Below are 133,052 nucleotides of genomic sequence, written 5' to 3'. Positions count from 1 at the left end.
GATGATACACTGCTGAGGGCCTCTGGGAAGGAGCCCTGCTCTCCAGCCACTTGGATTTGGTGTTCTGCAAATTAGAACAGACAGGCGCGCCATTTCCTGGTTGGATCCCTGAAGGAGAAGCCACCCCACCACCCAGCACCCTCCCCATCACGGTCGCTGCAGAAAAGGCTTAAGCAGGTGGGCTGGGGGCAGCCTCCCGGATACCCCGCTTGCCCCTACAAGGCTCAGGAAACAGCATGATAATCTTCCTCTGTGGTGAAGACGCAATGGATTTTGATGGGTGATGGGTAGAAGCAGAAAGGTAGTGGTGGTTTAGTCGCTAAATCATGTCAGACTCGTGCAATTCTGTGGACTGTGGCCCGCCAGGCTCCTCTGTCTGTGGGATTTCCCAAGTGAGAATACTGGAGTGGGTTGCCATTTCCTCCTCCAGGGGATCTTCACAACCCAGGGATTGAACCCACATCTCTTGCAGGCGGTCTTTGGCATGACAGGCAGATCTTTTTACTGACTGAGCCACCTGGTAAGCCCAGCAGTAAAATATGCCCCACTAAAAACATACCTCTATGGCACAGGATTATTTTGAGAAACTACAGACAGAGAAGAAGCTCTGAAAACAAAGGAGAAGTTAGTCTTTTGCAAAAGAAATGTACATTTGTCAAGGAAATTTCCCCTTGTACCGTTGTCTCCCTCTCTGGACCAAGAAGAAAAGGATAATCCTAGGTCACAAGGGACCTACCTATCCATGGATGAGACAGCCTGAAATCCATAGAATAAAGCTTACTCTGTCTACTTCGCTCTTCCTGGTAACGGCCCCCATAATCAGCCTCCCCTTGCTTGTCTAAGAAAGACAAGGTTATTTAAGCCAGTGGTTTAGATCACAACTGGGGAGTTACTCAGTTTTGCTGGGTGTCTCCCATGTACACGTATAAACTTCTGTTTTTTTTTTTTTTTTTTTTCTCTTCTGAATCTGTCTCTTATTTACAGGGGCCTCAGCCAAGAACTTAAAAGAGTAGAGGGAAAATTGTTTTTCCTCTGCTTTAAGGATGGGGATGACTGGAACAGGAGAAGGCAGAATGGCTGCAGAGCAAACGATAAGAGCAGAAACTCCATGGGAATGCAGATACCTTGATGGGTGCCCGAGAAGGTGTGGGGCGGGGAGGGGGCCAGCCCAGTGGGGAATGACATGCATCTCAGCAGGACCCACGGGGCACCTGTGCCAAGGGAAGACCAAACGTCCCCAACCCCCTCTTCCGTCCATGACAGGGTGCTTCACGAACTCCCAGGCAGGGAGGGAGCCCCAAGTTGGCTGGGTTAACTCTGAATGGGTCGGGTTTGTCCCAAACACTAGCAAGCAGAATGGAGGTTCAAGTAACCTGGCTTATTAACAGAGTGATAAAGCTAGTTCATGTATTGGAACCCTTAAAATGGAGGGCACCCCAGTGAGCCCACCAATGTCACAGATCTAAAGCTACATCAGCCTGCACTTACCAGAAACACCTGTCCAGGAAACCACTCACGATCCTCCAGCTCAGCTTTAGGTAGCACACCTTACCCTGGAAAGCAGGACCTGCGAGTCTTAGAAGGAAATCCCCAACCTCCTACCCAGTCACGCTCTGGTTCCACGTTGCCATTTCTAACTCTGTAAAACTCCCTCTTGTCCAAAATCTCTCAGGAAGAGGGTTTCACAGCTGGCAAGGTGCTCCTTGGATAAGGGACAGCAAACTCATTACTAAATCTTTTTCATTTTGTTATCTAATGAGAACGTTACGAAGGGGAACAGAATATGACACTCCAAAATATGCCACTCTGACATGTGGGTTGTTTTGGCCTGAAGGCAGTAAAGACACGGCAGACCTTGAAAGCTCTATGAGTCTCCCTTAACTGCCTAAAAGAATTTAGATAAAGGACTGGTAGCAGGAAGAGTTATTACCAGAGATAACTTCTCTTTAAGACAGTAATTTAGGGTTCTACTGGGGTCATAGGCCAACCTGTGTGTTTCTTTTTAAGATGAATGCATTTTAATTTTTGGCTGTGCTGGGTCTTTGTTACTGCACATGAGCTTTCTCTAGTTGTAGTGAGAGGGGGCTACTCTCTAGCTGCGGTGCACAAAGGCTTGCCATGGCGGTGACTTCTCTTGTTGCGGGGCATAGGCTTAGAGTGCTTGTGCCACACGGGCTCAGTAGTTGTGGCTCCCAGGTTCTCAAGCACGAGCTCAGTAGTTGTGGCTGCAAACTTACTTGCTCCGTGGCATGTGGGATCCTTCTGGACCAGGGATCAAATCTGTGTCCTCTGCATTGGCAAGCAGATTTGTAACCACTGGGCCATCAGGGAAGCCCCAAAGATAGCTTTTATATCAGAAAGACTTATCTGCAAAGCAAGGCAAACATTTGTTTACTAAACCTTTTTTTTTCTTCTCATCTGCCTGTGATTTGTCCTCCTCCCTTTCGAAGCCCCAGACCCCCTACTCCCTGCTCCTTAGCTCAGGATGGTAGATAAGTCTCACTGAGAATAGAAGGGACACAAACTTGAGCACTGCAAGGAATGATAAGTCAAGAAAGTAGTTCTACTGACATTTCCAATGATAGCAAATGATGGATATGTGGAATAACCTGCCACGGTTCTCTATAGCTTTAATCTGTCAGACAACTTTTCTGTCACTATTTTTTTAAAAAATACAATGGATTAAAAAAATATTTAGTTCTATTTATTTATTTATATGGCTGTGTCATGTGTTAGTTGCGGCATGTGGATCCCTGACCAGCGATTGAACACGGGGCCCCTGCGTGGGGAGCGCTGAGTCCCAGCCACTGGACCACCAGGGAAGTCTCCATCATTGTTAAATGTTCTCATGTCACTCCTCCTGGAAGGAATATAGTTGACCCCATTTTAGAGCAAGGGAAAGTAAGAAGATTCCAAAATTAGTACAACTCGAACAGTATGAAACCAACCAACAGAGGAACTGCGCCCGTGGGAGGTGAAGTGGGGATGGGGGAATTCTGAGTTGAAATGAACTGTGACTGTATTTAGTGAAAAACATTTCTTAGTCTTGGTTTACCTGTAAGTTTCACACACTGAAAAAATGGGTTGCCCAACAACCATAGGACCTTCAAAGACAGTGCAGATGTCAACTCAGTATTTCCAAGAATTTACTTAATGAGATTCGAAAGTATGCTCCTCTCCAGCTAAGCAAGTTGATAGCAATGCAGTGGTTTCAAGGGACTTTTACATCGAGGGTTGAACACAGAGTAGATGCCCTTAAAGCTCATAGATAAACTTTCACAGTAAGCTGCTGTCAGTGACTGATGACTTTTGAGAAGAAATTTGTGAAGAGAATTGTAACATTTTTAGTAGTTAACTTTAAGGATGTGGATGTATTACGGTAGCTCTAAGTCTAGCTTTTTTATTATTTACTTATTTTCATCACACATGGCATGTGGGATCTTAGTTACCTGACCAGGGATCAAACCTGTGCCCCTTGCATCGGAAGCCTGGAATCTTAACCACTGGTCAGCCAGGGAAGTCCCTAGCTTATCTTTTTTATGTTCTCCTTGGATCAGCCAAAGCACCCTTTTGGTTAAACTATTTCAGCCTTTTAATTCTGCTCTATGCATGAGGGTATGTGGGAGGATGGGAGAAAGCAGGGATAAATCCAATTCTGATTTTGTATGGTTTTGTACTTGTATGAGAAATTCAAATGAAATATAAAGAATATGCAATTGCTTTGAACATCAGAGAGATATACCCAGAAGATTCATAATAAATTTCTCACATGAAGATTTTTTGGAAAAAAAAAAAAAATTGTTTAGAAGGTACCAAATTGATCAATAGGGATAAAGTACTGAAACTAAAATACACAGATGGAATCTGTCCTCCATGGACAGACTTAATATTTAAATCATTTAATTTTGTATCAGCCTGGGTTGGGTCAACAGATGATGATAAATCAGACCTAGAGTTGATACCAGAGAAGGCAACAGCACCCCACTCCAGTACTCTTGCCTGGAAAATCCCATGGACAGAGGAGCCTGGTAGGCTGCAGTCCATGGGGTCACTAAGAGTCGGGCACGACTGAGTGATTTCACTTTCACTTTTTACTTTCATGCATTGGAGAAGGAAATGGCAACCCACTCCAGTGTTCTTGCCTGGAGAATCCCAGGGACAGAGGAGCCTAGTGGGCTGCTGTCTATGGGGTCGCACAGAGTCGGACACGACTGAAGCGACTTAGCAGCTGCAGCAGCAGCAGAGTTGATACACACAAGCCAGACAAATCTGTTTGGTTTGTCACTGTGAGGTCCCAGCTGGTAGCTGGGGACAGAGAGCCAGAAGGGGTGGAAGGGGAGCAGGGGACAGAGAGGACAGGGTGGGGTGTGGATGCAGAAGATTTTGGTACCCAGACTGCCTCCATCACTCACCCCCACAGGAATCCAACTCGTTCTCACAGATTTACAAATAATTGAAACTCTCAACAGGCACCATTTGCAAATTTGATTGCTCAGTCTCTTCCCTCTGAATTTGCATCAGCAACAGGAGCTCTGGAGGGAAATGTTCAAAACAGAGGCCCAGCAGCATTGTCTGGAAAGAGGGAACTGCTATTTCTGCCTGGTACTTTTGACAATATTGGGTTCTGATTAAAAACTGAAAGCAAAAATATGTGCTTTTTAAGGTTTTGAGCAGAATTTTCAGTTCTTTTTCTAAGCTGTAAAAATGAGTAGGCACCTTGAAAAATGTGAGAGTATGTCCTGTCTGATTTTGGGGGTCAAGGAGGAAATGGGAGTTAAAATGTTCTTTTATGAATAATGTTGATAACAGGTGGTAGTTATAAAAGTGTTATTTGGCAAAAACAAAAGATGGGTTTTTAAAAAATTCCCTAAAATGAAAGGTTTGTAAACATGACTACATTGTATCACATTATCTTCTTACTGTACTCCTACACATGGAATGGGCTTCCCTAGTGGGAAAGATGGCAAAGAATCTGCCTGCAGTACAGGAGACCCGGGCTTGATTCCTGGGTTGGGAAAATCCCCTGAAGAAGGAAATAGCAACTCACTTCAGTAGTCTTGCCTGGGGAATCCCATGGACAGAGAAGACTGGTGGACTACAATCCATGGAGTCAGCAAAGAGTTGGACACACCTGATCGACTAACACACACACACACACACACACACACACGGAGTCTCATTTTGGCACATCATTGCTGGTAGGGAGGAGGGCACATCCAACATTCTCAGCCCTTAGATCCACAACCTCATTTCCAAAATGGTCCTTCATTCTACTTCACTCTTCAACTCAACCAGTCACACCTTTTCCAAGATCAAATGTGCCTCACCTCCCATCCATACTCTGACTACAATCAGCAATCGTTTCTTTTTCTTAATATATATACATTTTATTGAAGTATAGTTGACTTACAATGTTTCAGGTGCACAGCAAGGTGATTTAGTTATACATTTATGCATATATTATTTTTCGGCTTATTTTCCATTATAGGTTATTACCAGATATTGACTGTAGTTCCTTGCGCTATAAACCTTTGTTGCTTGTTGCATATCTTTTAAAAAAAAAAAAATTGTTGAAGACAGCATTTGGTTCTTTCTTTTTAAAAATGATTCATTTTGGTTGTGCTAGGTCTTTGTTGCTGTGCACGGGCTTTCTCTAGTTGCGGCAAGCTGGGGCTCCTCTCTAGTTGCAGTGCCCAGCTTCTCACTGTGGTGGCTTCTCCTGTTGAGGAGCGCAGGCTCCAGGGGCACGGTGTCAGCAGTTGCAGCATGCAGGCTCAGTAGTCGTGGAGCACAGGCTTAGTTGGTCCGCAGCATGGGGGATCTTCCCAGACCAGGGATCAAACGCATGTCCCCTGCATTGCAAGGTGGATTCTTAAGCACTGGACCACCAGGGAAGCCCTATTAGCCATCCTTTAGTCTTATTTTTTTCACTGTTTTATGATGAGGGTTCTTCAAATTCATCAAGACCTCCAGGCCATGGACCACTTGTCTTATTCCCTAAAACTACCCCCTTCCTGTGTTCACCGTCCTATCTATCCAGCCCAGCTTCCATGGTCCGTCAGATGAGTAACTCATCTTGCAGTCTTCTAAAATCTGTGACTTCTCTTTTTTCACCATGCTGCACGGCACGTGGGATCTTAGTTCATTGACCAGGGATCAAACCCATGCCCCTTGCAGTTGACCCTTGGAGTCTTGACCACCAGGGAAGCCCCACTACTCTTTTTTTTGATTTTGGGCAAATTTCCAAAGTTGGATGAAGCCAACTAATGCCAATACCAAAGCTGCTGAATGTTCCCAGATAAAACCCCACAATGGGGCAAGTTGGTTCCACTGTGATTTCAACTGGGCCCTAAACGCTGCCCAGAAATCTCACTAAACTTCTCTGGTTTATCCACTCTCTAGCTCTTGACAGTGATGGTTTCAAACCTTCCTTATTCTTCTAACCCTTTGAACAGCTAACTTTGAGTAGAGTCCTTGTCTTCTACTTCTTAAAAAATATAAGAGAACTTCCTGCCACAAAACTGACAAGCCCAGTTTTATTCACACCCAGCTTTTCATATTTCTTCCTGTTAAGAAAAAAAAAAAAAAGGCTTCTTCTCTGGATCCCCACAATTATGTTAATTTAAATTGATTTAAATTAACATAATTGCTAAAGCTGAAACTCCAGTACTTTGGCCACCTCATGTGAATTGACTCATTGGAAAAGACTCTGATGCTGGGAGGGATTGGGGGCAGGAGAAGGGGACGACAGAGGATGAGATGGCTGGATGGCATCATGACCCGATGGACATGAGTCTGAGTGAACTCCGGGAGTTAGTGATGGACAGGGAGGCCTGGCATGCTGCGATTCATGGGGTCGCAGAGACGGACACGACTGAGCGACTGAAGTGAACTGAACTGAAATTGATTTAATTCTCTCTCATTTCTTAGGAATCCTACACGGTCAGTTACTTTTCCCTCCAGTCTTTTCAGTCTTTATCCTGACTTGATTCTTGCCATCAGCATTTAAACATGTTCAGTCTTGCACACATTTCAACTTCCTATTCCCCACCTTGCCCTTCCTTCGAAGCCAATTTCTCAAGTTTTCTATACTGCTAATTTCCATTTCCTCACTTGGCACTTCCCTGTCAATCCTCTCCAAGCTGGCTTCTGCCTCAATATTCGCACAGACTCCCCTTTGTTGGAGCTTCCCTGGTGGCTCAGATGGTAGAGAATCTGCCTGCAATGCTGGACACCCAGGTTCGATCCCTGGGTCAGGAAGATCCCCTGGAGAAGGAAATGGCAACCCACTCCAGTATTCTTGCCTGGAGAATTCCATGGACAGAGAAGCCTGGCAAGCTATAGTCCATGGGGTCACAGAGTCAGACAACTGAGCAACTAACACACACACATACCCTTTGTCAGGATCACTTATAACCCCCCATCGCGAATCCAATGCGTATTTCAAATGCTCCTTTCCTTGCCATTTTCAGTAGCGTGTTCCCAGCTGGCCACTGCCAAGCAGCTTCTTCCCCTGGCCTTTTCACCCTCTACTCCCGCTTTCCCACCTTCAGCTCTGGCAGTCCTTTCCAGTGTCCTTTCCTAGGTCCCTGGGCGTTGGAGTCTCTTCTCTTTGCACGGGTATTCTCTCCCTCGGTGGGATCTGAGAAGCAGCATCCTCAAGGTCGTGCACTGCGCCGCCTCCCCACGCCAACCTCACCTGTTCTTCTGCTTATTCGCCCCATCCACAACAGGCTCCTCAATGCTCCTTAAACCTGCCAGGCAGAAGAGAGTCTGGGGACTTCCCTGGTGGTCCAGTGGTTAAGAATCTGCTTCCCAGTGTGGGGATTTCGATTCCTGGTCAGGGAACTAAGATCCCACCCAGGAACAAAGATTCCACATGCCACAGGGCAACTAAGACCTAACACAGCCAGGTTGACTTTTAAAAAATTAATGAGTCTGTGGAAATATTTCAGTAAAATCAGTGAATCAGCTTTTAATACTTTGGCCAAACATTCTTCCCTTTTGTGGAACTGTATATGAGGGTGTTTAGGTCCCCAAGCTGACATTTAAGTCACTTAAAACCAAAGCATAAGAGGTAGATCAGACATTGGGCTCTTTAGCTCAAACATGCTACTTAAAGCTTTTGCACCAACTTTAAATTTGGAAAAACATTTTCTTGGGAGTGAGGTGCTTGCTTTTTCTGAACATCTCTAAACATATCAGTTCCTCAGTTCTTTTCATTAACAATGTGGCAGATGGTAGATGTTCTGGGCACAAAAATCCTTTGGTAGATATATGTTGGCCTGCCTCATCATGTGATAGTTTATTATAATCATATGGGTAAGGATGGAACACCTAGAGAATAAGTTAAAAAATACATAGGAATTGTCTAGATTCCTCTTTGAGCTATAAAAAACTGATGCTGAGACTTTAGGCTCAAGTTCTAATATTAAGTGTGTTATGATTTCTCAACGCATATATATAGATGCTGAGTAAAGAAGAAAATAAACAAGCTGTACAAAATCCTGGAATGTGGCTATTGCACAGCTATGATGCCCTCTCCACCCCTACCCCCTGTACTGATCCACATTCTCACTCCTGAAATAGTTTTGTGCCATTCCCACTTCTTCTTAGTTTATTCCCATTTTTTGAAACCAGGAAATATATTGACATGTTCAAAACTGTAAGAATTGATGCTTTTGAACTGTGATGCTGGAGTAGACTCTTGAGAGTCCCTTGGACAGCAAGGAGATCAAGCCAGTCAATCCTAAAGGAAATCAACCTTGAATATTCATTGGAAAGATTGATGCTGAAGCTGAAATTCCAATATTTTTTGCCACCTGATGTGAAGAGCTGATTCAATGGAAAAGGCCCTGATGCTGAGAAAGACTGAAGGCAGGAGAAGGGGGTGACAGAGTATGAGATGGTTGGATGGCATCACTGATTCAATGGACATGAGTTTGAGCAAACTCTGGGAGATAGTGAAGGACAGGGAAGCCTGGCATACTGCAGTCCATGGGGTAGCAAACAGTCAGACACAACTTAATGACTGAACAACAACAAAAATGTCAAAATGATACAGAAAAGGAAACACGTGAGAAACCTCACTTCCGCCCCTGCCCTCATCTACCACTTTCATTTGTATTAGTTTCCTTTGTCCTTCTGGTGCTACTTTATGCATAGTCTTTTTAAGATTTTTTAAAATTTTATATTGGAATATAACCAATTAAAAATGTGATAGTTTCAAGTGGACAGCAAAGGGACTCAGCCATTCATATACATGTATCCATATTCTCCTCCAAAATCCCCTTCCATCCAGGCGGCCACATAACAGAGCAGATTCCCTGTGCTATACAGTAGGTCCTTGTTGGTTATCCATTTTAAGTACAGCAATGTGTACATGTCCACCCAAAACTACCTATCTCTTCCCCTGACCCTTCCCCTCAGGCAACTGAAAGTTGGTTCTCTGTTTCTAAATATGCTCACTGTATCATTTCTTTTTAGATCCCGCATATTCGGGATGTCACTCACTATTTCTGTTTCTCTTACTTCACTCAGCATGACAATCTCTAGGTCCATCACATTGCTGCAAATGGCATTTCACTCTTTTTAACAGCCGAGTAATATTCCAGTGTGTGTGTATGTATACATAATACATCTTCTTTATCCATTCCTCACTTTATGCATATTCTTATACCCTCCCACCCCTATTCTTCTTTTATACTAACTACACCCTACTGTCTATAGTGTTCTGTGTTTTGTTCTTTCCCACCTCCTCATGCATGCTGATCCTTGCCTACCAGTTTAAGAGGATTCTCCTCATTCTGTTTTATAGCAAACTGTGTTCCACTGTGTGGATATATCTTTTTTACAGTTGGGTTGCTGCCATTTTGTACCATTAAAACAATGCTGTGATGAAGAATTGCATATATACTTTTATCCGTGGACAGGTTAGTTTGAGTTTCAAGACCTGTGCTTGCTACTTCAAGAGTAAATGATTAGACAGCTATTGCTGGATTCTCCCCCCAACATTTTGCACTCTTATCAGTGGGAGAATACATTTCCCCACAGCTCAGCCAACATAGTGTTATCAAACTTGAGGATTTTTGTCACTCTCACAGGCGATGAATGATACCTTAGTTTAATTTGCATTTCTCTTAGTAAGATGATTAATCTCTTCCTCTGAGGTGTAAAGGATATTTGGTCTTTCTTTTTCTGTGAACTGTCCGTTCACTGCCCTTGGTTCATTTTTCTATTGGGTTCTTGGTCTTTTTCTTTTTAGTCTTTTTTATTTAGCAGAGATTAGAATGGGCTCAGGGCTTCCCTGGTGGCTCAGTGGTAAAGCATTGGCCTGCCAATTCAGGAGATGTGGGTTTTATCCCTGGGTCGGTGGGGAAGATTCCCCAGAGAAGGAAATGGCAATGCACTCCAGTGTTCTTGCCTAGGAAATCCCACGGACAGAGGAGCCTGGAGGGCCATAGCCCATGGGGTTGCAAAACAGGTGGACATGACTTAGTCACTAAACGACCACAAAGAACGGGCTCAACTGTCAATGTACTACAAAACTACAGCTTTAACAGAGTCTTTCCTAAAAAGTAATCTGCAGCACACAGGACCTAGCTCCCCAACCAGGGACTGAACCTCAGCCTTCTGCGCTGCTAGCACGGTCTTGGCCACTGCGCCACCAGGGAAGTTCCTGCAATAGCCTTAAAGGAGTTATTCCTGCTGCCCTCTACTCCTTGGAAATAGGAATCGTTATTCCCAATTAGAATTAGCGCCTTTGTTTAGCACAAGAAAGCTCACGGGAACCAGTGGGTTACAGTGATGCAGAAGGTTCAGCACCTCCTGAGCAACCAGGCTCAATTAGTTTTCTGATTTAAAAGTAATGTAGGTTTACTACAGAAATATTAGAAGAAATGCAAACCACTCATGTTTGCACTTATATTCCTTTGTTAAGTATGTAAAATAAAGAGGGAAGTTCTTCCCGTCTTATAACACCTCTCCCAGAGCTGACCATTGGGGAACATCAATGGTTTATTCCTCCCCCATTAGCCCTGTTAACAATTTATGGGTGGAAAATGATTAATTTCAGCGATAGCCTTTATATTCTGCTACTCCCCATTCCTCAAAGCAAGGAAACAAACAAAAATATGGTCATATTTAGGGGCTGTGGTTTGTGAGAACTTAGTATCCTTCCTGGCATCATGTAATTTTAGAAAATAGGGCCTTCTGAGAGGGCCCTAGAGGGAACAGGAAGGCTCCTTTACCCTATTTGGTAATTTACCATCTCAAAGTGTTTGATTAAACAGTCCCGTCACATCATCGTTGGTCCTCCCAAATCAAGCTCTTGGTTAAAAATATATTTTAACTTCAATTAGCAGCACATTAGAAAAATAACAGAAACTTGAACGCACTGGTCATTTTAAATTAAAATTTGTATTTGGAAATAGAAATGCATAATAACAAACTTTTTACAAAATTGTCACATAGGAACATACCTTCTGATTCCATAGCATGCTTCATTTACTCAGAAAAAGTTACAGCACAATCAAAACAAAGAGCTTTCATTTATAAACGTGAGCGCCTTTGTTTAGCACAAGAAAGCTCACGGGAACCAGTGGGTTACAGTGATGCAGAAGGTTCAGCACCTCCTGAGCAACCAGGCTCAGAGCCTCCCCGGTCTGCGTCCCATCTCTGGCCTTCAGTTTCCCTGGGCACCAAAGGAGGGAAGACTGGATGACTGCTAAAGTCCTGGGCACCCTGGTTCTTTCATTTCAGAGAAAAGTACACGATCATAACTGTATCATTCTTCCTTGATTGTAAACATCAACAGAATAAAAGTTAACATGCTCAAAAATTTTACTGCTAAGAGTGCTATGATTTTTTTTTCCCATCTTCTGCAAAGGATGGATGAGGGTCCAGACCATTAGGCCACATTCACTGCTTATACTGGAAAATGAGGAAATGCTAATGAAATTGCTTTTACGGGCTGACATTCAGGGATGACAGAAAGGGACGTTCTGGAATGAGTACAGGACTTGTTCTTTGGGAGAACTGTAGCTCCTGGACAAAGTTCAGTGGTCACACTTGGGCACATCCATGCCCACGCACAGCAAAGGTGATTGAGACCTTGTTAACCATGAAGGGGAAAGAGAAACCTTAGTGTTTTCCCCAAACACTCAGAGCCTCTTGTAAACCGTATTTAGGTATGTAAGCATTATTTTACACAATTCCTGATAAGCTGAAAACTGTAGACCTCCTCCCCCCAAGCGTCAAGTAAGAAGTAGACTGATATTCAGTGCTCAAGTCTATTTTATAAAATGGGCTATCTGCAGGAAGGCGGATAAGAATTCGCTTTAACATCCGATTAACAGCCCTCATTTGAAATAAAACAAAAACTAGAGGGCTAGGATTTTTATGATGACTCTTACCCTCTTTGGAAAACTTCCATTTCAGGAGTTTAATTTGATTCACTTTGTTGGAGCTTCTTGCCTTGGCAGCATCTTCCATATACACACATAGCTGTGAAGAATCTAGCCCGCATTCTTTTTCCTGAAGCCGTAATCTATGGTTCTGACTCCACCACACCGAGGCTGACCAGTGTCCCTGGTCAGGCTCAAACCATCTTCTAATTACGGAGTGCCCAACTGACTGACTGACTGTTTCTCCCTTATACCTCACTGTATTTAAGTTGTGTTTTAGTATGTCCCTATAGAATTTCTTCAGTTCACGCTCTTATCAGTGTGATTGAAGTCTGAGGTTTTGACAGAAGAGCCCTTTAGATATTCTGCAGGTATGCGAGGCCCAGCAGCTGGTGGAAAAGTTGCATTTCAGCACCTTATAGTCCTCAACCCGTCTCCCTTTACGATCGCTGCATTTACCCTCAAGGGTCAATTTAGTTTTCTCACACCTTCCCAAGTAAAACATTTAGTTCTTTTTCAATGCTAAAACATGATTTTTTTAAACAACAAAGACATGCTTAGCACAAACATCACAAAACCATGAGCTCAAATAGGTGATGTAAAAATACCATTGTCTTAAGATCAAGGTCTTCAGGTCTTAGACCACATGTATGGACCACCAAGTTCTAGGATACATCATTCCATATCGTCATTGCTGTTGTTTGACAAAAACCATAACATGTTCCCTGATACAGTGGCATACCCACATCACTGAAATACACTACTGCAGTGTTTACCTTTTTCCCTCATTGCTTGAAAATCTGTAGCGTAGCATCGGCACTAAATCTTGGTAATTAAGAGAAGTGCTAATTTACAGTCATTTTCTTCCCATAATGATTTCCACAATCCATTTTTATTTCACCTTTGTTAAACTCAATCTCAACTACCCAATTGTGTTTGAGGTAGCTGCACAGTAGTTCTATTGCTAGGAATGCGGCTTGTTTCAAAGTTATCACCTGGGTCATTAGGTTAGATTTAGAGGTAAGAGAAAAATATAGTACCATTTATACCGTTTACTCACTTGGCATACAAGTTAAAATCAAAAATCATCCGTGTCTTTAGTGATTAGAAATACAGTTCTTTTGTGAGCATAGACATAATACAAGGAATCTGTTTCTTTGCATGAAAAGCAGAATCGGTAGAAAAGGACTCATATTCTATTGCTACCTTTCGGTTAACCCGAGTAAGAATGCGCGTGAGGTCGAGCTTGTGAGCGTACTTTTTCAGCATCTCACAAAGAGCCTGGATGAACCAGGATCCGTACTTTGCGTTTCGCCAGGAAAAGTAACCTACAGGGCAAAACATAACCAAAATATCACAGATAGTTGATGTCAGCTGATTTAATCAATTATGACATATTCACGAAGGTAAAAACAACATAAACATGCATAGGTATTATTAGCCATAAAAGAAAAATAGACCATAACTTTGGTTCCAGGGGAAAACAAAACAAAAACCAAGCAGGTGTTGTCTATATACCTCTGCTTTTGACAAGGAAAACAATTGAAGGCTAACTGCACCACTGAGTGAGAATTCTACTTCCTGGGCTTCCCTTCTAATAGGGAAGAACCGGTTTATAGGCAGAAAATGCAAAAGCAAAGAAATAAAAAAGGATCATTATAAGTAGCGTGGTGTTGCAGTGAGATGATTGGCTCATCCAACAACCTGCTTTTGTATGCACACACATTTGAGGGTCTTAAATTTGTCTACGGGGCATCAGAATGGAGTATAATAAACACATTATAGCATATTCAAAAGTCCAAAAGGGGAAATAGTGTATTTATCGATCTTTTCCCAGATAAACTAGTGGATTCATTGCTGTGTTTTTGGCCACGCTGAGTGGCTTGGGGGACCTAATTCCTGGACCGGGGAGTGGAACCCGGGTCCACAGTAGTGAAAGCACCAAGTCTTAACCACTGGACTACCGGGAAGTCCCTGGATCCATTGCTTTTAATCTGAACTGGAAAGATGCCTGGAGGTTAAAATAAATCATATCGACTATATTTAAAAATGTAATACGGTTTAAAAATACACTTGTCCTGTATTTCCAAACCTTCCAAACACACCCTGAGTTAGCTGTATGAGTAAACAAGTACATGATCAATATATATTAATTTATATGATGACACGCACACACACACGTAACGTGTAATACAACCACAGACAAAGCGCAGGTTGATAACCTAAACATAAATCATTTTTAACCTTATTTTCTCTTGTTCCACTTCTACCCACTCATATGCTATTCACATTTATCCTTTCAGTTTCCTAGCTCCCAACGAATTCCCGGAAAACACACCTAACTCCTATTTCAGGAAGTGGGCGAAGCTCTGGCTTGGCCTGTATTATAATATGGATTCCATGTGGTATCAAGTTCATGAATGACACTGTGTAAATGTGCTTTCTTACATGGGCACATTTTCTAGTCAAAATGGGCCAAAGACAACTTTTTGAGACTTCTCTGTGGTTAGGGTACCCTAAAATAAGACACAATGGCTTTTTATGGATATCAAAATCCCTATAGCCTTTGGAACACACTCTTCAGTGTTTAAAATCTACCTATTTCAGTATTTGTAAGTTTCTTACCAGGTGCTGTAGAATATGCGTACAAGAAGTCTGCCTCAACTGGTATTTTCTGACAGGCCATGTCATCCTCAGCACCACTGTCTGTCTCAATACCACAGTCCAGTTCTGTGCCTCGGCAGGCCTAGAGGTTAGAAAATAAACACCCATTTAAAAATTAGAAAAAAAGAAAAGAAACTTTTATTGGGAAAAAAACGTGTGTACATGCATAAACGCGTAACTTATTCCTAAGAAATGCAAAGGCTCTGTAAAAACTGATGTGAATTATTCAGAATCATTTTGCTAGAAGTCTAAAAATTAAAGTTTATGCAATGTCTCCTAAGTGGTAGTTTAAATAAATAAAAAAGTAGCAATAGTTTAGTAGCTTCAAGGAAAAAAAAAATTAAAAATCCTTTGGATAATCCACAATGAAGTAAATTAATCCCTAAAGAAGCCTCAATAACCAAATCGCTCAGTTATCTATTACCTGAATAATGAAAAGTTTGGGTTTTCCAGTCAGACTTCTGCAACAGTCCCCTCTGAAGAAACTTGCTAGTTTTTTCAGATCGACAGGTCCATTGGTTCCAAAAATGATTCCTTCTTCACCATGGCTTAGAAGCACGCAAATAAAACTGCTCCTTCTGCTATGGTCTTCTTTAGAAACTGGAAAAACATTTACAGACAAAAAAAACCAATGCAATTTTATTCAACAATTTCATATGTACTGGATGGGAGTAAGATGAAGAAATTTGAGAACTGAACTAAGAGATTGTGTAAACCCAGCTTGGGGCAGAGCAACATATCTCAGACTATTCTGGGGAGTCGGTACGAATAACTTGTTTTACTTCCATAAAATGTGCAGAGTAGGACTGTGTACAGTTTAGCTCCACAATTCTCATGCTTTACTTTCATACAGGTCATAGCCAGACTGTATATACATTGGACAATGAAGGTCATTCTTTTTGTTATTTCTTACCGTTGCTCATTAATTCCAACATTTCTTTACATGTAAGATCATTTTTAATCCTGACTTCGTATTTCAAGCTCATGAATGTTTCCCTGAGGTTTGCCGCATCCACATCTGTACCAGATCGACAGGCCATGCCTTGAACAGAAAGTTACTTTTAATTGCATGAAAAAAAAAAAAGATAAACTGCTTTGAAATGAACTATTCAGGGATCCACACAATCCACAAGAAACTCTTCCTTTCAAATGCTAAGAAAACTCAATATTCTGACAGCGGGGACTCTAAGTCTCTTATTTCTCCGCATACAAGACACTCCATGATATAATCTGCTATCTGTGCTACCGCCACAAGGATGTTTTTCACAGCTGCTTAGATGGTGAAAAACAAATGACTTAAATGCCTAAAAAGAGAGGCTTGGTTAAATAAATTACAATTCATTTATAATACGGGATACTATGTTGCCACTGAAATTTTGTAGACAAAATTTTGCCATAGGAAAATGCTCACTTATTAAAAAAAAAAAAGAGTAGAAAATAAAAGGATCCTACTTTTAAGAAAAAATTATACACACACACATAAACATACACAAACACATAAACATCACCATACACAGACATATGTATCAACACATACCTCACACACTCAGAGGATCTATTTCTTTGATTCTAAGTTTTCAACAATTCTAAGATACATCAGTAATTTCATCATATCTTTTCGAGGGAAACAAAAAACCCCCACAAACCACTAGGCCACATTAACACTGTTCAAAAGCCTCTAAGCCTTCCGACCACCATGAAACCATGATCACGACCGGCTTCATTTGCAGAGATGTGGGACCCACAGCACAGGAGAGTCCAGGAGAACTCGAACAAGGCTCTGCAGCTGCTGTGTGGCCTGTACCCAGTAGTCCTGGGCTTTCCTCACCCCTTAAAGCGCCTTCCACATGCATGTACGGACTGACCAAACAATGCCCTCAGACTTAAAAATCTAAAGTGTTAGGCATAGCAGGGGGAAGGCACCCATGCTTTTGAACTGTGGTGTTGGAGAAGACTCTTGAGAGTCCCTTGGACTGCAAGGAGATCCAACCAGTCCATTCTGAAGGAGATCAGCCCTGGGATTTCTTTGGAAGGAATGATGCTAAAGCTGAAACTCCAGTACTTTGGCCACCTCATGTGAAGAGTTGACTCATTGGAAAAGACTGGTGATGCTGGGAGAGATCGGGGGCAGGAGGAGAAGGGGATGACAGAGGATGAGATGGCTGGATGGCATCACTGACTCGATGGACGTGAGTCTGAGTGAACTCCGGGAGTTTGTGATGGACAGGGAGGCCTGGCGTGCTGCGATTCACAGGGTCGCAAAGAGTTGGACATGACTGAGCGACTGAACTGAACTGAACACATATGAATAAAAAAAAAAACAACTAGATGTTTCCAGCTCCAAATTATTGTTGATTGTCTCTGGTGTGATTATGAATGATTTAAATTTGTTTCTTTTGCTAATCTGTAATTTCTGAAACTTATCGCCATATATTATTTTTACAAAATTAGAAGTAAGCTCATCAAGGTTTTGACATTGGAAAAGGGAACACCGTGCACTTGTGTGACACAGCAATTAAATTCTGGCCCTGGTGTGTGAGCCACTTAATAGTTGAACACAAGACACCAGGCTGTCAGAGATGGGTTTGAGAACCCGACCTTCACATTTCAAAGCAGAAAAGGAGCTCACTGTAAAGGTAAAGTCAGACTATGGGCCAAAGTATTTTGGGGCGAGAGTAGAACAACATGCCCCACCCCCTTTAAAGATAAGTAAGTACTCAGGCTGTTGTTGTTTAGTTGCGTTGTGGTCCCATGGACTGTAACCTGCCAGGCTTCCCTGTCCATGGGATTCTCCAGGCAAGAATACTGGAGTGGGTTGCCATTTCCTTCTCCAGGGCATCTCTCTGATGCAGGGATCAAACCCACGTCTCCTGCATTGGCAGGTGGATTAACTACTACTGAGATGCCTGGGAAACTTGGGCTGTAATGTACACACGATAAACATAACTAACAATGCTGTATGTTATACATGAAAATTGTTGAGAAAGTAAATCCTAAAAGTTCTTATCACAAGGAAAAAGACTTTTTTCTATTTCTTTAATTTTATATCTATATGAGATGATGGCTGTTCACTAAGCTTATTATGGTCATCATTTCATGATGCATGAAGTCCAGTCATGCCACACACCTTAAATTTATGCAGTGCTCTGTGTCAATTATATCTCAATAAAACTGGAAGAAAAAGACAAAACCCCAATAAGTTCAACAATGTAAAATTCTATGGGAAGAGGGCATTATAATTAGCAACGCGAGGCAGAATACCTAAGGTTGAAGGTGGTCTCTCAACTTAGAGCCAAAAACAATATAAACGGGCTAGTTTTAGACACTCATTTTCAACTATGCTTTCCTCATTCCTTATAATGAACCTAACACCCAATCCTGCTTATCTTTCCAGTGTAATTTCGCTTTTTTCCCTTTTCATCAGCATTATGATAGATAGCCTCCTAAAGTGAATCAGGAGATTCTAATTTCTTTAATTAAAATTCTAATATGATTAATATGCCAATTCAGAGTTAATCACGGTACCAATTTAAAAGTGAAAAAATGAAGGAACAGCCAAAGTGTTGATTCATATGGTAAATTATGCAAGTCAAGTGAACACTCTATTTCGGGAATGGGATATTATATAATCATTACAATAGCAGATATGAAAATTATACAACACAAAAAACACTTACATTACATTAAATAGAATAAGCAGGATACAATATTGCTTACATGTTATGGATAAAATTTAACTTTGAAAGAAACTGTTAAGGAAAAATTACAAGTAATACGGTAGGATGTTAATTAGCCTTTTTAGGATCATGAGGGATTTTATTTTTCATATACTATTTAAAAAAAAAGAAAAAAACCTCTGAAATATGTTATTAGATTCAAGACAGACATGTACAAGGACTGAGACGTGGATCTGGGGATCAGGCTATTGTGACCCTAAGAGCAATTTCTTGGCGTGGTCGAGGTGATGGGAAGAAGAGGCCAAGTTTAGAACATCTGTTGTCAAAACTTAGGGAAGGAGACAAAAATCAGATCAAAGCTTAGGGGGCAGCAGGATTAAAAAAGATAAGGTCTCTTTAAAGTGGGGAGTCTGTCTTCTTTTCAGGGGAAGAAGACAGAGTCAACAGAACAAATGAAGGCCCAGGAGGTGAAGTGATACAGGGGTGGATTCCCAGCTCGGGCTGGGGGTCGGGCACACCAATGCCGAGAGGTCCAGCTACTAAATCGTCTGTGGGACTCCTCTGTGCAAGGACTTTTCACCTTTCGGTAACTAATGGCGGTTACTTTTTACGGTTGCTAGAAGAATTAAATAAGATTTCTGTGAGGTGCCTCGTGCAGTTCCTGGAAAGGAAAAATACTTCTCCTTACTGTCTGGTGAGATCCTTCCATTAACATGAAAGAGGGAGCAGGAAGATAAAGCAAGGGTTGCACAAAAGTCAGGCCTGGGACTTCCTTGGTGGACTGCTGCTGCTAAGTCGCTTCAGTCATGTTCGACTCTGTGCAACCCCACAGACAGCAGGCCACCAGGCTCCTCTGTCCCTGGGATTCTCCAGGCAAGAATCCTGGAGTGGGTTGCCATTTCCTTCTCCAATGCATGCTTGCATGCTAAATCGCTTCAGTTGTGTCTGACTCTGTGCGACCCTATGGGCAGTAGCCCTCCAGGCTCCTCTGTTCACAGAATTCTCTAGGCAAGAATACTGGAGTGGGTTGCCATTTCCTTCACCCGCTGCCACCTCCCCGGTGGTCCAGTGGCTAAGAATCTGCCTGCTCGTGCAGGCGACACAGGTTCAATCCCTGGTTGGAAAGATCCCACATGTCATGGGGCAGCTAAGCCCCGGGGGCCGTAACTACTGAAGCCCGCATGCTCTACAGCCTGTGCACTGCAACCAGAGAGGAGCCCCCGCTAGTCGCAACTAGAGAAAGCCCTAATGCTGCAATGAAGACAGAGCACAGCCAAAAAGGAAAATAAATTTAAAAAAAAAAAGAGAAGTCAGGGCAGAAGAGGTCGACATACAGATAGAAGAGGGAGAGATTTTGATCATACAAAGAAGATTTAAGAGTTCCTGCTGAATTGAAGGACTTGTAGGATCCTGGCTCTGTTTTTACTTCATGGCTATTCTATGTCATTAGTTTATTAACTAATAACATGCATTCTGTTTTTTTATACTCTACCAAATATAAACAGTACAAATACTTGTAAAGGTTTAAAAACTATCACGACACATACCAGTATTTTCGTGGAAGTTCTTATTATTGATTATTATACACAAACCCATTTCAGGATAATCCATTTTGTAACTCTCTTCCAAGGATATTCCAGAGTCCATTGATTTGCTTCCATGTAAGATCTTTCTGTTTGGAAATCAGACAACGGTTTACGAAGAGAGAAGTGACCAATGCTGCTATTCACATGAACACAAACTTCTTGAACACATAAGAACAGCTGACATTTGTTGAATATAATGTGCCAGGTTGTATGCAACAGGCTTCTCCTCCCTAAAATTTCACAAAAACCCACTTCACAGATAAGGAAGTGATTACTATGAGGCTAACAGTTATGCAGACACTGTGTAAGACACAAGACCAAAAGCATCTGTTGAACTACAGCGTTCACGCTTTTAATTTCTACATTGTTTTCCTTTACATTTTATTAAAATTTCATTAAATACATTTTATACTTAGCCACTTCATCCAGCTGGTGGAAGTGGCCCAGGACAGTATGTAAATAAATGGGGGTGGCTATTTTTCAATAAAACTTTATCAGAACAGTCTACAAGCCTGACCCCTGACCTGGCCAGGAATTAGGAAACACCAACCAAACACTGATACCTATTGTTCATGTACCCATATACTCAGGCTAGGAGTATTTCACATTATATGCAATTTTTAAAAAAATTGTTGGAAAAAGACTAAAGTAGTAAATTATATTCTGTATGATAGGAAAAGGTAGGAAAATGTGTAAATCACTTTAAAAGGGTTTTTAAAAAGACAAAAGAAAAACACCAATCTTACCTCCAAGATGAGATTGCATTTCAATAGTTTAATTTTTAGGCAAATTCTTTTGCTAAACAAATACTGCAAAGATCTTTATTAGTAATCTAGTAATAGCTCTGCTATAACAGTACTGTGTAGTACTAAAATTAATTTATAATTCCCTAGGTGGTCCAGAACGATAATACTATACCTCAGAAAGAAACTTTTAGAATTAAATGTACCATAAGAGATCCCAGAGGGATAATAACAGACATGGATTAAATTAAGAGTGTTTTGAGTTTTATCTTTTCCCTTTCTCCATCTACTGAAGTATTAATAAGCAGAATATTCCAAAAAGGAAGACAGGGAAGGAAACAAAAAAGGGGGAAAGATAATCTATAACCAGGCAATTATTCCCCAGACTGAGAACTTGCATTTTACCTTAGCCTTAAAACTCATAAACAGGAGGCCAAAAAACACCCCAAAACACAAACCTCTTATCCTGCGGAGATTCAAGAAGGTGCATCTGCCTCTCGTGGGTCATCCCACTACCAGGGAGGGGTCTCCAACCACAGGTCAGGCCCCCTCCAACTTCCCCATATTCTATCTAAGTTTTATTTTAAGGAGATTCAGAGAGGACAATTTAACATGTGTACAGTCACACAGCTGTCACATGTGGTAAGAAGTCATCTGGGCCTCTCTGGTTTGAAAGCCCCAATTCTTTCTGCTTCCCCCGAGTTTGCTGTATCATACTACACACACCCACCCTCCTTGCTGGTATGAGATTCCTTTTAAATACTCACGTCTCTGAAGTTTTAATGGATTTTGAATCCACTGAATTTTCAGTGTTCTCCATGGACATTTTTTATTTACTAGAATATAAAATAAATAGATGTTAATCAAAATCAGTCATTCTAAGATCATGGCATTATACTAATTATGCCAATGATTATTTCTGTAAATAAATGTGCTATATGGACATTTTCACATCAGCAGTACCATCACTCCCCCAGCTTCACCCCTGTAGTGCAAGGCTGTTTTGAGTCAAACCTGAGAACAACAATCTTTTATAAAGGTGCACACAATGTAACCCTTTTCTCTCTTTCCTTTTTAATTGAGTTATGAAATGCACGCAGAGCACAGATAAGCGTGCAGCCTGATACAGTTTTACATTTGGCTGCTCCCCTAGATCAAGATACAGATCGCAGCTTGTTTCTACTTCAACAGATCCCATCACTGGTTAAGAACTGTCTTCCAGCTCAATATAGTTAAAATAAAACCTGAAAACTTCCCATAGCAATGGTATACCTCACATAACACAATTTTATGATGCTTAGATTCCCAAGAGATTCAGTGCCAGAAGTTCTAAACCTCCACAAAACCTTTACTCTTAAACTAGATAAGAGAACCCCACTTTCTCATTTAAGGTGGTCGACTGGCTTAAGGAAAGCTGGAACTAAAAACTACAGTTCCTGCTTCCATTCTTCCATCCAGTAATTCTGTTTACCTTCCACAGTGAATGAGTCCTTCTAGTCAAAGCAGCTACCATGTATTGAGCATTTATTACACAGCAGGTGCTGTGCTAGGCATCTTATATCTTCCCAACAACCCAAAAAGTCAGGAAACCCAGCCCTTAGTGATGAAGTGACTTTGTCCGCAGCCACAGAGCTAATGATGGCAGTCGTCTTCTTCCCTCTCTCCCTGGCTGCCTTGGAAGAAGCCAGTCCCTCGCTATTTGTCTGGAGTTTTGCCAGGTCTTCTCTGGTTTTCCAAAAGCAAAAGGTACTTCCTATGACCATCAGTCTGCCTCCCTAAATTATGAATATAGAAAAACAGGGACAACAACCTTTCTTGAGCCTCTAGAAGCCCTGCCTATCTCAAAACTCCAATCTAAACAGAACTTTTAACTTTACTTTTAACTTTATTTTATGCTAAAATCAGAAATCTTAAAAGAATACACACCCCATCAACAGGACTCCCTCCTAGGGAGGGAGTCTAGGATGAGAGTAGAACAGTGGATATAGGTAATTAAGAGTCTGGAACTCAGAGAGAGAGATACTGGGGCACTCTGACAATGAAAGGGTTACTAGAGGAAGTACAGCCAGCAAGAGACTCAAGAGAGGTACAAGAAATGGGAGGACATCAGGCAACTGGGGTGTACCAAAGTATGCAGAAGTCTTTCAATGAGCATTTGATCATCACAAATCTCGCTAAAAGTTCAGTTCAGATGAGGACAGAAGACCATTAGCTTAGGCAAGAAAGTTATGGGGAGAGCAGAGGTTGTCAGGAAAAATTGTCCAGGACTTGGATATAGGCAAAAGAGATTACTGGATATTATTTTCAGGTTCAGTTCAGTTGCTCAGTCGTGTCTGACTCTTTGCAACCCCATGAACCGCAGCACGCCAGGCCTCCCTGTCCATCACAAACTCCCGGAGTCCACCCAAACCCATGTCCACTGGGTTGGTGATGCCATCCAGCCATCTCACCCTCTGTCGTCCCCTTCTCCTCCTGCCCCCAATCCCTCCCAGCATCAGAGTCTTTTCCAATGAGTCAACTCTTCGCATGAGGTGGCCAAAGTACTGGAGCTTCAGCTTTAGCATCACTCCCTCCAAAGAAATCCCAGGGCTGATCTCCTTCAGAACGGACTGAGTGGATCTCCTTGTAGTCCAAGGGACTCTCAAGAGTCTTCTCCAACACCACAGTTCAAAAGCATCAATTCTTCAGCGCTCAGCCTTCTTCACAGTCCAACTCTCACATCCATACATGACTACTGGAAAAACCATAGCCTTGACTAGACGGACCTTTGTTGGCAAAGTAATATCTCTGCTTTTGAATATGCTATCTAGATTGGTCATAACTGTTGTTCCAAGGAGTAAGCGTCTTTTAATTTCATGGCTGCAGTCACCATCTGCAGTGATTTTGGAGCCCCCCAAAAATAAAGTCTGACACTGTTTCCACTGTTTCCCTATTTCCCATGAAGTGATGGGACCGCATGCCATGATCTTTGTTTTCTGAATGTTGAGCTTTAAGCCAACATTTTCCACTCTCCTCTTTCACTTTCATCAAGAGGCTTTTTAGTTCCTCTTCACCTTCTGCCATAAGGGTGATGTCATTTGCTTATCTGAGGTTATTGATATTTCTCCTGGCAATCTTGATTCCAGCTTGTGTTTCTTTCATTCCAGTGTTTCTCATGATGTACTCTACATATAAGTTAAATAAGCAGGGTGACAATATACAGCCTTGACGTACTCCTTTTCCTATTACCCCCTGGTAACCATAAGTTTCATTTTCTGCATCTCTGTAACTCCATCTCTGTTTTGTAGATAAGTTCATTTGTACAGGGTGTCCTCTTTTGCCTGACCCCCTGACTAGGCTATTTTACAACTTATAGGAAGTTAAGCCACAGGAAAGGGAAGCCATGCAAATGACTCTTATTGACAGCAGTGAAAATAAATTTTGTCTTAAATGATGTAACTAATTTGCAACTTGCAGAAAAGATGACCCTCTCAAATAACACTTTACTGTCCTACAGGATATTAACCAGTTTCCCTTCTACTAACAAATTCATTTCATTGTATCCAACCATTTACATCTGTGTTTGTTGTTTAAAGTCTCCTTTGAACTGGTCTTATCCTACTAGTTCTATTACCAGTTAATTGAATAAGATATTTGACATGTATTTTATATTTACACAGCATCCGAGTTTTATACCTTTTGAAAATTCTTCTTTAAAAGGATCAATGTTGCTGCAGTGGGTTGAGGAGACAATGGAAAAAGAAAAAAATGAATAAACACAACATGAGTAAGTCAACATAGTTTTACTGTGAAGGGGCAAGAAGAGGGGATGATGGCCGAAGTGGGACCAGGAGTAGAGGACACTTCTTGTTTGCCTTGGTTTTAAATACAAGTCATCTAAGGCATGCTTTTATGCTGATGAGAATCATCCATAGAAAGTGAGAAATTAATAAGGCAAGAGGAGAAAAAGAACAAAGTTCTTGAAGGTAAGAACAAGAACACCTATGACAATCCTGGACAGCATATTAAAAAGCAGAGACATCACTTTGCTGACAAAGGTCCATCTAGTCAAAGCTATTATTTCCAGTAGTCATGTATGGATGTGAGAGTTGGACTATAAAGAAAGCTGAGCACCAAAGAACTAATGCTTTTGAACTGTGGTGTTGGAGAAGACTCTTAAGAGTCCCTTGGACTGCAAGGAGATCCAACCAGTCCATCCTAAAGGAGATCAGTCCTAAACAGTCTTTGAAAGGACTGATGCTGAGGCTGAAGCTCTGATCCTTTAGTCACCTGATGCAGAAAGCCAACTCACTGGAAAAGACCCTGATGCTGGGAAAGATTGAAGGCAGGAGGAGAAGGGGACAACAGAGGATGAGATGGTTGGATGGCATCACCGACTTGATGGACATGAGTTTGAGCAAACTCTGGGAGATAGTGAAGGACAGGGATGCCTGGTGTGCTGCAGTCCATGGGGTCACAAAGAGTTGGACATGATGTGGCGACTAAACAATAAGAACAGGTGAGGGCTCATCCACTGTTGTGCAAGGAAGACAAACTATGTGGCACAAAGTATGAAGGCTGGTAACCCGGGTGCAAGGAGGATGAGGCACTCCGCGTACGATCACATCCACTTGCTCTCTCATTAGAAAACTGAGAGAAAAATCCCCAAATGTCTATCTATCCCTTCATGAGTACTTATCCATGCATTTTACCACACAATACAAAAACTAACCATGCATACAGCTAGCACAGGTGTATGAGACAGGCGTTCCCAGACATGAGTGGAAGGGACACAAGGTGGTATTACCTCCTGAGAACATGTGGACAACATGTCTTGCCATGTCTCAATAGAAGCCTTAAAGTTTGCTCTATGAGACTTACACTGCTAAGAATGGAGCCTAAGGAAGCAAACATTTCCAGCTCAACACAGTTTAAAACAAAACCTCTCGCTGGCCCTACTTCCTCTAGTAACCCTAATCTAGAGATTAGGGAGAGGAGAGAAGGGGAAGGATATGCATTACTCATCAAAATATTGAGAATTTGGACAGAGAAACAGTGAAGTCATGATGTAGCCAATACACTGGTTATATAGCATCTTTACCTTTTAATCTGTTTATTTAACAGTAACTATCCCTAGGTGATGGGATTACTGGCAACTTAATTACTCTTCAATATTTTTGTATTTTTTTCTGTAACATCTGCATTTTTTAAAAGTTAGGAAATAGTAACACAGATTATTTTATAAAATAATATCTTTTAACAGTGGTGGACTGTACCCACCAGTACACGTCCCTGGGATTCTCCAGGCAAGAACACTGGAGTGGGTTGCCATTTCCTTCTCCAATGCATGAAAGTGAAAAGTGAAAGGGAAGTCGCTCTGCCGTGTCCGACTCTTTGCGACCCCGTGGACTACAGCCCACCAGGCTCCTCCATCCATGGGATTTGCCAGGCAAGAGTACTGGAGTGGGGTGCCACTGCCTTTTCTGAGTACAGTGCTAGCCAATTTCAACTCTCAGCCCTGTTTCAAAAGCAATAATAAGGGTATGTTGCTAGTATGAAAATCCCATGGACAGAGAAGCCTGGGAGGCTACAGTCCAAAAGGGTCACAAAGGGCTGAGCATGACTGAGCAGCTGAACATGCAAAAACATGCACTCTTCTGAAAGCAACAACACTTTCTTGACTGCTGTGGACCACATCCCAGTCTGTCTTTTTCTTTTTCTTCCATACGTACAATAAACACGTATTATTAGGTACAGAGAAATCTCAAACTTCCTCAAACCAGAAATACGGAGGCCAACTTGCCTCAGTGCATGTCAAAATAATTATCTACCCATGGTTGAAAAATAAAGTTTTGGTTAATCTGATTAATTGAGAGAACAGTACAGGGTAGCTAATAAGTGTGGAAACGTAGGCAGATACATAACAAGTGGTTTATTGATATTATATTGTAATCCATGAGAAAACAGTATTATCTATATTTCAAGACTTTCCAGCCAGCCTGTGGAAAATCTGGAGTGAAAACACAGTGGAATGGGAAAACAAGACTTAATAAAGAGCATTTCTGAAGGGGATCCCAGAGCTCCTGCCAGCGTCTTTCTGGCACCAGGGTTTTGCCTCAAACTGGCCCTTTGAGTAAGTTTGCCAAGTGTGGGGTATACTGTATGTGTTCAGGAACCCCTAAATGCTGCTACATTCCATCAGTGATCAAGGCCTTAAGGTCTTTAGCAAATACTTCTGCAAAAAGCTCAGTGATTATTGGACTGAAACACTAGCTTCTAACAATTTTTTATTTCTTGCCATCAATAAAGCTCTGGGATAAAGCAATTCTATCCTTATGACTGGTAATAGGAGGTTTAGATTTACATAGCGGCCAGCTTTCCAGAGTTTTAAAATACAGTTGTCTCTTGAACAACTGGGGTTTGAATGGGACAGGTCCACTTACACGTGGATTTTTTGAAATAGCAAATCTACAGCATTACACCATCCAAGGTTGGCTGAAATCCACGGACATGGAACTGTGGATACGAAGTGTCTGCTATAAATTATACGCTCAGATTTTCAACTGTGGGGAGGGTCCCCTCTGTTGTTCAAGGGTCAACTGTGTTTGGCTTCTTGGTTCACACCATGGTTAAGATTTCATCTAAATATAAAGTGACTTTCAAGTAATAACTTCCTTTTCATACATTTAATCAACTTTCTTTAACCAAATCATTTTTCAAAGTTAAAAAAGTTTCCACTAGATTATCCTTAATATAAGTAACTGTAATTAATAATTTCCAAAATTAGACATCAGAGACAATTTTGTTTCAATAAGGAATTTGATGGCTGAAAGAAAAAAAAAACCACCTGAATTCTTTTAGAATAGGATTTTTCTATTTGATAAAGATTTCTCAGGAACAAATACTATAATGTATTATTTTGTTCCCTTTATTATTCATAGACTATTGAAAACTTATATAATGCTAAGTAAAATCCTCACTGCATCAGACATTTGCTTTCTGCCTGTCACCATCTGCTTTTCCCACATGAAAGCATCTAATCCACACTCTTGGGAGCATCGCTTTGGTTTCTGCAGAACCAAAAGGGTTAAGCTCAGCATGACCTCATCTCCATTAGCTAATGCCTGGCTGAATATAAGTTATTCTAGGTGTGGTGATCTCATCTCAGAAGGATAAAAAACATTGTCCCCCAAGGGGGAAAAGTGGCCTGTATGATGACAAGGAGTATTAGTTCTTAGAACACTGTCATCTGACAAAACATAAATAGGAAAAATACACAAAAATAGATTGCAGCATAGCAATGGACTTAACACGAACTGTTTCTTACTGTACTGAGTATATAATTCTTCCCATCAGTTCAGGGTGCTCATGGTAAATTTCTGAACACATTTTGGGCCCCAGGGAAGTTCTAAGGTAGACCAGTTGCTATTAGGTGGCAGCCTGGAACCTGACTCTTATAAACAAGTCTGAATTCCTAGATCCAGTTGACACTTGCCAATGAAGCTATAAGAGCCAGATAATTCGAAAGCTAAAGAAGGTCCTTCCAATGATGCTTTGAGGCAGAGTGAATTCCATTTTTCATAGTTCAGCTGACTGATGCTTACAGCAGATAAGGAACTTAGGACTCTGTCCTAACTAGGATCTGTCAGCTTCCCTCACTTCTCCATGACTTACTACCTATGAGGAGTAATGCTATCACTAATTTCAAGGAAGGAAACAAATCCATAACCTAGAAATACTGAGACAGAAAGCATAAATAACATATAGAAACTGACTGCAGGGACAATGAAATAGTATGAAGTACACTTTCTCTAATTCATGAAGAACACAGGAATGATGGTTATGGTGTTTTGGGGGCCACTGGGTAATTTACTTCTAAAAGTAAAATTACAAAATATGAATAACTTTCATATTAAGTAAGCATTGAGCAGTTTTTTCTATATCTCTGCTTGTCTCTAAAGAAAAGGTGAAGCCTTTTTGCTATGATTTCTGGGGAGATTATTCAGTCCTTCTTCAGTATCTGTGGAGGATTCGTTCCAGGATACCCACCTCCCCTTCATTCCCCACCCCACCCTTGCCACCCCCTACCAAAATCTACATATGCTCATGTCCCTTCAGGTACAATGGTGCAGGAAAACAGGTGTTCCATATATGGTTACAGATCCTGCAGACAAGACAGGTGGCCAGTACTTTGGCCAAGGAACTTAAAAAACATCGGGATTACATTGATTACCAACTAGAGAGGACAAATGCTGAAAGACTGATGCTGAAGCTAAAACTCCAATACTTTGGCCACCTGATGCAAAGAACTGACTCATCTGAAAGGACCCTGATGCTGGGAAAGACTGAAGGCAGGAGGAGAAGGGGACAACAGAAGATGAGACGGTTAGATGGCATCACAGACTCAATGGATATGAATTTGTCTAAACTCCGGGAGTTGGTGATGGACAGGGAGGCCTGGCGTCCTACAGTGCATGGGGTCGCAAAGAGTCGGACCACGACTGAGCAACTGAACTGAACTGAGAAAGGACAAAAATCTCAAAAGCAGTCATGTTTCTAGATTTGGTAAGTGAAAGAGAAACAAGATTTTCTTTTTTTCACAATAGTTTGGATAAGTGGAGATTTCCGCTGTGACACCCTAGAGCTTTTACTGAAATAATTTCCTAACTGGTCCCTTCATTTCTTTGGGAAGAATCACCAAACTGGATACTGTCATTTGGCCTGGTGAAGTCAGATGGCTAGTATTTATTCTGTAATAAAGGAGGAATGTCACACATGGCAAGTAAAGTTAAATACAGAAGAAACTTAGTTCCATTGCGCCACACAAACAAAACCATTTTTTCCTTTTCTCTGGCAAGACCCATACCACCAGGCAGACAGACAGGAGGACTCCCCACTACTTGAAGCCACAAGCCAGAACAGACACAATGCCTACTGAGTGCCAAGGGCCTGCATCCCCTCACCTGATGCCCTGTCCTAAGATGGTATCCCTGACGGGGCAGAAGAAGAAACGGGAAGTCCTTGCCGACCTAAGTATTTATGAAATAAACCTAGAATGAAGGCTCTGGGATGCCTTTTATAAAAATTACAGATAACCTCTAAGACATCCTCCCTCCCACTGAGAATCACTCCTCTGTAGAAACAATACAGTTTTACAACCACCTGCCAGAGAAGGTCTGAAACTGCGAAAAGCCAGGGTCAGTAGCGTTTATTCATTTGCGCCGGAACAACTGACTGAACACCAACTGTGTGGAGGGGTCATAAACCCTGAGTGTTTGAAGTAATGGAGAATAAGATCTATCCCTGTGTGTGACCTGCCCCGAAGCTCACTATATTCAAAAGTGGCTCAACAAGACAGGTGCCGATGTACAGTACAAGAGAGATAACTTTATCATGTGCGCATGCTCAGCTGTGTCTGACTCTTTGCGACTCTGTGGACTGTAGCCAGTCAGGCTCCTCTGTCCATGGGATTGTCCAGGCAAGAATACTGCAGTGGGCTGCCATTTCCTCCTCCAGGGAACTAACCTGTATCTCCTCCTCCTGACTCAGGGAACTAACCTGTATTTCCTGCATTGGGAGGTGGATCCTTTACCACTAAGCCACCAGGGGAACTTTATCTTACTCTACTCTAATGCAGATACTCTAAAAGCAATTTGAAGAACAAAATAGGTGGAGAATTAATAACATTACATAGAGATTTACAGAGCATTGTCACAGACATTATCTCATTTTATCCTCATAATAACCCTCCAAGGTATGTATATTAACTGCTGCCTGATTTATGGATGAACTAGGAAAGTGTTGCCTTTGGGAAGTGGCCTCAGGTTCTATGACAGACAAGTCCCTATCCTCCTCCATTTTATTTGGATTTGTTACAAGTGTACACAACAGCAGCTAACAGTCTAAGTACTCTACATCTTGTAGATCCAAACACCAGTGGTTCCATTTTTGAGGCAGAGCCTAAAGAACTCATACTAGGCACCAGAACTGACCTAATGCCATTACAGAAAGACCGGGTTTTTAGCATCAGAAGGGGCTGAAGCAGTAGGAGGTTGTGTTAAATTAGGTGTGAAAGCAAAACAGTGAAGAAGCATTGTAATTGACTCTATCAGACATCAGTCTCTTAAAATCAATTATAATTGCCTCTATCAGATTGCAGTCTCTTAAAATCAATTATAATTGCCTCTATCAGATTGCAGTCTCTTAAAATTCAAGGAGGCTGCTGCTGCTGCTGCTACGTCGCTTCAGTTGTGTCCGACTCTGTGCGACCCCATAGACGGAAGCCCACCAGGCTCCCCCGTCCCTGGGATTCTCCAGGCAAGAACACTGGAGTGGGTTGCCATTTCCTTCTCCAATGCATGAAAGTGAAAAGTGAAAGTGAAGTCGCTCAGTCGTGTCCAACTTTTAGCGACCTCATGGACTGCAGCCCACCAGGCTCCTCTGCCCGTGGGATTTTCCAGGCAAGAGTACTGCAAGGAGGCTAGGCTTCTTTTTTCAGGATTGCGAAAGATATAATGTTTCTCTTCTTTCTTACTGGGAACAGGTTTTATTGCTACACTCCAACTAACTGTTCATTCCTTTATTCATTAAAACACATTTTAACCTTCAAAAGCCTTCACTGCAAAAGAGCAAAGCAAAACCAAAGCTCAAACAGCAGGTTGGGGTAGGGATGGTTTAAGCTTTTACATTTCATTCTTAGAGATCACGTAACTCTAACATTTCAAAGTGGCAGAGTGAATTTTGACACAGGCAGGTCTATGCAGCTTGCTTAGCACTATCCTGCATACACACACTGTTAGAGCAACTCCTGTATTTCACCTCTACCATTCCTTTCTAGTATGCATCATTTAATTATAATTTGCTAAGTAACGGTAAAGCGTCTGCCTGCAACACGGGAGACCCGGGTTTGATTCCTGGGTCGGGAAGATCCCCGGGAGAAAGAAATGGCAATCTACTCCAGCACTCTTGCCTGGAAAATCCCATGGACGGAGGAGCCTGATAGGCTACAATCCATGGGGTCGCAAAGAGTCGGACACGACTGTCTTCACTCAAGCTTAAAATACATTTTTTTTTCTAGATAGGGCATAATTATTAAAAAAAAAAAAAAAAAAAAAGCATGATATTGTAGTATTAGCATTCATTTGTACCAGGCCCTGGATATGAAGAAAGACAAGGAACAAGATAACAAGCCAGAGTCCCATGTGGAATTTGCTTAGGAGCTAATAGAGGAGAATGTAAAAAGCAGCTGCAAAGGATATGACTCTTTCCTCTCAGGACCAGGCGGATGGAAAAGGAATACAGAATAGATAAGACTTAACCTTGAAATGTTGAATCAGAACATAAACATCAATAGGAGTTTCTCAAGGAAAGGTGTGGTGATGGGAAGAGAGAGGGAATGCAAGACTGTTCGAGGAAGAGAATAGTTGCTGTTGAGTTCAGCATGGCTGTGCAGAATGTGACAGATAAGGCAGCAGAGTGGACCAAGGAGCCAACCTGTGCTTGACTTTGTTAACCGTTAAGGGACTGGATTTATCCTTCGGGCAAAGGAACAGCTTTCTGGATTTTTATTCTGTAAGATTCTGGATTTTTATTCTGTAAGATTCCTCAGTGGCTGGAGAGGGGCAGAGGACACAGACATAATGGAGGCCAATGAGGAGGCTCCTATAGCCAGGTGAGCGCTTGCTGCTGCTGCTAAGTTGCTTCAGTCATGTCTGACTCTGCGACCCCAAAGACGGCAGCCCACCAGGCTTCCCGGTCCCTGGGATTCTCCAGGCAAGAATACTGGAGTGGATTGCCATTTCCTTCTCCAATGTATGAAAGTGAAAAGTGAAAGTGAAGTCGCTCAGTCATGTCCAACTCTTAGTGATCCCATGGACTGCAGCCCACCAGGCTCCTCCGTCCGTGGGATTTTCCAGGCAAGAGTACTGGAGTGGGGTGCCATTGCCTTCTCCAAGGTGAGCGCTTAGGGTGGCTTGAATCTGAGATGGAGAGAAAAGGCCAAATCCAGTGGATTTCAGGAGGTCTAAGAGGCTTGGCTGCTAACTGGAGGAGCCGAGAGAGTTAGCTGAGAAGGTTGGTTCCTAGTTTTTTAGCATGGGAGCCACATACTGAGAACTGGGAAAGAGGCTGCTGCCTTGGGAAGTAAGGTTTGACAGCAGACCCACTGGACACAAGAGTGACCAAGGAACTCTTATTCAACTTGGGCTGAGGGGATTTCACATAGACGTCCTTAAGTGATTCAGATGTCTAAAGAGCCTGCGATGCAGGAGATCTGGGAATTTCACAGCCTCCTAAGGGATTTGGGCCAGGAAAAATAGTCATCAGCACGAGCTAGGATTCATGTAAGCCTTCAGGTCTGAAAATGAACAGGAGTTTAATACTTGAAACTGGGACTTCCCAGGTGGCTAAGTGGTAAAGAATCCGCCTGCCAATGCAGGAGAGGCAGGTTCCATCCCTGGGTCGGGAAGATCCCTTGGAGGAGGAAATGGCAACCCACTCCAGTATTCTTGCCTGGAGAATCCCCTAGATCGAGGAGCCTGGCGGGCTGTATACAGCCCATGGGGTCGCAAAGAGTTGGACACGACTGAGCGACTGACCACGCATGCACTTGAAATCAGCTCTTTGAAAAGCAGAGTCACACCACCTCAACCTGAAAAAAAAATCTAGACAAAGGCAGCAGAGACCAAACCCTCGCCAGAAACGGGAGGATAAGCCCCGAGGGCCAAAGCCTCGGAAACAGCGCCAGCCAGGCTCCTGCCCTCAGGCCATCTCCTCTCCGCGCTCATCTTCCTCACCACCTTTCCTATTTAAATTTCAGCCTGCGATTTCCTCTGCCTCCCTCTCCCGAGTCCCACCTCTACCACTCGGCCTCGGCGCTCTCGCCTGGCCTCCCCGCGCCTCTCCTCCCCCAGCTCAGCCACCCGGGTCAAGCCTCCTGCTACCAGCCTTCAGCGTTCCGACCAAGTCTCCCGACCCTCCCCCTCCACCCCCATTCTCGGCCAGGCCACCTGCCCCCCGGGCTCGGCGTCTGCGGCCAGGTCTCCGCTCCCCAGCCTCCCGCTGTCCGGCCGGTCTCCCGCCACCCCCCGATCCAGCCTCTAGATCCTCGGCTCATTCTCGGTCCCCCGGGGCTCGGCTCCTGCAGCCGGATCACCGTCCCCCGGCCCGGCCTCCAGTCTCCCGCCCCAGCCCCATGTCTCTGCATCTGCCGGCTTCAGCGCTCGTTCCCGCCCTCGCTGTCGGGGCAAAACAAAGGATCCGCCGCCGGATCGTGCCTGCATCCTGTCTCCTCCTCGGGGTAGCTGCAGGCCGGTGCAGGTCCCCTGGGCAGGCGCTGGGCTTGGGGGCGGGGGTGGTGGTGGAGGGAACCAGCCCAGGACTGACGGCGCGACGGCGAGGGACCTGGAACACGTCACTCACCGTTCAGCTACGACGCTGCAGCTCTGCTGGACTCCACTCCTGGTCTGCTTCCGCCGCAGCCGCGCTCGGAGATGACCCTCAGAGCAGGCCCCGCCCCTGGCCCCGCCGATCGCCCGCCCCTCTGCTTTGAGGGTTCAGTTCAGCCCCCACGCGTCCATCAGACCCGGACTCGCCCCTCCCCGTGCCCCGCCCGCCCTTGAACCCCGCCCCTCAAGGCCCCGCCCCGCACTGAACCCCGCCCCCTCACAAACCCCGCCCCGCCCGACATCTCTGCCCCCCTCACGGATCGTGCGAGCTCCCGCGTTCCGGCGACGCTGCGCAAGCGGTTCCCGGCTGCCGCTTGGTTGTGGTCCCGGTTTTGCTCTAGAACGCCGCCTCCCTGGAGGCCCGCGCGCTCCCCCACTTCCTGCTCCGGCCCATTTCCCGCGCTCGGCTTGAAGATTCCGTCCCGCCCAGGAGGCAGAGCTCGTGTCCAGCCAGCCGCAGAGGAACCACGGGTTCCGCCCCCCGCGAAGTTTTGGAGGTAAACGGAGGCCGGACCCCGGGGCAGAGAGCAAGACGTTACCAGCGGGCCTTTCGGGAGGGTAAACCGTCTCTTCCCGCCCATTCTCACTGCCCCTTCCCCCACTAGTCCGCCAGGCTCTTCTGTCCACGGGATTCTCCAGGCAGGAATACTGGAGCGGGTTGCCATGCTCTTCTCCAGGGGATCTTCCCGAATCACGGATCGAACCCAGGTCTCCCTCATTGCAGGCGGACTCTTTACCATCTGAGCCACGAGGTTTACTTATGTATAAATCAGGGCGATATTTTGTTTACTTCGTTCTGTGTATGGCTACATACACAGTGCTTATCTGTGCTCTTACATTGTGGTAATGTTTTTTCAACAACCCTTGTAGGAATAACAGTTCGCACCTGGGCTTTAAAAAGTTAAAAAGGTTGGTTGGTTTGCTCTTGGTAAGGGTTATGCAACTCAGATCCTAGGAATAAAGCCTTTGTGCCTCCCAGATTGAGAGAAGACCAGTGTTTGGTAGTCCCTTTGTTGCTGCATAAAACTGACGACTAGGACCTACTCCCAACCAGAACAGTGGTTGGCATGCAGTTATTTGTAAGAGATAACTAGTGGGCTAGCTTTTTAAAACCAGTCCCATCACCCCATAGTGAGGCTCAGGTCGCTTCCTGTGCTAAACTTTCTTATCAAAATGATGCTCCAGTTAAAGCAGTAGGAGTGGGTTTTGTGTAAATTACACTACTTTACTTAGAGAAACTTTAGAGGAAAACAGTTGGCAATGTCTTCTCAGTTTTGAAATTTCTTTTTATAAAGGTGTCTCCCTGGTGTCAGAACTTGAGCTGGGCCTCCAGGGGAAAGACTTTGGGGCGGGGTGTGGGGGGGGGGCACTCCAGGTGAGGGAAATGTGCAGGAGTGGGCCAGATCTTATCTTGCAGGCAGTGGTCCTTATGGTTCATTTGGTGAGAAGACTGAATAGTAAGACATCAAATGGGCAGTGGTTTAGGGCCAGATTTTGAGGAGTTTGGACTTATTTGGGTAAACTTGAGTGTGTGTTAAGTGATGCTCTGAATCATTAATGAGTGATTATGGAAAAGTTATGTAAATGGTCTTAAAATTTTTTTTATTGGAGTATAGTTGAGGTACAGTGATGATTAGTTTCAGGTGTACAGCAAGAGTGATTCAGTTATGCATATATCATTCTTTTTCAGATTTTTTTTCTCATATAAATTGTCACAGAATATTGAATAGATTTCCCTGTGCTATTCAGAAGGTCCTTGTTGGTTATCTGTCATCTATATAGTAATGTGTATATGTGTTAATCCCAAGCTCCTGATTTATTCCTCCCACTCCTGCCATATTTCCCCTTTGAGATGGCTGGATGGCATCACCAACTCGATGGACATGAGTTTGGGTGAACTCCGGGAGTTGGTGATGGACAGGGAGGCCTGGCGTGCTGCGATTCATGGGGTCCCGAAGAGTCAGACACAACTGAGCGACTGAACTGATCCATAAGCTTGTTTGTAACATCTGTCTGTTCTGTAAATAAGTTCATTTGTATCGTTTTTTTTAAAAAACTTAAGATTCCACATATGAGTGATATGGTAGGATATTTGTCTTTCTGTGTCTGACTTCATTTAGTTTGATAATCTCTAGATTCATCCCTGTTGCTGTAAATGGCATTATTTTACTCTTTTTTATGGCTGAATAATATTTCATTGTATATGTATACTGCATGTCTTTATTCATTCCTCTGTTGATGGACATTCAGGTTACTTCCATGTCTTGGCTACTGAAAATGGTTTTAAGGGTGATTAGTCTGGCAGAATTAGGCTGTTTGGTTGGGAAATCCTGTGAGCAGGGTAGAAAGGTGAAAGAATAAAAAAAAACAACAGAGCACCACTGAATGTTTTCTTCCTTACAGGAGACTTTTAGGAAGTTTAACTTTGAGTTACTTTGTTCAAGCATAGACAAAATGATTGAAGGAAGGGGGAAAAAGAAAAAGTCAATCAGAACACTTAATTATGTAAAGAGTATATTTCATCTGGGAAATAAACTGAATTACTGTAAATGAAGTTTTAGTCACATACTTTATTATGAATACTTTAGCAGTGGGAGAAATAGTATAAATGTATTACAAGAGGCCCTGAAAGGAATGATATTAAGAAAACATTGCCAAATATTAGAACATTACTAAATATTAGAACTGGAACATATATATCAGAAAACACAAAATACTGTTGAAACTATTCTCAGGACAGAGGGAGAAGTTGTAGTGGGGAATAGAAATTGACTTGTGATTAGACAAACTAGGAGAACTGGGCTGGAGAGAACCCTGGGAGGCAGGCTTCAGCACTTCTGGTATGTGTGTGTGTGTGCTCAGTCAGGTCTGACTCTTTGCGGTCCCACAGGCTAGCCTCCTCTGTCCATGGATTTTCCAGGCAAGAATACTGGAGTGCATTGTCATGCCCTTCTTCAGTGTATCTTCCCAACCCAGGGATCCAACCCGCATCTCCTGCAATGCAGGCAGATTCTTTACCACTAGCATGGAAGCCAGTAATCATGAAGCACGTACCGACTGTCCAGGTGGTCAAGTGTCAACAGATGAGCAAGTCTAGCCATAATCCTAGGGAAACCAAGGCTACTTAGGTTGGCTTCTGAGTCATCTCTGCACCCCTGTTCTCACTGCCCTCTCTCTCTCTCTCTACAGTTACTCTAAAAATACTCAGCCAGCCTTTTTCCAGCCTGACTGCCTTTAGTTATAAAATCGGTATCCAAAATGGTTAAACAATCTTTCCTGTGCAAATCTAGGAAATAAAAGAGCTCTTAAGCCTGCTATTTTAAAATACAATAAATATTTTTCTTTGGGGCTTGGAAATTGTTACAAAAATAGTTATGGTCCCTATGTGAAAAGGGGTTTTCATGTTTAATTATATATATACAATAATAATAGTTTCCCCACCAGTTGTTAAAAGCACTTCTAACGTGGTGATATTCTCCCAGGGTGTAGGGATAAGGAATATGACAGTCCAAAACCAGAATTCCAGATGCTTTCCTGTTCTCCACTTCCTCTGCTTTTGTCATTCACCCCTGCTGCTTGAATAGTCTAAGCTCCAGTTGTCTTTCGACCCAGCTGTTACAATTTTAAAACTGCAAAGAACAAGAGAGCATAACGTATTTTGAACTTCTCTCTCTTTTTTTTCTGTTGACATGGATGGTTTCCTCAGTTTAGTAAGTGTTAAATTGGCTTTCTATTGTGACCCTGACTTTTATATATACTTCTGTGGTCATACTAACATTTTTACAAAACCAGAAAAATTTTTTCCTGATACTGTTAAGTGTGAACATCCACATGGTTATTTTTAGCCAGTTATTTGTTAGATACTAGTCAGTTCACATCTGATTGGCTTCTGTAGTTTATTTTCTTCATTATGTAATTGGTGGACTTTGTTAAAGGTTAGTTTCATAAAGTGAGTTCTCAGCTAGGAGACTAGTGGTCTCCTAGCTGTCTAAATGGAGGAGACTTATCCATGTGTGAAGCAGATTAAAATAATACTCAGAATCTAGCAATAAGGAGCAGCAGCACTTACATTGAAAAATTAACACAGTTGTATTAAAAATTGCCCCATCTCTTCAATGAAATTGTATTCCTTTCCTAGGCATATGTGTTATGAAATTTATGTTGATAGAATTTTATTTCTGTTTCTTGGTTTATAATTTTCATGTGGATTGAATCTAACTCAGAATGAAATTTCTTAGTCTGAGTCAAATTTGAAATCTGTGGATAACATGTGTTTTTTTCCCTGACAATGTCATAATATTCCCACACTCTCTTAATATTCTAGGGTGATTCTGTTTTTCCTTCCAGAAAATATGTTATTTGCTCGTGAATTTATGTCATTGTAAAGTTTTCTGCTAGCATTCAAGAGTAGGTTTATCAACATAATAAAGTCCTAGATATGCATTGCCAAAGGAACATGGGGATTTTGCCTTCAAATGCTTTAGTATATGATACTGTGTCACTTAAGAGAAACTAATATACCTGTTTTCTGCATACATAAATTACAACATAGTTGAAACTAGTGAAGAAGGAAACTATTAGTTATTTCTATTTTTTTGTAAAAACTAGGCCAAAGCTTGCTGGCTTTAAAAACAATTTTTTGGGCAGGTCTTTGGATCTCTCACCTGAACTCACTTAGGCTTACTCAAGCATTGAGTTCAGGTGATCGTTTGAAATGGCTTAACTCCCATATCTGATAGTTAGTGGTACTGGCTAATAGCTGGGATACCTTGGTACCAGGAAAAAACTCTGTGAGGCTTGAGCTATAGTGTGAGGTTCTCAGAGCAGAACTCCAGGATCGCCAAATCCCATGCAAAATCACTTATTAAACCTCTACTTGCTTCGCATTTGTCAATGTGACCTTGGCCAAAACCAGTCACATGGCCAAGGCCAGAGTCTATACGGGAGTGGTCTTAGATGGCAGCTCTTGATGGGAGGAACGCCAGAGAATTTGTCCCTATTTTTTCTCTACACTGGCAGCTTTTCCCCTCTTCTAAAAATCCTTTTTCCTTTGTAAGTAAATCACAATCCATCCCAAATTGGAAAAGTATTGCCAGACTCCCTTACCTTGGTATGGCTAACATGGAAGCTTTGTATTCAAACAAAAACATGTCATTAATAAAAGGGTTAAAATGCAATCATTTCAATTTACTAATCATGAAAATACAGTTATTAAATTAACAGAGACGAAGATTGATTTGGGGCTTCGCTGGTGGCTCAGATGGTAAAGAATCTGCCTGCAATGTAGGAGACTGGGGTTCAAGCCCTGGGTCAGGAATATCCCCTGGAGGAGGAGCCTCCCAACTTCAGTATTCTTGCCTGGAGAATTCCATGAACAGAGGAGCCTGGTGGGCTAAAGTCCATGGTGTCTTTTTTTAAAACCATGCTTATGATTACCATACATCCCAAACCAAAACTAGCCAATATTGTAATTTCTCATTCATACACTGGGTTATCCTCCCAACTAATAGCTGTTTGAGGAGAAAAGAAGAACAGTGGGCCAAAAAGGAAAAGGGAGCTAAGGATTGTACAATGGTGCCTTAGAAATGTATTCTGCAGTAGGAAATAATAGCACAGGAATGCCACCCACCATCTGGGCCAGGTAGATGGCACTTGATGTAACAAAATGGTTATAGTAATGCATAGTGATGCAAAAAAAAAAACCAAAAACCCACATATTTACATGAAGTATTGTAATTTGTAAAACATTTTCATATTGCACGTGTCCTCAAGATAACTACCTAAAGATCATGTTACTTGTCTTTTTGCAGCTGATTACAGTTTAGGGAACTTCAGGTTTCCTGCATTGCAGGTGGATTCTTTGCCATCTCAGCCAGCAGGGAAGCCCACGAACTTCATTAACGGTTCAGAACTGTAGCACTGTCAGATGAAAGAGCCAGGATCTAAAGATTTCTGATAGCCAGTCCTCATGTCCTTGTTTCACATTGAAACTTCATGCAAAACACGCTGTGGAAGCAGACAGAGAAACAAGCAGAAATGAGTTTTGAAGTTTTACAAGACACAATATATTCCAAAGACGGAAATTGACGTCCTTGTTTGTTTTGTTTTAGTTGTAATTGACAGAAGTCGTACAGGGGACAGGATTTAGTCTTCCCATACTCCTGATCCAATGAAGAGAAAATGGGAAGCAACACTGAAGCAGATTGAGGAGCGAGCATCCCATTATGAGAGGAAACCGTTGTCCTCGGTGTACAGACCGAGGTTGTCCAAGCCAGAAGAACCACCTTCCATTTGGAAACTGTTTCATCGGCAAACTCAGGCTTTTAATTTTGTTAAAAGCTGTAAACAGGTAATTGTACTCATCTTTTTCTTTAGGGCTACTATAACTTAAGATTTCTAAAAAGACTCTGTTGTCTGTCTTCATTTCAGGCCACATATTTTACCAGAAGAATCTAATTGCAGTCTTTTTATATTATTTAGGAAAAATATCCCTATGAGTCATTAACCATTTACTTTATATGAATAATGAAAAAGGGTGACATATCTGGTGCCAGATAGTTTAAAAATTTTGTAATGACTTGGAAATGAAGCTATGCTTAGAGGAAAAATGACTGTTCACGGACTGAAAAATAATAGTATGAGTTTAAAACTAAAATATGTACCCACAGAAATATCAGCAAAGAGAGTAAGTGGTGTGTGGGATTTTAAGGATGAAATTAGGGATCAGAGATTTGAATTTGAACAATGGCAAATGACAATGTCTCAGATGTCATAGCATTGATAAGCCCTGGAACTTAAATCATTCTACCAGAGCACCCATGTTTCTCTCTTCTGTCCCGTTTGTGTTTTGGAGTAGTAGAGTGGATTTCTCATAATTCCCAACACGTTAGGATAGCGGGAGGAAGACGTGCTTGCTGCATGCTGGCCTTACAAAGGGGATGGTACTCAGAAATAAACAAGCAGCTGTGTATTACACATCGTTTGCTTCTTGGGCCCTGTTGGGAATAGAGAGAAGTATAATGAAAAGAGGCATGTATCCAGCATAAATCCGGCATAAATGAAATATATTGTGATTCCACTCATTGATGATCTATAAAAATATGCTAAAAGTTTTTAAGGAGGAGGACCTTCTTTCCCTAGTAACTTGTTAAAGTTAAGCATTTTAAAACTTTGCTTAAGCTTTTGAGATTAACAGGCAAATATATTTTTTAAGTGGCTCCCATTTTTTTTTATATGTTCTAGGGAATTTATTAATTTTATAATAGTGTTCAGGTAGTTTTAAGAATTACATAAATTAGTAAAATTACAGTAGGAAGTCAAATGATTACAAAATATTTATTTTTTTTCTTTTTAGTGTGGATGTTCGCGCCTTAAACATGTATTACCTGAGTGACTAAATAGAAGTAAAAACAACTAGATTTTGACTGGCATTGATTTAGTGATTAATTTTCTTATTTTTGATAATACAAATGTTCCAGTTTTTGACAATTTGGTAAAATTCTATATGAACATTTACTAGCTATAGTTGATTTTGAATTTGCATTTTTACTAATTTTTGATAGTTTTGATTTTATAAAGGAAGTTCATGTATTTGCTTTGGAATGCAAAGTGGGTGATGGACAGCGTATTTACCTCGTAACAACCTATACTCAACTTTGGTTTTATTATAAATCCCGGTAAGTCGCTTTTAAAAGACAGCACGTCGAAGTTACATTTCCTTCATCTGGAGATGCTTGTGAAGTTAAATCAGGCTGCCTGGGCTTTCATAGTTCCCAATCACCAGTTAGTTACTCCTTTACTATTAGAATTGAATTCTGAAGTTTCCTTGTCATAAGCAACACTGAATCTCAGCAGGTGCTAGGAGAGAAAAATTGTGCGTGTTTGAATTCCTGTGCCACGTGATGATGCAATTCCCCCATCACTTTTTTGTTCAAATTAGTATAAATGTTTTATTTGCATGTGATATCACTAAGCAGTTTATCAATCAATTCAACATCTGTTCTTAATAACCCATATTAAAGTCATACATCTTTTTTCAAATTACTCAAATGACACCTTTATTTTTAGTTAATTTTCATTTATAGATGCCTTTCAGTTTTCTATCACCTGGACAGAGCCATGAATTCTGTCAATTTTTTCCATTTCTGGCATTTGTAGAGATCCTTGCAAATAGAGAAATCTGTATATATATCTTCCCCTGGCTAACGTCACACCTTTTTCTCCCCTGAGCATTCTTAACGTTTGAGGCCAGAGCCAGGGCCAGACTCTGAGAGGAGAGTGGGCACGTTCTGTTTTACCTTTCCCTTCTTAAAGTCATACGCCTCTTGGTACCAGTGAGAATGAAATTGCAGATGTAAGCATTGAAAGCTCCTTGAAGTCAGATGATTCAGAATGTGTGTAAGCAGTTTTTAAAATATTCTTAATGAAAATGTGAAAGTTAAACATTTTCTTTAAAAATTCAGGGACTCCCAAGTATATGTGATCCCAGGATCCCAGTTTGAGAAAGTTCTCTTCTCAAACAAAATTTGCTTCATGGTAATATCAAAAGCAAATGTAAAAGTGATGTCTGATATCAAAATCATCTGTGAATAAAGAACAGTATGAAGTGAGACTGTATTTTCGTTAGGTAGTGTTACAGAATGTGATTATTATATCTTGTTTGATGGAAACTCTTGATACTGTGATCCATAAACTTGGGGTCAGCAGTTGTTCATTTTATCTTGTCTTCACAATGTCATAGTTATATGTCATTAAATCACGGTTAATATGCTATTTTGAGATACAAGAGCAGCTTCTATGATTTAAAAAGAATGAGATATAAGCCTAACAATCTTGAATTATTCAATTCAGAAGAAATCTCTTACACTGCTATGAAGTCATTCCTGAAAATGCTGTGTGCAAGCTTTATTTTGATTTGGAATTTAACAAACTTGCCAATCCAGGAGCTGATGGGAAAAAGATGGTTGCATTACTCATTGAGGTAAATCTCAGACTCAGGTTTTTCTCCTTATATCTACTTGTATATCTTTTTGTCATTCAGTCATTAAAAGAATTAAACGAATCCAGCCCATGTAACATATAGGTTCAGTGTTTCTCCTCCTTTTTCTTGTTGCTTGTACTTTTGACTTTCATTTAATAGCACTCCTCAGAGTAAACTTCTGAAAAGGAGGAAGTTTCAGTTTATGTTTGTATATTTCATAATATTACTGTATCCAATTAAACTGAGGAAAGTGGCAGTTTGGGAATTTTCTGTTTCTTATATATTCTTTTACATTACAGTTGATTCTGAATATCAAATGAAGTAATTTTTACAGTAGAAATTGAGTTCTGAGATAAAATTCAAGAAAATTCGGATAAAATAGTGTGAGAATTTTTGAGCTGACAGAAATTTTGGAAACTATTCTTATATCATCATAAATGACGAAGCTAAAGCCTAGAGAGACTTAATTCCAGTTCCAGGTCCAACAACTAGTTACTGGCAAAACCTGGTCTAGAAACATTATCATTATTTTTAACAAAGAGAAAAAGTGTAGTTCTAGTATTTATTTTTGATTTAGCAATGTCAACTAGGAAGTCAGTAATAAAAGGAATATGGGCTTGTGCAACTAAGCTCTATTAGGTTCATTTATAAAATCTTTTAAGATTGTATTGGTTAAGGTGTACTATATTAACTATTATTTGGCCTCAGAGTAGGTATTAACATTAACTATTTTTTGTTTTAGATGTTAACTGTAGATGACTCATAATGTTAGAAATACATCCAAATTAAAATGTTTTTGATTAAGAATATCTGCTGATTATGATTGATGTCTGCATGTTTTGTTTATTTGAAAAAGATATGCAAATACTGTTTAAAAAAAAAAATTATGTTAGCTTTCTCCTGGCTTTGAAGCAAAAAAAATACACATAAGTTCCCCTAGCCCTTCCAAAAAACAGCAAAAAAGTTATGTTTTTCTTAAGGTAGCCATTGGACTCTTAAAAATAAATTTAAATGTTTTATTTCATTATAGTTGTTATGTTTAATTTTTAACCTTAATTATATTTTAAATAATTGATAAACACTGACTCTCTTCTGATGTATGATATACACTTCTACTACCTAAGGAAGTGGTCTCTGGTGAACAAGGAGTTAAGATTGAGATTTTTTTTTTTTTTTTTTTTCCCCACTGACCCTTTAATACTGTTAAAAAAGAAGTACTTCATTGTATTAGAAACTAGAAACTTATCCCTAAAGGAATCAATACTAGTGCAAATCCTATTTTTAATAATGATTAATGAACATTGGTATGGCAAAGATCATGTAGGTATGTAACTTTTTTTCCTGTTCATTCTTTACAATCTTACACAAATTAGTCTTGAACCACTAATCTTTTACATCAGCAAAAGTTGGAAAAAGTTGTAGAAATCTGAATTTAAAATTATACAGCATTTTTATTTAACACATTTACCGTGTTGATAGAAAAATTATTAGGATTATTATACTTACATGATCTTATAAATGATATTGAAATTAGTTTCATTTATTAGTTACTTTGTAACAAGCTTATAATCTAGTAAGTACTTTTCCTTTAGAGTCTCTGTGAGGAGGTGTAAGTTAGATTAACTGTTACAACAGATTGTTAATAAGTAACTGGCTAATCATAACTAGTGATAATATATAATGGCCTTTGATTCAGTAACTTAACTGACAATTTCAGTAAGCAACTTCTGCCAAATGGAGTGAATTCTGGTGCTTAAAGTGTTTTATAAAACTGTTGATAGGTAACATTACTCAAATAATCATTTATTTTAATGTCTGGATTTTACAATTTAAATATTTAAATAAATTAAAAACTTCAAAAATTGAGTTATAGTTAAGTTACAGTATTATGTTAGTTTCAGGTGTACAATATAGTGATTTAAAACTTTTATAGATTATAAATTTTATTTTAAATTTAACTTGGAAAAGAGAACTTAAGGGAATTATGAGTATTTTTATTACCTCAAATTACTACATTTATTCTGTAGAGCTCCAAAGTTCAAAACTCCACTTTATTAATTTATCAAAATCCTTTCAGTCTGGACTGTTGTCAGTGTGGCTAGGCATTGAGAATACAATGGTTAGCCCAAAGAGGCATGATTTCTGCTTTTGTAGTTTATCGTGTAATGGAGGATAATAAGTTAGGAGAGATTTACTGCCATAATAAAGGCCTAAAACTAAAATGGCATAAACAAGACAAAGTTATTTCTGTCTCATGTAACACCTGGATGTGACTCTACTGTATTAGAGATGAGGTTTGTTGCTTTGCTGTTCCTAAGATGCCTTTATTTACATTGTCCAAGAGGGCTCACCACCCCTATGTCTGCATTTTAGTCCGTGGAACAGGGGGAAGGGTGAGCATGCCTGTCAGCTTTCAGACTGTAATGTAGAAGCAGAATTTTGTCCTTCAGCTCACATCCGTTGTCCAAAACTTGGTCACATGGCCCCCACCTTACTGCAAGGGAGTCTGGGAAACGTGATCCTTTTTCTGGATGATATTGGATCTATCCATAATCAGGGTTCAATGACTACAGAAGCAGGAGAGAACAGATAGAGAGATTCTCTGTAATATAGAGGAAACTTATCAAAAATTTCACACAAGTTAACATAAAATAGCAGCTGTGTAAGTGCTACAACTCGAGGTGGAGTATATGGGGGAATTGGACGTAGATAAGGCAATTGAGGAGGCCTTCTCAAAAAACTTACTGAAGGAGAGTAGGATCGGAGAGCCTGGTGGGAGATGGCATGCTATAAGAATATCAAAATAACATTAATAAACCAATGTATTGCTTAACTATTAGGTGTCTAGGGCTTCCCTCAGAGCTCACTTGGTAAAGAATCTGCCTGCAATGCAGGAGACATGGGTTCAATCCCTGGATCGGGAAGATCCCCTGGAGAAGGAAATGGCAACCCACTCCAGTATTCTTGCCTGGAGAATGCCACGGATGGAGGAGCCTGGCAGGCTACAGTCCACAGGGTAACAAGAGTCAGACACGACTTAGCGACCAAACCACCACCACCACTGGGTGTCTAATCCCAAGATAACCCTGAACAGTGGTTCTTAGTATGTCCATTTTGCAAAACAGAAGACTGGGGCTTAATAAGTGACCCATCCTATGGCTGCACAGCCAATGCTTTTACGTAGTTATGTGTACCAAGCACTGGGCCAACTCTTTACTCTCATTTTTCTGCTTCTTAACAACAACCCGAAAAGTTGGGTTCTATCATTATCCCATTTTGCAGTTGAGTAATCAGCCCTGGGATTTCTTTGGAAGGAATGATGCTGAAGCTGAAACTCCAGTACTTTGGCCACCTCATGCGAAGAGTTGACTCATTGGAAAAGACTCTGATGCTGGGAGGGTTGGGGGCAGGAGGAGAAGGGGACGACAGAGGATGAGATAGCTGGATGGCATCACTGACTTGATGGACGTGAGTCTGAGTGAACTCTGGGAGTTGGTGATGGACAGGGAGGCCTGGCGTGCTGCAATTCGTGGGGTCGCAAAGAGTCGGACACGACTGAGCGACTGAACTGAATGTTAGGTTTGGATTTGACTAAAGTGACAGATCTGTTAAGTGGCAAAGCTAGAACTCAAACCTAGGTCTTTCTGATTTCTTTTTTATTTCTTTTTTTATTGAAGGATAACTGCTTTACAGAATTCTGTTGTTTTCTGTCAAACCTCAACATGAATCAGCCATAGGTATACATATATCCCCTCCCTTTTCAACCTCCCTCCCATCTCCCTCCCCATCCCACCCCTCTAGGTTGATATAGAGCCCCTGTTTGAGCTTCCTTAGCCATACAGCAAATTCCCATTGGCTGTTTATTTTACATGTGGCAATGTAAGTTTCCATGTTACTCTTTCCATACATCTCACTCTCTCCTCCCCTCTCCCATGTCCAGAAGTCTATTCTCTATGTCTGTTGCTTCATTGCTGCCCTGTAAGTAAATTCTTCAGTACCATTTTTCTAGATTCTGTATATGTGCATTAGAATATGATATTTATCTTTCTCTTTCTGACTTCACTCTCTATAATGGGTTCTAGGTTCATCCACCTCAGGACTGACTCAAATGCATTCCTTTTTATGGCTGAGTAATATTCCATTGTGTATATGTACCACCTCTTCTTTATCCATTCATCTGTCAATGGACATCTACGTTGCTTCCATGTTCTAGCTATTATAAATAGTGCTTTAATGAACAGTGGGATACATGTGACTTTTTCAATTTTGGTTTTCCTTAGGGTATAAGCCTAGGAGTGGGATTGCTGGGTCATATGGTGGTTTTATTCCTAGTTTTTTTAAGGAATCTCCATACCGTCTTCCATAGTGTCTATATTAATTTCCATTCCCACCAATAGTGCAAGAGCATTCCCTTTTCTCCACACCCTCTCCAGCATTTATTGTTTGTAGACTCTTTGATAATGGCCATTCTGACTGGTGTGAGGTGATATCTCATTGTAGTTTAGAGTTGCATTTCTCTAATAATGAGCAATGTTGAGCTTCTTTTCATGTGTTTGTCAGCCACCTGTATGTCTTTTTGATGAATGTCTGTTTAGGTCTTTTTCCCACTTTTTGATTGGGTTGTTTGTTTTTCTGGTATTGAGTTGTATGAGCTGCTTGTATATTTTGGAAATTAATCCTTTGTCAGTTGTTTCATTTGCTATTATTTTCAAATCCCATTCTGAGGGTTGTCTTTTCACCTTGCTTATAGTTGGAGATCCAACCAGTCCATTCTAAAGGAGATCAGTCCTGGATGTTCTTTGGAAGGAATGATGCTAAAGCTGAAACTCCAGTACTTTGACCACCTCATGTGAAGAGTTGACTCATTGGAAAAGACTCTGATGCTGGAAGGGATTAGGGGTAGGAGGAAAAGGGGACAACAGAGGATGAGATGGCTGGATGGCATCACGGACTCGATGGATGTGGGTTTGGGTGAACTCCAGGAGTTGGTGATGGACAGGGAGGCCTGGCATGCTGCAATTCATGAGGTTGCAAAGAGTTGGACATGACTGAGCGACTGAACTGAACTGAACTTATAGTTTCCTATGCTGTGCAAAAGCTTTTCAGTTTAATCAGGTCCCACTTATTTACTTTTGTTTTTATTTCCGTTACTCTTGAGAGGTGGGTCATAGAAGACCTAGCTTTGATTTATGTCATCAGGTGTTCTGCCTATGTTTTCCTCTAAGAGTTTTATAGTTTCTGGTCTTACATTTAGGTCTTTAATAGAGTTTATCTCTGTGTATGGTGTTACAAAGTGTTCTAATTTCATTCTTTTACATGTAGTTGTCCAGTTTTCCCAACACCATTTATTGAAGAGGCTGTCTTTGCCCCATTGTATTTTCTTGTCTCCTTTGTCAAAAATAAGGTGAAAAATAAGATATCCATAGGTGCATGGGTTTATTTCTGGGCTTTCTATCTTGTTCCATTGGTCTATATTTCTGATTTTGTGCCAGTACCATACTGTCTTGATGACTGTAGCTTTGTAGTATAATCTGAAGTCAGGAAGGTTGATTCTTCAGCTCCATTCTTCTTTCTCAAGACTGCTTTGGCTATTAGGGGTCTTTTGTGTTTCCATGTGAATTGTGAAATTTTTTGTTCTAGATCTATGAAAAATGTCATTGGTAATTTGATAGGGATCACATTGAATCTGTAGACTCTGTTTGGTAATATAGTCATTTTCACAATATTGATTCTTTCTACCCGGGAACATGGAATATCTATCTGTTAATGTCATCTTTGATTTCTTTTTAGTGTCTTATAATGTTCTGTGTACAGTTCTTTTGTCTCCGTAGGTAAGTTTATTCCTAGATATTTAATTCTTTTTGTTGCAATGGTGAATAACCATTGATTGATTCCTTAATTTCTCCTTCTGATTTTTCATTGTTAGTATATAGAAATACAAGTGGTTTCTGTGTATTGATTTTGTATCCTGCAACTTTGCTAAATTCACTGATTAGCTGTAGTAATTTTCTGATACTATCTTTAGGGTTTTCTATGTACAGTATCATGTCTTCTGCAAACAGAGCTTTACTTCTTTTCTGATCTGGTTTCCTTTTATTTCTTTTTCTTCTCTGATTGCTGTAGCTAGGACTTCCAGAACTATGTTGAATAATGGTGAGGAAAGTGGACACCCTTGTCTTGTTCCTGATCTTAGGGGGAATGCTTTCAGTTTTCATCATTGAGAATAATGTTTGCCATAGGCTTATCGTATATGGCCTTTACGATGTTGAGGTAGGTTCCTTCTGTGTCCGTTTTTCGAAGAGTTTTAATCATAAATGGGTGCTGAATTTTGTCAAAGGTTTTTTGTGCATCTATTGAGATTATCATATGGTTTTTAATCTTTCAGTTTGTTAATATGTTGTATCACATTGATTGATTTGCATATATTGAATCCTTGCACCCCTGGAATAAACCCAACTTGGTCATGGTGTATGAGCTTTTTGATGTGTTGTTGAATTCTGTTTGTTAAAATTTTGTTGAGGATTTTTGCATCTATGTTCATCAGTGATATTGGCCCATAGTTTTCTTTTTTTGTGTTGTCTTTGTCTGGTTTTGCTATCAAGGTGATGGTGGCTTCATAAAATAAGTTTGGAAGTGTTCCTCCTCCTGCAATTTTTTGAAAGAGTTTTAGAAGGAGAGGCATTAGCTCTTCTCTAAATGTTTGATAAAATTCTCCTGTGAAGCCATCTGTTCCTGGGCTTTTGTTTTTTGGGAGAATTTTGATCACAGCTTCAATTTCAGTGCTTGTAATTGGGTTGTTCATAATTTCTATTTCTTCCTAGTTCAGTCTTGGAAGATTGAACTTTTCTAAGAATCTGTCCATTTCTTCCAGGTTATCCATTTTATTGCCATATAGTTGTTCATAATAGTTTCTTATCCTTTGTATTTCTGCATTGTCTGTCGTAACCTCTCCTTTTTCATTTCCAATTTTGTTGATTTGATTCTTCTCATTTTCTTGATGAGTCTGGCCAAAGGTTTGTCAATTTTGTTTATCTTCTCAAAGAACCAGCTTTTAGTTTTATTCATCTTTACTGTTGTTTCTTTTTCATTTATTTCTGCTTAGGTCTTTATGATTTCTTTCCTTCTACTAATTTTTTGTTGTTGTTGTTGTTCTTTTTCCAGTTGTTTTAGGTGTAAAGTTAGGTTGTCTGTTTGATGTTTTTCTTGTTTCTTGAGGTAGGATTGTATTGCTCTAAACTTCCCTCTTAGAACTGCTTTTGCTGCATCCTGTAGATTTTGAGTTGTTATGTTTTTATTGTCATTTGTTTCTAGAAATTTTTTTATTTCCCTTTTGATTTCTTCAGTAACCAGTTGGTTATTTAGAAACATATTGTTTAATCTCCATGTGTTTGTGTTTTTTACAGTTTTTTCCTTGTAATTGATATCTAGTCTCATAGCATTGTGGTCAGAGAAGATGCTTGATACGATTTCAATTTTCTTAAATTTACTGAGGTTTGTTTTATGACCCAAGATGTGATCTATCCTGGAATATGTTCCATGAGCATTTGAGAAGAAGGTGTATTCTGCATTTGGATGGAATGTCCTGAAGATATCAGTGAGATCCATCTCATCTAATGTATCACTTAAGACTTGTGTTTCCTTATTAATTTTCTGTTTTGATGATCTGTCCATTGGTGTGTGGGGGGTGTTAAAGTCTCCTACTATTATTGTGTTACTGTCAATTTCTCCTTTTGTGTCTGTTCGTGTTTGTCTTATGTATTGAGGTGCTCCTATGTAGGTTGCATAGATATTAGCAATTGTTATGTCTTCCTCTTGGATTGATCTCTTGATCATTATGTAGTGTCTTTCCTTATCTCTTGTAATATTGTTTATTTTAAGGTCTATTTTGTCTGATATGAGGATTGCTACTCCAGCTTTCTTTTGCTTCCTATTTGGCATGGAATATATTTTTCCATCCTCTCACTTTCAGTCTAGGTGTGTCTTTAGGTCTGAAGTGGGTTTCTTGTAGACAGCACATATATGGGTCTTGTTTTTGTATCCATTCAGCCAGTCTGTGTCTTTTGATTGGAGCATTTAATCCATTTACATTTAAAGTAATTATTGATATATATGTTCCTTTTGCTATTTTCTTAATTCTTTGGGGTTGATTTTGTAGATCTTTTTCTTTCTCTTGTATTTCTTGACTATATAAGTCCCTTTAACATTTGTTGTAAAGGTGGTTTGGTAGTACTGAATTCTCTTAATTTTTGCTTGTCTGAAAAGCTTTTTATTTCTCCATCAATTTTGAATGAGATCCTTGCCAGGTACAGTAATCTTGGTTGTAGATTTTTCCCTTTCAGTACTTTAAATATATCCTGCCATTCCCTTCTGACCTGCAGAGTTTCTGCTGAAAGATCAGCTGTTAAATGTATGGGGTTTCCCTTGTATGTTACTTGTTGTTTCTCCCTTGCTGCTTTTAAGATTCTTTCTTTGTATTTAGTCTTTGTTAGTTTGATTATTATGTGTCTTGGTGTGTTTCTCCTTGGGTTTATCCTGTATGGGACTCTTTGTGCCTCTTGGACTTGATTGACTATTTCCTTTTCCATGTTGGGGAAATTTTCAACTATAATCTCTTCAAAAATTTTCTCATACCCTTTCTTTTTCTCTTCCTCTGGGACCCCCATAATTCCCAGGTTGGTGCATTTGATATTATCCCAGATGTCTCTGAGACTATCCTCAGTTCTTTTCACTTTATTCTGCTCTTCAGAAGTTACTTCCACCATTTTATCTTCCAGCTCACTGATTCGTTCTTCTGCTTCAGATTTCTGCTATTGATTCCTTCCAGAGTATTTTTAATTTCAGTAATTGTGTTCTTTGTCTCTGTATATTTATTCTTTAATTCTTCTAGGTCTTTGTTAATTGATACTTGCGTTTTCTCCATTTTGTTTTCAAGGTTTTTTTTTTTATCATCTTTACTATCATTATTCTGAATTCTTTTTCAGGTAGTTTGCCTATTTCCTCTTCACTTATTTGGACTTGTGTTTTTAGTTTGTTCCTTCATTTGTGTAGTATTTCTCTGCCTTTTCATTTTTCTTTTTTAAACTTACTGTGCTTGAGATCTCCTTTCCCCAGGATTCAAGGTTGAATTCTTTCTTCCTTTTGGTTTCTGTCCTCCTGAGGTTGGTCCAGTGGTTTGTCTAAGCTTCCTATAGGGTGAGATTTATGCTGAGTTTTTTTTTTTGTTGTTGTTGTTTTGTTTGTTTTTCTTCCGATGGGCAAGGTTGAGTGAGGTAGTAATCCTGTCTGCTGATGATTGGGTTTGTATTTTGTTTTGTTTGTTGTTTAGATGAGATGTCCTGCACAGAGTGCTACTGGTGGTTGGGTGATGCTGAGTCTTATATTCAAGTGGTTTCCTTTGTGCGATTTCTCACTGTTTGACCCCATTCCAGTACTCTTGCCTGGAATGACCCCACTCCAGTACACTTGCCTGGAAAATCCCATGGACGGAGGAGCCTGCTGGGCTGCAGTCCATGGGGTCGCTAAGAGTCGGACACGACTGAGCGACTTCACTTTCACTTTTCACTTTCATGCATTGGAGAAGGAAATGGCAACCCACTCCACTGTTCTTGCCTGGAGAATCCCAGGGACAGCGGAGCCTGATGGACTGCTGTCATTGGGTCACACAGAGTTGGACACGACTGAAGCGACTTAGCAGCAGCAGCAGGGTTAGTCCTGGTAGTCTAGGGTCTTGGAGTCAGTGCTCCCACTCCAAAGGCTCGGGGCTTGATCTCTGCCTCAGGAGGAGCCCCCGCTGCCCTCTGCTCCCGTGGCCGGGGTTGGGGCTCCTGCAGTCCTTCCCCGCTGCTGACCTGTTCTCCACGGCTCTTCGGCTGTTTCTTTGGGACCCCTCCTGGGCTCCGGGCCTCACCTCATTCCCGGGTTTGCTGGGCTTCCTTTCCAGCATCACACTGGAAATGCTAGATGTTCAGCTCACTCCCTGTTTCCCATTTCCTGACATTGTTTCTGGTCTTTCTTATTTCTAGTCGTGTCCTCCTGACCCTGCACTCGCTACTTTTCCTGTGATGCATAACTGTCTTTATTATCATTATCTAGCCCTGGAGGCCTTATTCTTGGAGGTAGATTTGGGCTCAGTGGTCTTGAAGAGTTGGACACGACTGAGCGACTTCACTTTCACTTTTCACTTTCATGCATTGGAGAAGGAAATGGCAACCCACTCCAGTGTTCTTGCCTGGAGAATCCCAGGGACGGGGGAGCCTGGAGGGCTGCCGTCTATGGGGTCACACAGAGTTGGACACGACTGAAGTGACTTAGCAGAAGCAGCAGTATGTGAGGAACTTTCTGAAAACTAAAATTATAAACAACAGAATTAGTAACTTTTTAACTCATAGATAATATTTAAAGAGCTGCTTAAAAATATTTTTATTTTGATTTTGGAGATTAACATATAAGGTAAATTATTTGAATCTTGAGAGGCCTTTAATCCGGAGAGCCTATGAATTTTTGAACATAAATGTGTAGTAATTTAAATATGCATATTTCAATAAAGTAATTCAACAAATTGTTATGTAATCTGATATCAAAATAGGTTAGGTTTATTTGTACTAAGATTTGAATTTTGCTTATAAAAAAAATTTAAGACAAATTTAAAATAATGTTTAATTTTCTTTGCATTCTCAGCATGTTTGTAAAGCACTTCAAGAGTTTTATACAGTTAACTGTTCAGCTGAAGATGTTCTCAACTTGGATTCTAGCACTGAGGAAAAATTTAGCCGCCATTTAATATTTCAACTCCATGATGTGGCATTTAAAGATAATATTCATGTTGGTAAGTGAACTGTTTTTTTTTAAGTTGCAGTTATATTGAAAACATATTTTCCTTTCTTCTTAAAGTTTTGTATTTGTCACATTTTTAATGGTCATTAATTAACCTGTCCTAAAAAATAAATCATGATTTTTCATGTTTTAAGTATTTGCCTCTAGTTCTAGACTTACTTCTGTGCCCAACACAGTTTAGATGCATTTGTGTACTCAGGATATCCTTGGCAGTGGTGCCTCTTGCTTTGGATACTGGGATGGTCATGCGTGCCACGGGCCTGGTTTTTATTCCAAGAAGAGTCGTTTCAGAAGTTTTCTGGGTAATGCAGGAGAGACCCAATTCAGGTCTTACCTGTGATGCCTCAGATTGGGATTTCTGACCTTTGCTTTAGCATTGTAGCATTGCTTTATCCTTTAATACATAAGGGCTGGGCTTGGGTTCCAGGCCACACTCATGAAGCCTTGTTTGTTGTTCCAGGTCAAATATTAGGGTGGGGAGAAGTCTAGATGTGTAACCCTGAAAGTATAACCAGAGGATTAATTCCAGGACTGGACATTTAGGGGTACAGGCCCAGATATAAGTGAAATCAGTGCACAGGAGAACAAATAGGCAGAAAGGGAACACTGAAAACCAAGGTCTGAATAAAAGTCAAACTCCTGAGTGTATGTCTTAGCAAAGGTAGGGCAAGCAGGTGACTGACTGAAGTTCAGGTAACAGGTAATCCATTCAGAACAACTATCTGACAATTTCAAGGGTACCAAGGGCAAAGGCATGAACATAGCTATTAAGGGACTGGCATAAAAGTCAAGGTCTAATTGCTAGAGTAGGGTAATACTAGGTCAAGTGGCCTAGTGTGCTGTGTACCAAGGACTCATTATCTTCCCATTTTGTTTGCTTAGTTGGATATTTCTTCTCTCTTTAATCCCTAGTTGTTCAGTTGATCAGTCATGTCTGATTCTTTGAGATCATATGGACTCCAGCACACCAGGCTTCCCTGTCCCCTACTATCTCCTGGAGCTTGCTCAAACTCATATTCATTGAGCCAATGAAGCCATCCAACCATCTCATCCTCTGTTGCCCCCTTCTCCTCCTGCCTTCAATCTTTCCCGGCATCAGGGTTTTTTCCAATGAGTTTGCTCTTCACATCAGGTGGCCAAAACATTGGAGCTTCAGTATCAGTCCTTCCAGTGAATATTCAGGGTTGATTTCCTTTAGGACAGACTAGTTTGATTTTGTCCAAGGAACTCTTAAGAGTCTTTTCCAGCACCACAGTTTGAAAGCATCAGTTCTTTGGCACTCAGCCTTCTTTATGGTCCAGCTCTCACGTCTGTACGTGACCACTGGGAAAACCATAGCTTTGACTGTATGGACCTTTGTCACCAAAGTGGTGTCTCTGCTTTTTAATACGCTGTCTAGATGTGTCAGAGCTTTTCTTCCAAGGTGTCAGAGCTTTTGTTCCAAGGAGCAAGCGTCTCTTAATTTCATGGCTGCAGTCACCGTTTGCAGTGATTTTGGAGCCTAAGAAATAAAGTCTGTCACTGTTTCCACTTTTTCCTCTTCTATTTGCCATGAAGTGATGGGAGTGGATGCCATGATCTTAGTTTTCTGAATGCTGAGTTTTAAGCCAGCTTTTTCACTCTCCTCTTTCACTTTCATCAAGAGGCTCATTAGTTCCTCTTTGCTTTCTGCCATTAGAGTGGTGTCATCTGCATATCTGAGGTTATTGATATTTCTCCTGGCAATCATGATTCCAGCTTGAGCTTCACCTAGTCCGGCATTTTGCGTAATGTACTCTGCATGTAGTTTAAATAAGCAGGGTGGCAGTATACAGCCTTTATAGACTCCTTTTCCAGTTTTGAACCAGTTCATTGTTCCATGCCTGGTTCTAACTGTTGCTTCTTTTCCTGCATATGCATTTCTCAAGAGGCAGGTAAGGTGGTCTGGCATTCCCATCTCTTTAAGAATTTTCCACAGTTTGCTATGATCCACACAGTCAAAGGCTTTGGCACAGTCAGTGAAGCAAAAATAGATATTTTGCGGGAATTCCCTTGCTTTTTCTATGATCTAGTGGATGTTGGCAGTTTGTTCTCTGGTTCCTCTGCCTTTTCTAAATCCAGCTTGCACATCTGGAAGTTCTCAGCTCACACACTGTTGAAGCCTAGCTTGAAGGATTTAGAGCATTACCTTGCATGTGAAATGAGTGCAGTTGTGCAGTAGTTTGAGCATTCTTTGGCATTGCCCTTCTTTGGGATTGGAATGAAAACTGACCTTTTCCAGTCCTGTGGCCACTGCTGAATTTTCCAAATTTGCTGACATATTGAGTGAAGCACTTTCATAGCATTATCTTTTAGGGTTTGAAATATCTCAGCTGGATTTCCATCACCTCCACTAGCTTTGTTTGTAGTGATGCTTCCTAAGGCCCACTTGACTTCACATTCCAGGATGTCTGGCTCTAGGTCAGTGATCACACCATTGTGGTTATCTGGGTCGTGAAGACCTTTTTGTACAGTTCTTCTGTGTATTCTTGCCACCTCTTCTTAATATCTTCTGCTTCTGTTAGGTCTGTATCATTTCTGTCCTTAGCCCATCTTTGCATGAAATGTTCCCTTGGTATCTCTGATTTTCTTTAAGAGATCTCTAGTCTTCCCATTCTGTTGTTTTCATCTTTTATCACTGAGGAAGGCTTTCTTATCTCCTCTTGCTATTCTTTGGAACTCTGCATTCAGATGCTTATATCTTTCCTTTTCTCCTTTGCCTTTCACTTCTCTTCTTTTCTCAGCTATTTGTAAGGCCTCCTCAGATAATCATTTTGCCTTTTTGCATTTCTTTTTCTTTGGGATGGTTTTGGTCACCACCTCCTGTACAGTGTTACGAACCTCCATCCATAGTTCATTGGGCACTCTATCAGATCTAGTCCCTTAAATCTATTTCTCACTTCCACTGTATAGTCATCAGGGATTTGATTTAGGTCATACCTGAATGGTCTAGTGGTTTTCCCCACTTTCTTCAATTTAAGTCTGAATTTGGCAATAAGGAATTCATGATCGGAGCCACAGTCAGCTCCCAGGCTTGTTTTTGCTGACTGAATAGAGCCTCTCCATCTTCACCTGCTAAGAATATCTAATCAATCTGATTTCAGTTAAGAACATCTGGTGCTGTCCATGTGTAGCGTCATCTCTTGTGTTGTTGGAAGAGGGTGTGTGCTATGAGCAGTGTGTTCTTTTGGCAAAACTGTTAGACTTTGCCCTGCTTCAGTTTGTACTCTAGATTCAATACTTATTAATATCCAAGCTTTCATCCCTTGGATGTTAGTAATTATCCAATCTGTCCTTGTCCTTTTCATTCTGTCTATAACCTTCATGATCATCCACTATCATGGCTTCAGTTCCCATTTGTGTGTTGATGACTCTCAAATCCTTATCTGCAGGCAAGATTGGTCTCACATTAGACATCCCCACACACACTTCAAACGCAGCATGTCTTTAACCACTCTCCTCATCTTTTCCTCGAAACTTGCTCCTTCTCCTGTGGCACGTGTATCTGAGTGCTGTGAGCGTCCACCCAGTTACCTGAGTAGAAATACTCTCACTCACTCACTCTAGTCAGATAGCGAGAGGGATCTGATCATACCACTTGTGTGCCTCGAACTGCTCCAGGATCATTCCTTGCCTTCAGGGAAAGGTGCAGAGGTCCTGGTTCGCAAGGTGAGGCCCACGGGTGCCGGCCTCGTCTCTAACCGCTTGGCTCTTCTTACTCCGCCCTTCACTTAGCTCCCACCAGGCCACACTTTCCCTGGTGCTTTGCGCTGTTTTCGTCTCTCTCTGGCCAGTTCGCTTGGTTGAGATTCCGTGTAGGCACTGTCATCTGAGAAGCCGTGTCTGTTACCTCTCAAACCCGAAGACGTTGGTTTGTGTGGCATCTGGGTTGCAGGGCGCACCCAGTACCTGTTACGTCAAAGCAGCCACCGCCTTTCAGGGTAATTTCTTGTTTTTGTTTTGTTTTCTCTGTTCTAGTTAATGTTTCCTTAGGGCATGGATTGATTCTTACTCACTATTGTATTTCCAGATCTTATCAGGTAATAATGTCTTTATCAATAACATTAATAAGATAACAATCATAAATACAAGTAGTGATGTAACATTTGCTGAATGAATGACTGCACGTTAGGTGGGCTGTACTGTCGGTGTGGACACGGAGCCCTCAGCAGGACATTTCTTTGGTTCCTACTTACTCCTCACAGTCTGCTCTGTGACTCCTAGCCCCAAGGCTAAAGATTGAGATTTGTTGCTGGGGAAGAAGGGGAGAAGGGAACTTGGACAGGTAATAATCAGTCTCTGCTACAGCGATTTTCTCAAGGCAGCTGACAGTCAAGCTGGGCTTGAAATCAAATTGCATCATACAGACTAAAATAAGAAAGGCTTTACTGTCAGGGCAACACAGGCAAAGTATAGACATGAGTTTGTGACTAATGTGGGGAGCAGTGGGAATCTAGAGTGGCGAGAGGGAGAGACACAGTCCCAGGTGATTAAGTGGGGTGCCATCTGAGGCTTTGATCCCCTAGCATTTTGAGCAGCCAGAACCAGAGGTGCAGAGACTATGAAATTACCCCAGCTCTCCACTTTGGTTCCTCTCTCTCGGTGTATCTCTTGGTGACATTTCTATTCCCTGTTGTCAGCCTTTTGGAAAGAGGAATTAGGCTAGGTGTAAGAGCACAGACTGTGAGCAGGATGTACAGATTTGGTCTGCTTGAAGCACTCTGCTGCCAGCCTGCCACAGAACCTGACATTCTGTGATTGATATGTTCTTTTGGGTTATTCCCAGCCAGTAGTCCCTGTGTGAATGAAGAGGGGAGGGAGACACGGCCCGGGGAAGGGCAGCAGAGGGCAGAGCTGTTTGTGGAGCCCGTGTTGGCATTAAGGTGGCCCCTCCATGGCCCCAGCCTGGCCTGGTTGGCTCCGTGCCACAGGTCAGAGGCCTCCCGACCTGCTCAGCACGGCCTTCACAGCCAGGCTGCAGCCACGCCTTCTAGAGTGTCAAGTGATACCCAGGAAAATTGACTTTTATCAATTTATTGCTTTACTCTCCTTTGATATATCATGATTACAGCTGGTTCAGTAACCACACATTCTTTGTGTCAAGTAGCTGTAATTTTTTGTACATTTCCAGGAAAATTGACTTTTATCAATTTTTTGCTTTATTGTCCTCTGATATATCATGATTTTTTTTTTTTTTTTTTTACTCAGTATATGTTTCCCTCATCCCAGAGATAATCTTGTCTGATATGATTGCAAGCATCAAATGCTTTTGCTTTCATTTTGATGCTTAGTGTTATACAAGATAGTGAATTGTTCCTTTGATGAAGAAAGTAATTGAGTCTAATTTGGAGGAAGAATTTTGAACTCAGAGCATGTGTATCTTGTAATTTAAGGGTTCAAGCTGTCTGGTAAATAAGTAACAAACCCAGACTGTACTAGCTTTAAAGACTAAAATTTAGTTTTTCTTGTAGTAGTGCATTTGTCCACTGTTGTTAGGCAGGAAACAGCCTAACCAAATTATTTACTTGATTTTTGCGGTATAAACAATATATAAAAGTTTAAAGAGGCTCCGGATTGTCATACCATCTTTGCTAGGTACAGATATCACTACTGATACTTAGAGCCCTTAGAATAAATCTTGACATACAATAAATGTATTTACTTGCTTTAGTTCTGGATTTTAGTTATTGGGCCACAACCCAGCTCGTGGCCGCATAGAAGAAGGGAGGAAGAGCGTGACCCTTAAACTGACGGCTGTGAATGTCGGGTTCTTGGGGATGTCAGGGCAGCTAAAGGAGAGAGAAGCAAGTCCTGAGAGATTTGCTGACATCCTGACTTCAGGCGAGTATGGCAGAGCTTGGGAGAGCACTGTTCACACATATAAGCCTTGCTTTATTTTATTAATAAATAAAATTCTTCAGTCACTGATTTGAATGTAAACTCTATGCAGTTTGTATTCATCCGAGTGCGTGTTTGGGGACAGAGCATTAGCCCCAGGCCCACACTAGCAACAGTGAAAATCTCACGTTCACCTTCCCTTCTGAGGTTTGATCATAAGTTACACAAGCTCTCTTGCGAAAGGGAATTTAAAAAGTTAAAGATTACGCAAGAGGAAGGACGCACAGGAGACGTGTGTTACAATTTGTAATAACCACTCAGCCTTAAAACCAGAAATCAAACGTAGAAGCCCTGCTGCGTAAAATTGCCACCTGCGGCTCTGTGCCTCGATCTTGGTATGGTTTGCAGAAAAGAATTTGATTAACCTTTTTATTTTTCCTTTAGGTAATTTTGTGCGAAAAATCTTGCAGCCTGCTTTTCACTTAATTGCCAGTGAAGATGAGGATATGACCCCAGAGACGACGGGCCGTGAATTTACCCATTTTTCTGAAACACCAAGTGAACAAGAAACTTGCTTTAGTAAAATGTCCACAGATAACAACGTAGGAGAGAGCCGGACATCGAATTCAGAGAAATTGGGGAGGCTGGGGTCAGCTCAGCAAAGCAGTCCTGATCTTTCATTTTTAATAGTGAAGAATGACATGGGAGAAAAGCGTCTTTTCGTGGATCTGGGTACGTGGAATTGACCGCGTTCTGTTAGACGGAGCTGTGTGCTGCTGTGAGGCACTGCTCCGTGCCCACTTGTCACTCGCCTAGGAGTCTCACCCCCAGCACTGCCCCTCGGTGAGAGCGGGGTCACAAGCAGAACGAGATCGTGAGCTCAGGTGCTGGAACTCTCGGAGGTTTCTGGGCTGAAATCTCAGAGAGGGCCTGGGGGACCCACAGAAAGGCTGGCCGGGGCTCCGGAGGAGGGTGATTGTGGCCGGCTCCTGCTCTGAAGCGCTCACAGGGGTGCAGTTGGGTCAGCAGTCTCCAGCAGTGCTGACAGGTTTAATTAGATGAAATAACCTATAAAAAACAGGTACAGTGTAACAATGACATGAAGGCTGGGTGTTCTGCACTGAGGAGCTTTGCAGGGGCTGCCTCATCAGCTTCCTGCTACGATTGCACCAGGCTTCTTCAGCTGTGCCGTCTTCTGCCCTGCCCCTTTCTGCTTGCTGAATCCTAGGGTGTATGTATGAAACACTGGCGTGAGACCTCAGCCTCGTTAGGTAGCACTCAGGCCAATCAGCACCCCTGATTCAGCTGAGCTTCCATTTGGCAACCTAAACCCGACTTGGTATTGAGCTCTAGCTTGTGATTTGAAAAGCTGTTAAGAGCAGCATTTTTCCATTGATGGTTAGAGCAATTCAGAGAGCTTCAGTGTCTACAGCTTGAAGAAAAGTGAGTTTAAACCATAAGCAAGGTTACAAGGCCAGCCAGGCTGAGAGTGTTCCTGTTGTATGGCCTGTCTTCCCAGCACCCCTGAAGACCAGCTGTAAGAATTTAGAAGTATAATAGCCATACCTCATTTTATTACACTTCACAGATACTGCATTTTTTTTTTTACAAATTAATTTTTACGAGTTAATTAATATCACAATTTTCCCAACAGCATTTGCTCACTTTGTGTCTGCTTCATGTTTGATAATTCTTGCAATATTTCAGACTTTTTCATTGTTATTATATTTGTTTTGATGACCTATGATTACTGGTCTTTGATGTTAACTACTATGACTTGAAGGCTCAGATAATAGTTAGCATTTCTTAGTAATAAAGTATTTCATAATTAAGGTATTTACATTTTTGAAGACAATACTGTTTGCACCTTGAATGAACTGCAATATAATATAAACATAACTTTAATATGCACTGGGAAGTGAAAAATTCCGTGTGATTCTGTTCTGGTATCTGCTTTATTGTGGTGTTCTGGAACTGATCCCACTGTAGCTCAGAAGTATGCTTGTGGTTTTCAGTGCACAGGTCTTTCGCTTCCTTGGTTAAATTTATTCTTAGATATTTTATTCTTTTTGATGCAATTGTAAATGGGATTGTTTTCTTAATTTCTCTTTTGATGTTTGTTATTAGTGTATAGAAACACCACAGATTTCTATACATTGATTTTATTTTCTGCAGCTTTATTGTATTCATTTATTCTAACAGATTTTTGCTGGAGTCTTTAGAGTTTTCAGAAAGACGGTCCCCGACTTATTGATGGCTTCACTTAGGTTTTTCCTCCACTTCCTGATTTCACAATGAGGTAAAAGTGGTATATTCAGTGGAAACCATACTTTGAATTTTGAGTTTTGACCTTTTCCTGGCCTGGCGATGTGTGGTGTGTATCACGCTCGTGTGATGCTGGGCGGCGGTGGCGAGCTGCAGCTCCTCAAAGACGGGAAACTGACGCGCTTACACCCAGTCTAGATGCGGACGGCAAATCTGCTTTTCACTTTCAGTATGCTATTCAATAAGTTACATGGGATATTCAACACTTCATTACAAAATAGGCCTCGTGTTAGATGGCTTTACCCAGCGGTAGGCTAATGTAAGTGTTCTGAGCATGTTTAATGTAGGCTAAGCTGAGCTGTGCTGTTTAGCAGGTTATTTAAAGGGGGTGAGGACATTTACCTTTGGCAGTTGGCTGCCTGGAAGTCAGCTGTGTTTGGCATTTACTTCTCCAGTACCTGCCCCAGGACATTTCCTGAGCAGCTGTCATTAACCCAAACCCAGGTCCTGTGAAATGAGGTCCTTTGAGCACCAGGGATTATGTATTACAGAAAATGGAAACAGTGACAGACTTTAATTTTTCTTGGGCTCCAAAATCACTGTGGATGGTGACTGCAGCCATAAAATGACTCTTGCTCTGTGGAAGAAAAGCTATGAAAAACCTAGACAGTGTATTAAAAAGCAGAGATATTACTTTGCTGAAAAGGGCCATATAGTCAAAGCTACAGTTTTTCCAGTGGTCATGTATGGATGTGAGAGTTGGACTATAAAGCTGAGTGCCGAAGAATTGATGCTTCTGGATTGTGGTGTTGGAGAAGACTATTGAGAGTCCCTTGGACTGCAAGGAGATCCAGCCAGTCCATCCTAAAGGAGATCAGTCCTGGGTGTTCATTGGAAGGATTAATGTTGAAGCTGAAACTCCAGTACTGTGGCCGCCTGATGCAAAGAGTTGACTCATTGGAAAAGACCCTGATGCTGGGGGAGATGGAGGGCAGGAGGAGAAGGGGACGACAGGGATGAGATGGCTGGATGGCATCACCGACTCGATAGACCTGAGTTTGAGCAAGCTCTGGGAGCTGGTGATGGACAGGGAGGCCTGGCGTGCTGCAGTCCATGGGGTCACAAAGAGTCGGACACAACCAAACGACTGAACAGCAACACGGAAAATGCACCGAGACTGCAGCACTTTCTCGGCCACCTCTGTTTCCTGCAGCAGCCAGAGCCGTAGGGAGAGTTGGCTTCCTGGGCTGAATTGGAATGCACTGTGCCTGAGCAAACATGAAAGGCTGTGAGTCTACCTGCCTGTTCCCCCTAAAGCAGCACACAGATGCCCCGTCCAGACCAGTGTGTTCGGGCTCCACAGTACATTGCTGCGGGTGCTGAGATGCTGGGAGGCTCCCCTCTCAGGAGGGAGGCTTCAGCTGGGATCCCCAGCACAGGAGAGATGCAGAGCAGCTGAATTTTGCCTTGAAATTCCTCGAGGCCTTGATGCCACACTGGCCTCTTGTCCCAGCCAGACCTGGCACAGTGTAGACCCTCCCAAGGGGTTCAGCCCGGGGCACCGAGCCCGGCTGTGTTGACCCCACCTTCGTTGAGCAGTGGAACGCAAGCCTGCTCGGTCTCCAGGGATGGGCCAGCACCCCTAGTCTGGGAGGTCGGAGAGGATCAAGTAGGCACTGCTTTTACCATCCTGCCGATGCCCTCTTGTAGTTGATTTGCCGTGCTGTGATGGCTGTCAGCGTACAGCCCCTGATTCAGGTATTGTTATCTATGGGCTAGCTCTACTGTTTTCTCGAACTTTTTGCCCTTAGAAATTTGAGCAGAGTGGTGAGCATAGGTCCTTATGAATTATTTATCTCAGAGACACTTTTCTGTGAATACCAAGCAGGAAGAGAGGAGATAAGTTTTGTGGATTATCTTGTAGAGATACAGAATCCCTGTATATGTCCAAGGAAGGAGGGAAGAGGGTAATCGTTGTGGATTATTTCTTACAGATACTGATTTCTTATCGATTCACATACTGACCTCCTCATTGGTTCCAGCCCTTCACTTTGGTCTCTTCGTTTTTCGACACCGTCTCTTTGGCTTTGCTTTTTCAGACTCTCTTTGAATTGTTGGTTTGCTGCCTCGTATGCCTGTTTTTTTTTGTTTAACCTGGAGAATTCCTCATACACCACGTTCCGCCTCTGCAGGACTGACTTTCCTTAGTGTATGAGCCCATCCCTGCGGCCCCCAGCGTCATAATTCTGTAACTTCAGGGGCGGTTGTACAGGAATGAGAAATAGCCTGCCGTATCTAAGTGGCACGTCCTGTTTACGCTCTAATCTCCTGTTGCAGGTTGCTGGTTGTGTCCTGGCGATCGGAAGCGGCGCTGCAGTGTTCCTTGGGCTGCATGTGCCTTTTGCTCTGTGGTTTTCTCAGGATACAGGCCCCTGTGTGGGAAAGTCCGATTCTAGGCTTAGCCTGTCTTATCAGTTTTATTTCAGTCATTTGAGGCCTCTCCATTATACTGGCTGCTGCCAGTGTGTATTTCCACCGACAGCTTAGGGGCATTCTTTTCTTCTCCAGGCAGCTTTCTCTGGCAGCATTGATTGTTTTTAGAGTTGGAAAGATGGCCATAGTGATGGGTGGGATGTGAATTCCCGTTGACTTTTTTTTTTTTTTTAACAGTTTTTAATGAAAGCTGTAGACAAGATGACTTCATTCCTGCATCTTTTCAATTGTTTCTTCCTGATATTTGCCCTTTTCCTTTCCTACTCGGCGAGATTTGGCTTTGCGTTCGAGGATCTTTTTGCAGTCTTTGTCCAGTTTCAGTCTGGTCATAACCACCTTGCTGGGGTGAGTGCCCACACGTGGGCAGTTGTGCCATTAGCCTTCTCCCGCTGCACCGTTCAGAGCAGAAGACGCGTTTCTTCCTGGAAACCTGGACTACTTTGCCAGTGTGCTGCCCTTTGTTGTGCCCTCGTACAACCTCAACTTCATCATCCTTTCAGATGGGCATGGATGGAACGTTGTACTTCTGTCTTAGCTCTTTAGAAAGAGGAGAAGACACAATTTTCCTGTGAATGTGGGAAGGTGCAATGAAGTGCCTTTTTCAGTTCTTGCTTCGGTCAGAAGTCAAAGGGATTGAACTTCATTTTGGCAGCTGGCACTTCAGCGATGGCCACAGGAGGGAAGGGATCTGTGGGCTGCCATTGGCCTTTTGATTGACATTCCTGCAGCAGTTGGGGACGCTTAGCATCTTACCTGAGGTGGAAGTGTCAGGTGGTTTTTCCTTTTTTTTTTTTTTTTAAAAAGGGGGTGAGGACAATTTACTGTTGTCAGTAGACTTCCTGGAAGTCAGCTGTGTTTGAAATTTACTTCTCCAAAGGCAGAGCAACCAGAGATCAAATTGCCAACATCCATTGGATCATCAAGAAAGCAAGAGAGTTCCAGAAAAACATCTACTTCTGCTTTATTGAATATGCCATAGCCTTTGAGTGTGTGGATCACAACAAACTGTGGAAAATTCTGAAAGAGATGGGAATACCAGACCACCTGACCTGCCTCCTGAGAAATCTGTATGCAGGTCAGGAAGCAACAGTTAGAACTGAACATGGAACAACACACTGGTTCCAAATCGGGGAAGGAGTACATCAAGGCTATATATGGTCACTCTGCTTATTTAACTTCTATGCAGAGTACATCAGAAGAAACACTGGGCTGGATGAAGCACAAGCTGGAATCAAGGTTGCTGGGAGAAATATCAATAACCTCAGATATGCAGATGACACCACCTTTATGGCAGAAAGCGAAGAACTAAAGAGCCTCTTGATGAAAGTGAAAGAGGAGAGTGAAAAAGTTGGCTTAAAACTCAAACATTCAGAAATCAAAGATCATGGCATCTGGTCTAATCACTTCATGGCAAATAGATGGGTAAACAATGGAAACAGTGGCAGACTTTATTTTTGGGGGCTCCAAAATCACTGCAGATGGTGACTGCAGCCATGAAATTAAAAGACGCTTGCCCCTTGGAAGAAAAACTATAACCAACCTAGACATCATATTAAAAAGCAGAGACATTACTTTGCTGACAAAGGTCTGTCTTTGTCAAGTCAAGGCTATGGTTTTTCCAGTAGTCATGTATGGATGTGAGAGTTTGACTATAAAGAAAGCTGAGCACTGAAGAATTGACGCTTTTGAACTGTGGTGTTGGAGAAGACTCTTGAGAGTCCCTTGGACTGCAAGGAGATCAAACCAGTCAGTCCTAAAGGAAATCAGTCCTGAATATTCATTGGAAGGACTAATGTTGCAACTGAAGTTCCGATATCTGGCCACCTAATGAGAAGAGCCAACTCACTAGAAAAGACCCTGATGCTCGGAAAGATTGAAGGTGGGAGGAGAAGGGGACAACAGAGGATGAGATAGTTGGATGGCATCACCGACTCAATGGACCTGACCTGCTCAGGGAGTTGGTGACGGACAGAGAGGCCTGGCGTGCTGCAGTCCATGGCGTCGCAAAGAGTTGGACATGACTGAGCGACTGAACTGAACTGAGTACCTGCCCCAGGACATTTCCTGAGGGCAGCTGTCATTAAAACAAACCCACGGTTTTATGAATTTAGGTCCTGTGAGCATTCGTTAATTAAGTTCTAGTTACAGTAAATGTCCACAAAGCGGGAGCACTTTTTCTCAGTCTTTTTATCCTGAGGCCACACTCAGTCATGTCCAACTCTTTGCGACCTCAAGGACTGCAGCACACCAGGCTTCTTCGTCCTTCACCATCTCTCAGAGCTTTCTCAAACTCAGGTCCATTGAATCAGTGATGCCATCCAGCCATCTCATCCTCTGTCAACCCCTTCTCCTTCTGCCCTCAATCCTTCCCAGCATCAGGGTCTTTTCCTGCAAGTCAGTTCTTCGCATCAGGTGGCCAAAGTATTGGAGCTTCAGCTTCAGCATCAGTCCTTCCAATGAATATTCAGGACTGATTTCCTTTAGGACTGACTGGTTTGATCTCCTTGCAGTCCAAGGGACTCTCAAGAGTCTTCTCCAACACCACAGTTCAGAAGCGTCAATTCTTTGGTGCTCAGCTTTCTTTATAGTCCAACTCTCACATCCATACATGACCACTGGAAAAACCATAGCTTTGACTAGACAGACCTTTGTCAGCAAAGTAATGTCTCTGCTTTTTAATATGCTGTCTATGTTGGTCATAGCTTTTCTTCCAAGGAGCAAGCGTCTTTTACGTTCATGGCTGCAGTCACCATCTGCAGTGATTTTGGAGCCCAAGAAAATAAAGTCTGCCACTGTTTCCATTGTTTCCCCACCTGTTTGCCATGAAGTGATGAGACCAGATGCCATGATCTTAGTTTTCTGAATGTTGAGCTTTAAGCAGCAACACAGAAAATGCGCCGAGGCTGCAGCACTTTCTCAGCCACCTTTGTTTCCTGCAGCAGCCAGAGCCGTAGGGAGAGCTGGCTTCCTGGGCTGAATTGGAATGGACTGTGCCTGAGCAAACATGAAAGGCTATGAGTCTACCTGCCTGTTCCCCCTAAAGCAGCACACAGATGCCCCGTCCAGACCAGTGTGTTCGGGCTCCACAGTACACTCCTGCGGGTGCTGAGATGCTGGGAGGCTCCCCTCTCAGGAGGGAAGCTTCAGCTGGGATCCCCAGCACAGGAGAGATGCAGAGCGGCTGAATTTTGTCTTGAAATTCCTCGAGGCCTTGATGCCACACTGGCCTCTTGTCCCAGCCAGACCTGGCACAGTGTAGACCCTCCCAAGGAGTTCCGTCCGGGGCACCGAGCCCGGCTGTGTTGACCCCACCTTTGTTGAGCAGTGGAACCCAAGCCTGCCAGGGATGGGCCAGCACCCCTAGTCTGGGAGGTTGGAGAGGATCAAGTAAGCACTGCTTTTCTTTCCTTTCCTTTAACACCTTGCTGATGCTCCTGTGAAGTATAGTGGATTTGCCGTATTGTGATGGCTGTCGGCGTACAGCCCCCGGGTTGGGGTGTTAGGTTACCTACGGGCCAGCTCTTCTGTTCTTTCGGACTTTTGCCTTAGAACATCTAGCAGATGGTGTGCATCAGGTCGTTGTGTATTGTTAATCTCAGAGACACTTTTCTGTGAATACCAAGCTGGAATATAGGAGATAAGTTTTGTGGATTATCTCTTAGAGATACAGAATCCCTGTATATGTCCAAGGAAGGAAGTAAGGAAGGGGATAATCATTGTGGATTATTTGTTACAGATACGGAGTTTTTTGTCAATTTACATACGGACCTCCTGATTCATTCCATTCTTTCACTTTGGTTTCTTGTTTTTACCGAAACCATTTGTTTGACTTTGATTTCTTAGACTCTCTTTCTGCATTATACATTTGCTGCCTTGTACGTCTGTTTTTTGTTTAACCTGGAGAATTCCTCATACGTCACGTTCCGCCTCTGCATGACTGACTTTGCTTAGTGTATGAGCCCATCCCTGCGGCCACCAGCGTCATAATTCTGTAACTTCAGGGGCGGTTGTACAGGAATGAGAAATAGCCTGCCGTATCTAAGTGGCACGTCCTGTTTAAGCTCTGATCTCCTGTTGCAGGTTGCTGGTTGAGTGTCCTGGCGATTGGAAGCGGCGCTGCAGTGTTCCTTGCTGCGTGTGCCTTTGCTGTATGGTTTTCTCAGGATACAGGCCCCGGTGTGGGAACGTCCGATTCTAGGCTTAGCTGATCATGACAGGTTTTTTTTTCAGTCATTTGAGGCCTCTCCATTATACTGGCTGCTGACAGTGTATATTGCTACCAACTTAGGGGGATTCCTTTCTTCTTCAGGCGGCTTCTTCCAGCAGCATTTATTGTTTTCAGAATTGGGAAGATGGTCATTGTGCCGGATGGGATGTGATTTCCCATTGGCCTTTTGACTAACATTTCCTGTGTCACTTAGGGATGCTTACCATCTTACCCGTGGTGGACGTTCAAATTGTTTTTCCTTTTCTTTTTAAAGTGGTTGCGGACGATTTACCTTTGGCAGTTGGCTTCCTGGAGTCGGCTGTGTTTGGGATTCACTTCTCCGATACGTCCCCAGGACGTTTCCTGAGAGCAGCTGTCATTAACCCAAACCCAGGGGTGAATTGAGGTCCTGTTAGCACAGGGATTAAGCTGTAGCTCCGAAAATGTCCACAAGGCGGCAGCGCTTTCTGTTCACCCACCTTGGTTTCCTGGGGCCACCACACCGGGAGGGAAAGTTCGCTTTTTGGTTGGTGAATTACAGTGGATTGTGCCTGAGAAAATACTAAAGCGTTTAAGTCCTAAAGCATCACACAGACACCCCGTCCACACTGATCTCTTAGGGGCTCACAGTACATTCTTGTGGGTGCTTAGAACTTAGGCTGCGCGCTTAGGAAGAGGGCTTGAGGTGGGCAAGGAAAAGTGCTGCCGCCTTGTGGAAATATTCGGGAACTACAGCTTAATCCATGGCGATCACAGGATTTTAATTCATAGGACCTGGGTCTGGGTTAATGACAGCTGCCCTTGGGAAATGTCGGGGCGCAGGTATTGGAGTAAGTTCCAAACACAGCTGACTTGCATTAGTGTTGTTGTTATTCAGTCGCTCAGTCCTGTCGACTCTTTGTGACCCCATGGACTGCAGCACGCCAGGCTTCCCTGTCCTTCACCAACTCCCAGAGCTTAAACTCTTGTCCATCAAGTCAGTGATGCTATCCAACCATCTCAATCTCTGTCGTCCCCTTCTCCTCCCACCTTCAATCTTTCCCAGCATCAGGGTCTTTTCTAGTGAGTTGGCTCTTCTCACCAGATAGCCAGATATTGGAACTTCAGTTTCAACATTAGTCTTTCCAATGAATATTTAGGACTGATTTCCTTTAGGATGGACTGGTTGGATCTCCTTGCAGCCCAAGGGACTCTCAAGAGTCTTCTCCAACACCACAGTTCAAAAGCATCAATTCTTCTGCACTCAGCCTTCTTTATGGTCCAACTCTCACATCGACACATGACTACTGGAAAAACCATAGCTTTGACTAGACCTTTGTTGGCAAAGTAATATTTCTGCTTTTTAATATGCTGTTTAGATTTGGCATAGCTTTTCTTCCAAGGAGCAGCAAGTGTCTTTTAATTTCATGGCTGCAGTCATCATCTGCAGTGATTTTGGAGCCCCCCAAAATAAAGTCTGATACTGTTTCCACTGTTTCCCCATCTATTTGCCATGAAGTGATGGGACAGAATGCCTTGATCTTCGTCTTCTGAATGCTGAGTTTTAAGCCAGCTTTTTCACTCTCCTCTTTAGTGAAAGAGGCTGTTTAGTTCGTGTTCAACTTTTGCCATTAGGGTGATACCATCTGCATATCTGAGGTTCTTGATATTTCTCCTGGCAATTTTGATTCCAGCTTGTGCTTCATTCAGTCCAGCATTTCACGTGACTTACTTGGCATATAAGTTAAATAAGCAGGGTGACAATATACAGCCTTGATGTACTCCTTTCCCTATTTGGAACCAGTCCATTGTTCCATGTCTGATTGTAACCGTTGCTTCTTGACCTGCATATGGATTTCTCAGGAGGCAGGTAAGGTGGTATTCCCATGTCTTTCAGATTTTTCTACAGTTTGTTGTGATCCACATAGTCCAAGGCTTTGGCATAGTCAACGAAGCAGATGTTTCTCTGGAATTTTCCTCCTTTTTCTGTTATCCAGCAATTATTGGCAATTTGATCTCTGGTTCCTCTGCCTTTTCTAAATCCAGCTTGAATATCTGAATGTTCTACAGTCACGTACTATTGAAGCCTGGCTTGGAAAATTTTGAGCATTACTCTGCTAATACGTGAAATGAGTGCAGTTGTGCAGTTGTTTAAGAATTCTTTGGCATTGCCCTTCTTTGGGATCGGAATGAAAACTGACTTTTTCTAGTCCTCTGGCCACTCCTGAGTTTTCCAAATTTGCTGACATATTGAGTGCAGCACTTTAACAGCATCATCTTTTAGTACTTGAAATAGCTCAGTTGGAATTCCATCACCTCCACTAGTTTTGTTTGTAGTTATGCTTCCTAAGGCCCACTTGACTTTACATTCCAGGATGTCTGTCTCTAGGTGAGTGTCCACACCATTGTGGTTATCCGGGTCATTAAGACCTTTTTTGTACAGTTCTTCTGTGTATTCTCGCCATGTCTTCTTAATATCTCCTGCTTGTTAGGTCCTTGCCACTTCTGTCCTTTATTGTGCCCATCGTTGTATGAAATGTTCCCTTGGTATCTCTAATTGTCTTGAAGAGATCTCTAGTCTTTTCCATTCTGTTTTTTATTTCTTGGCATCATTCACTGAAAAAGGCTTTCTCATCTCTCCTTGCCATTCTCTGGAACTCTGCATTCAGTTGGGTATGTTTCTTTTTCTCCTTTGCGTTTCCTGTCTCTCTTTTATCAGCTATTTGTAAGGCCTTCTCAGACAACCACTTTTCCTTCTTGCGTTTCTTTTTCTTTGGGATGGTTTTGCTCGCCACTTCCTGTACAGTGTTACGAACCTCTGTCCATAGTTCTTCAGGTACTCTGTCTACAAGGTCTAATCCCTTGCATCTGTTCATCACCTCCACTGTGTAATCATAAGGGGTTTGATTTAGGTCATATGTGAATGGTCTAATGGTTTTCCATACTTTCTTCAATTTAAGTCTGAAATTTGCGATAAGTAGTTCATGATCTGAGCCAGTCAGCTCCTGGTCTTGGTTTTGCTGACTGTATAGAGCTTCTCCATCTTCAGCTGCAAAGAATATAATCAGTCTGATTGCAGGAGTGGCCATCTGGTGATGTCCATGTGTAGAGTCATCTTTTGTTTTCTTGGAAGAGGGTGTTTGTTGTGACCAGTGCATTCTCTTGGCAAAACTGTTAGCCTTTGCCCTGCTTCATTCTGTACTCCAAGGCCAAACTTCCTGGTTAATCCAGGTATTTCTTGACTTCCTACTTTTGCATTCCAGTCCCCTGTGATGAAAAGGACATGTGTTTTTTTTTGTTTGTTTGTTTGTTTGGTGTTTTAGCTCCAGAAGATCTTATAGGTCCTCATAGAATGTTTCAACTTCAGCTTCTTCAGCATTAGTGATAGACTTGGATTACTGTGATGTTGAATGGTTTGCCTTGGAAACAAACAGAGATCATTCTGTAGTTTTTGAGACTGCACCCAAATACTGCATTTCAGACTCTTTTGTTGATTATGAGGGCTATTCCATTTCTTCTAAGGGATTCTTGCCCACAGTAGTAGATATAATGGTCATGTGAATAAATTTACCCATTTCCATCCATTTTAGTTCACTGATTCCTAAAATGTGGATGTTCACTCTTGTTATCTCCTGTTTGACCACTTGCAATTTATCTTGATTCATGGACCTAACGTTTCCAGAGTCCTAGGCGGTATTGTTCTTTACAGATTTGGACTTTTCTTTCACCACCAGACACGTCCACAACTCTGCATCCTTTCTGCTTTGGCTCAGCCTCTTCATTCTCTCTGGAGCTGTTTATCTGCTCTTCTCCAGTAGTATATTAGACATCTACTGACCTGAGGGGGTCATCTTTCAATGTCATATTTTTTTTTGCCTTTTCATACTGTTCATGGGTTTCTCAAGGCAAGAAGGAATGCTGAAGTGGTTTGCCATTCCCTTCCCCAGTGGACCACGTTTTGTCAGAACTCTCCACCATGGCCCGTCTGTCTAGGAGGCCCTGCCCGGCATGCGTCATAGTTTCGTTAATTACATAAAGCTGTGATCCATGTGATCATTTGGTTCTTGTTCTGTGATTGTGCTTTTCATTCTGTTTGCTCTCTGATGTACTTACTGCCATATTGTTCATTGTTTTCTGCTGACTGTTTCGTAGTTCCTCTGTTTCTTTCCAGCTTTCTTGCTCTCTCCCTTTGCAGTTTGATGCATGTCTAGTGGGCTTCCCTGGTAGCTCAGCTGGTAAAGCATCTGCCTGCGATGCAGGAGAGTACGCTTCGCTTCCTTTTGTTGTGTTGTGTATGTACTGTGGGTTTTTACTTTGTGGTTACCATGAAGCTTACATAGAACAACTTTTAACAGTCTGTTTTAAGTGATAAGAACTTAGGTTTAGGAATATTCTAAATTTCCAACTTTTTAACCCCAGCCCTGTCATCTGTGTACCCCTTAAGTATAGTATTTGTACTACTTTTGTCTTTTAACCTTCATACTAATTTTACGTCTTAGTCCACTACCTTTACTATATATTTGCCTTCACCTGTGATTCGTACCTTCATATGTTTTCTTAGGGCTTGCCGGGTGGCTCAGACGATACAGAATCCACCTGCAGTACAGGAGGCCCGGGTTTGATCCCTGGGTCACGAAGATCCCATGGAGAAGGGAATGGCAGCCCACTCCAGTGTTCTTGTCTGGAAAATCCCATGGACAGAGAAGCCCTTAACACGTCTTTTATTTTTTCAGTATAACGAAGTCCCTTTAATGTTTTTTACAAGGCTGGTTTGGTGGTGAACTCCTTTAGCCTTCACTTGTCTGGAAAGCTCTTTATGCTTCCATTAGACATGGTAGCTTTGCCAGTAGAGTATTCTTGGTGGTTTGTTTCCGTCAGCTGGATTCAATATATCATGCCACTCCCTTCTGGCCTGGAACATCTCTTAAAAATCTGGTGGTTGTCTTGTCCCCTTGCAGGTAACAATTTTTTTGTATTGGTAGGTTCTCTCCTTGGCTTTAACTTTTGACATTTTATTTATAATGTGTCTTGCTGTGGGTCTTTTTGGTTTGACCTCATTTAGAACTCTCTGGACTCCCCATATCTGTATGTCTGTTTTCTGCCCCAGGTTAGCAAAGTTTTTGGCCATTACTCCTTCAGATAAGTTTTCTGTTCCTCTCTTTTTCTAGGACTCCTGTAATGTGAATGTGAGTCTGCATGATGTTGTCCCATAAATCCCTTAAGCAGTATATAGTTTTTTTTCTAGTTTTTTTTTTTTTTCTACTTTGATTGGATAAGTTCATCTGCCCTGGTTTTGAGATCATTGATCCTAAAAGCTCCCTTCTGGGAGATACTGGCACTCTGGAGTAAGGTAGAGGGGTGAAGATGATACTGCTCATACAAGAAAAAGGAAAGGTGATTCCCTCCAGCTTTAGCAAGGCAAAAGGCGAGAGGGAAGGTGGTGCCAGCAGCCTCCATCCTTCGGTATTCCAACAAGACCTTGCCCCTCAGGCCAGTGCTTTAAAGTTAGCAAACGAACCTCTCACATGAAGAATGGGTGCTTTTCAAGGGGCTGCTTCTGACCTTGACTCCGGGGCAGGTGAGCCTCACACTGCCTCCCCCGTGAGCTCTTCAGGAAGCCCCGTAAGTTTTCACAGCCCCCATGGGTTTCTTGCCTTTCCATCGTGTTCGTGGGGTTCTTGAGGCAAGAAGCCTGGCGTGCTGGAGTTCATGGGTCACAGAGTCAGACGCAGCTTAGTGGCTGAGCAGCAGTGGCCCTCGGGGGCGGGAGCCCAGTTGGTCTTCAAATCCAGGTGTTTGCGGGGCTTATCTCGCAGACGCTGGTCTTAAAAGTTGAGGTACCTGAACGGGCAGTACTTTGCTCCTTGGGGAGAAGCTCCCGGTTTGAGTTCCCTGCAGGCTGGGAGCTGCTATGTCTGGGGTGGGGTTTATGGCCAGAGTGTGTCTCAGCCTTTCCCGGCTGCTTCGGTGCGATTTCCCTCTCACTGCCTGATGAGAAGGGTCTTCCACCTGGTAGATTTTGTCCACGTGAAATTGTTTTGTATACTGTCGTGGAGTGTGTCCATGGGAGACGGTGAATTCAGGATCTACGTTGCTGTTTGGAACCAGAACCATGTGTTTTTTCTAATAATGCTGAACAGGATTACTATTTGCTGACCTAGAAACACACCACTGAAACCATGAACTCACACTGTTTTTTTAATTATATAGGAGTTTACACAAGGAATAGAAACTTTCGACTGTATAAATCATCAAAACTAGGAAAGTATGTGGCTTTGGAAGTTGCTGAAGATAACAGATTTTTTCCTATACAATCGAAGAATATTTCGAAAGAAAACCAATACTTCCTGTCTTCTTTGGTCAGCAATGTCAGGTACGCAGGACCAGAATTAAACCATTGTGTGTTCAAGAATATTAAGCAGTGAATGGCATTGTGAATTACTAAAATGTGAACTGTATAAAGTTTTTATATTTGAGTAAAAGAAAGTTCTTAAAATTCTAGGTTAACTGTTCTTTTTTGCCTATTAACTAGAAAATAGTAAAAGTTACTTTTAACTATTTTTCTCTTTATGTCCTTTTATATGTGATATATTTTCCAGGTTTTCTAAAATGATTATTCTATTGAAAATAAAAACTACTTATGCATTTGGAAATGTAATTACTGTTAAGATAAAGTTTTCTTTTTATATATGCACATACAGAAATATAATTTACATAGATCCTTCACTTGAAACATATTTCTTGGGATCATTATATGATTATGTCACCTCTCTTGTCTACTCAACATTATATCATAAATATTTGTCAAATTAATAACTGACCAATAAATAATCAATAATTTTTCTGTAGAATTTTCTCCCTTTGCTTTTGTTCCTCTTTTTTTCTTCCTGTTATCCAGACTTTTAAAATTAACAAAAAATTCAGAGGCTTCTGTAGCTTCAGCATTTCTCAGGTCTTCTGACTGACTCTGCAGTTGAGGAAAATACTATAAATGGTCACCAAACTAGTCTTTTTGTAGGGGTTGGATTGGTGTTTTTGTAGGCAAATGTGGCATAAACATCCTAGCACAATGAGCTGTTGAACAAAGGATTTTATTATGAGACTGAAATTGTGTCCTTTCAGTAGTCAGATCTCTCTAATTCTAGTATTACTTTCTGTTGTACACATTTTCTTCTTCAGGTTCTCAGATGCTTTACGAATTCTGACATGTGACATACCTCAAAGTAAACAGCGAGTTCAGTGTTTCAGTCGTACCGCTACTTCAGGTAAGTTTAAGAAAACAATATGCTGTGAAAATTTAAGGACGCAAAATCTATTTTCAAAATCTTAAATCTTATATATTTATATGTACTGTTCTTTCAGAACAACTGCATTTCTCTCCAAAATGGAAAGTGTGAAAAAGATGTATTTTAAAGCTTACTAATTTTCATTTTATAGTGTTTTGGGGGAAAAATATGAAAATAATGTAGGTTGTCTAAAATAAGCACATATTAAAATGAAAAAACTTAAAGATCTCTTCACTCCTGTGTCCACAGAGGGGCCACCGCTGTTGGCAGGTTCCTGTTTAGCCCAGTAGAGCTGCCCTGCATTTCCAGCACTAAAGAGCCTCTGCATTCTTAATGGCCATATAGTTTTTCATGAAATCTATATGTTCTTCATTCCTTTACTGAAGAAAACATCTTTTTCTAAGATATAAACTCTCCAGTGAATATTTTAATACACACACTTTTTAGGCTATCATTCTAAGAATGAGACTGAAAATTTTAATATACAACAAAATTGGATTGGTTACATACTGTAAAATACTCTGTAGACATTTTAGATTTATAAAGCCTATATAGTATGAAAAATGCCCATTTAAGATGTTGAGATAAGGCTCTAACATTATATGAGGTATGATCACGTTTATTTTAAAAATATGGATAACATTTTCTTATGTTTACTGTCTAACAGTTTTTTCTAGACATTGATTTGAAGTTTATTTCTCTCATTTCTGCTTTAATATATTTTCCAAAATTTCTCTAATTATGTATACTATTATGTATACTATTTTTGTAAGTGAAATTGGGCTTTAAGAAAAGTAGATTACTCTGTCTTTAAATAAGATTTTAAATAATTTTCCTTAGAGTTGTAGATAGAAGACATAAGATGTTAGTGCTCTGCAGCTACACGACCCTGGAGAATGCGCCTGTGATGAGTGAGTTTATCACTGGTTACCTTGGTGGAGACTGCACACCATAGGAAACAGGCATCTCTCAGAAAAAGGGTGTTAGAAAGGACTTCTTATTGGATCCAGGCTTGAGTTAGATGCTTCTGAGGAGTCTCCAAGGAAGAGTGGGCTGTTTTTTGAGTTGGGCACTGTCAGTGACAGTTTTATGATTTAAATATCTTGATAAATCTTATCTAGAAAGAAGGCTGACTACGGGGGAGACTAAAGCCACAGCTGGTAAAGGAGCAGCTACTGAGACAAAATAGGCTGGCGTTTGGTCCTTTTTATGGTTTGGTCTTCATTCTTGTGGCCACAGAGTGACCTTATATGCTGCTGAAGTTCTGTGAAGCAGTTTATGATTAATGGGAGAACACCAGGGCTGAGCTCCAAGTCCCCAGCCAGCTTGTGGCCACACTGCGGTCTCAGTGACAGTATTAATACAAGGCCAGCTTCCAAGTGTAAGGGGCTGTTTTTCTCTTTATCAGAATGAAGCAACTGAAGTGATTCTAAATGCTTTTTATGAAAACTAGCTGCAATTTGATTTGAGAGGTTTGCATTTTACCTGCTTCCTTGTGAGAATACACGACTGATTAAAAGACAAACTGCAGAGAGGCAAGAAAACTAAAAAGTGGCAGGAGGCGGCTGCAGAACACAGTTGTACTGAACAACTTAAAATTTAACTCATCTTTTAGCTGTTATGATTTATAATTATTTTTTCTGTTGCAGCAGAAACCATTGAAGGTTTTCAGTGTTCACCTTACCCTGAAATTGATCAATTTGTTCTCTCACTGGTGAATAAAAATGGCATTAAAGGAGGTAAAGATAACTTTATTCTTTATTAACTGTTATATGATAGAGTAATAGTACCTTTAGAAACATTATTTGTGGTTCAGGAATTCGGCGGTGGAACTACTTTTTCCCAGAAGAATTGTTGGTTTATGACATTTGTAAATACCGCTGGTGTGAAAACATTGGAAGAGCCCACAGGAGTAATAATATCATGTAAGTAATATTGCTTGTTAATGAGTTCTGTGTATTTACCCAGTATTATATTTTAAGTGTTTATAATTTAAGATGAAAATGTAAAACTGATTTTATTATAATAGATTTAGTTGTAACTCATACAATTTATATTTTATTTGGCTTGTGCTTTTTAATATTTAATTGTGAATATCTTAATTATTACTTTGCCTCAGCACATATCATTTTTATTTGTACTTTATTTGGTAAAATAACCCCTTAAATAGTGAAATCTTGAGGAACTACAGCAGAATTGAGTGGGGCTAGAAAGAAATGAGAGCCAGTAGCCATTAGCCTTTGACACCTACGGAGTCTAAATCAAACATGAGCAAATTTGGGCAAGAAGGAAACTACTCTGCTAGGGTTTAAGAATTAGAGTTAAAGGTTATGTTAACATGTTCAAGACAAAGAATAGTCCAGAAGAGAACCAGTATTTATTGAATGCTTGCTGTATATGCAAGGCCTTGTTTTGGACTTGTCTTTTGCCCCTGGTAAAATCAGAGGAAATAAAGGATGAAGTAAGACCAGAAGTAGAATTTTATATCATATAAGGAAATATTCAGATAGGGATAAAATAAAAACCAGTCATTATCATTTATGATGTTAGCAGAATTTCTATGTTTTAGTATCTAACATCTGGAGGAAATGGCAACCCACTCCAGTATTCTTACTTGGGAAATCCTATGGACAGAGGAGCATGGTGGGTTACAGTCCATGGGATTGCAAGAGTTAAGACACAACTTAGCAACTAAACCACCACCAACCAATACCTAATATCAAAGCTCAGACTTCAATATATAAAGCTTTTACAGCACATGGGCCAGGCGTGAGAAAATGATCATGAAACTTTAGTTAAAAAGCTGGAAAACATCTTAGATATTATGATTCAGTGCTATAATGTATACATAGATTAATTCAGTTTTTAAAAAAAACTTCAAAAACTCAGTGCACAAATCTGTAGCAAAGACCACCTGTAGTCCCAGAACTATGGTTGTGATTTTGGTGTATCTTCCTAGTCTTTTTTTCTGTTCATGAATGTTTGCCAGAAAGTCATTTCATATAATGATTATTTAACTTTGAGATTCTCGGGTTGCTATTTCTTTCTGAAGAATTACAGGTTGTATTATTATCCAGTGTATTCCTTTTAAGTGTGAAATACATCGTGTGTGTGTGTGTGTGTATATATATATATATATATATGCATATACTTGCCATATCTACCACTTTTAACCTCAGAAGTATCCTGTGGGCCCAGGTACAGTTTCTTTAGAGATAATAGCTGTTGTCCTGAATTTTGTGGCAATCTTTCCGTCTTTATGGTTTTTTCCATATTTGCTTGCATCTCCAGACATTTCATTTTACATTTTTTAATCTTATGGTAAATTGGTCCTTTGACTTGCTTTTTGGTCAACATTATATTCATGAGGTTTGTGCATACTGCAGAATGTAGCTGTTGCTTGTTTCCATCATTGTATATGTAAGTAGACCAGTTCATCTGCTGTCCTGCTGTGGACATTTGGCTTGCTGCTGTAAACAGTGAAGCTACAAATACTGTGTGTATCACTTGGCACACATACGCAAGTTTCTCAAAGTGTATTTCTAAAACTAGAATTGCTGTATCATAGAATATGCATGAATTTTATTAGGTAAATTATTTTCCCAAATGGTCATGCTGCTTGATATTCCCACCAGCAGTGTTTTCAGATTTTGTCCTGCCCCACATTCTTACCAAAATTTTACTATCGTTAGGTTTTTAAATTTGTTTTGCTAATCTGGTGAGTTTAAATGGTATTGTGGTTTTCATCTGAATTTCCGATTACTAATTTGAGGATTGGATTGTCAAACCTCCCTCATGCAAATCAGAGATCTTACCCAATGATAAGCTTTACTAGTAGTTTTAAAGGTATAAGGAAGCAGAGTCAGGCCTGGGACACCAGGCACGGCTCCCCACGTCCTTCCTGCACGAGATGCTTTCTCTAACTCCAGCTCAGCGCTGAGGCAGGAGCTAGCAGCCACCATACACAGCAGGGAACACGGAGGTTATGAACCATTTGTTTTATATTCATGGTAACATAGCAAGTGTGACATGTGTAGGGAACCGTGTCTTATAAACCCACAGACTCTAGGCCTGTTTACAATACACAGAAATCAGAGACCTCCTGCCAAGGGCATTCTTTATAGACAAGGATGCTCAGCTTGGCAAACTGCCACTGGCCCAGTGGTTCCCAGACTCAGTTCATGGTGCCCTTAGTATCTTAACTTTTTCACATTGTTCCAAGGACAAAAGAAATACCTATACTTATTAATCAGTTTCAAGCAACTTAATATTTGCCCTGATAATTTAGTAGCACTTTGTTTCAATTGATGCATATTGTTTTTTCAAAGTATTCTTATTTCATTTTTAAGTTGAGATATAATTGACATTTAACATTATACTAGCTAGCTTCAGGTGTAAAACATTTGATATCTATGTACAACTGCAAAATGATCTCAGCAGTAAGTCTAGTTAACATCCATCACCATGCATAGTTACATTTTTGTTTTCTTGTGATGAGAACTTTTAAGATTTACCAATTTACAAATATGCAATATAGTATTAACTGTAGTTGCTATGTGTGTATTACATCACAGTGACTTATCCTTGGAAGCCGGGACCTGTTGACTCTTAAGTATGCTTATTAATGGGCTGTGTGTCCTTTTGAAGCCTGCATGCATAAACTCAAACTTTGGGATCAAGCTGGACACTGCCAGCCTCATCCTCACATCTCATTCCATATTTATGCTACTTTATCACTACCACCAGTACCAAACACCCAGCTCTACAAAGACAGGACATCACTGAAAGGAATGGAGAAGGGTGACGCCATACTGCGCCTGAGTTACAACCAAGCGGTTGCGAGGTGCCTGACAGATGTCAGATGTCACCCTATCCCCTGAAAGATGGGCACTTCCGTGCAGAGTTTGGAAACTGTAGCATTTGTCTATTAGGAAGTCTGTTACTGGAATGTTTATGGGGCCCTTAGACTGAGCTACCAGCCCATTTTTCTCTCCTTGGTAAATGTCCCAAACACATAGTTAGCCATTTTGTGTTTATTTTCTATGAAATGTGGGAAGATTTTAAACTACTTAAAAAAATACTAGTGGTTATAGGATTGTTTGGGTTTTCTGTAACTCTGCTTGGTTTGGTATATTTTTATCTAGTACTGTGTCTATTCTACGAAAATTTTCAGCATTACTAGAAAAAGTTCATAATATATATTTTTAATATATTTATATTTGTAGTTATATCTCAATTTCTAATATGACTTATGTCTTTATACCTTTTTTTGATTAATCTTGAATTTTATTAGTCTTCATTTTGTCCTCATTGACTGTTAGAAATTTTTGTTATTACTTTCTGCCTTTTTCTAAATTATTTGTGTTACTGCTAAAGAGTCTAAATTTCTTTCTAAAGATCACTTTAGCTCAGTTTCACATTTTTTTATTTATTTTTGGCACCACTGTGAGGCTTGTGGGATCGTCGTTTCCCGACCAGGGATTGAACTTGGGCTCTTGGCAGTGAGAGTGTGGAATCCTAACCACTGTACTGCCAGGGAATTCCCCTCACCTATTTCAATATGTAATTTCAATCCATTTAATTCTAAGCATATTCTAATTTCCATTGTGAATTTTCCTTGAGTCACTTGGTTATTAAGAAAAATGTTTTAAATTTCTAAGTTTTGAGTTTCAGTTCTTTTTATTGCTTATTTCTAAATAATCTGTTGATTCATACTGTACCTAACATAGTTTTTTAAATTGTTTTTAAATTCTCATTCAAATTTTTGATATCCTGAGTTTTGGGGTGGTTGTTTGGTATCAATTATCAAAAGAATGTTTTCTTTTTTAAATCTTAAATTATGGCTGAATATGTGTTTACCCTTGAAGTTCTGTAAGCTTTGCTCACATATTTTGAAGATCTCTTATTTGGCAGGAACAAGTTGAGAATTTTATCTTCTTGGGAGAAACTTTGGTCAGTATATAATTTTTGCCCTAAAGTTCATATTTTTGGCAAACATCATTTGTCAGATATGTTTGTATCCTTTTACTTTCTATCTTTTCTCCCTCTTTAAGTCTTAGGCATCTCTCTTGTAAATGGCATGTAACTGAATTTTGCTTTTTATCCTGTCTGGAAAGTACTAATTTTTACATTTTGTTTTAAATGTAAAGGATTTTGGTTGACCTGAAAAATGAAGTTTGGTATCAAAAATGTCATGATCCTGTCTGCAAAGCAGAAAACTTCAAATCTGACTGTGAGTTACTAATTTTTACGTTTACCACAGAGTAAAAATGAGATATTATATAAAACAGTTCTACTGTCTTTCTGATTCAGGCTTTCCACTCCCTGCTGAAGTATGTCTTCTGTTTCTTCTCAAAGAGGTAAGTGCACTTGGAAGTCTCCTTCTGGTCTCTAACTAGGTCTTGGTACAGTGGTTCAAGGAGCTAATGGTGTCCAGGTATCGTCTGAGCACAGTTTGGAACTTGGTTTCCACTTAGGAACCTGCTGCAGTGATCGTTCCACCTCAGCACACAGCTGCTCTCACTTCCCCACTGCTGCATAAGAAACAGATAGCTATTAACCAGTTTCAGACATTTTAGCTTCTCATTTTTTGCTTTACAAAGTAGTATTTTCTTTATATCTAGAAAGAATTTCTAGAAATAGTTCTATAGGATATATATATACACACACTTTGGTAGATATTACCAGATTGCCAAACCAATATTTTTCTTTGAAAAAAATTTTATATTACTTACCCAAGTAATTCACATTCATTGTAGAAAAACATTACAAAATACATAAAGCGCAAAAAGAAAAAATCATTCTCACTCGTAATTTTACCACTCAGATAAATGTTTTGGTCTGTAGCTTCCAAAATTAGTAGTGTATATACTATATTGTAGGGATTTTTCCTACTTAAACTGTCATTTTCTGTATTACCAAATTGTTCTCCATGAAAATGATAGGAAATTAGGTTATCCTCCACTTGCCATTTCTTATTTTTACCTTTTAATCTGTACCAAGCTGGTAGACATAAAGTGGTATTTCAGGTGTTTTAATTTACAGTTTAACATTCAGGTTTCTATTATGGATTGCCTGTAACTGCCCTCTGTTTACTTTAATATGAGGTCTAATATTTTACAAGAACTTTGTATTAAGGACTCTTCTACACTTCCCCCTTTTGTTTATAGTGTTATGGTTAAAATGAAAGTGAGCTGCTTGAGTTTATAATAACTCTCTGGTATGTATTCAACTTTAAAAACATCTCTCCTGAAAAAATTTATACTGAAATGGTAGAAACCTCCTTGATCTGTAGGAGCTGGATATAAAATACCTGATCGCCAGTCTCTGGTAAATTACTAGGTTAAAAAGTGTTTTCAAAGAACCAAACTTTGTCTCTGAGAATATTTCATCCTAGTTTATTTGAAGTGTTATTTTGATAAATGGCTGTGGTTTTAGTGGGTTTCTGAAAGTTTTTTTTTTCCCTGCTAATCCAATAATACCTTGAAAACACCAAATTGTAAGTACCTTTGGTGTCCAGTATTACCACTGCTTGGATTTAACTTATTTTAAAAACTGAATGATAGGTTTATTATACTGTTTAACAGTTAACACTTTTAGTATTTTAAGCTAAACTCCAGTGTTACTGATATTTGCCTGTTTTCTATTGCAATGAAAGAGTTTTAACCTGCAGAAATGCTGCAGAAGAACAAGGAACCCTCCTGTGCGCCTTTTCTTGATTGGTTCTTAAACACTTGGCCACACTTGTTTTCTCCCGCTACTGTACACATGACACATTATTTTTGATGAATCTTGTCCTAGGCTGCTGTAACAGAGTACCTCAGACTGAGTGACTTAAAAACAACAAATTTCTCACAGTTCTGGAGGCTGGACAGTCCAAGATCAAGGTGCTGTGGACTCCCGTCAGCTCCCGGGTCACTGAGCGGTGTCTCTCACTGTGTTGTCCCTGGGAGACGGGGTCACAGAGCACTGGTGCCATTCCCTTCTGATCTCAGCACCTGCCTCCTGCAGACCTCACCTAATATCGCCACACTGGGCGATGGGATCAATCTAATGGGGAAGGGGGTGACAAACGTTCAGTCCATAACAAATCTCTTTAGAGTAAGAGCAGATATCAAAACCCTTCATCTCTTAATACTCAAGCATGTAGCTGGAGAATAAGAACATTCTTATACATCTATAGTGAAATTATTCAGGAAATTTCATGTTAATACAATATGTTTAATACTCAAAATCCAGTCATACTTTTGATCAGATCAGATACTCAGTCATGTAGTTATCTCAAAACTTTTTTCAGTCTATCTTAATTTTAAAACTATCGAGAGATTAGTCTGTTAAGATAGCAGATACCAGTTTGCCTTCAGCTAGACTATCCACTTTTAAAGAATACCAGTCTACCTTTGCTGTAGCCCTCTCTGTGTAACTGGAAAGACCGTACCACAGGAGATGCAGGCATTTCCAATTTGGAGTTTTGTGAATGTCCCACAAAGGCAGCAACGATGAGCCCATGATGACTGCGTTAGAGACTGTACTGTCCAGTGTTTGGTATCTGTTGAACTGAATATCTTAATTCAGTACAGATCAACTGTATGGTGAAATTATCATACATTCTGTTAGAATAATCGGTATTTTCTTCCTACTCTGTTCTCCCTCCTCCTTGGAACTACAGGAAGAGGAGTTTACAACAGATACAACAGCAGACACTGAAACCAGGAGTCCTCATGGACCGTCATCTAGCATGTTGTCAAAAGGGGCATTTTCCGATGCTGACTGGGATAATGGCATTGATGATACTTACATTTTGGAGGCTACAGAAGATGCTGAATTAGCAGAAGCTGCAGAGAACAGTCTTCTCGCTTATAATGGGATGGATGAAATTCCTGATGAACTACTAATAGAAGTATTACAAGAGTAGCTAATTATGGACACTGACATAACTAGGCTGTAATCTACATGAAGGCAGATTTAGTACCATTAAATTATAGTAACTTATTAAATAAGCCTGTTATATCAGCTGTTTTATTTATCACTTTACTTCCAAATCTTATGTACTCAAATAAACCAGTTTTATTGAAAATTAGCTCCAGTATGCTTATTAAAATTCAGTAGAATTCTCCTTATATGATTAACTATGTTCACATCAGCTTAATTTTGCATGTTTATTTGTAGGGTAAAGCTTCTAAAGGGCCGATGAGGTGTCAACACTGTAAAACATTTTAAAACTTAGTACTTGGTGTTAACTAGAAAAGTTAATTATGGCCTCTAAAACTACTATACTTAGCCATTTAATTTTAATGACAAAGCAATATTAAATTCTGGTGACAAGCTCAAGGTCATACATACAGTCTGAATAGTAAGACAGTTTCCTGCTTTTAAACTTATCTGAGAATGCTATAACAATAAAAAATATTCAATTCAAATTAATAAAGTCCAGGTTTTCTTCCCATTCTTCTTTGTGCAAAAATATATACTGCCTGTTACCTTCTAAAACTGTATCATGAGACTAATCTTAAATGTGCACATCTTAGTAGACTGGTCTCATTTCTGGTCAAGGAGATTCTCTAATTGATAGTTGATATTTTGCAGATGATGTTCAGCTCCTAAAAGGGGTCTTGCTTTGAACAGCAAAGCTGGAAGGCTGGATGAATCATACTGTTGAAGAAAAATATTTAGATGAATTAAAAAACCCTTTTAAAGCCTATCCAATTTTATGTAGTTCAATGTTATGACCAAATGCCAATGATAATAGTGTTTTCCATGAATCACTGTTCACTCATTTTTTCGAAATTGGTTTTAATCCGTCACCTCAGAACAACTGATAAACAGGCTGCAAGGGAACTGCTCTGCAAAGCCTGAGCTACTCACCCAGAAGACCAGCCAGGTCAAAGAACAATGGCATCTGAATTACTTAAACCAAAATCTCCCTGGACAGGTCAAGACGTGGTCTGGGCAAGTTAGCTAGAGCTCTGTGGCTCCGCAGGTTCACTGTAAGAACCGAGGTAATGAGAACACCAGGCCCATAAAACTCATCTAGAAAAATTACTTTTTGAGAAAATTAACGATGTGGTTCTCAGTTGCCAATCCAAGTGTCCTTAATGATTAAAGACAAAATTAAATACAAACCCAGCATAAAAATAGGAAAGAAAACTCAACTCATGAGTTTGAAACTTACACCAAATATCATGGTACAACTTGTGTCTAAGGGCCAGTGACTAAAGTCCTGACAGCTATATCATACTTAGAATATTTTGTTGCTTATGTTTTCAAGGTGGTTTTCTTAGAAACGAAATTAAGCACAAAGCTATCAGAGTGACTACAACCCAAATAATTTTGTCTGTATCACCTACCATTAGGCAATTCAGTTTAACAAATATTTGAGAGCCTAATGTGTTCAATCTATTGTACTGGGGGGCACCTGCTCTCAGGGGAGGAAGAACTAACATTAGGTACTGGATTCTTAGTTTAAGAAAAGAGGTAAGGCATATACCCTGGTATCTACACTCTGAAAGCATAACACAGACACACTACTATATATAAAGCATGAACAGCAAGGACAGGGCCAGCTATATTCACTATCTTGTAAGATCACAGAAAAGAATCTATGCCAACCACCCTTTCCCCTCCTGCGTGCCCCCTTAAAACATTTTTCAACTTCTAAAATCATACCTACCATTTATATGGGATAATGGCTACTTTTTCAGATATAAAAGATAGAAAAAATACGGGCTGAACAAAGAACAAGAGGTTGGTCTTTAAAACTTGTATAGGTTTTAGTGGTCTTAGTCTTAGGTTGACGACAAGTTGAGTTTTGTCCAGAGGATACACTTCCCTTCAAGAAATTCAGTTCTATGAAGCTTAAATACCTTAGTAAAATCAGTGTTTCTGGATTTTCCTTTACCTCTCTGGCCTTAGTTAACTAAAGAAGTGGTGCGAACAAATTTTCACCAGTTTATAGGGATGCTTTTTAGGTAGACCTGGCATCTCCATTGCTCTCCCCTCCAAGCTCTAACAGGCTGCCCTGTCTTCTGAAGCAGAGTGAAAATTAAAAACTGAACTTACTGTTTCCTTTACACTTGGTTCTTCCTCTTGAACATCTAAGTAATCTTGATGAAGCTGCTTGAGATTAGACAGGAAATATGCTGCCTTCCTAAGGGAAGCTTTTCTCTCCTGAAGTTCCTCATACTTTATTTGTAGTTGTTTCAGCTCTGGTTCTACCCTAAAACAGAAAGATATTTTTCCCAAAAAGAAATGACAAAGTGGAACTTCAGCCTAAGGTGTATGAGGTGGAGTGTGTAAGGGTTTTGAGTGAAGTAAACAAACAGGGAAGCTGGACTAGGTGGTTTAAGGTATCATTAGCTTTGAAATTATCAATGTGAATGATTCTGAAATCAATTTAAATATAGCAAAAACTCTGAAATATGATGCCTAAAAAGTACTTAGCAGTGAAGCCCACAGAAAAAATATGCCTTATGTATCTTAAAGTTCATTAAGTCATTTTTAGAGTCTTAGGAACTACTGAATTGAAACATATACTTGGGTATCAAGATTTTAGCGCCCCAGACGATGTAGACCAACACTGCAGTGTAGCAGTAAAAGCATGGACAAAAAGCCTTTCCTCTGCCCTTCTTGGACAAGATTTTGTCCAAGTCTAATAAAAGCAGTGGAGAAACTATCTCAGCGCCTGGATGAGATGTGCAACCTTGGGCAACCTGCTTTCTGTCTCAGTAGCTCATAAGTCTCTTAACATATAAAATAAAAAGGGTAACTTGGATTTTGTGGCCCAATTTATAAAAGAATGGGGAATGGCTACCATCTTTCATTCTCACAAAGATATATTTAAAACCTGCTCTAATATCATTTTATAGAAGTCCCTGTACAGTTCTGTGCATCGAACTAGTGCCACGTTCTGGGAAACCCCCTGAGCCAGCAGGGTCGTGGGCAGGAGCGCTGGGTCGGGAGCCAGCAGGGTCGTGGGCAGGAGCGCTGGGTCGGGAGCCAGCAGGGTCGTGGGCAGGAGCACTGGGTCGGGAGCCAGCAGGGTCGTGGGCAGGAGCGCTGGGTCGGGAGCCAGCAGGGTCGTGGGCAGGAGCGCTGGGTCGGGAGCCAGTGGGCAGACCCCGGGTCCCGGCTCCCCCATTCCCCGGTAGGGGGCTGTCGGAATGTTACCGCCCTGTGCCTTGGGTTTTCTACATGTAAAACAATGATACACATTTTCTTTCTTTCTATGCCTTTCCAAAATACTATACCTCTCAAGTTCTACAATTCTGTCTAGAAAAAGGATCGAAAGCTCTGAGAGACAGATCCGAGTCTTACATAGTTGTCTTGTGGCCAAACACCCTGCCTCCCGGGGTTATGGTGATGATCAATGAGTTGGTATCATAAAGCACTTAGGACGGTGCCCAGCGACACACAGCTAACACCTGAAAAAGCGTCCCATCATGATTACTTTTCTGACTTTGGCCTGGGCCCATGAAGGCTGCAGCACCGGCCAGCAGCACCTGTTCAGAGGCTGGATCTGGGAACCAAAGGCTAAGACAACCCGTTTCTCCCTCTTCTAGACTTCTGGGGCAGGTCTCATCTTTCAAACTTAGTACTCACTCATAGGTCGTCTTCTAAGACCACTTTCCAAGCTATTTTAAGGCTCCTGAAGGGCAGGGAGCGTACCTGACACTGCTTATTCTGCTGCTGCTTTGCTGCCAGCCCTCCGGCTCACCCGGCCGTCCCGTCTGTAAGGAAGACCACCAGAAACACAGCGGATGGCTTGCGCTCGCCTTCCTGAGCACATGTGGAGACAGACCTGGAAATTCTTCTGGCCCGACAACTGCGCCCAGGTGTGTCATACCAAGCGATGCGTCTCAACGACACTCATGAAAACTGATACCGCCTCATACGACACTGTGCTATGCCAGTCACTGTGTGGCACTTTCTGTGCATTTACTCACTCAGGCCTCACAGCACCCTGGGAGGTACAGTCACCGTCATGCTCATTGCAAACCAGGGAACTGAGGCACTGAGAGGACTAGCAGCCTGCCCAAGGCTGCCCAGCCAAAAAGTGGTAGAGCCCGCACTTAAACCTCGCGTCCACGCGTTACGTGTCCAATCAGAACGCCTCTCAGGTGGGAACTGAGAGATCTAATGGTGGATACATCAGGACTGATTTGCTAAAAGCTTCTCAACTCAGCAGTATAACCGCCCTTGACTGAGCTTCCAGCTCAGAGAAGACCTGGTGTTTAAATGCAACACGGCAGCAAGTTTTATAGCAAAGCCTCACGTGAAACACCGCGATTAAATCCCTGTTGTAAGTTCTCAAAGAGAATTTCGATATTACTTACTGAAGCAATTCATCCTGGACTTCAATCAAACGCTGCCTTTTCTTTTCGATATTGGAGATCATCTAGTAACAAAAATTTGTTACATTAGTTTTGTAAACATTTGAGCACCGCCTTGTACACTGTGCCAGGTACTGGAAGCACAGTGGGAAACACGGCAAACCCCCTTCTTACCAACTCTGGTCACACAGGGCAGACAGACATGACATACAAAAGGGTGTAATTACAGCCTGTGACGTGTGCTATGAAGGGAAAGAACAGGGAACTGGAGAAGTCCAGGGGGGTCCTCTTGCGGACAGCCCTGAAGAGGAGGGCCTATTTTACTACCCTGTGAGCTACCAAGTAAGGCATTCCGATGCCCTCTAATACACTAGGAAAATCCTGAAGCACGGGAATGCCATGACACAATTTGTATTTTACAGAGAACATTTCAAGAGAATTCACTGCATCATCTCAACCATCACTTTCAGCGACTACCTCATGTTCCACTGCTGGACATTCAGACTACTCCTGCTTGCTTATGAGAGATGCAGGAATGACCAACAAGAGATTAAAACTGAAAAACAGCAAAGGCTGTTGTTTTTCACCAGAATAGTTTGTTTTTCACCACCAGGAAAACTATCCATTTCACACCCATTTCTTTTATAAACGTAGAGGGTGGCTGTGCTTCCACACGTGGGTTCATGCAACTTCAGAGCTAGAACAAGGCATGCGTTTTGGTCCAACTGTAAACAGGCGGGCTGGAAGGGCCTCGTGTTTCCTTGCAGACCAAGTGGCAACAGGACACTGAGGCAGCAGCACCATGACAAGAGATCTCCTGACCTTGGCCCAGTATTCTTCCTAGCCTGCCCTTTCTGAGACTTGAGCCAGTTCTTTAATCTGAAAGACTTCTGACACACGCAGTAGCGATAAACGTATTACATAATACGCAACCATGTAAGGGGTCATTTGGGGCTTGAGAGCCATTTTCAGGCCAACTGGGACCCCCGTTCCTTAGCCTATGTCTCAACATTACTGACTTGATCAGTACTTACCTGAACAGTCACCAGATCGACCAAACAAAAGCCTGACTAAAAAGATAAAAGGTCTTCACAAACTGTGGGTCACAAAACCCAGAGTCGGGTCTTACTTGCCATGTATGTGCACGTTCTATAGGACTGTGTCTTTAATCACGTAAGTGATTTACCTTAGCATTCTTCCTTTTCAGAGTCTTCAACATCTGGGCTTCTTGAAGCTACACAAAACAAAAAACAAATATTTGCATGCATTTTCCAAAGTCAAGTGTTTATCAGTTTACAACATATCATATCCAGTTTCTATCTTCACCACACTGGCAGCAAATGCAAGCTTTTCTAAGACAACAGTGAGCTGCTCAGGATTAGTTTAAAAAAAAAAAAAATTAGACCAACCAATTTATGTCACTGAACTTACCATTTTGATGAGTTCTTCTTTCAAATTAGAATGAAATTTGTTGATGGCTGTCTTACAAACTCCAGAGTCTATTTTTTGTCTGTAGCAGAATTAAGAAAAAGTCAAACTTAGGTATTCTCTGAAGGATTTGGAAAGGTGTGTTTCATTTGTTTAGCATTCCCAGGGACACACACAGTTTGGCATGTGCCATTCTGAATATCTAAGATGGCATGGTCAGCTTGCAGCCCTTTCTCAGATTGAAAAAAAATACTGGAAGCATCTCAAGAAAAGAAAAAGAACTGGAACTCTCTTTCCTAAGTCCTGACGCATGTGGCCAGCACTTCCCGACACTGGCAACAGCCACAAGTGACATGAAACCATGTGGAAAGTGATGGTCCCAGACAAGCCTGGGCTTCCCTGCAGCCTTATCCAGTGGCCAGCAGACTTCAGCCCTTTCCTCCCTCCCTGCCACAACTGGGGAAGGGACTGGGCCTCTCACATTTGGACTAACTGATATATAAGCAGCCAGAAGCCAGCTCTTCAGCTCTGCAAAAGCTGACCCAAACAAAGAAACTGGTTTGGGTCCCTGTTGTCAGGGACAGAAGAGCCCAGTCTCCCTCCCTCGCAGCTGGACACAGACCCATGGTGACCCACACCCCGCCAGGGTGGAGCTAACCCCTGCTCGGCCTCGTCACAGAACACTAGAATTTAAAGTCTGAATTGAAAATAAACCTCTTGTGTGAGTGACAGCTTGTCATATAGCCATTTTTTTCTTGGGGTAAATACATGAGGAAAAGTCACCCAGGAGAAGGGGAGTAGGCCCGTGGCCTAATTCTTCAGACGCTAAGCAGGAGAGATGGCCTGCACTTTTGACATCAGAAGATGGTGGAATAAGAAACCCCAGACCTCATTCCTTCACAGGGAAACCAACAACCACATATAGCCCCAAAAGCCTTATGAGGAGGACTCCAGGAACCATTAAGAAGCTACAGTTCTTAACTGGTTCTGGCAAGTTCAAAGTCTAGACCCTAAATTCAAACAGCCATTTCATATCAACTCTGATAGCCCTTTTCCCAGAATTAAACAGTCTCCAGGTTAAACATGATGCACTTTGTGGTGGGGGCAGGGAGAGAAGACCAAGATATCACAGCTTGCCAAAGTTCTAATCTTACTGGTGGGGAGTTATAAATTTAAAAAAGGATAAATACATTCTTCTAAAGATATGGATAATTAAGTGTAATGGACTAAAGTGAAATTCAAAGATGGACACTGGACTTAAAAAGGATTTTGTAGTAAATAACAGTTTAACATGAGACAAAGGTAGGAAGTAAAAGTTAAAAGAATGTAAAATCTGGCAAATACTAGCTAAAGAAATCTAGTGACATATGAGATAAAAGTTTTAAAACCAAAAAAAAGCATTTTTAGGAATGAAAAGAGTCACTTCATAAGGATAAAATGTTCAATCTAAAAGAGCAATTTTAAACATGATATCCTAGTAAAATAACCTCTATACAGATAGCATAAATTGATAGAAATACCAGGAAAAACTGAGTAATACTGATTCTACACAGATCCAATAATTAGAGCTTCCACAGAGATTATGTGCTAGGCCATAAAGGAAGCCTCAGTATTTCAAAAATAGGTATTACCAGTCCATGAAATTGGACTATAACTATTTAAGACAGAAGATTAATAAATACAAATTAAAAAGTCACATACAAGGACATACAATAACATACTACTAAATCAGAGGCTTAAAAAGTATAATAAAAATTTAAAAGTACATAAAAATGATAATGAAAGTTCTACATATCAAGCTGTGGGGTGAACAGAAGTGCTATTTCAAGGGAAATTTATTAGGCACATAAATGACAACATCAAACGACTCACTCATACTCTAGAAGAATGTTCTCGAATGCAGACAAAAACACATCTAATTCCATGATGTCACTGGCTTTCTTTTCTTTTAAACACCAAATAGGTGCACAGTCGGAAGTATCTAGAACATCAGGATAGGTTAATTTAATATACTGATTATCAGCAATTTAGCTCTAGGTCCAGGGATCTGAAAGCCTACAACACAAGTATTCCACCAAATTGCTAAAAATAGTACAGAGGTTTTGAAGAAACACAGGGGAGAAGACAGGCTCACAAAGCCCTGTCGGCAGGACGCCCTCTAGTGGCCGCCTCCTTGGTTGGCCCACTTCTGAAGCGGCCAAAAGCACAGCCTTCCCTTAGTTACCCTGCTGTGCCTTTAACAGCCGGCTGTTACTGAATGCTACTGGTGATGCAGATCTTTGTTAACTGTGTTTTGTTAGTTTTAATCTACCTGACAGATCACTTCTAGGACACATGAAGGTTATTGCATATATTGATTCAGACAGCTGATATAAGAGATTAACTATAACTTTGTACATTTGTGAAAGAAATATTACATATTCATTAAAATGGTATGTAGAATACTGAATGACAAGGATATGAGCCCACCTAGGGTGAGAAAAGCTCAGTAAAAGGACTGAAGAGTATAGACCAAAAACATGGCAGTTACTTTGGGGTGATGGAATTGTAGGTGATGTTATCATCCTTTCTGTATCTTTGAAATTTTCTAAAATAAACATTTTTATAATAAGAAAAACAAAACTTATCTTTTAAAAAACTGAAGAGAGAAAATGCTTTATTTTCCTCCCATTTTTCAATAAACTTTGTGCCAATAAAAATGATGCAGAATAATATGCATGAATCTCAAAGTTACGTTGAATGAAAAAAGGCTTCTAAAAGTGCATAGTTTGATGTCTGAAAAGAGTGATAACGTGATGAAAAATTAAAATAGATTAATGAATAGGTGCTAGGGCAAGTAGAAATAAATTCTGATGGTAAAATCTAGTTAGTAGGTATATGAATATATATTGTTCAATTCTTTATCCTTTGTTGTATATTGAAAATTTTCATGATAGATTGCTGGAAAACTCAGTTACTCCAAAGTCATATATTTTTTAACTTTTTAAAGTGGAAATTTTATATACTTAAATGTACTACTTTATTAAATTAAAAAATATATTTTTAAAAAAGAACTTCTTGAACGATTGACTACATATAAAACACTTCTATACCTGTGGTGTAACTTCTTGGTTTCTTCCTTTTGCCAGGAAACATCTTATTTTTCTGAGTTTCCTAAAAAACAAAACAAAACAAACAAAAAACCACAGCAAAGATTTTCATGTAGGAGAAAGTTCTCTTAAAACAAGAATTAAGACAGCATTATCAGACACTGTCAATACTTTAGCTACAATTCGATCCAGGAAAATACCCTGGAGAAGGAAATAGCAACCCACTCTTGCCTGGAAAATCCCTTGGAGAGAGGAGCCTGGTGGGCTACAGAGTCAGACACGACTGAGTGACTAACTTTCTCATTTTGTTCTAAGTGAATATATTAATCATATAAATTATCTAACTTAATATAAGGAAACACTGAACAAATTAAACTACCTCAAAATAAAAAGTAATTAAAACTTTCAGTTGGCTTGTAACAATGGGTGCCTTGGAGGAAATTGAGCTTTTATTATTTAAGATAATAATATGTGGAATCAGCTCAATTTCTGCTCCAAGCTATGATGAAGTGACAGCTTCTGAACTAGCTCTCTTGCCATGCACAACCATAAAGCGGGGAGGGGGGTGGCATCGGACAACAGGCAGGACAAGCCTGAGACGCTCAGAACGCAAACCTATGGCCGCCCCGGGCCCCCAGGTGCGGGACACCTTCCTTCAGACGGCAGCACAGCAGCTGCATCCCCATTGAGAGCAGCGTCCTGCCCCGCTGAGGAGGCAGAAAGCAGGGCACAGTGCCGAAGCCCCTGCAACAGGCTGTCGGAAGAGGACACGAGAGGTCTGCCTGGGGTCCCTGACGCCTACTCCATGCTCGCAGGGAGGCTACACAGGGGCACTGGATGTGCTATCGTGGGAACAAGGACGTAACAAGTGATAAAGGACAAGAAATACTGGGGGAAATTAGATGGAGAAAACGCAGAGGCCTCACTAACTAGTTAAGAGCTGTTGATCCAGCTGAGCGAGTGCTGGGGGGAGACCCCAGCTCAGGGGTAAGAACATGCCTGAGATCGTGCCATCTCCAACTGTCCCCAGGGTGGGGGAGCAGACAGCCTTAGAGATTATAGTACAACAGTTTATGACCCTCCAAAGCACCTGATACATAAATAGATACACAGCATATTTATGATGTTAAAATTCAGTTGGGGGAATGGTTAGGAGGAAAAATGTCTAAAAAGGCTTCTTAGGGAAGACAACAATGAAAAAGGTTTAAGAAACACTGCTCAAGAGTTAGGGCTGCCTTAGATCCACCCTACTGCTGTTGCTGCGTCGCTTCAGTCGTGTCCAACTCTGTGCGACCCCATAGACAGCAGCCCACCAGGCTCCCCTGTCGCTGGGATTCTCCAGGCAAGAACACTGGAGTGGGTTGCCATTACCTTCTCCAATGCATGAAAGTGAAAAGTGAAAGTGAAGCCACTCAGTCCTGTCCGACTCCTAGCGACCCCATGGACCACAGCCTACCAGGCTCCTCCGTCCCCTAACTAAGGCTAAAGCCAGTCTCTGACCAGACTCAACAGAGCCTGGGGGTGCGGTAAGCACGATTCCCACTGACTTGTATGCTCCCTGCTCCTGAGTGTGAGTGACTCCTGTGACTCTGGTGGGATGGTCACCCCCTTGATTAGTCACATCGCACAGGAGACCACTGCAGACTGAGGCCCTGGCTGGCTCTGAAGACATCGCCAGCTGCCCCGCCGGGAGAGGGCCCTGTGAGGAGGGCCTCGGGGCAGCCTCTGCTTGCTGAGTGTGACCCCTGGCTTCCACCAGAGAGGAAACAAGAACGCAAGGATCTGAATTCTACCAACAGCTTGCGTGATCTCAGATGAGGACCCCGAGTCTCAGGTGAGAGTCCGGTCCTGGCTGGCAGCTCGACTCCAGCTTGTGAGACCCTGGCCCTCACCAGCTGGGCGAGCCTGAACTTCTGACCTACAGAGACTGTGTGAGGCATAAACGTATGTCGTTTGAAGTCACACAGCTTGCGGTATTCTGTTTTGCAATGACTGAGACTATTAATACAGAAGTTGAGTTCCACGGACTTAGAGAGGCTTGGGAGACCCACTGAGGCTTTCCACAGACTGACCCCAACAAGGGATAAATCACACCCACAGAAGTTCAAGCTGATCAGCCAGTAATCAAGCTACCTATTAGAATGAAAGTCAACATTCAGAAGAAAACACAACTCAAAATCTCAACCACCTGTCAACAACAATGTGTAACACACAGTTTAAAACTCCTAGATGAAAAATGTCACACAAAATGTGACCTGTAGTCAAGACAGAAAAGAAGTACTCAAAAGAAGCTGACCCACCACAGTCCAGGTACAGTCACCCCTTAATGTCCAAGGAAGGTGGGTTCAGAATCCCCAGGGACCCCCAGATCCGTTGATGTTCAAGCCCCTTGTATAACATGGTAGCACTTGCACATAACCTTCTTCCCATTACATTTAAATCATCTCTAGATTACCTACAATACCTAATACAAATACTATGCAAATACTATGAAATACATACAGATACTATGAAAATAGTTGCTGGTGCGTGGCAAATTCAACTTTTGCTTTTGGGGAATTTTATGTAATTTTTGTCCCCGAATATTTCCTATCAAATAGTTGGTTGAATCTGTCAATGTGGAACCTGCAGATAGAGAAGGCTGATTGCTCCTGACTTAGAAAGCAGAGACTTCAAAGCCACTCTCATAAATATTAATATGTCCCAAGAAGGAAATGATGGACTTAGGATTAAGCAGATAAGGAATCTCAGCCAAGAAACAAACTATGAAGGAAAAAAAATAAAGGAAGTTCTAGAACCCAAGAGCATGATACTAAAAAGGAAAAGTTATTGGGTGATGTTTTATTCCCTATGACCACTATAATAAATTACCACAACTTGGCTTAACAAAGATATTTCCATAGATCTGGAGTTCATAAACCTGAGATCCATTTCAGTGGGCCAAAATCAAGATGCTGGCATATTATGACATATTAAAGGCTTGATTAAGAGATATTACATGTCAAGAATCTTAAAAGAGAATAAATATGACCCAGAATTCTTATCAGAGCAATTTCTTTCCTAAGGAAATGACCAAGGATGTGCAGAGATTTCGCTAGGAAAAAAAAAAAAAATCAAAGCACTTATATTTTAAAAACTGCAATTCTTCATTAGTAAGAGATTAACTAAACTATGGCACATTCATGAATGAAATGTCATGTGTTAAAATGGTATGTAGAATACTTAATGCCAAGGATGTGGTTCACGTACGGTAAGAAAAGCTCAATGAAAGACTGAAGAGTGTAGACCAAAAAAGGCAGCAGTTATTTTATTCTGGGGTGATGGAATTAAAGGATTTTATCTTCCTTTCTACACCTTCTAAATTTTTTAAAGTAAATATACTTTTATAATAAGAAAAATTTAAAAAATGTATCTTTCAAAAGAAGCAAAGGAAAAAGAAAATGCTTTCCCTTCCTCCTGGACATTCTCAGCTTCTTCTCCTCTCCAGGGGGATGGCAGACACTCTTACCAGCTGATGTTCTGTGGCCAGTGTCGCTTTCTCAGCAGAGGACTCGACACTCTGGGGTCCTGTCTTCTGAGGAGTGACCGCTTCAGCTGGTTTCTCCGAAAGTCCTGGAAGTGCTGTAGCTGAAACAGCTTCATGCTGTGTACTTATGTTCTCTGTGGGTTTAACTTTTCTCCTTACATCACTTTCTTCAGGGCTTTCAGATTCGTCACTGATGGGCTTGAGTTTTCTTCTTGGCTATATCAAGAAAACAGCCTTATTGTTTAGAAAATACAAATGCTTATCATTCCTGTTAGTAGATAACCATAACGTCCACATTTCTGAACTCCAAACTTCAAAACTGAACATACTAGAAAGATGGCAACCTCACTCGTGGACAGGACCAGAAACCTGGATTAAAGGGTTCCCAGCAAACACTCCCAACAGAGTGTTTAACCACCATCTACGCACATTACAAGGACATTATGAAAACTGACACGGTACACAGAGATCTCGGTGATGAAAACACTTCAGGTATAAAACTATCTCATTTTTATCTTAAAAAAGTACCTTCTGAAACATAATATACTCTTTATGAAAAATAATGCTATAGAACATATATATAGCATCCACACAGTATATGAAACACTTTACAAAACATTTCTTCTACTTGCATCCAATCTAAATAGGATATGAAATATCTTACAAATTAAGTTGGGAGATCATGCATACCTTTTTGGCACTAATCTTTACAGACTCGTTTTCACTTGCTTCAATTTCAGAAGTGTCCGAACTGTACCAAAAACGAAACCATCAGTATCTTGCACACGCTTCTTTTTTATTCACATGTGTCTTCTAAAAGCTGCTCCTCTGACACAAACACAAGCTCAGTTTAATGAGATTTCCCACTTGTTACGGGTGGGCCTGCCACCTCCCCAGCCTTACCGTCACCTCCAACGCCTTTGCACACCCAGGCCGCATCACTTGAGCTCGAGCAGGCAGTAAGAGCCCGTCACTGCAGCCCCTGTGGCCCCGTCAGAAGCGTCCCTTCCTCCACCACCACAGGCCCAAGTTTAGGGGACAGAAAAGGGAATACCTTCTTTCATCCTTTGAAAAGGAAAAATAACCTAAATTTGTGATGAGAGTGCTTTCAGTTTTTTCATTCGACATTTAACACCAACTTCGAAAAGCAAGTACAAGGAATACAATTACTTGAACCATGAGGAGGCTTCCTGTGATGGGATCCGTGTCTAGGAAGAAGGTCAAAGATAGCGGAGCAGAGGAGACCTGGGACACCTGGCTGTGGCGCCAGGAAACACACCATGGTCATAAGATGAGCGGACTTTTGACAGCACTTGCTCAGGCAGAGGAAAAAAAAGGAAGGGGATTTAAGGAAGAAGGAAAAGTAAACAGAGAAGCAGGTGGGTGTAAAACACCCTGGACGATCAAGGCACACGACGGGAATCAGAGTAGAGATCACACATCTTGAAGAGAAAACAGTGCCAGAGAAGCCAAAGGTCACCACCGGAAGACAGCAAGGCGCGGGGTCCTGCTCGCCCCTCCCCGCGCTCCGCGCAGAGCCGCTGCTCATCTGCACAGAGGGTCAAGCGAGCGGAGGTCCCCTGCCTGCGACCACAGAGGTAGCAGCACCAGGCGCAGTCTCCCCCGTCCCCAGGGAGGGCGGGAGCTGAGAGCGGCCCTGGGGTCTGAGGCCGTCTCTGCTCCAGCCCGATCCATCCCCCTGTAACGCTCATGGATGCTGCTAACAAACCTCTTCAGTCTCACTGCCTCGGTGTCCACTGACCCGGGGAGCCAAACGTGCGCCTGAGTGACCCTTGCACACAGTTTGGGGGGGGGGGGGCGGTGCTGGGGACGCGTGAGACTGAGCCTCCACGCTGGACACACTGTGCCGGGAGGTGGGAGGTGAGCCTGGAGGGGGCGCGACTCCAGAGACAGAGGGACCAGGCGGGGAGCAGGCAGGAGGGGCGGGCGGCAGGAGCCTGGACCGTGGCCACTGCACAGCGAGGAGGGAAGGCAGGCAGCCAGAGGCAGAACAGAGACGGCCGAGGACAGCGCGCGCCAGCAGAGGCCCAGACTGCTCTGCTGGGTGCCGGGGTGCCGGCAGGACCGTGCAGCCAGAGAACACAAAGCGGCTGCTGACACCGATGAGGGGGCGGTGATGGGGCCTGGGGGCGCCTTTGTGGAGTCCGAGGTGCCTGAGAGCGTCTGGGGGGTGTGGTCCACGTGGAGGACCGCTGGGGGCTCTGTAGAGAGGCTGGGCAGAGGGAGCCCTGGGGACAGCCGGCTGGGGATACCATGAGAGGAACTGGGGGAGGGGCGGGAGAGGAGAGGGTCTGACAGAGACGAGGAGAGGCGCCTCCTGAGTGCTGGCACCGCCCCCGCCCCCGCGCATCCCTTCCGCTCCGACTTCCTTCTGTATCCACGTATAAACCCTGTCCAACTTATCCAAATAATGCTCTTTGTTTGGGCTTCACACACCCCCAAAACCAAGGTCACTGAGGAGGTCCACACTGTTTAACCACCGCAAGTGTTCAGCCTTAATCTGACTCTCTTATCAACTGCACTTAAGCCCCCTGAGAACACACCCTCTCCTGGCTTCTTTCTTCCCCTCCAGCCAGGGACTCCTCTCTCCTCCGCAAGCTCCTCCTGCCCTGGACAGGTGCCAGGTCTCCTGTGGGCTGGCCCTGGGCCTCTGCCCCATCTCAGGCCACCATCTCTTCCTGGGAGGCCCACCCGCGGCCACAGCCCGCTCCTGTGTCAAACCGCCAGTCTGATCACCAGTTCAGCCCCTCCCCTGAGCGCCAGAGGGCAGACACAGCAGCCTTGATACCTCCACAGCGCGTCTAGGGTCCCCTCGGGAGGACCGAGCACAGGCCCATGGACACAGCAGCTAACGTCTCCACAGCACACCCCCGGTCCCCTCGGGAGGACGGAGCACCGGCCCATGGACACAGCAGCCTGATGCCTCCACACCACGCCCACGGTCCCCTCGGGAGGACGGAGCACCGGCCTGCGGACACAGCAGCCTGACGCCTCCACACCACGCCCACGGTGCCCTCGGGAGGACTGAGTACCGGCCCGCGGATGCAGCAGCCTGACGCCTCTACAGCACGTCCACGGTCCCCTCGGGAGGATGGAGCACTCAGTCTCCTAGGGCAGCCCTACCCTACACACCGGCAGACCGCCAGTCCTCTGACCCAACCCTGAAAGCCAGGAGCTGTCTATGACAAACAGGGTTAATTTCATTCGTGTTTAAACACAGTCATAGAAGTCAGAAGAAAATGACCAACATGGGAAACATGGAAAAAGGATCTAAAGAGCTTGCAGAAAGAAATTCAAGAACTTGTAACACATACAAAAGAGGTTACTTAACTCAGTCATGAGAAAAATCAAACTAGAACTGAGCTAGCACAGCACCCTGGCAAAAATCCAAGCCTTATGCCATGCTAGTGGGAACTCGGCAGTAACTAGGACAATCACACGTTTCACGTGACCGAGGCTTTCCTTTTCTACGGAAACAGGCATATACATGTGAACTGGCGTATGTACCACCTTACTGGTTATGGCACTGCTGGTGACAGAAGGCTGGGAACGACCCAGCTGCCTGCAGACCCAGGCCTGGGGAAGGGAGCGGTGACAGTCCAGACTGTGGGAAGCCCGCGACTGTGAACTGTGAACGAGGGCGCTCCACGTGCACTGACACGCACGGCTCTGCCACACACAGAGTGGGAAAGCCAGGCGGCAAGGTACCCTGTCTTTTTGAAAAAGGTAAAAACTCTGTACTCTTACTTTGACGGGCACAAATGAAATGGAGCAGGACCCTGCGGTCCTTGCCCCCGGCCATGTCCTCCGCCTTTAGTCAAAGAATCAGCTTAATCAGAGAAGTGAGAAATGTGGAAACAAAGGAAAACAGTCAAAGGAGACTAATAATAATGTAGTCATTAAGCACAGTCAAGGACCTTTAGTTCTTTCTCAAGGGCTAATATTCTGAGCCATATCCTGTGCGCTGTCTTACAGATGCTGAAACCCCAGGTGGAGAAGTTAACTACATGATGACCAGACTGTACCCACAACATCAGATGCCATAATTCCAAGAACTGGCCTCAAAAAATGGGAACAGACAGACTCTGGAACTGAAGATTAACTGCACCTAGAACATCCAAGGAAACGCTGGTCAGACCACAGATGACCAATTGAAGATGACTGTTCGCGATGACTGCTGTTTCTACATGTCATCCCTGGCCACCACTCTGTCTATAAAAACTCTCACCCCTGCTTGTCAGCCTTTGGACAGATGTTCGCCCCTCTTCCCCACAGTTGCTGGCATAATAAAATAAAGCAATCTTTCCTTTCCACCAACCTGGTTTATTGGCTTTTGAGTGGCGAGCAGCCAGACCCACATACTCCTTGTCGTTAAGATTCAGATGCCCAGCGTGGGGCTGGCTCCTGTGCTTTCATGGCACCTGGCTGTCCTGGGATTCCCAGGGGACGCTGTGGCCATGACGGTGTACCAGCTTGCTGCTCGTGGTTAGCCAGCCCTGAGTAGAGGATGTGGAGACGTTTCGAGCAGCTGCCTAAACCATTTGTTTTGAGGATCCTCCCTGTTTCTCCCCTCCTCAGCTCTGGCTACAAGCTTCATCTTTTCCTTGGTAGAATGGAAACTAGTATTTGGGAAAAGCTGACGAGCTCCAAGACCAGGTAAGTCCACCGGTGTGCAGACAGGCAACCTGCCCATTTGTGCATGCTGGTGCCATTCGGGCATTCTTGTCAACTGGTTCTGACCGCCACTGAGGATTGTTTGTGAGCACTAGTACTATTTGGGCCAATTTAATTCAGATGACCATTATATCTACTACTGTGGGCAAGAATCCCTTAGAAATGGAGTAGCCTTCATAGTCAACAAGAGAGTCCAAAATGCAGTACTTGGGTGCAATCTCAAAAATGACAGAATGATCTCTGTTTGTTTCCAAGACAAACCATTCACTATCACGGTAATCCAAGTCTATGCCCCGACCACTAATGCCAAAGAAGTTGAAGAGTTCTATGAACACCTACAAGACCTTCTAGAACTAACATCAAAAAAAGATGTCCTTTTCATCACAGGGGACTGGAATGCAAAAGTAGGAAGTCGAGAAGTACCTGGAATAACCAGCAAGTTTGGCCTTGGAGTACAAAATGAAGCAGGACAAAGGCTAACAGTTTTGCCAAGAGAATGCACTGGTCACAGGAAACACAATCTTTCAACAACAAGAGACAACACTACACATGGACATCACCAAATGGTCAATACCGAAATCAGATTGATTATATTCTTTGCAGCTGAAGATGGAGAAGCTCTATACAGTCAGCAAAAACAAAACCAAGAGCTAACTGTGGCTTAGATCATGAGCTCCTTATTGCAAAATTCAGACTTAAATTGAAGAAAGTAGGGAAAAGCACTTGGCCTTTCAGGTATGACCTAAATCAAATCCCTTATGATTATACACTGGAGGTGGCAAATAGACTCAAGGGATTAGACCTGGTAGACGGAATGACTGAAGAACAATGGACGGAGGTTCGTAACATCGAACAGAAGGTGGTGATCAAAACCATCCCCAAGAAAAAAAAATGCAAAAAGGCAAAATGGTATTCTGAGGAGGCCTTACAAATAAATTGAGAAAAGAAGAGACGTGAAAGACAAAGGAGAAAGGGAAAGACGAATGCAGAGTTCCAAAGAACAGCAAGGAGAGATGAGAATGCCCTTCTAAGTGAACAGTGCAAAGCAAGAGAGAGAAACAACAGCATGGGAAAGACTAGAGATCTCTTCAAGAAAATCGGAGATACCAAGGGAGCATTTCATGCAAATATGGGCACAATAAAGAACAGAAATGGTATGGACGTAGGAGGAAGTAGAGATATTAAGAAGAGGTGGCAAGAATACATAGAAGAACTATACAAAAAAAATCTTAATGACTCAGATAACCATGAAGGTGTGATCACTCACCTAGAGTCAGACATCCTGGATTGTTAAGTGGGCCTTAGGAAATATCACTACAAACAAAGCTAGTAGTGGTGATGGAATTCTAGCTGAGCTATTTCAAATCCTAAAAGATATTGCTGTGAAAGTGCTGCACTCAATATGCCAGCAAATTTGGAAAACTCAGTAGTGGCCACAGGACTGGAAAACGTCAGTTTTCATTCCAATCCCAAAGAAGGGTAATGTTAAAACTACTGCACAATTGTGCTCATTTCACATGCTAGCAAGGTAATGCTCAAAATCCTTCAAGCTAGGTTTCAATAGAACGTGAACCAAGAAATTCCATATGTACAAGATGGATTTAGAAAAGGCAGAGGAACCAGAGATCAAATTGCCAACATCTGTTGAATCATAGAAAAAGCAAGAGAATTCCAGAAAAACATCTACTTCTCCTCCATTGACTACATTAAAGCCTCTGACTGTGTGGATCACAACAAACTGTGGGAAATTCTTCAAGAGATGGGAATACCAGACCACCTTATCTGCCTCCTGAGAAACCTGTATGCAGGTCAAGAAGCAACAGTTAGAATCAGACATGGAACAATGGACTGGTTCCAAATTGGGAAAGGAGGATATCAAGGCTATATATTGTCACCCCGCTTATTTAACTTCTATGCAGAGTGCATCATGCGAAATGTCAGGCTGGATGAAGCTCAAGCTGGAATCAAGATTGCCGGAAGAAACATCAATAACCTCAGATATGCAGATGACACCACCCTAATGGCAGAAAGTGAAGAGGAACTAAAGAGCCTCTTAATGAAGGTCAAAGAAGAGAGAAAAAAAGCTGGCTTAAAACTCAATGCTCAAAAAACTGGTCCCATCACTTCATAGCAAATAGATGAGGAAACAGTGGAAACAGTGACAGACTACTTTTTTGGGCTCCAGAATCACTGCAGATGGTGACTGCAGTCATGAAATGAAAAGACTTGCTCCTTGGAAGAAAAGCTGTGACAAATGTAGACAGTGTACTAAAAAGCAGAGACATCGTTTTGCCAACAAAGGGGCATACAGTCAAAGCTATGGTTTTTCCAGTAGTCATGGAAGGATGTGACAGTTGGACCACAAAGAAGGCAGAACACTGAAGAATTAATGCTTTCAAACTGTGATGCCGGAGAAAACTCTTGAGAGTCCCTTGGACAGCAAAGAGATTCAACCAATCAACCCTAAAGGAAATCAACCCTGAATATACAGTGGAAAGACTGATGCTGAAGCTGACGCTCTAATCCTTTGGCTACCTGATGCAAAGAGCCAACTTACTGGAGAAGACCCTGATGCTGGGAAAGATTGAAGGCAGGAGGAGAAGGGAATGAAAGAAGATGAGATGGCTGGATAGCATCACCAATTTCAATGGACATGAGTTTGTGCAAACTACAAGAGATAGTTTAGGACAGGGAAGCCTGGCGTGCTGCACTCCATGGGGTTGCAAAGAACTGGACACAACCGAGCAACTAAACAACAACAAAAACAAGCGCTGTCTTGGTATTCCTGCCAGCTGGTTCTGACGTGTGTCTGATGTGGAGAACTGTTTGGAACATGCGGTGCTACTTGGCACTCCTGCCAGTTGGTTGTGTGTGTGTCTAATGTTGAGGATCATTTCTGAGCACTGACTGCAATTGGGCATTTTTGCCAGTTGGTTCTGATGTCTGTCTGCCAATGAGGACCATTTGTTCGCATGAATTGCTACTTGGGCATTCTTGCTAACTGGTTCTGACATCTGACTACCACTGACGACCATCTGTGAGCACCGAGTGTCATTTGGACATCTTCCCAATTGGTTCTGAGATCTGATTACTTTGAGGACCGTTTGTGTCATGGAAGGGTTTGTTTCAGGCTCTAAACCGGTCACCCTGAGAGATAGCTTGTGATAGATTTGTCATTTGGTGTGTGAGCATGTATTCCATTTGTATGACTGGTACTCCTGTTGCCTTAGGTAAAATGGGAAATTCAGGTTCAATTCATTAAGAAAAATTTGAGCTGGGAAATTATGACTAAAGAAAAAGAAAGCTGATTTATTTTGGACAATGTATGTTTGGCAATAGTATTCTTTAGACTCTGAAAAAAAAAATGGTTAGGATGAATCTCTTGAAATTCACAAAAACCAGTTTTTTGCATATGCAGTTAGGGAAAGCTAGCTTGATAAAACACTTGTTTTCAGACCCTGAGAAAATAAAATATGCCTAGGAGAAAATCTGAAGTTAAGGCTTATTGTGTCCTTGAAATACAACCACAGTCCACATTGCCTGGAATGCCAGCCCTGGGTTAATTATAAAACTTCAAGCTAAGAGGAAAAAAAAAAGGAGGAAAGCCTTTTAAGATAGAGTATGTAAGTTTGGCTATTCTAACTACTATCCATAAACTGCTAAGTTTAATTGCAATGCCTAATTCACGAAATATGAAAAGATAAAACAATGAGATCTCTGTTGGTCTGGACATTTGTATGTCTCAATATGTGTTTTTGTCTTTGGATGATATTGCTGAGGTTAATTTGTAAAGGAGCTCTATTTAATTTGCCTTAAAAAAATATGAGCACTTACAAATCAAACAAATCTAAGTTTATCCCTACTTTTGTCTTCTTGTAAGACCAAGAGGGAAATTAAAGATGTTTTGGTTTATTAAACATGCATGTTATACAACTGAAGAAAAATTATGCTGTGAAAAAATGTATGTTTTTAGAGGTTGTAGAGTATATTCTTAAGTTTGCCAATCAGAAAATGCTGGTGTACCATTTCAATCACTTGGTTTTCTTAAGGTTTCAAGGGTTAAAAATTGTGAAATGTGAAAATGATAACATTTCTATGTGTAAAACAAACAGGATATGAGTTGTTGGTGAAGAAAAGGTATAAACAAATGGAAATATTTTTGTTAAAAAAAAATGATAATACTGTCCTATAGTTGTTTGCTTCTGGATAGGGAAACACAGGACAAATTTGTTTGGATCCAAAAAATGATAAAACGTTTATAAAAAAGGAACTTTGAGAACAAAATTTTGTATGCTGTCAGGATTAAGATTAAACTAAATTTAATTAGGTATATAAATTCTGTTATTAACAGTAAACTGATGCAAGATTAAATTTGTTTTTTTTTTCCTCTTTGTTGAAAAAACAAAATTCTCCTGGAATATTGATCTAATTCTGATAAGAGACACTTCTAATGGAAAGCAATTGTTTTGTTTCTAATCATATTTTGACCCTAATACTCAGGATGGAAAAAATTGTCCAGTAAAGTTGTCACAGAGTGTAACTATTCATGACGCATAGCACTACTGGCTTTAATTTTACAGCTTAAAGCACATGTACAATGTTTGTGTGAAAATTGGGTACAGACGATAAAATGTGTGGCCTATAAAACATTTCCCTATGAACATACCCAGAGCCTGCTCATGGTGTCTTGAGTAGGTACCCCCTGATGTGGACAACTAGTCAAGCATATAAATAAAAAGGAGGCCTAGCACCAAGAGACATAGATGGACCCAGAGCAGGCAAACCACTCTGGCAATGCTGGAAAAATATACTGATTATCAACACTCTCTATGGAAAGAGTTGCAACTTAAAAGGGGAAAATGATGGATGAAGTGCTCACATACTGAGGTATGGGGAAGTCATTCTGACCTATACATGATTAAGTTTGAACTTTAGGCTAAATAAAACAGCCTGTTTGTGGCCTATTAAACAGACATTGTACATCAGCTTTAACCATGAAGACAGAACAGTACAAAGGTGCATTTTGATTATACTCCTCATTGTAATATGTCTAGTAATTTTCAAATGTTTGTCCAGGTACTACTAAAGTTTATTGCCTTTCCTGTTCTGTACCTGTCCCTCCTCAAGACTGAGAATATCAAAGAAAACGGGGGACTGAAATGGAGCAGGACCCTGTGGTCCCCGTCCCCGGCCATGTCCTCTGCCTGCCTTTCATCTGTGGAAAACTTTAGTCTAAGAATAAATTTAATCAGAGAAGTGAGAAATGTGGGAACAAAGGAAAACAGTCAAAGGAGGCTAATAATAATGTGGTCATTAAGCACAGCCAAGGACCTTTAGTTCTTTCTCAAGAGCTGTAAGGTAATGTTCTGAGCCATATCCTGTAGCTGTCTTATAGACACTAAAACCCCAGGTGGAGAAGTTAACTACACGATGAGCAGGCTGTACCCACGACACGAGCTGCCACACTGGCCTCAAAGAAATGGCAACAAACACACCCTGGAACTGAAGATTAACCATACCAACCAAGATGACGCCGGTTAGACCACTGATGCCATTTTGAAGATGACTGCTGGAGATGACTGTGCTGTCTCTGAATGCAGTCCCCCCACTCTGTCTATGAAAGCTCTCACCCCTGCTTACGAAGGGGCGGGGGAGTCAGCCTTTGGACAGATGTCCACCCCTCTCCCCCCACCACTGCTGGCATCTGAAATAAGGCAAACTTTCCTCTCCACCAACCAATAAGCAGCCGGACCACACACTTCTTTTGAGAACACAAAGAAACTGTAAAAAGACATCAGAAATGAATATTGGGGTTGGGGGTTTCCTTTCCTGGCGGTGCAGTGGATAAGAATCTGCCTGCAAATGCAGGGGATACAGGTTTGATCCCTGTTCTGGGAAGATCCCACATATCACAGAGCAACTAGGCCTGTGCACAACTATTGAGCCGTGCTCTAGAGGCGGGAGCCGCAGCTGCTGAGCCCCAGCGCCCTGGAGCTTGCGCTCCTCAGGAGAAGCCACTGCCACGAGCACTGCCCACCGCCACTGGAGAGCAGGCTCTCCGCAACCAGAGAAAGCCCGTGCAGCAAGGGAGACCCAGGACAGCCAAAAAAGAGGAAAACCAGTGGCAGGGAAGGGAAGAAGTGGGTGCAGGAGCAGAGTGATGACAGAGGAGATGAAGGCTCTTAATAACCTTTTAAACCACGTGAATGTGTCATCCATTCAAAAATTCTTCTGGAAAAATTACATTCACCACTGTTTAAAACGAAGTGTGTAGTTTTCCAAATATTTGGCTTTTGTTACTGATTTCCAGTAACATCTGGTAGAAAACCTGGAATCTCCCGACTGACGAAGGACCACAAGGCATCCCCAGATAGAGAAACTTGGACAGACGTCCCATCTAGGCTACTGCCCAAGTAGGGTGTTTGTTTTAAAAATGCAGTTTGTCACTCTCAAAATATAGTCAGTAACTAGAACTGACTTATTACCTAACAGAGGTCCTTAAGTCAGGGCTTGCTCTAGCAAATAGTTTATAATTCATACTATAGCTACTGAAGAGCTCTTCAACATGTGGGCCCTCAAATTGTCTATGTTGAGTCATTTGTACAGATTTTCCTGACCCAGAACCCCAGAGAAATCTATAAAACTCCAACCTATGCACCCAAGGGACAACACAGCTGAAATTTACAACCGACTTTGTGTTTCCTCTGGGATTATCAGCTTCTTTCCCCTATACCCACCCTGGCCCAAAAAATATCCCGTTTGTGATGGGTAAGAGAATTTGTAAAATCACCTAAAATTCTACGCTCTTAAAACCTTTCCTCTCCTCATTGTATCTCAAAGCTAAATAACCTTCACTGGCATGTTTCTAGGATAATCAGGTGTCAGTTATAGTTATTATAAGTAACATCAATTACTGAATAATTAAGTTTTTATGTCCCAGTTCTCTTGAGAAAAAACATAAGATGGCTCAAAGGATCTTTAAAAAGCTTTGGTCTTGTAAGCATCTATCTTAAAGAACGTCTAAGAAATGCCGTTAGCCATGAGTAAACAGCTGCTTGTGATCCACCCATACCTTCTCTTTGCTTCTTTTTCTTGAGGAGTTGAGGGGAGATGTGACCCGCACTGCTTGGAGAATTCTTCCTCATCAGCATAGATAGCTGTGCTGTGTAGAGGAGGGTCTACAAGTGATTAAAAATATATATATATATTTAGAAGTCTGGTCATCTGGGAAGTAATCAAGTTTGTCTCTTTACACTGGCATACAAAGCAACCTGTTTACATGGCTAATAAAATCAAAACCAATTGCACAGGCTACTTCTGATCTCACACCTCAATAAGAACAAATGTAAACCATTTCACCAATACATACATGGATAGTCATCCTATAACCTTAGTGTCCTTATAGATGATACAGAAACTTTTAAATGAGCTAAAAGATAAGCATAAACAGGATGTCTGACATTGCTCCATCATCCTCTGGAGCATCACACGCTACCTGGGAGACACTGCACGAACTCCAAACCCAAGGGCCCGGGGTGCCTGGCCACTCCCCTGACTCTCTCGCCCCACAAAGTGCCTGGCGAGGGCGGGCTCAACACCTGTGGACGACTGGCCCTTTGGGGAGGATCCGGGTCCTCCTGCATATTCCTTCCCTGCTCCTCCCCTCTGCACTGCCAGAGCATGGAGAGAAGCAGGAAAAGTTCACTCAAATCAAGACACAGGAGAGGAGACCAAACGGCCTTGGTGGGAAGACACAGAAGAGATGCTGAGAAGGATGCTCCTACCTGCTGAGGAAACAGGGGTCACAGGAGAGGCCTCAGCCCTGGGGCTAGGCCTGTGAAAGGCAGGGAGGAAGGGAGGGAGGAGGGAACAGCTGCAGGGGTGCCTGGAAAGAGCCAAGCACCCAGTTCATGCTCAGGCTTCACCACGAATGCACAATAAACAGCTGTTTAGATTATGAACAGAGCAACTGCACAATTTTAAAGTTAGTAATATACTTGGTACTGACCTCAAACTAGGGATTGGAAGGACTGATGCTGAAACTGAAGCTTCAATACTTTGGCCACCTGATGTGAAGAGCTGACTCATTGGAAAAGACCCTGATGCTGGGAAAGATTGAAGGCAGGCGGAGAAGACAGCAGCAGAGGATGAGATGGTTGGATGGCATCACTGACTCGATGGCCATGAGTCTGAGCAAGCTTCAGAAGATAGGGAAGGGAAGGACAGAGAAGCCTGGCGTGCTGCAGTCTAGGGGGAGCTCAGAGTCAGTAGGACATGACTGAGTGACAGAACAACAACTAAGAAAAGGATTTATTTACTTTAAAACTACTGGGAATAACAAGGGGAAAAAAAGAAAACTAGACCAATTTTTGAATCTCCATATATAACCAGTCACATGAGCTGGACTCTTACCTGTCAACAATAAAAAGATAAATAACCTGATTTCAAAATGAACAAAATCTTCAAAGAAGATACAAGAGTACCTCGTTTTACTGCACTCTGCTTTATGGCACTTTGCAGATACTGCACTGTTTACAAAATGAAGGTCTGCGGCAACGCTGCACTGTCAGGTGATGATTAGGTCAGTTAGGACTGCCACAAACCTCACCAAAAGCCCCCGATAACCCCTAACAAGCTTCATGACTCCCGATTAAGCAAAGACGGCCACTCCAGTAAACACCCTCAGTTCAGTTCAGTCGCTCAGTCGTGTCCGATTCTTTGCAACCCCATGAATAGCAGCATGCCAGGCCTCCCTGTCCATCACCAACTCCCGGAGCTTACCCAAACTCATGTCCATGGAGTCAGTCATGCCATCCAGCCATGTCATCCTCTGTCCCCCCCTTCTCCTCCTGCCCCCAATCCCTCCCAGCATCAGAGTCTTTTCCAATGAGTCAACTCTTCGTATGAGGTGGCCAAAGTACTGGAGTTTCAGCTTCAGCATCAGTCCTTCCAATGAACCCTAGAGCGCCCCAAAAAATTACACTACCGTTCCAGCAAGAATTTTGTCTTGAGGCTATAAAAATTGGCTATAAACTCATGAAGATGGTTGGCTTTCCCTGGTCTGTCAGGAGGTCAGTCTACTGCACTCGCAATGTCAATATTACCTCTGCTCTTTGTTCTTAATAAACCCACTCCCTTCTGAAATGTTCTGTATCTGGAAATTCTTTTCAAACACACACTCATATCGCCTCAACACTAACTCCACTAAAGCCTTTGACTGTGTGGATCACAACAAACGGAAAATTCTGAAAGAGATACAAATACCAGACCACCTGACCTGCCTCCTTAGAAACTTGTATCCAGGTCAAGAAGCAACAGTTAGAACCAGACATGGAACAACAGACTGGTTCCAAATTGGGAAAGGAGTACATCAACGCTGTATATTGTCACCCTGCTTATTTAACTTATATGCAGAGTACATCATCTGAAATGCGAGGCTGGAAGAAGCACAAGCTGGAAATCAAGATTGCTGGGAGAAATATCAATAACCTCAGATATGCAGATGACACCACCCTTATGGCAGAAAGTGAAGAGGAACTAAAAAGCCTCTTGCTGAATGTGTAAGAGGAGAGTGAAAAAGTTGGCTTAAGGCTCAATATTCAGAAAACGAAGATCATGGCATCTGGTCCCATCACTTCATGGGAAATAAATGGGGAAACAATGGAAACAGTGTCAGACTTTTATTTTTGGGGGCTCCAAAATCACTGCAGATGGTGACTGCAGCCATGAAATTAAAAGATGCTTGCTCCTTGGAAGAAAAGTTATGACCAACCTAGATAGCATATTGAAAAGCAGAGACATTACTTTGCCAACAAAGGTCCGTCTAGTCAAGGCTATGGTTTTTCCAGTGGTCATGTATGGATGTGAGAGTTGGACTGTGAAGAAAGCTGAGCACTGAAGAATTGATGCTTTTGAACTGTGGTGTTGGAGAAGACTCTTGAGAGTCCCTTGGACTGCAAGGAGATCCAACCAGTCCATTCTGAAGATCAGCCCTGGGTGTTCTTTGGAAGGAATGATGCTGAAGCTGAAACTCCAGTACTTTGGCCACCTCATGCAGAGAGTTGACTCAGTGGAAAAGACTCTGATGCTGGGAGGGATTGGGGGCAGGAGGAGAAGGGGACGACAGAGGATGAGATGTCTGGATGGCATCACCGACTCGATGGACATGAGTTTGAGTGAACTCCGAGAGTTGGTGATGGACAGGGAGGCCTGGCGTGCTGCGATTCATGGGGTCTCAAAGACTCGGACACAACTGAGCGACTGATCTGATCTGATCTGATAGCAATAATTATGTTTTGAACATCCGTTTAAAACACTCTGCAAATTTTGGTAAATTGAAACTAAATTAAGTTCAACGACAGGAATTCATTCAAAATCCAGGCCTTTTCAAATAAGATAAAATATTGGGAATATTAATTTATACACAGGCCCAAATTTACCAACTTTTGTCTTCTTGTGAGAGAAAAACTAAAGATGCTTTGTGCCACCTTGAGATGTCCTTCACCAACCTATGGAATGCTAACGTAGAAGACAGTTCATGGCTGCTTAAGGAAAACAGGATGTGTGTTTTCAGAAAAGACGGTATGAGAAATGGAAATGCATATTGTTGAAATGGGAAAAGGTGCCTTTGCCCTGGAACTGGCTATTTCTGAATGGGGAAGAATAAGGGACAAAATATGGCTACAGAAAGTAGTGAATGCTTGTAAAAGAGGAACATTGACAAAGGAATTTTGTATGTGGTCAAAATTTTCTCAAGTAGGATTAAATGAGGTAAACACATTTTATTAAGAATAGGTTGATGTGAGACTGGATTTGGTTTTTCTCTCATAAGGGAACGAGGTTTTGCTGGAACATGCCTTTTGATATCAGATCACATGAGTTCCTATGCCCTTAAGGGATCGGTATTTATTTTTGAAAAATTTTTTCACCTTAGCTCAACAAGTCATTGTTTGACTCTATGATTCTATCTGACTAGGTGTTTTAAAACTTTTTGAGAGGCTTCCCTAGTGGCTCAGTGGAAAAGCAACAGCCTGCAACGCAGGGGATCCCAGTCCCATCCCCGATCCTGGTTGGGGAGGATCCCACATGCCATGGAGCAACTAGTCCGTGCGCCACAGTGCTGAGCCTGTGCTCCAGAGCCCAGGAGCCACAACCACTGAGCCACGCTCTCAGAGCCTGTGCTCCGAAATGAGGGGAGGCACCACAATGAGAAGCCCGCACACGGCAATGAGAGAGGAGCCCCTGCCCGCTGCAAGCAGAGAAAGCCTGCTGCAGCAACAAAGACCCAGCACTGCCAAAAATAAAATTAAACACCATTAAAAAAAAAAAAAACTTTGAGATTTTTGATAGACTCCTCAAATATCAAAATTGAACTAAAGTTCTTTTGACCTAAAGATACTTTGGGGTGCTTCAAAGGGTCCCTGGAGCACCCCAAAGAAAGATCCTAAACTAACTGGGTTCATTTGGTATGTTAAATTATGTGGGAAACATTGTCTAAATTCAATGTTACCTGCATCAGATAGAATCATTATCCTCTCCCTGATTTTCCTGAAGCCATCCAACAGACAGAAGAAAGGGTTTGCGTTCTTCTGCTGTCTAGTCTCTCACCTTACTCCAGGTCCAAACTATCCCCTGTGGGAATACTCCCACCTCCAGGCCCTCCTTGTCTAACACCCATGGCCTTTTCCACTGCATCCAACCTCAATTTCCCCTCGGAGAGGCCCTGCAAGTCCCCCAGGAGTTCACTCTGCACCTCCAGGACGTCCTTCACTCCTCTACTTGCCAGCACTCACACAGTGACAGGCTAACTACCAGGCTGGCCACTTGTAAGCAGCCCAGATCCTAGGTTTTACAGATGCTCCCCATCAAGGAGTACACCCCAACACAGGGAAAACTGTCACAGGACACGAGCTTCATGGACAACAGATCCCCAAGTGGAGTCTGGCCAACACACTGCACTGCTTCAAATGGCCCCTACAGGTGCCCCTCACTGGAGGGCCTGGGTTGACCAGGGATGTCAGGTTACAAATGAAAGGGAGCAGAGACTCTCAAAATCCCATAAGATGAGAAAGGAATTCAGAAGACACTCCAACTTCCCTCCTACAAAAACCTCCAAAGGACTGTCTCCAGGACTCTGGACTTCAATTCTAGAAGCACTCTTGGTTGCAGGTTACTCAACATGGCAGGATCCTCTTCTAAGCCATAAGAAACACATCTGGAACGCATACTCAGTAGTAGTAGTGTTAGTCGCTCAGTCGTAGCCAACTCTTTGCAACACCATGGACTATAGCCCTCCAGACTCCTCTGTCCATGGGATTCTCCAGGCAGGCATAATGGAGTGGGTTGCCATTCCCTTCTCCAGGGGATCTTCCTAACCCAGGGATTGAACCTGGGCCTTCTGCATTGCAGGCAGACGCTTTAACCTCTAAGCTACCAGGGATCCCCTTTAACCTTCTCCAATTTTCAGAGGTGAAACAAAGGCTCCTCTGCTTCCCCAGAGCCACCAAGTTTCCAGATCCCTATGACCAATCCCCAAATCCATGTTCCTATGTCCCATATACCCTTCATCACCCCTGAAGGGAGACTGACTGCCCCCAGGGTAAACTCACAGTGGACTTCCTATCAACCAGGATCAGAGAAAATATGCTCTGGAAGGGAAGTGACACGCAGTGAAGGGACAGTCCGAGAACACGCGCCATCCTCTTGAACTGATTTAGTCCAATGCTAAGACTGGGCCGGTATACTGAAGACAGCAGTCAGTTTGTTGCAGGGTTTCAGGCCCTAACTCTGGCCTTTGACTGGGAGGATGTCCAAACAGTCCTACTAGAATACTTGCTCTGGACCTGAGGAAAAGCAGAGCATGTGGGCAGCAGTCCAGTGGCATAGTACCAGCTTGACCAACCCGAACATTTTGTTATGGATGGAGACGCGGTCCAAAGTCAGGAGCCCCACTGGTATTGTGAATCCAGGGATGGGACAGAAGCCATGAAACACGTGATCCATTGTGCTATTTGAAGGGATGAAAAAACCTATCAAAAATGCAATTAACTATGAAAGGGTTCAAGGAGTGACCCAAGAAGAAAAAGAAAACCCAGCCTTCTTTCAGGGACCACTTGTGGAGGCTTCTGGAAAACTGATTAACACTGAACTCTTCAATCCCAAGGGCAAATCCCAGCTATGACAACATTTGATCAGTCAGTCTGCCCTTGATACTACACAGAAACTCCAGAAGGTACAATTACGCAACAAACCCTGATGACCCAACTCCTAGAGGTGGCCTTTGGGTATTTAATAATGGAGTTCAAGCTGAGTAGAGAGAGAGCCCAACATGAGGAAGACAGGCCAGGGCTCAAGCTAAACTGATGGGGGGATTCCGGGGGCTCACTCTGAGATGTCTATCTGCATCGAGGGGCTCTGGGTAGTTCCCGACATGACAGCTAAGAGGATGGATTTTTAATTGATACCTGAGCCACTTACTTCTTCCTGATTTTTCAAGCGGGGCCTCTTTCCTCCAAAAGCTGCCCAGTGACGGCTGTTGATGGAAAGTCTCTCATCCATTACCTCACTGGGCTTCTCCCGGGCCAATCTGAAGTGTCTGAAGTCACCTGCCTTTTTGGTTGTCCCTCAGTGTACTAATAGAGAGGGGACCTTCTGGGTTCCCCTGGGAGCAGTGAACAATTAGGATACCTCGAACAGCCCCATATTTTGACTCTGACTACAGGAGGCCAATGAAAAGAGCAAGGTCCTATTCCCAGCCATATTCTACAAGGAGTGAACCCGCATTTTGGGAACAATGCGTACCCAGGAGGGCCATCAATGCCCAACCTGAAAGAATCAGCCTTAGGCCAGAAGCCACTGTCCCTAACAAGAGACAATATCCCATGAAGCTAGAAACAAAGGTTTACAACTCCTCATCCATAAATTCTTACATGGCCTCTCGGTGCCATGCCAGTCTCTATGCAATACTCCTATTTTCCAGTAATTAAACCAACTGGGGAAAGTAGAGTGGTACAAGACCTTAGAGCAGGAAATGATGCTGTGGGCCCTATTCACCCACTGTGGCCAATACTTAAAAAACAATTAGCACAATGCTAAATGGTTTACTGAGCTCAACCTCAAGATCCCTTTTCTTGCATCCAAGCCTATCCCCCCTCACAACTGTTTGACTTCCACTCAGGCCAAATACGGAGAAGGCAATGGCACCCCACTCCAGTACTCTTGCCTGGAAAATCCCATAGATGGAGGAGCCTGGTAGGCTGCAGTCCATGGGGTCTCGAAGAGCTGGACACGACTGAGCGACTTCACTTTCACTTTTATGCATTGGAGAAGAAATGGCAACCCACTCCAGTGCTCTTGCCTGGAGAATCCCAGGGACGGGGGAGCCTGGTGGGCTTCCGTCTATGGGGTTGCACAGAGTCGGACACGACTGAAGTGACTTAGCAGCAGCAGCAGCAGGCCAAATAGCAACAATATACTTGGACAGTATTGTCTCAGGGGTTTCAGGACAGCCTACACTCGATCTCCCAGGCCCTAAGGACGTAACTATGGGAGACACACATAAAAGAACGGGCTGTTCTACAGTCTGTACACGACATATTAATATGAACCTCCCCATGGGGCTCTCAGATCAAAGCACTACTTAGATCAAAGCCATGATGTCCCTGGGGCTACAGAGCCTCTCAAAAGCATGACAAATCCCCAAGCAATCAATTAAATATCTGGTATATACTATAAACCCCAGGAATAGACAATTATCTCCATATAGAAAACAAGCTATATTTGGACCTAAGTACTGCAAAGATCTGCCTACAATGCAGCAGACATGAGTTTAATTGATTAGTCAGGAAGATCCCATGGAGAGGGAAATGGTAACCCACTCCGAAATTTTTGCCTGGGAACTCTCCAGGGCAGAGGAGCCTGGCGAGGTGCAGCCTACCGGGTCTCAAAAGAGTTGAACCCAACGACTAAACATCTCTGTTACCTGAGGAAACCAAAGTTGAAAAAGACACATGTACCCCAATGTTCACTGCAGCACCATTCACAATAGCTAGAACATGGAAGCAATGTAGATGTCCATGGACAGATGAATGGATAAAAAGCTATAGCTGCTGGCTCAACAGTAAAGAATCAGCCTGCAATGCAGGAGACGCAGGTTTAATCCCTTAGTCAGGAAGATCCCATGGAGGAGGGCATGGCAACCCACTCTAGCGTTCTTGCCTAGAGAATCCCATGGACAGAGGAGCCTGGCAGGTTTCAGGAAATAGAGTTGGACAAGACTGAAGAGACTAACCAGCAGCCACAGCAGTATACACAATGGAATATTCAGTTCAGTCCCTCAGTCGTGTCCAACTCTTTGCAACCCCATGGATTGCAGCACACCAGGCTTCCCTGTCCTTTACCAACTCCCAGAGCTTGCTCAAACTCATGTCCATTGAGCTGGTAAAGCCATACAACCATCTCATCCTCTGTTGTCCCCTTCTCCTCCTTCCTTCAATCTTTCCCAGCATCAGGGTCTTTGCTAATGAGTAAGTTCTTCGCATCAGGTGGCCTGATGCTGGAGTTTCAGCTTCAGCATCAGTCCTTCCAATGAATATTCAGGACTAATTTCCTTTAGGATGGACTGGTTGGATCTCCTTGCAGTCCAAGGGACTCTCACGAGTCTTCTCCAACACTACAGTTCAAAAGCATCAATTCTTTGACACTCAGCTTTCTCTATGGTCCAACTCTCACATCCATACATGACTACTGGAAAAACCATAGCTTTGACTAGATGGACCTTTGTCGGAAAAGTAATACCTTTGCTTTTCAATACACTGTCTAGGTTTGTCATAGCTTTTCTTCCAAGGAACAAGCGTCTTTTAATTTCATGGCTGCAGTCACCATCTGCAGTGATTTTGGAGCCCCAGAAAATAAAGTCTGTAATTGTTTCCCCATCTGTTTGCCATATGTGATGGGACTGGATGCCACGATCTAAGTTTTCTGAATGCTGAGTTTTAAGCCAGCTTTTTCACTCTCCTTTCACAATGGAAAGGAGAAATCTGGAAAGTAATATTTCACAATGGAATATTACTCAGCCATAGAAAGGTACACATTTGAGTCAGTTCTAATGAGGTGGCTGAACCTAGAGCCTATTATACAAAGTAAAGTAAGTCAGAAAGAGAAAAACAAATACTGTACACTAGCATATATATATGGAATCTAGAAAGATGGTACTGATGAAATTATTTGCACGGCAGCAATGGAGAAACATACAGAGCACAGACTTATGGACACGGGGTGAGGGGGAAGGAGAAGGTGAGATATATGGAGAGAGCAACATGGAAACTTAACATCACCATTTGTAAAACAGATAGCCTATGGGAATTTGCTGTATGGCTCAGGAAACTCAAATAGGGGCTCTGTATCAACCTAGAGGGGTGGGATGGGGAGAGAGATGGGAGGGAGGTTCAAAAGTGAGGGGACATATGTATACCTATGTTTGATTGATGATGTTTGGCAGAAACCAACACAATTCTGTAAAGCAATTATCCTTCAATTAAAAATAAATTAAAAAAAAAGACACATCTCTACCTTTTTGCACATGATAGGATTTTGTAGAGTTTGGATTCCAAAATTTGGGCCAATGGCTAAGCCTCTGTATCAAGTGACTAATGCTCAGATATAGAACCATTACTCTAGAATGAGGAATAAGAAAAGGCTTCACATGATTATACAACCAGACCCTCACCAGAGCCCCTGCTCCCGGTCACTCCAATCTGAAAGCGCCATTCATCCTGTATGTGGCTGAAAAGCACGGCACTGCTCTGGGGTTCTTATACAGAAGCTGGAGAAGATTCTGAGCCTATTGGGCATTTTTCCAAACAGCTAGATCTCATGGCCCAAGGTTGGCCTGGCTGTCTCCAGGCAGTAGCCGCCATCGATTAGTGGAAGATGCTAACAAGCTTACTTTTGGACAGAAGCAGCAGTCCAGTCCCGTCATCAAGTACAAGGGATTCAGGAGATTACAGGTCACTACTGGCTAACTGAAGGCCGTCTTACTAATACCACGCTGTGATCCTTAAATCATGAGAACTAACCTACAAAACTTTCCATACCCTCAACTTGGCTATGCTCAAGCCTGATGAGAGCCCACAGCTAACAGACTCTTGCCTCAGAACCCTTGACCAGGTTTATTCCTGCAGGCCTAATCTAAGAGACCAAGCTACAGGAAACCGAGGACAAATGGTTTCCTGACAGCAGCAGCTTTATTAAGGACGGAGTCAGGAGGGCAGGAGACACTATCGTGAGTGCTGAGTGTTCAAGAAGCAAAACCTTTCCTGGCCTACACTCCAGCCCAGAAGACTGAACCGACAGCTCTCAGCTGAGCCTTAACCCTAGAGAAAGGATAAATTATAAACATATACAAGGGCTCATGCTTTACATGCTAGTGGAGCTATCAGGAAAAAAAAAAGAAAGAACTTTCAAGTACAAGAAATTCCTCTATAAAGTACGAGGCTGAGACTTTGCATTTGATAGCAGCAGCTCAAAAACCAAAATACGTAGCAGTCATTCACTGCCACAAGCATCAAAGGGAATTTCTCAAATTATCCAAGGAAGCAACTGGGCAGATTGGGATGCAAAGAAAGCAGCTCTGATGCCCATAACAGAAATGGCATTGTTCCCAGGCCTTGTTCCTTCTACCATTACACTCAGACACTCAATTTCCAAAGCGACCTGGCAACGAGACCAAGGGGGAACAAAAGGTACAGTTGAGCACAATTGTGCGATAGTTTGAACAGTCTTTGGCATTTCCTTCTTTGGGACTGGAATGAAAACTGACCCTTTCCAGTATTGTGGCCTAAATTTGCTGGCATATTGAGTGCAGCACTTTTATAGCATCATCTTTTAGGATTTGAAATAGCTCAGCTGGAATTCCATCACCTCCACTAGCTTTGTTCATAGTGATGCTTCCTAAGGTCCACCTGACTTCACACTCCAGGATGTATGGCTCTAGATGAGTGATCACACCATTGTGGTTTCATTAAGACCTTTTCTGTACAGTTCCTCTGTGTATTCTTGCCACCTAGTCTTAGTATCTTCTGCTTCTGTTAGGTCCATGCCATTTCTGTCCTTTATCGTGCTTATCTCCAATTTACTTGAAGAGATCTTTAGTCTTACCCATTCTATTGTTTTCCTCTATTTCTTTGCATTGTTCACTTAAGAAGGCTTTCTTATATTTCCCTGCCATTTTTTGGAACTCTCCATTCAGATGGGTATATCTTTCCTTTTATCCTTTGCCTTTCACTTCTCTTTTCTCAGCTATTTGTGAAGACTTCTCAGACAACCATTTTGCCTTGCTGTGTTTCTTTTTCTTGGGGACGGTTTTGGTCATGGCCTCCTGTACAGTGTTATGAACTTTCACCCATAGATCTTCAGGCATTCTTTCTATCAGATCTAATCCCTTGAATCTATTTGTCACTTCCACTGTATAATCATAAGGGATTTGATTTAGGTCATACCTGAATGGCCTAGTGGTTTTCCTTACTTTCTTTAAGTCTGAATTTGGCAATAAGGAGTTCATGATCTGAGTCCAAAGAAGGGCAATGCCAAAGAATGTTCAAACTGCAGCACAACAGGGCTCATTTCACACGCTAGCAAAGTAATGCTCAAAATCCTTCAAGCTAGGCTTCAACAATACATGAACCGAGAACTTCCAGGTGTACAAGCTGGATTTAGAAAAGGCAGAGGAGCCAGAGATCAAATTGCCAATATTCGCTGGATCAAAGAAAAAACAAGGGAATTTCAGAAAAACATCTACTTCCACTTCATAGACTATGACAATGCTTTTGAATGTGTGGATCACAACAAACTGTGGAAAAATATTAAAGAGATGGGAATACCAGACCACCTTACCTGTTTCCTGAGAAACCTGTATACAGATCAAGAAGCAACAGTTAGAACCGGACATGGAACAATGAACTGATTCAAAACTGGGAAAGGAGTACATCAAGGCTGTATATTATCACCCTATTTATTTAACTTATATGCAGAGTACATCATGCAAAGTGACAGGCTGGATGAAGCATAAGCTGGAATCAAGACTGCTGGGAGAAATATCAATAATTTCAGATATGCAGATGACACCACCCTAATGGCAAAAAGCAAAGAGGAACTAAAGAGCCACTGATAAAGGTGAAAGAGAGTGAAAAAGCTGGCTTAAAACTCAGCATTCAAAAACTAAGATAATGGCATCTGGTCCCATCACTTCCTGGCAAATAGATGGGGAAACAATGGAAACAGGGACAGACTATTTTCTTAGGCGCCAAAATCACTGCAGATGGTGACTGCAGCCATGAAATTAAAAGACACCTGCTCCTTGGAAGAAAAGCTATGACCAACCTAGAAAGCATATTAAAATGCAGAGATATCACTTTGCGGACAAATGTCTGCAAAGTTATGGTTTTTCCAGAAATCATGTATGGATGTGAGAGCTTGACCATAAAGAAGGCTGAGCCCTGAAGAACTGATGCTTTTGAACTGTGGTGTTTTGAGAGTCCCGTGGACTGCAAGGAGATCAAACCATTCAATTCTAAAGGAAATCAACCCTAAATATTCATTGGAAGGAAGCTAAAGAAGCTCCAGTATTTTGGCCACCTGATGCTAAGAGCAGACTCATTGGAAAAGACCCTGATGATGGGAAAGATTGAAAGGAGGAGGAGAAAGACCCTGATGATGGGAAAGATTGAAGGAAGGAGGAGAAGGGGACGACAGAGGATGAGATGGTTGGATGGCATCACTGACTTAATGGACATGAGTTTGAGCAAGCTCTGGGAGATGGTGAAGGCCAGGGAAGCCTGGCATGCTGCAGTCTACAGGGTCACAAAGAGTTGGACACGACTGAGCAACTGAACAACATCACTTCATGCCGGTCAGAGTGGCCACCATCAAAAAATCTACAAAGAATACATGCTGGAGAGGATGTGGAGAATATGAAACAATCCTACACTGCTGGTGGGACTGTAAATTGATACAGGCACTTTGGAGAATGGTATGTAGATTTCCTTAAAAAACTAAGAAAAATCTACCATATGACCCAGTAATCCTACTTCTGGGCATATATACTGAGAAAACCATAATTCAGAAGGCCACATGTACACCAATGTTCACTGCAGCACTATTTACAATGGACAGGACAAGAAAGCAACCTAGATGTCCACTGACAGATGAGTGGATAAAGAAGGTGTAGTATATACACACAACAGAGTATTATTCAACCATCAAAAGGAACGAATTTGAGTCAGTTACAAGCAAGGTGGATGAACCTAGACCCTGTGAAGAAGTCAGAAAAACAAACAACAGGTATTACAGCAGAAACTAACACTACATTGTAAAGCAATTACAATCCAATTAAAAATAAATTAAAAAAAATAAAGAAACATACAGGAATTATCATCACAGGATTGTTCCACAAAACCAAAAAACAATTATTTTCAAGATTAGTTTGCATGACTAATGTGTGGCATCATCTTACAATGTAGCAACTCACACCAATGGAAATGAACAAACCACCACTATCTATAGCTGTTTAGGGGCTTCCCTGGTAGTTAGTTGTCAAAGAATCCACCTGCAATGCAGGAGACCCTGGTTCAATTCCTGGGTCGGGAAGATCCGCTGGAGAAGGGTTAGGCTACCCACTCCAGTATTCATAGGCTTCCCTTGTAGCTCAGCTGGTAAAGAATCTGCCTGCGATGTGGGAGACCTGGGTTCAATCCCTGGGTTGGGAAGATCCCCTGGACAAGAGGCTACCCACTCCAGTGTTCCGGCCTGGAGAATTCCATGGACCGTGTAGTCCATGGGGTCCCAAAAAGTGGGACAGGACTGAGCGACTTTCACTTTTACTTTTCAGAGCTGTTTAGATGATTTCACAAAAGGAAATAAGTGAGCAAAAGAGCCAGAAAAGAGAATATATAATATATGAGAGCATTTATATAAAGTTCAAAAACAGGCAAAACTAAAACAAAATGTTAGAAAGATGATAGGGGTCACTTTACATCCAGAAAGAGGGAAGAGTGCTTTCATCCTGGTGGCAACATTCTGCTTCTGAATCTGGGAGGTGACACCTAGGTGAGTGTTTTCTAGTAACTTCCTGGGCAGAATGCTAAGAGCAGCCAGTCAGATGAGAAAGACAGATACTGTGTGATATCACTTATGTGTGAAACGCAAAAATACAATAAACTAGTGAATATAACGAAAAGCAGCAGACTCCCAGATACAGAGAAAAAACCAGTGGTCACCAGTGGGGAGGGGAGAGAAGGGCAGTACAGGAGGGGATGAGAGGTGCAGACCATCGGGTGTGACTGGGCTCAGATGTCCTGTACAACACTGAGAATACAGCCAAGATTTTATAGTAACTGTAAATAGAAAGCAAGCCTTAAAACTGTGTAAAAATTTTTTTTAATTAAAAATAAATTTTGAAAAAAAAGAAAATGAGGCCTATCCAAACCATGGATTATTGACCTGTAAGAATTTTTAGGAATAAAATACTGATATTTACTACCATGTAGATGAACCTTGAAACTACTACCCTAAATGAAAGAAGCCAGTCACAAATGACCACATACCTCGTGTAAGAAGCTATTTAAATGTTCAGAACAGACAGATTCACAGAGACAAGAAACAGGTTCATGGTTGCCAAAGGGCTCCGGAGAAATTACTAATGGACGTGGAGTTTCTTTCTGGGATGATTAAAACGTCTTGAAATAGAAAACAGTGATGGCTGTACCATCTTGTGACTAAAACTGAACTGAACCGTACACTTTAAAACGGCGAATTGTACGGCATGTGAATTACATCTCAATTTTTAAAATTATGATTTCTTTTAGATTCAGACCTTTTACATTTAGATTTCTTTTAGGTAAGAAATTAAAACATTTTATCAGGTCACTATAAGAGATGTTCTGGTAATGATTACTTTTCATCATGCCAAAAGTACAATAATTTCCTTTATTAACAAAAATTAAGACTCAAAATACTAGATACCAAATAAAAAGTATGTGAGAAGGTTTATGTTGTCAAAATTCCCTTGAAACTTACTCCTACAACATATGCTGTATGCTTGCATATGACAACTCAGGAAAAAAATGTAAATTAATATATGAGATTCATAAATTAAACAGGTTTTATTTTACCCCTACTTTGATTCAAGTTTCCCACCTCATTTAGAATAAATTCAATTTGTGTGTGTGTGTGTGTGTGTGTGTGTGTGTTAGGAGAAGGCAATGGCACCCCACTCCAGTACTCTTGCCTGGAAAATCCCATGGACAGAGGAGCCTGATACACTGCAGTCCATGGGGTTGCTAAGAGTCGGACACGACTGAGCAACTTCACTTTCACTTTTCACTTTCATGCATTGGAGAAGGAAATGGCAACCCACTCCAGTGTTCTTGCCTGGAGAATCCCAGGGACGGGGGAGCCTGGTGGGCTGCCGTCTATGCGGTCGCAGAGTCGGACACGACTGAAGCGACTTGGCAGCAGCAGCAGCAGCTGTTCTAGATGTGGGCATACCAGCCCTTCTCTATCACCTCTGGCCTCTGGAATGGCTAGTGACAGACAGAGCAGGCCCGCCCGGGCAGGTCACACACCCCTCCCTGGCCCGCCAGTGGCAGCGCTGTCTCCCAGACACTCTGGGCCCACGCGCAAAGCTCTCCTGCAGCGTCCTCCGCCTTCCTGTGTCTAAGAAAAGGAAGAATATCCTTCTGCTCCTCCCTAAATTAAAGCCCATTTCCATGTGACTACTGGAGGTATAAAGTGAGAAATATTAGTCTACATCCCTCATTACAAAGTCATATAACAGGAGCCCAACATATGTCTGGCTTGCTGACCAGTGCTACCAGGAGAGCCCCACTTTTTTAGTTTCAGGGTACCTAGAAGTGAGAAAAATTAATTCAAATTATCAAATACTCCCCAGAACACTGTATTCATGTGTGGACCACCTTGCTTTTGTATGTGAAGGCATTTCTACATTTTTATTAGTAATTAGCCTAAATGCTGTTGCTCAAAATACTATAAAGTTTTCAAAATATAGATTAAAAATACTAACCAAAGGTTTCATAGGATTCTTCATCTTTCTCATTTTCACCCAGCCTGCTGAGGCTTGAGAGCTGAGAATGATCAGGAAAATCAAATACATCCAGAGGCTTGTGCTTCCAGCCAGCTTTCTGAAAGTAAATGAAGTTCAGTCACTGGATTGGCCATAACAAGAACATCACAAAGCCGATCTGCATGGCAAGGACACTGCTGCTGTCACCGGTGCCTACGGAGCAAGCCTTTGCACTCTTGGGGATCTAAGGCGGGGTTGGGGAACTTTTCGAGAAAGAACCAGGGAGTAAATACAGTTGACCACTGAACAACGCAGGGGCTGGGGCGCCCAGCCTCCACACGGTAGAAAATCCCCGTATGACCCTGGCAGCTGGCTTCCTTATCCGAGGTTCTACCTGCGGGGGTTTCAACCAACTGTGGATAGTGTAGAACCTACTACTGAGAACAGTGCAGGTAGAGTGGACCCTCCCAGCTCAAACCTGTGCTGTTCGAGGGTCCCTTGTACCCAAGACCGTGGACCATGAGGCTCTGCGGCAGCTCAGCCGTTGTGGTGTGGAAGCAGATGGGGCCGTGCAGAAAAAGCACAGTCATGCTGCAATTCAGCCTTATGGATCCTGAAATCTGAACTTCATGTTTTCACATGCCATGAGATAGTCTTCTTTGATTTTACTTCAGTCATTTAAAAATGTAAAAACCATCCTTAGCTCACAGGGCCACAGCCGCCCACTCCTGAGCCACCGGGGGCTTGCTCCCCAGAAATAGCCACTTAGCCCAAAGTTCCCAGATGTTTTTAGGTCCATAAACCAAGGTAAATTGGAAGTGATCAAACAGGAGATGGCAAGAGTGAACATCCACATTTTAGCAGTCAGTGAACTAAAATGGACTGGAATGGGTGAATTTAATTCAGATGACCATTATATCTACAACTGTGGGCAAGAACCCCTTAGAAGAAATGCAGTAGCCCTCAGAGTCAACAAGAGAGTCCGAAATGCAGTACTTGGATGCAATCTCAAAAACGACATTTCCAAGGCAGACCATTCAATATCACAGTAATCCAAGTCTATGCCCCAACCACTAATGCCAAAGAAACTGAAGTTGGATGGTTCTTTGAAGACCTACAAGGCTTTCTAGAACTAAAATCTAAAAAAGATGTCCTTTTCATCATAGGGAACTGGAATGCAAAAGCAGGAAGTCAAGAGATGCCTGGAGTAACACGCAAGTTTGGCCTTGGAGTACAAAACGAAGCAGGGCAAAGGCTAACAGAGTTTTGCCAAGAGGACACACTGGTCATAGCAAACTCCTTCTTCTAACAACATGGGAGATGACTCTACACATGGACATCACCAGATGGTCAATATCGAAATTAGATTGATTGAACTCCTTATTGCAAAATTCAGACTTAAATTGAAGAAAGTAGGGAAAACCACTATTCAGGAATGACTAAAATCAAATCCCTTACGATTATGTAGTGGAAGTGACAAATAGAGTCAAGGGATTAGATCTGATAAGAGTGCCTGAAGAACTATGGACGAAAGTTCCTAACACTGTACAGGAGTCAATGATCAAGACCACCCCCAGGAAAAAGAAGTGCAAAAAGGCAAAATGGTTGTCTGAGGAGGCCTTACAGATAGCTGTGAAAAGAAGAGAAGCTAGAGGCAAAAGAGAAAAGGAAAGATATACTCATCTGAATGCAGAGTTCCAAAGAACAGCAAGGAGAGATAGGAAAGCCTTCCTCAGCTTTGAGGATACACAGGGGTAAAAACTCCTGACTGCAGGAAAGAGACTCACAGGGCAATATACTAATAAGCCCATGAAGACTGCCCCCACATCCTCATGAAAGACCACAACACAGAGAAAATGAGAAAAACATTCAGTAGCTCTGGACAATGTGGAGGGAGCCATTAACAGACAAAAAAATTAGTGGAAATTCTGGAGATAGAGTAAGACTCCAAACAAAAACTAGCACTCACGGACCCTCAGTGCAAAACCACCCAAGGGGTGTTTGGGGTTAGAAGGAAAGCTGAAGGGGAGCTGACAGATCCTCTGGCCTCCCTGAGCAAAAAGGCCCCCAGCCATGTACGGCAGCTGCCTTCCCAAGAAGAGGACAGGAAGCTGGAGAAACCCATCCAAAGAATGGGCGGGCTGGGGTGGGGCTGCAGAGGGATCCCAGGACTTCCCAGGGGAGAAAAGGGCCCCCTCCAAAGCCAGGGGCCTAGGGAAGCAGGGGAAGACACCCCCCCAAGAGAGAGAATCAGGGGTGGGGCACAGAGCAGGGAGAACCCCAAGGGCTGGGCACCCCCAAGCAGACACTGCCTGAGGCGTTTCATGTGAATCTCTGAGGCCAACTCAACAAGCTGCTGGAAAATCATATGAAGTGAGCTGGGAGTATTAAAGAAATGCACCTACCTTCACACACATTTATTTCTAAGGCTCACCCCACGCTACAGTAAAAATACCATGTGAATAAAACTACATGGAAGATGATGAGACCATAACTGTGGAAAACTATTAACATGGAGAAATGGCTACAAGTGAAAAAAGCAAAATACAGAACACTGCACAATTTTTAAACGATGCCAATTATCCAAATGAAAATGAAACCTAGGCCCAGAAAAAAAGATTCAAAATGTTAATGTTCTCTCACTTGTACTGGAAAGAACACGAGGAAAATGAATATACTTTTCCACTACAAGAAAATAGAGCTTACCAAGTCGACGGAATACTGAGTCTCCCACAAAATGTTATTTTGCATTTTCAATTACAAGCATTATATTATATTAAAATATATAATGATAACTTACATCTTTCATGGAATGTGTTCTGCCGGCATGGTTCTTTGAAAATCTCGCACTAGGAAAGAGCAAACACACACACAAGTTAGGAAATACTTAAAAATAACTGGGGAAACACTAGAACTGGCGATGTAGTCCAAGTATTTTCTTTCCAAGTTACTCTCCTTGTTAGTTGCACTAACAATGTGCAGGTGATGAAATTCAGGTAATGGCAAATCCCTTTGGAAAGCAGAAGCCACATCTCACACACATAAATAATTTATAGGCCAAATCATACTACCCACATTTAAATAGCATAGCTCTGCCCTCAGGGCACAGAGAACTAACCCTGCCATCACCCGTGTCCCTGAAGTCACATCAACAGCCAAGGCTGGCGTCCTGCAGAAATGTGCTAAAGAGGTGCCTCTTCCTTAAGCACCGGACCCTGATGCATCCCGTGCCTGGCTCTCTCACACACGTGTTCTCATTTAGCTCCTTAACAGTCCTCCAGGTAGAAGTGAATCCCTCCATCCAGAAGCATATTTGCCCAAAGCCGCAGGTGGCTGGGAAGGAGGGAAGCCTGTGATAAAATCTGCTATCAGTCCACACCCAGAGCTGCCCTCTTCCCTCCCCTTCAGGATCCCTCCAGAGGGCATCAGGATGAAAGGATAAAGTTGCATCTTTAACCAGCTTAAGTAAACCAGATGTCACAACAGAGACCCAAAGAAAAAGTGAAAATAAGAGACACATGAAATACCCCTGCCGGTGACTGTGGGCTGAGTACCCTACGGGCTCCAGCGTGGTGCCAGGGACAGGACATCCTGCACACACCCTTAGCAGAGAGCAAAGTCCATTTAGTGTCTGAACGAGTAATTCTTTACCTAACTCTTTATGTGATATAACTTCAAACTTAAAGAGAAAAATTGTGAGAAGAGTCTGTACACCCTTTACCCCACTTCACCAACTGTTTACATTTTGTCTCACGGGCTTCCTGTGTGTCTGTGTATGGTAACCTGGCGACACACGTGTGTCTTTTCTAAGAGGGCATTATCCTGTGTAGTCACAGCACAATTTCCAAAGCAAGAAATGTAACACTGACATCATTGTCTAATTTACAGTCCATATCCAAATGCTATCAATTGCCCTGTCATGTCCTTTAAGGTTTCCCCCAGCTTTTTTAAAAATTCGTTTTGCTATTGTTTCCTTAAAAATTTTTTTTCTTGTTCTAGCATTTTTTTAAAGTAAATACAAGGGGACATAAAATTAAGATTTCTTAAAACTTGTGTTTTATCATATGTGCACATTTGTGTACCCATCGTGATGTAAAATATTACTGTGAATTACAGTAAAAAGAAAAAGTTGGAAAACTGAGGAGTGGTTCTCAAACATCAGGAATCAGAATCACCTGGAGAGCTGTTAAGACTGCTTGGCTCCACCTCCAGAGCGGCTGATTCAATAAACCTGGGATGGCCCCGATGGAGCCTGCATTGCTAACAAGCTCTCGGGGCTGCTGATGCTGGTCAAGACACCACAATTTGAAAAACCAATCCTTTATTTGATTCTCAGATCCAAAAAAGAAGATGGAGCAGATATTAATTTTACAGCCTTTATGATTTTGGGGTTCAGAAAAGTTAACTGACATCAGTGGTCACACAGCCAAGTAACAGGACTAGAAGCCACATCATATAAGGTCTTAACCCACTCTTTCCTGCCTTGTCTTTGCTCAACAATGTGGTCAAGTTTCCTCCTCACCTTAGGCTAGGAGGAAGGTGAGGCTACCAAAAGATAGAAACCCCAGTGATAACACATGGAAAAATTTTGCTGTAGGCATACTAGTGCGTTTCAGGGGGAGGGATGAACAAATTTCATGACTCTCAATCAAAGGCAAAAATGCTGTATGTGTGTGTACCGCTTGGAGGTGGGCGGGGGAAGGGAGAGAGAAACTCCCTACTGACATAGCTGATCAAGTTCACCTTTCATAGATCAGCTGGTAAAGAATCTGCCTGCAATGCAGGAGACCCGGGTTCAATTCCTGGGTTGGAAGATCCCCTGGAGAAGGAAATGGCAACCCACTCCAGTATTCTTGTCTGTAGAATCCCATGGGCAGAGGAGCCTGGCAGGCTACAGTCCATGGGGTTGCAAGAGTTGGACACGACTTAGCGACCAAACCACCAACACCACTATGTCAGCTGAGTCCCAAGCATCTTATTCCTTCCCAATCCTCCTCTCTACTGGGGGAGTCTGGTCCTACCCGCTGGCCACAGGAGCCTAGTCTGTTTTCTCCACCACCCTGCTTTGTCCTGCTCCAGCCTGTTCCATACACTGGCTCTCCTGCACCCTCACGCTGTATCTACAAACTGCACCTTCTCCAGCAGCCTTCCCACCGCCCAGGTGGGACTCCTCCGGCCTTGAGGACCAGCCCAGGCCTGCCAAGGCCCCTCCAAGCCAGGCCCAGGCAAAGCCTTGGATGTGCTTCAAACACCTCCAAAGACACTTGCCAATGACCCCGAGAAAAATAACGTTTTACAGAGCAGATAGGCAACGTATTTTAACCTGCATGTTCTTTCAGCTTAAAAAAAAAAAAAAGCTTGAACCATCCTGACCGGAGTCCACCCCTTTAAAAATAACAAGCGGCAGCTTGGGCTCCCCCGCCGACTTAGTTCAGCTTTACAGTCCGTGGTTTGTGTCACAAAAACAAGCAGGGTCTTGAAAACAAGAATACTGACTCCAGCCCGAGTGTCAATGCTAGGGTTCTTGCTAGAAGGTGAATTCTGGCAAGTAGTAGGTACTCCTTAAGTTACTATTCGTAGGATAGTTTCAGAACACCTGGCGTCTACTTTAGAGCACGTTCACCCGCACAAAGTAAGGGGACGCTAGCCGACGCCTCTTCCCCCCGCCAGACACGGCTGTAAGCGGACGCCTTTCAACCTCCCCGCAATCCTGTCACGGTGGGGACATTATTATCCCCACTTTACAGAAAGACCCCGGGCGGTCAGTCGCTCGGACACGGTGCGCAGAGGCAGAGCCAGGTAGCTCGAGCAGCTCCGAAAGGCCCAAGCCCGGAGGAAGACGAAAATAAAGGGAGGACCCGGGCGGCGCTCCGACTGCCCACAAAACTTACTGCGACAACCGCGTAGACCACAGCCGATCCATCCCAGCCCGCAGCGCTCGGCGCCAACGCAAAAACTCCCGCCAAACCTCGCGATACTCCCGGCGGCCAATCCGGGCCGAGCATGCAGAAACGCCCCGCCCTCGCCCCGCCCCCAGGCTCTGTAAGCTTGCGGGCCGGGGCTCCGCCCCATCCTAAAGCGCTAGAGAAAAGGCAGCCTGGTATCTGCTAGAACAGAGCTGGGGTCCACGCCTTACAACCAATTGCTGACGGTCCCCGCCTCCTCGAGACGCTAAATCCTTACCTGGTTTTCCTGCCTACCCGTCCGCTACGGCCCGCCCCCGCGTTGGGGAAGGGAGGAGCCAGTGCCCGAAAGCTACGTAAGCGCGAGCTCGCCGCCGCGGGGCGGATCCAAACTGGGGTCCTCTCGCCGCGTGCTTAGGCGCCTGCGCAGTTGTCTGGTGTCGTGCATTGAAAATTGACAGGGTTAGGCTTTCAGTTGGAGAAGGCAATGGCACCCCACTCCAGTACTTTTGCCTGGAAAATCCCATGGACGGGGGAGCCTGGTAGGCTGCAGTCCATGGGGTCGCTAGAGTCAGACACGACTGAGCGACTTCACTTTCACTTTCCCTTTCATGCATTGGAGAAGGAAATGGCAACCCACTCCAGTGTTCTTGCCTGGAGAATCCCAGGGACGGGGGAGCCTGGTGGGCTGCCGTCTATGGGGTCGCACAGAGTCGGACACTACTGAAGCGACTTAGCAGCAGCAGTAGGCTTTCAGTACCGCTGGTACTGAATCAGCTGTGTGAGCTTGGCTTATTATTTTATTTCTCAGTTCAGTTCAGTCTCTCAGTCGCGTCGGACTCTTTGCGACCCCATGAATCGCAGCACACCAGGCCTCCCTGTCCATCACCAACTCCCGGAGTTCACTCAGACTCACGTCCATCTAGTCAGTGATGCCATCCAGCCATCTCCTCCTCTGTCGTCCCCTTCTCCTTCTGCCCCCAATCCCTCCCAGCATCAGAGTCTTTTCCAATGAGTCAACTCTTCGCATGAGATGACCAAAGTATTGGAGTTTCAGCTTTAGCATCATTCCTTCCAAAGAAATGCCAGGGCTGATCTCCTTCAGAATGGACTGGTTGGATCTCCTTGCAGACCAAGGGACTTTCAAGAGTCTTCTCCAACACCACAGTTCAAAAGCATCAATTCTTCGGCGCTCAGCTTTCTTCACCGTCCAACTCTCACATCCATACATGACCACTGGAAAAACCATAGCCTTGACTAGACGAACCTTTGTTGGCAAAGTAATGTCTCTGCTTTTCAATATGCTATCTAGGTTGGACATAACTTTCCTTCCAAGGAGCAAGCGTCTTTTAATTTCATGGCTGCAGTCACTATCTGCAGTGATTTTGGAGCCCCCAAAAATAAAGTCTGACACTGTTTCCACTGTTTCCCCATCTATTTCCCATGAAGTGATGGGACCAGATGCCATGATCTTTGTTTTCTGAATGTTGAGCTTTAACCCAACTTTTTCACTCTCCACTTTCACTTTCATCAAGAGGCTTTTGAGTTCCTCTTCACTTTCTGCCATAAGGGTGGTGTCATCTGCATATCTGAGGTTATTGATATTTCT

The 133,052-nt window shown here is 42.4% G+C and overlaps 3 protein-coding genes, 1 non-coding gene and 1 pseudogene across 12 annotated transcripts; 1 reads left to right on the top strand and 4 right to left on the bottom strand.

The window, feature by feature from the left end:
- Positions 1-11,399: 11,399 nt before the first annotated feature.
- On the bottom strand, positions 11,400-34,596 carry CASP3 (caspase 3). Of its 2 annotated transcripts, XM_055567431.1 has the most exons (7): positions 34,473-34,592; positions 21,842-21,910; positions 20,293-20,417; positions 15,982-16,110; positions 15,493-15,668; positions 15,030-15,150; positions 11,400-13,732 (listed from the first exon to the last, which is right to left on the bottom strand). In XM_055567431.1, the coding sequence occupies exons 2-7, from the start codon at positions 21,898-21,900 to the stop codon at positions 13,509-13,511; spliced, it is 834 nt and encodes a 277-aa protein (XP_055423406.1). In that variant the 5' UTR covers positions 21,901-21,910; positions 34,473-34,592; the 3' UTR covers positions 11,400-13,508. The 2 variants fall into 2 exon arrangements, with proteins under 2 accessions (XP_055423406.1, XP_055423408.1); XM_055567433.1 differs by lacking the exon at positions 15,982-16,110 and having other exon boundaries at positions 34,473-34,596.
- Positions 34,597-34,855: 259 nt separating this feature from the next.
- PRIMPOL (primase and DNA directed polymerase) lies at positions 34,856-85,476 on the top strand. Of its 7 annotated transcripts, none has more exons than XM_055567418.1 (14): positions 34,856-34,995; positions 40,609-40,847; positions 42,077-42,174; positions 43,349-43,478; positions 54,156-54,303; positions 60,612-60,899; positions 75,322-75,484; positions 76,291-76,376; positions 78,047-78,136; positions 78,214-78,322; positions 82,547-82,629; positions 82,710-82,756; positions 84,198-84,283; positions 85,066-85,476. In XM_055567418.1, the coding sequence occupies exons 2-14, from the start codon at positions 40,668-40,670 to the stop codon at positions 85,223-85,225; spliced, it is 1,668 nt and encodes a 555-aa protein (XP_055423393.1). In that variant the 5' UTR covers positions 34,856-34,995; positions 40,609-40,667; the 3' UTR covers positions 85,226-85,476. The 7 variants fall into 7 exon arrangements, with proteins under 7 accessions (XP_055423393.1, XP_055423396.1, XP_055423397.1 ...); XM_055567421.1 differs by having other exon boundaries at positions 42,061-42,174; XM_055567422.1 differs by lacking the exon at positions 42,077-42,174.
- On the bottom strand, positions 65,133-65,569 carry LOC129643177 (60S ribosomal protein L26-like; annotated as a pseudogene).
- On the bottom strand, positions 85,441-131,540 carry CENPU (centromere protein U). Of its 2 annotated transcripts, none has more exons than XM_055567425.1 (13): positions 131,432-131,540; positions 128,341-128,389; positions 125,541-125,658; positions 109,536-109,641; positions 98,459-98,519; positions 97,751-97,984; positions 94,246-94,306; positions 93,026-93,134; positions 91,157-91,235; positions 90,912-90,959; positions 89,729-89,790; positions 87,456-87,612; positions 85,441-86,048 (listed from the first exon to the last, which is right to left on the bottom strand). In XM_055567425.1, the coding sequence occupies exons 1-13, from the start codon at positions 131,461-131,463 to the stop codon at positions 85,935-85,937; spliced, it is 1,230 nt and encodes a 409-aa protein (XP_055423400.1). In that variant the 5' UTR covers positions 131,464-131,540; the 3' UTR covers positions 85,441-85,934. The 2 variants fall into 2 exon arrangements, with proteins under 2 accessions (XP_055423400.1, XP_055423401.1); XM_055567426.1 differs by lacking the exon at positions 131,432-131,540 and adding an exon at positions 128,659-128,724.
- TRNAC-GCA (transfer RNA cysteine (anticodon GCA)) lies at positions 114,830-114,902 on the bottom strand. The gene has a single exon. It is a non-coding gene; the product is annotated as a tRNA-Cys (tRNA).
- Positions 131,541-133,052: the final 1,512 nt, after the last annotated feature.

This window comes from Bubalus kerabau, chromosome 2, assembly GCF_029407905.1.
Source record: "Bubalus kerabau isolate K-KA32 ecotype Philippines breed swamp buffalo chromosome 2, PCC_UOA_SB_1v2, whole genome shotgun sequence".
NCBI classification, from domain to species: domain Eukaryota; kingdom Metazoa; phylum Chordata; class Mammalia; order Artiodactyla; family Bovidae; genus Bubalus; species Bubalus kerabau.
This window is presented reverse-complemented; position numbering and strand designations above follow the sequence as displayed.

Coding starts and splice junctions, on each gene's coding strand:
- CASP3 (XM_055567431.1), bottom strand. CDS start 21,900: ATGTCCATGGAGAACACTGAAAATTCAGTGGATTCAAAATCCATTAAA. Junction 20,418..21,841: donor TCCATTAAAACTTCAGAGAC/GTGAGTATTTAA, acceptor ATTTCCAAACAG/AAAGATCTTACATGGAAGCA. Junction 15,151..15,492: donor CCAAACTTTTCATTATTCAG/GTAATAGATAAC, acceptor TCTAACCTCTAG/GCCTGCCGAGGCACAGAACT.
- PRIMPOL (XM_055567417.1), top strand. CDS start 40,668: ATGAAGAGAAAATGGGAAGCAACACTGAAGCAGATTGAGGAGCGAGCA. Junction 40,848..42,076: donor TTGTTAAAAGCTGTAAACAG/GTAATTGTACTC, acceptor GATTTTATAAAG/GAAGTTCATGTATTTGCTTT. Junction 82,630..82,709: donor AGAAAACTTCAAATCTGACT/GTGAGTTACTAA, acceptor TTTCTGATTCAG/GCTTTCCACTCCCTGCTGAA.
- CENPU (XM_055567425.1), bottom strand. CDS start 131,463: ATGGATCGGCTGTGGTCTACGCGGTTGTCGCA. Junction 128,390..131,431: donor TGGTCTACGCGGTTGTCGCA/GTAAGTTTTGTG, acceptor GCTCTTTCCTAG/TGCGAGATTTTCAAAGAACC. Junction 109,642..125,540: donor AGAATCCTATGAAACCTTTG/GTTAGTATTTTT, acceptor AATCACTTGTAG/ACCCTCCTCTACACAGCACA.